Source organism: Misgurnus anguillicaudatus, chromosome 21 (assembly GCF_027580225.2).
Source record: "Misgurnus anguillicaudatus chromosome 21, ASM2758022v2, whole genome shotgun sequence".
Lineage (NCBI taxonomy): Eukaryota > Metazoa > Chordata > Actinopteri > Cypriniformes > Cobitidae > Misgurnus > Misgurnus anguillicaudatus.
Genome location: NC_073357.2, coordinates 28725333 through 28869511, shown reverse-complemented (window position 1 = coordinate 28869511; position 144179 = coordinate 28725333). Strand labels below are relative to the sequence as shown.

At 36.8% G+C, this 144179-nt stretch overlaps 8 protein-coding genes, 1 long non-coding RNA gene and 1 other non-coding gene across 13 annotated transcripts; 5 read left to right on the top strand and 5 right to left on the bottom strand.

The window, feature by feature from the left end:
- The first annotated feature begins 25380 nt into the window (after positions 1-25380).
- Positions 25381-28758, top strand: serpine1 (serpin peptidase inhibitor, clade E (nexin, plasminogen activator inhibitor type 1), member 1). Of its 2 annotated transcripts, none has more exons than XM_055201035.2 (9): positions 25381-25535; positions 26125-26366; positions 26676-26900; positions 27013-27207; positions 27305-27503; positions 27623-27723; positions 27842-27928; positions 28013-28096; positions 28203-28758. In XM_055201035.2, exons 2-9 carry the CDS (start codon positions 26126-26128, stop codon positions 28247-28249), a joined length of 1179 nt encoding a protein of 392 aa, XP_055057010.1. In that variant the 5' UTR covers positions 25381-25535; position 26125; the 3' UTR covers positions 28250-28758. The 2 variants fall into 2 exon arrangements, with proteins under 2 accessions (XP_055057010.1, XP_055057003.1); XM_055201028.2 differs by having other exon boundaries at positions 26122-26366.
- Positions 28759-29070: 312 nt separating this feature from the next.
- ap1s1 (adaptor related protein complex 1 subunit sigma 1) lies at positions 29071-37389 on the top strand. Of its 2 annotated transcripts, none has more exons than XM_055201043.2 (5): positions 29071-29395; positions 31167-31345; positions 32615-32723; positions 33879-34016; positions 34100-34183. In XM_055201043.2, the coding sequence occupies exons 1-5, from the start codon at positions 29393-29395 to the stop codon at positions 34166-34168; spliced, it is 498 nt and encodes a 165-aa protein (XP_055057018.1). In that variant the 5' UTR covers positions 29071-29392; the 3' UTR covers positions 34169-34183. The 2 variants fall into 2 exon arrangements, with proteins under 2 accessions (XP_055057018.1, XP_055057023.1); XM_055201048.2 differs by lacking the exon at positions 34100-34183 and adding an exon at positions 36212-37389 and having other exon boundaries at positions 29089-29395.
- A 4241-nt stretch (positions 37390-41630) lies between these two features.
- On the bottom strand, positions 41631-47867 carry vgf (VGF nerve growth factor inducible). Its single transcript, XM_055201015.2, has 2 exons — positions 47675-47867; positions 41631-45624 (listed from the first exon to the last, which is right to left on the bottom strand). Exon 2 carries the CDS (start codon positions 45600-45602, stop codon positions 43635-43637), a length of 1968 nt encoding a protein of 655 aa, XP_055056990.2. The 5' UTR covers positions 45603-45624; positions 47675-47867; the 3' UTR covers positions 41631-43634.
- Positions 47868-80413: 32546 nt separating this feature from the next.
- Positions 80414-85509, bottom strand: nat16l (N-acetyltransferase 16, like). The gene is made up of 4 exons (XM_055200990.2): positions 85181-85509; positions 84060-84256; positions 82442-82666; positions 80414-81886 (listed from the first exon to the last, which is right to left on the bottom strand). Exons 2-4 carry the CDS (start codon positions 84249-84251, stop codon positions 81314-81316), a joined length of 990 nt encoding a protein of 329 aa, XP_055056965.2. The 5' UTR covers positions 84252-84256; positions 85181-85509; the 3' UTR covers positions 80414-81313.
- Positions 85510-85531: 22 nt separating this feature from the next.
- On the top strand, positions 85532-87030 carry LOC129433642 (uncharacterized). The gene is made up of 3 exons (XR_012359915.1): positions 85532-85732; positions 86168-86311; positions 86580-87030. It is a non-coding gene; the product is annotated as an uncharacterized lncRNA (long non-coding RNA).
- A 1661-nt stretch (positions 87031-88691) lies between these two features.
- On the bottom strand, positions 88692-93207 carry LOC129441173 (uncharacterized). Its single transcript, XM_055201002.2, has 5 exons — positions 92423-93207; positions 90006-90368; positions 89758-89890; positions 89525-89573; positions 88692-89063 (listed from the first exon to the last, which is right to left on the bottom strand). The coding sequence occupies exons 1-5, from the start codon at positions 92478-92480 to the stop codon at positions 88815-88817; spliced, it is 852 nt and encodes a 283-aa protein (XP_055056977.2). The 5' UTR covers positions 92481-93207; the 3' UTR covers positions 88692-88814.
- A 13308-nt stretch (positions 93208-106515) lies between these two features.
- Positions 106516-114546, bottom strand: nat16 (N-acetyltransferase 16). Its single transcript, XM_055200975.2, has 4 exons — positions 114359-114546; positions 110223-110446; positions 107268-107492; positions 106516-107155 (listed from the first exon to the last, which is right to left on the bottom strand). The coding sequence occupies exons 2-4, from the start codon at positions 110436-110438 to the stop codon at positions 106589-106591; spliced, it is 1008 nt and encodes a 335-aa protein (XP_055056950.2). The 5' UTR covers positions 110439-110446; positions 114359-114546; the 3' UTR covers positions 106516-106588.
- A 7295-nt stretch (positions 114547-121841) lies between these two features.
- On the top strand, positions 121842-121923 carry trnal-aag (transfer RNA leucine (anticodon AAG)). The gene has a single exon. It is a non-coding gene; the product is annotated as a tRNA-Leu (tRNA).
- A 538-nt stretch (positions 121924-122461) lies between these two features.
- snapc2 (small nuclear RNA activating complex, polypeptide 2) lies at positions 122462-128081 on the top strand. Of its 2 annotated transcripts, none has more exons than XM_055200955.2 (5): positions 122462-122696; positions 123114-123355; positions 123444-123617; positions 126187-126814; positions 127114-128081. In XM_055200955.2, exons 2-5 carry the CDS (start codon positions 123140-123142, stop codon positions 127479-127481), a joined length of 1386 nt encoding a protein of 461 aa, XP_055056930.1. In that variant the 5' UTR covers positions 122462-122696; positions 123114-123139; the 3' UTR covers positions 127482-128081. The 2 variants fall into 2 exon arrangements, with proteins under 2 accessions (XP_055056930.1, XP_055056939.1); XM_055200964.2 differs by lacking the exon at positions 122462-122696 and adding an exon at positions 122848-122888.
- Positions 128082-132728: 4647 nt separating this feature from the next.
- Positions 132729-142781, bottom strand: LOC129431827 (uncharacterized). Its single transcript, XM_073858759.1, has 18 exons — positions 142619-142781; positions 142295-142462; positions 141983-142132; positions 140929-141096; positions 140603-140770; positions 140280-140447; positions 138873-139040; positions 138672-138731; positions 137166-137336; positions 136838-136950; positions 136177-136238; positions 136004-136063; positions 135759-135877; positions 135270-135658; positions 134225-134386; positions 133887-133972; positions 133458-133615; positions 132729-132805 (listed from the first exon to the last, which is right to left on the bottom strand). The coding sequence occupies exons 4-14, from the start codon at positions 141008-141010 to the stop codon at positions 135582-135584; spliced, it is 1248 nt and encodes a 415-aa protein (XP_073714860.1). The 5' UTR covers positions 141011-141096; positions 141983-142132; positions 142295-142462; positions 142619-142781; the 3' UTR covers positions 132729-132805; positions 133458-133615; positions 133887-133972; positions 134225-134386; positions 135270-135581.
- Between the last annotated feature and the right edge of the window lie 1398 nt (positions 142782-144179).

The following is a 144179-nucleotide window of genomic DNA, read 5'->3' as shown; positions in this document are numbered from 1 at the left end:
TAATGGATTTAATTATTGTAACTGTAGGCTAACACAGTGGTTCTCAAACTTTTTCAGCGTGCGGCCCACTTGTGTACGGTGCATTCCTTCGCGGCCCCCCCAATGAAAATTTATGACAAAAAACTGTTCTAAAACTTCACATTTTAATTAAACAAAACATTAAATTATACAAAGTAGTGCTGCCTTATTTTTTTAGGGTTAATTTCACAGAATTCATGATAAATTAATGTATTTTATAAAATGTCATAAAACTGGGGCCCCCTGGCACCATCTCGCGGCCCCCAGTTTGAGAACCACTGGAGTTAAAAGTAAAAAATGAGAACCATTCAGCCATCCGTGATATTGCCTTCACTACAACTGCATTTTCATAAACAGTGATCAAAATTTGAAGCGTCGAATCGAATTTGTCAATAAATATAACATTTCTTCACCTCTTAAAAGGTAAGATATCGGTTTGTCTGTGTAGAATTTGTCCCGCCTCCTCCATCGTGGTTGGATGGCTCGGCAGCACATCTCGGCACCCACGTGACCCAGATGTTGCGACCGGTTGCCACCGTCTGGTTGCCACAGATGACATCATGGAATTTAGAACGCATGACGCAACAATGGGGGACTCGGCTATATATAAAGCGAATTCTTCACTGTGTTTGGTCATAAGTGGTAGGGGTAAGTGATGTAAAGGTTCAAAACACTCAGCTGAGAAACAATGCAGGACAGGTAGGGAAGATTACGAAGCACAGTAGACACGTGTGTTAGACGCTACTGCTTTTGGTAATATGATAATTTATATCTCTTACATCAATCCATTTGTGAACTCAAACTTTCAACCTACAACCCAGCTGCAAAATAGATAGCCTATCTGCGTAGGCATGTGAATTTATGATTTTATTGTAATTAATAGAATGGATCCCGTGGAAAAACATAATTGATAAATTTTGACAACAGATGGACGGAAGATTTTAATATCTCGAGGCCAAAATACAGTAACACACACAACTTTTTTAATGTGTATCGTGTATTGTTTATCACAAGGGCATTTCTGGCATTCAGGAGTCTCTCAGATTTTGGTACCGAAATGTTGACGGGTATGAGCGTTGTGTAAATTGACACAAAAATGATTGATAACAATAATTTTTTTTTTGTCTTAATTGTGCGGCCCTTTCACCCTTCCACCTTTAGTATGTAGAAAGAATTGTATTGAATTTTTTATCTTTTAACCAAATTTTCTAGTAGGTGTTACAACAAACCCCCGTTTTGTTACAATTAACCAAACCTATGGGGTAAGTTGCAACGTTTGCACTCCTGTCACTTTCGGTGTAATTGTACAATAACAGTAGGTCCCACAAAAAACTTTTAAGTGTTCATTTGTAGTAGACATGTGTGTGTTGATTGTGTAAAATATATGATTTATATAACTTAAATATTTTTTGAATGATAGAACCAAAGTTAAAAAGTGTTAGGTTGTGCCCCGCTCTTTCCTATATTAATTAGTGAATTATATATTTTAATGAAATTTAAATAACGTTACATTGTTTTTAAATGTCCAATAACTATTCAAAAAATTTTCAGGGGTGGTCGGGTAACGTTAAACCCAGTGATTATATTGGGGTGGCCAAAAATCACTAGAGACATTATTTCTATACATTCTACAGAATCTGTAAATCACAAACATACACCAAGGATTTAAGTTTAACAATTTGTTTCTAATGCTATACAAAAAGAAGAAAAATGTATGCTGATCATTGCCTTGTTTGTCTTGCACATCCCACAGATGCTCGATTGGATTGAGATCTGGAGAATTTGGAGGCCAAGTAAACACCTTAAACTCGTTGTAGATAGATACATAGACAGAAACATAGATAGAAACACAGATAGACAGATAGATAGATAGATAGATAGACAGATAGACAGACAGACAGACAGACAGACAGGCAGACAGATAGGTTGCTAGCTAGATAGGCAGATAGATAGTTTGCTAGCCAGCTAGGCAGATAGATAGGTTGCTAGCCAGCTAGGCAGATAGATAGGTTGCTAGCCAGCTAGGCAGATAGATAGGTTGCTAGCCAGCTAGGCAGATAGATAGGTTGCTAGCCAGCTAGGGAGATAGATAGGTTGCTAGCCAGCTAGGCAGATAGATAGGTTGCTATAGCCAGCTAGGCAGATAGATAGGTTGCTATAGCCAGCTAGGCAGATAGATAGGTTGCTATAGCCAGCTAGGCAGATAGATAGGTTGCTATAGCCAGCTAGGCAGATAGATAGGTTGCTAGGCAGATAGATAAGGTGCTAGCCAGCTAGGCAGATAGATAGGTTGCTAGCCAGCTAGGCAGATAGATAGGTTGCTAGCCAGCTAGGCAGATAGATAGGTTGCTAGCCAGCTAGGCAGATAGATAGGTTGCTAGCCAGCTAGGCAGATAGATAGGTTGCTAGCCAGCTAGGCAGATAGATAGGTTGCTAGCTAGCTAGGCAGATAGATAGGTAGCTAGCTAGCTAGGCAGATAGATAGGTTGCTAGCTAGCTAGGCAGATAGATAGGTTGCTAGCTAGCTAGGCAGATAGATAGGTTGCTAGCTAGCTAGGCAGATAGATAGGTTGCTAGCTAGCTAGGCAGATAGGTAGGTAGCTAGGCAGATAGATAGGTAGGTAGCTACGTAGGCAGATAGGTAGGTAGCTAGCTAGGTAGATAGTTAGGTAGGTATCTAGCTAGCTAGGCAGATCGATAGATGGGTCGGTAGCTAGCTAGGCAGATAGATAGGTATGTAGCTAGGCAGATAGATAGGTATGTAGCTAGGCAGATAGATAGGTAGCTACGTAGGCAGATAGGTAGGTAGCTAGCTAGGCAGATAGATAGGTAGGTATCTAGCTAGCTAGTGAGATAGATAGATGGGTAGGTAGCTAGCTAGCTAGGCAGATAGATAGGTAGGTAGGTAGCTAGCTAGGCAGATAGATAGGTATGTAGCTAGGAAGATAGATAGGTATGTAGCTAGGCAGATAGATAGGTAGGTAGGTAGCTATCTATCTAGGCAGAGAGATAGATGGGTAGCTAGCTAGGCAGATAGATAGGTATGTAGCTAGGCAGATAGATAGGTAGGTAGGTAGCTAGCTAGCTAGGCAGATAGATAGATAGGTAGCTAGCTAGCTAGCTAGGCAGATAGATAGATAGGTAGCTAGCTAGCTAGGCAGATAGATAGGTAGGTAGCTAGGCAGATAGATTGGTAGGTAGCTAGCTAGCTAGACAGATAGATAGGTAGGTAGATAGGTTGGTCAAAAAAAGATAGATAAATACGTAGATATGTAGCTAGCTACAGTAGCTGGGTAGGTAGGTAGGCAGATAGATAGATAATGCACTACTGTCTGTATTGTGACATATTGTGAAGATAATTTGCTTTAATAAATAATAAAGTTGTCCTCCGAAGAGGGGGGGTGGTGGCGGGCCAAAAAAAGATAGATAAATACGTAGATGTGTAGCTAGGTAGGCAGATAGATAGATAATGCACAAATAACACTGTATAATGCACTGTATATCTACTGTCTGTATTGTAACATATTGTGTAGATAATTTGCTTTAATAAATAATAAAGTTGTCCTCCGAAGAGGGGGGGTGGTGGCGGGCCAAAAAAAGATAGATAAATAGGTAGATATGTAGCTAGCTACAGCTAGGTAGATAGGTAGCTATGCTGATAGACAGATAATGCATAAATAACACTGTATAATGCACTGTATATCTGCTGTCTGTATTGTAATATATTTTGTAGATAATTTGCTTTAATAAATAATAAAGTTGTCCTCCGAAGAGGGGAGGTGGTGGCGGGCCAAAAAAGGTAGATAAATACATAGATATGTAGCTAGCTACAGTAGGTAGGTAGGCAGATAGATAGATAATGCACAAATAAAACTGTATAATGCACTGTATATCTACTGTCTGTATTGTACCATATTGTATAGATAATTTACTTTAACAAATAATAAAGTTGTCCTCCGAAGAGGGGGGGTGGTGGCGGGCCAAAAAAAGATAGATAAATACGTAGATATGTAGCTAGCTACCAAATAACTTGTGATGGGCAGAGCGAGGCTTCGTGAAACACTGAAACAGTTGAATCAATTGTGTCGAAGCTTCGAAACATAGATCGAAACTTCCTCCACAGTGACACCTAGTGGTCATTTGCACGTATTGCCATATAGCAGCCTTGACAAGGTTTTAAACGAACGCTGACAAATTGTATCCCACATGTTTTTTGATTGACACAAGTGATCAGGTGGGAGAGTGGATAGTGTCAACTCTCATGCAAAAACCCTTTGGATCGAACCCCGGGAAATGCATTACTATTACCGTCGTCACAATGAAGTTACATTTTTTTTTTTTTAACATCTGTTTGACAACTACATGAGCTTTTAGGCTCATCATTGTCAATAACTATAAGCTGGTCTATATTTAATAAATAAATTGAATAGAGATAAATACCACATAAACAATAAGAAATTAATAAAATATATCAAGCCACCATGTCACATATAAATATCTGCTGTGTGTGGAAGGACTTAGACTATTTCTTTTTTTACAAATAATTTCTCCAGCCTTTGAAAAACTCCTCTCACAAAAACCCACAAGGTCAATATGCGTTTATTTCACTTTTATACAGATGTGCGATTGTGTTGTCTATTCCCGACCATGCCAATCAAACGCTGATTCGGCAGACCACACCTGATGAAACACTTAGTGAAACACTTCGAGGCTTCGTTTGGTCATAGTCACGTGACATGGTTGTTTTGAACGCGCTTCGGATCAGTAGGTGTGTTCGACTTCATGCGGCGCTGCGCAGACCGATCGGCGGCTGACTTGAAGCGGGCATTCCGGTTAGTATTTTTGTCCGACTTCAGCTGCCGCTGCAGGCACGTGACTGTGTCATATGGTTTTTAAGTACCGCGAGAGCGTTTCGAGAGTAGCCGGCTAGCTCAGCTGGTGCAGGTTCTCCAGAGCAGCAATTTAAATATTCGATATAAAATGTTTCTGGTTGCAACTTTTAATAAAAAGTTTTTTTTTATCAAATTCACCATCTAATTCACTTTATTCGCAATTAAAAACAAGGAAACACCGCACACACGTCACTACGGCAAGCAGCAGGTGTCCGGCTTGACGGCTCGGTTTTCAGTTCCTCCCTCGACTGCAAGCGGCAAACCTCGCCGATCGGTCTGCGCAACGCCGGATGATCTCGAACACACCTAGTGTTTCGACACATCTGCGCTTCGGGATCTCGCAAAGCTTCGGAACATCAGCCATCCTTACAAATAACACTGTATAATGCACTGTATATCTACTGTGTGTATTGTAACATATTGTGTAGATAATTTGCTTTAATAAATAATAAATTTGTCCTCTGAAGGGGGGGGGTGACGGGCCAAAAAAAGGTAGATAAATACGTAGATATGTAAACAGTAGCGGTAGGTAGGAAGGCAGATAGATAGATAATGCACACATAACACTGTATAATGCACTGTAAATACATCTACTGTCTGTTTTGTAACATATTGTGTAGATAATTTGCTTTAATAAATAAAAAAGTTGCCCTCCGAAGAGGGGGGGGGGTGGCGGGCCAAAAAAGGTAGATAAATACGTAGATATGTAGCTAGCTGCTAGGTAGGTAGGTAGCTAGGCAGATAGATACATACATACATACATACAGTGGCAAGAAAAAGTATGTGAACCCCTAGGAATAAACTGTTTTTCTACTGTGATTTGCCATAAAATGTGATCTGATCCTCATCTAGAGACAAACACAATGTGCATAAGGTGACAACACACAAATAATTCTAGTTTCTTGTGTCTTTTTTGAGAACCTCCATTAAACATTCATAGTGCTGGAGGAAAATGTAAGTGAACCCTTGGATTTAACAGCTTATTGAGCCTCATTTGGCAGCAAATACTTCAAGCAAGCGCTTTCAGTAGTTCTGAATCAGACCTGCGCATCGTTCAGAAGCAATTTTTGCTCATTCCCCTTTACAAAACCGTTTTAACTCAGACACATTTGTAGGATGTCTGGTGTGAACCGCTCTCTTGAGGTCATTCCACTGGTTAAGGTCTGGGCTTTGACTAGGCCACTCCAAATGGCGCATTTTGTTTTTCTTAAGCCAGTCTGTAGTGGATTTACTACAATGCTTAAGGTCATGTTGCATCAACTAACTTCTACTGAGCTTCAACTGGTGGACAGCCACCCTGACATTATCCTGTAGGATTTTTTTAAACTTAATAATTCGTTTTACCCTCGATGATGGCAAATGGTCCAGGCCATGAGGCAGCAAAGCAAGCCCAAATCATGATGTTTCCTCCACCATACTTCACTGTTGGGATGCTGTTTTGATGTTGGTAAATTGTGCCCATTTTGCACCATAACATTTTTCCCAAAAAATTCAACTTTTGTTTCATCAATCCATAAAATATTTTGCCAAGGTGCTCTTTTGCAAACTTCAGGCTCACAGCAAAGTTTTTCGGGAGAGCAGCGGCTTCCCCTGTGGTGTACTGTCATAGACACCGTGCCTGTCCAAAGACTTGCGTATGGTAGACTCAGGAACAGAGCTGTGTGTCTATTCCAATTATGTCTTCAAGCCTTTAGCTGTTACTCGTGGGTTCTTCTTTACTTCATTGAGTATTCTGCATGGTGTCTTAGGAGTCATCTTGACTGTGCGCCCACTTCTAGCAAGGCTAGCTACAGTATGTAACTGTCTCCATTTATAGACAATTTGTTTAAGTGTAGACTGATGGAGGTCTAAACATTTTGAGATTGTTTTGTATCCCTTTTCAGCCTTATGGAGTGCAACATCTCTTGATCAGATATCTTTATAAGAGCATGGTTCAGAAGAGCTGATGCTTCTTAAGGACAGCAATCTTAAAATGTGTGAGTGTCTTAACATCAATCAAAGTTGCACTAAACCACACATTTAAACTCAATTTTATTAATTGGACTCCAGTTTGCCAGCTTCTGACAAAAAAAGCTTTCAATAAAGTAATTAGTCCATGGGCTCACTTACATTTTCCTCCAGCACTGTGAATGTTTAATATGTTTCCAAAAAAGACACAAGAAACTGGAATTATCTGTGTGTTGTGAGCTTATGCACATCGTGTTTGTTTATTGTGTGACCTAGATGAGGATCAGATAACATTTTATGGCAAATCACTGTAGAAAACCAGTTCATTCCTAGGGGTTCACATACTTTTTCTTGCCACTGTAGATGATGCACAAATAACACCGTATAATGCACTGTATATGAATCTATTGTCCGTATTGTAACATATTGTGTAGATAATTTGCTTTAATAAAAAATAAAGTTGTCCCTTGTCCGAAGGGGGGGGGGGTGGCATGCCAAAAAGATAGATAAATATGTAGATAGATAGATAGATAGATAGATAGATAGATAGATAGATAGATAGATAGATAGATAGATAGATAGATAGATAGATAGATAGATAGATAGATAGATAGATAGATAGATAGATAGATCTATTGTCAGTATTGTAACATATTGTAGATAATTTGCTTTAATAAAAAATAAAGTTGTCCTCCGAAGAGGGCAGTGGGGAGTTTAACAAAATAATAGATAGATACTTAGATATGTAGCTAGATAGGTAGGTAGATAGATAGGTAGATAGATAGACAGACAGACAGACAAACAGAAAGGTGTTAGATACGCAGATAGACAGAAAGATAGATATGCAGATAGATAGATAGATACATAGATAGTAGGTAGGTAGCTAGGCAGAAAGACAAACAGAAATATAGTTAGATACGCAGATAGACAGAAAGATAGATAGATACGCAGATAGATAGATAGATAGATAGATACATAGATACACAACTAGGTAGGTAGGTAGGTAGATAGATAGCAAAAAGACAGATAGATAGATAGCATCACTACTTTGCCAATATGATAATGATATGATAATGAAATGTATATTTTAAATTCGAGAATTTCATGCTTTATGTATACAGGACCCAAATAGCAGACGTAAAGGCCAAAATCTTTTTTTTTTCAATTAATCCCTAACAAGTTTGGTTAGAAGTAGGGTCCTCCCGGGCAGAGTCTTAATTATTTATAATGAAATATGTATTGGACTGATCACCATTTTGCCCTTAAAGCCCTTAACTTTAGGTCTCTCCAAGGTGTTTGCAATTAGATTTGCTTGTCTCCTAACTCTGGATGCAGCGCTCTGGGCGGAGCTTCATGAACAGTGAACGGTGCATGGAATAACACAAGTGTTTATAAATTGTTCTCTAATTTTAATATCAACTGTAAAGCCTGCCATTTAACATTAGAGTACCAATAACAGCAATAATCTGCCCGCACTAAAATATGCTTACTGTCAGTTTACCCAGTGTTATTTCACAAAAAACAACAATATGTACATAACAAAATAAGTTCAAGCTTTGTCTTTGAAGACATCGCTAACACTAACCTGCACCAACTCGTCACTTTATACATTTCCAAAAGTGTCGCATTAATTGCTAAAACACCAAACACAACATCTAAAGAGGATTTTAATAATGGGATCTGGCAACAACACTGCTCCCCACCAGAGTCACAGAGCGGCTAGAGTAAATCTCCATCATTTACACTACAACATACAGTAGTTAGCCGTCAAAACTTGATTAAATACGTAGTATAACTCGTTTTAACTCGTGGCTAATCCGTCATTCAGCAAACTTTATATTTTATTCTTGAAATGATAGATTTAACGAGGTCTGGACCTCTGTGACCTTATAGACCCTTTTACTGTTTGTACACAATGAGGACGTGGCAACATATGCATGCGCATATTGGCAACGGAAATACAGCAAGAATCAGCAGTGAAGCAACACAGACAGACAAAGTTATTTCAAAAAGTTAACTTTATCAACTTTTTCAACACAGCTACCAGATCCGAATACTATAGTGGAGTGGATAGAAGACGTTAGCAGATGGGCAAATATAAAGTGGCCAGATACATATATAGATTGGTATATTATATTAGTGCAACCAAACGCAACAACCAGATGTTTTGATACTGGGAAGCTGTTTTGATAAACTTTCTGAGTTGCTAACACGTTAGAACCACTGGGGAACAACACCACTTCTGTTGCCAAAATGCGCGCAGGATATTTGATCAGGTGGGCTGTAAAAGGGTCTATAGGTGGCTACGGCCATGATTTAAAAAATATTCACAATAATGACAACATATACATAATGGAACTTGCGTCTTCTGGGCAGAACTCAACATCGTTCTCTGTTTTTGTCTGAGTCTGACTAGTGGCTTAACTGAACTCTGGAACAAATACCTTGTCTAAATAATAAATGTTTTGGTGCCCTAAAGACGAGGTAAGACGGTGATCATGGATCACTGAAGGGAGGTTTGGCAGGCATACATTATATAGTAGTTACACTTTTTAACACTGTAACGTTCGCTCACTGTAGTCTTTGATACGATTTAATTTAAACTAAGATTGTTATTTATTGCTTGTTCAGCAATCAGAAATAAACTACTCTAAAAGACTTATTTGTTATTGGTTCTTTACCAGAAGCTACATATGTTCCACAAAAGCAGTTTGTTTATTACACTGTTTATCTTATAATGTTTTGATCCAAAACTTGCTCTGCCAAGTCTGATCTGATGATGCGAACCGACTGTACACCCTACTGGACGCATCAGGAACACCAGGGTCTTAAAACTGCCTGGGCCGTATATCTGCCTGAGACCGTAAATCTGCCTTTCTCCATTCTGCAGCCTCCCCCTTCTCCTTTATTGTCATCCTGCTCGTTGCAACAGCATTCACATTTTCTGTTTACCGTCACTGATGCCTATTTTTTTATGCTGTTTGGATAAAATGGGTTGGGATTCAGTAAATTATTTTCTTTAAAACGACATTTCAGAGTCACGTGTCCAATACCCTGATAACACCCATACACCTCAGAGATGTCTACATGTATTTGTGCTATCTGGGTAATTAATTTATTACTCACCAAATGCCAAAGAGGCTTAGTCTGGCTACATGGAACTTTATCTTCTATTAAAATCCCATAAAATCAGTAAACTGTTTAGAAAATGCTTAGTCAGTGTTATTTTTACAGGATTGTACTAATTTTTAAATAAATATCTGACATAATCAAAGATTCCTTTAGGCTTGATCTCAGATGTGTGCAGTCTTAGTCTGTTTCCAGATGTTTTTAATTTAGGCTTTCTTTTTTTCTATTCATTTCACTACAAGCCACAGGTTTTCCTAGTGATGTCATTTCCTGCATCCCACAATGGCCACAATTTACAGTCATGACAGAGATTTGCATCAATCTCTGGGAAATGGAATGATTTTTGTCAATTCATTTCTATTTAATATCATAAGGCATCTCTCACAATTAGTGTTATTTATAAAACAGACAGGGCGTCAATTATACCACAGTGAGCTACCCACAATTTCAGAGTAGATGATTTCACAATCATTTAGATTGTGAATCATCAAGCTCACTAAGAGAACAATAGGATTAGGCTACTATTCCTATATTTTATTATGTACTGAATTTGGAGAGGTAGAAAGAAAGACGTTAAGAGATAGATCGACATATGCCTCATTTAGTATGTGAAAAATAGTATGCCAATGAGAAGAGTATTTGTCAGAATCCAAGTATTTAAGAAACAGTAGGCACATTGCTGTTTAACCTTGAGGCCAAGAAAGGCCACATATGAGTTGTCAGAATCAACTTAGCATTAGGCCTATAAATGGTACACCAAGATAAACAGTTTGCCACTGAGAAGAGTAGCACGACCAAATTCTTAGCATTCACAAAACACTTTGCTTTTCTATAAGGCCATGCGAGAGCCATTGTGAGGTTTTGGCTAGAAGGGATAAAGCAAATACAAAAATCTCGTCATGGGCTTAGGGTTAGGTATTGGGGTTGTATTAGGATGAAAGCAATGTCTGGCTACACTGTCAAAAATAAAGGTACGAAGCTGTCACTGGGGCAGTACCCTTTAAAAAAGGTCCTAATATGTACCATTTAGGTACAAATATGTTCCTTTAAAGGTACATTTTGGCAGTTCAAAGTACTAATATGCACTCTTTGGGTACAAAGGTGTACCTTTTTGGAAGGGTACTGTCCCAGTGACGACTTTTGTACCTTTATTTCTGAGAGTGTAGATGGGACACAGCTACAACCTAAATCCCATTAAATGTTAGGTTTAGGGTTAGGTTTGGGGTAAAAAATTAGAGAATTAAATCCAAAGCAATAAAAATATATACATTCAACCATTTAATTACGTTTACAGACCAGTGATTTCAAAAGTAATTTCGTCACGAAAACATTGGCGTCACAACAGCGACACATGAAAGCCGATTTTTTTCATTTCTTCACTATTCTTGTAAACTTGTTCATTGCATCATTATATTGACGCAAAAAAACTGCTGACCTCTGTAGAAGATACTGGCTGTCAAACTTGTCAGCATGCGACCCCCATTGTTTATGATGATGTAGAACACAGAACCAAGAAACAACACTGAATACAAAATAACAAAAACTCTGAGGACTAGATTCAGGTAACACGGAGAGACGTGAATGAAACACACTGAATCAAGACAAACGAACGAGCACAAGACAGAGGACGAGAGGGCATTATAAAGACAACAACTCAAATGGGGAACAGGTGCTTATCATTACATAATCAGGACGAGAGCACATAAGGGAGTGGGGTAAAAGTGACAAGACACTGGGAACATGTGGCCAAAGCATACAATGATACTCCACATGTCCCCACACAAAACACAGTACTGCCATGGTCTTGCCAAATGAACTCAGACCTGAATCTAGCCCAAAGGTCTGGCAAGACCATGACAGTAACCTCAAAAGGCGAGCACCTAATCTTTGAAGGTGGCAGCTTCTGAAGTCCACTTTAAGAGAAATGAAATAAGACGAGCTAGCCTTCAGAGGACCCATAATGTGTGTCACCTGCTGTACGTGCCAACCGTGCCTGTCAGCAGGACACAGCGGAGACATTTCCGGCCTTAATAAATAAAATGTAAAGAAAAAATGGAACCAGAAAATATTCATTTATTTTGAAAAATAAAATACCTTGATGTAGATTAAACTAACCAACAGTATATCAAGTTAATTAACCTTAGAAATATATGCAACGTACACTGAATAATATTAACACAACTTATAATAATAAAGCAATGACAAGAAATGTTTTTCTGCCAAATACACACTTAAATAGTTTAAATAGTTTGTTTTAAAATATCCAGCCGTTACAGACCCGCAAGGAATCTTGAGATAGCCTAGAGGCTGTGAAGGATCCATTCATTCTATCCAGAAGGATGCATTTTAAGGATTTATTTTAAGCATCCTTCAAATCGGGACAGCCTTACTAGTCTATCGTCGTTTGCTGGCTGCCAGTTAAAACTGTAGACAAGCATGCAGTCCATTCATGGCTAGTTAGAGAAATACGGGAATGTTGTGCAAATCAGCAAATACGGGAATGTTGTGCAAATCAGCAACGTAACGTTAGCGTAGCAAACTAGCGAAATTTTAAAACATTTAAATTAAGAACATAATTCAAATATATATGAACAGGACTGTGTAGAGCACAAAACAAGACGTTATTAATTTTTAAATGAATTATTAAGCCGAAAATACTTACATTTATGGGACGCTCTGGCCGCCATTTTTGCCGGTTGTGCAGTGTATTCTGGGTACCCCTTGGTTTCAAGTAAGCTTGCGGAAATTCTTGGTTTTAAGGGTTATCTACCACTTGCCCTTAGCCCTACCCCTTGATCAAAACGAGAATTGGGATAGCCCTTACTCTCACGTGAACGTGCAAAACTAAGGGGTAGGGGTAAGGGAAAGGGGTAAGACAGAGAAATGGGATTGGCCCTTAGAATACATCCTTAGAAGGTCACAGCCTTCGAATTGGGACACAGCTATTTGTCTGGTGGTTTTACGACATTGTTAGGTGTGCATTTTACAGAACAACAATCAACATCCATATAACATTTCTCAACCAATCAGAATATAGATTTCCACAGCCCTGTAATATGATTGAAAATAATGCACACCCTCGGACACGGTTCGGTTGGTTTAGGGCGCACTCATAATAATCAAAACCAAGCAAAGCGTGCACGCACTCACATATTGCGTCCGAAACCGCCTACTTCAATATTATATAGTAGGCAAAAGCAATAGGCGAGACGAGTAGTATGTCAGAACTCATAGTATTCGAAAAACAGTAGGCACAAGGTACCCGGATGACCTACTACTTCCGGCAAGCCCACCTCTGCAAGCTGGCCAGGGCGCAATTAACGGGCACGCTTCAGAGTGATCACACTAGTCAAATGAAAAACGTAAAAACGCGCCCAGGCACGGTTTGGTTGAGATAATATGAGCGCGCCCTTAGGTATTAATACGAGTGTGCCCTATTTATATGCAATATTGGTTGGTCACAAACATTCTCTTTGTGAAGTAACTAATTTAATAATCGCTGGAAAATGATTTAAGGTTCATAGAGAAGAGAGAGAATCAGATGACTGTATGGAGAATCTTACTAAGGAGGTTTACAGAATAGAGCTCCTTTCAGGTTTGTTTCATTCTGTGTTTATTTACTGGTTTGTTTTAGGGTGCGTTTAAGACAACGCAAGACTTTTTCTCAAGTTTGTTTTTATTTGGGTCTTGAACAAGAAGTCTTTTGTTGAATGTTTCACAGGCATCTGAGGATAATTTTTTTCCTCTGTCACATGTACACACCAAAGAGCATGTGAATCAGTTTGGTTCAATAGAGTCACCTCCTTAGAGCTTTGGGAAAACATGAGCAAGCATATCAACAGCGAAGAATGTCCTGTACAAGGCTGTCTTCTTTAAATAGAAAAAAAAACATTTTTCACAGATCACCTCATGAAAACATTATAATAAAAAAGCTTATTTGTAGAAGCAGTAGCCTTGTGGACAGGCCTTCACCCCGTTTTTCTCCAGTTGCTCTTAATCCCTTCTTTACTCTGTTGTCCAAAAATATAGTAGGCTATAATATACTTGACAAGTTAAAATATTAGTTTTAAAAGAGTAATAAAATGTAAAGTAGTAGGTTGAATTGACTTGCATAACCAAGTTGTTTTAACTTTCTGCATTTTTTACAGTGAGCATAGTGAATGGAAAAGTTTAACTCTCTCTTATTTTTCTATCTCTGTAACATATGATTCAGTCAAGGTCTCACTCCAACCAAACAAAGAGTGTCAAAAGTCAGCATGAGGGTATGCTGGGACATTGTTGTTTTCTTTTCTCATGTTTTCTTGTGCAGACTGATGAACACTTCATTAACCATCCCAGACAATGACTATGGGGAAACACACTGTATCAAGGTGAGACAAGATAAGAACACCACAAACAACAGCACTCGAACTACACAAATGATTCAGCAGCTCCAGGACGGCATGCTAAACACTGACTCATAGTGTATATACGTGCTGCATGTTTTGCTTTGTTTTGTTTATGAAATCTCGAGTCAGTCTAGTCTGAGTGATATGGGTGTGTACCTTGATATATCGTGTCTTGGAAATGTTTATGTCTAAGGAAGATAAAGCTTGAGAAGTTGTGTAAGCGTCTTGTCGTGTTAACCTATGACCCGTACATCTAATTTATGTGTATTCAGATCATTGTGTGAATTTTTGTACTTAATAATTTTATAATGGTCAATGAAGAGTTGAAATAACCTGGTCCCTGAAAACATAGTATATACACAACAAGTATAATGCAGAATTAAATTCAAAACAAGTATGTTTAAATGTTAGTAAGCAGACTTGTTTATTGCTGCTGTTTGTGTTTGTTTTAAATGTCTGTGGATATGCGTGCAGATGAGGAGAGGATTTAGGGAACAGTTTGTACTCTGATCACAGTCTTCACTTAAACCACAAGCATGCTTTCACATGTTGTGGCTCTCAAGGCGTTTAAAGGGGCAGATTCCCAGATTTGGCCGGGACTATGCCTTAGTTATATTAAGACATTTAAGTGGTTTTTACAAATATAACTCACCAAAAACATTACTGGTGTGCATCTTGAGAGAAAACAGTGGCATGCATATATTTTAAGATGTGTCAATGCAAGCTGTTTTCGGTTAAGACAGCTCAAACAAGCTATCATTTTAGTCTTGGACTAGACTTAAGCTCTGTCTGGGAAACCACTCCTTCTGTGAATCACTTAAATATGTTGACTAATTATTTTCCTCTTTATACACACCCTCTACCCTCGGTGCCTTTGGATTTCCCAGATATAATTGTTTTGCCATGTTATGGCTTCAGCTATTACACAACCTGCAGTTTTCAAAGTTTGCTGGTTAAGGAAATGTCTCCTTTGTCCCCTACTGAAAAATCCAGCTAAGACCAGCATAAGCTGGTGAGCTGGTTTTAGCTGGTCCCCAGCTTTGTTTTAGCTGGTTTTGCTGGTGTAGGAAGCTGGTTTTGCTGGTGTAGCAAGCTGGTCTAGCTGTGTTTTGGTCACATTTTAAGCTGGTCTAGCTGGACTTAGCTGGTCATGCTGGAATACCAGCTGGCCCACCAGCATGACCAGCTTTTTCAGGCTGGGAGGACCAGCATAAACCACCTTAAACCAGCTACAACCAGCTAAAACCAGCTACCAGCTTATGCTGGTTTTAGCTGGATTTTTCAGTAGGGTCTAAACATATCTGTTAGCTGTTTCATGTAGTTTGCCCATAGCTTTCGCAGTTATTCACATAAGAAAATAAGTACTTTAAACTCCCTGTGGGAGTCAGGTAGTGCTGTAGACAAGACCACCTAAACCGAGACCAAGTCATGACCAAGACCAAGACAGGCCGAGACCGAGACAAGACCAAGACTTTAAAGGGTTGAGACCAAGTCAAGACCAAGACAGGCCGAGACCAAGTCAAGACCAAGACCAGTGCAAGTCACTGCATTAAAACACTTATGATAAAATGTGGAATATGCATATTATTAGGCACTTCTTGTCTTTGTGTGTGTGTGTGCGTGCGTGTGTGCGTGCATGTGTGTATGCCATCAGAGAAGTTGATAAAATAATCAAAGGCATTGCAGATATGTGGGAATTTATCTTTGTCTATAAGCAAATAAAAGTGAACAAACACTAAAGAACTGAAATCAACTTAGCCATTTATTCTGAACTGTCTTTCCATGGCTTGCCATCCACTTAACACAATGCCACAGAAACTTAAACAATGCCAACATCATATGCCAAACCTGAATAAACTGCATTTAATTAATGAAACAAATAAATTCGTGATGTGCCATCAGTTGTGGTCTTGACCGGTCTTGAAATAAAATTCCGAGTCCTCTTTGTCTGAGACCGAGACAAGACCGAGTAAAAATGCGGTCGATTCCAAGACCAGACCAAGACCTTTAAAAAGTGGTCTTGAGACTGGTCTCGAGACCAAGACCGGTCTCGAGAACTACAACACTAGAATCAGGTTTTTATTGTTGTTTATATGTCTATGAGATGTTTTATCGTGCAAATTCATCACTTAACATCGTTGCTGAGTGTTTCCTCATTTCCTCTGTTTATAATGGCTTGGTTTCCATCGTCAGAAACATGCAACGAGCCAAATCAACAGTTGAATGCATGGATCAGTTTGAGTTATAAATATAATGTATAGATGCCACATAGATTCAGCGCTGAAACAATCACAACACTGCTGCTTCAGCTCTGTTACTGTGCTGCTCACACATGCATTGTTAAAGGTAGGGTATCTCATTTGATTCAGAAACATTTTATGTTATGCTGGTTTAAAGTCTCCTCACAACACATATGTTAAGTTGTTTAAATGCATTTGTAGAAATGTATGTCATCTGTGAAAGGTGTAGGACCAAAAAATGTTCAACGGTCCGAACGGACGTTGCCTTTTTTGTCTCTCATCTGTAAGTGTTATTTGAATGCCACTGCGCAGCTTCTTCACGCAGACACTATACGCCATAGTCGCATTCACATGCCCTCATCATCTCCCGTCTGTAAACAGAGGGAGAATGGCAAACTTTTCTGCTGAATTGACAACCTGCACAGGAACCACAAAACGAAAGACATCTTTTATAACAACAACACCAAAAACTGCCTGGATCAGCAAAGAGCAAAAACCCAATTAACATCGGTAACTTTACTGCTTTACCACGAGATGCAAACAGCTCAGCTACAGGAGGCAAGGGGTCTGAAAGGGTCATGCACTGTTTATTTTGGTAAGCTAGGTACGAAATATGTTTTATTGAGATAGATTCAGATATTATACTTTGATAAAACGCGTTACTTAAGAAATTTGTGTTCGTTTACGAATTAGCGTATCTATATGGTTACTACGTCTACACAAACGAAAGTGTGCTTTAACTAATTCTGATTTAAACCAGCTGTTTATGTTAGTTATTTTGGTAATGTTTTTCAATTTGTACTGCAAAGTTTTCGAATGAGATATGAGATGTGACTGTCTGATCTGTGCGTATTCATGTGTTTTGAAAGAGGCGTTACTTTGGATGGTGATTTGAATGAAGGGTGGGATCGTGATTTCATTGCTAGTCGGCTACCCTTAGCATTTTTCAAAATGTGATACCCTACCTTTAATGCTCTAACCTATTAACATCAAGGCTTAAAGATAAGTGCAGCAAACGCGCAGTTCACGTTACGTATACATTGTGTAAAACTGAACTTGTCAGTTATTCGTCAGAAACTGCAGAATGTAGCATTTATTTACATATACCTATGGTCCAAAGTGGTGCGATTGAGTAGAGGTGGGGACCAACTTGCATATTCATAGATCCGTGTATACTAAATGAGGCAAGGGTGTAAAGTTACATTCAAGCTGTTTTAAGCGTGAATAAATGACTGTGACAGATTAAACTTTTACGTATACTATTATGTTCCTTAAGATGAGTTTCAACGGATAAAATTCTTGACTACTGGGAGAGTTTAAAGGAACACTATGTAGTTTTTTACCTTTAAATAATGTCTCTAAAATTATTTCAGTGATAGAACAACTTTTAACTGGACATATTGTACTATTGCTGCAACCTGAGCAGCCTCCTAGCTGCAGCAAGCACACTCTGAAAGTGGCGGTGGAGGGTAGAGCACACAGCCCCGCCCCTCCCCCTGCCTGCAGAAGAGTGTCTGATACTATGCACTGTTGCGCTTTTCAACCACATGGGGGAGCTGTAAATCATTTTTACATGGAAACTACATAGTGTTGCTTTAAAGGGACAATAAGTAGGATTTACCCCCATCTAGTGGTGAAATTGTGTTTTGCATTCAAACGAATAGTGCTCCCTAGCGCCTCGCTTTTCCAAATGCGTGTTGCAATTATGGTAGCCGTTATGTAATCACTAATCTCTGTCCGTTTCAGCTAGTTCACGTGTTCTGAACGAAAATGCGTTGGTAGGCTAGTGCTTTTTGTCCCTCTCTGCTATTATAGTTTATCAGTATGGCAGAACAAAATGAAAGCTTCCTTGGATTTACCCGTTCAATGTAAGTAAAAAGAAGAAATTCTAAGCTTACAAAGAAAAGTCAGATCACTGGCAGAGGTCATTTGACACCAACAAGGACATATTTATGAATAAAGACATTGATTTTGATTAATAAAACACTTAAAACCCTACTTACTGTCCCTTTAACAGATGTTAAATCCATACTAAAAATAAAAGATTATTAAAGTCAGACTCTTTTTTATGCTGTAAGCATGCAGAGCTCATTTACTTTCACATTAAAAAATTCTCTCTCATATATATATATATGGCTTGAAATCTTCCTGTAAATGTACTTGTATATGGGAAATTGAGTTAGAGATGCGTGTTCTGTTTCTAATTTAAAACAGTCAAGGCCTTACAAGTCAACAGTCACTATCTGGCCTTTAAAAATTCCTGTCAACCATCTTGGTAAACACAACTTTCTGTAAAGGCGATAATAATAAGGGTCATGGTTTTCTGCACGTTTTGCACAACTTTCCTGGAAGCCTTTCTTGAACTCACTTGTTTTGCTAGACCTGATGTGCAGAGGTGTAACATACCCACACATTTTTATTATTATTTTACACTTAAACTTCACTATTCTGGTGGTTACTGTACTTTTAACTCCACTCACAAGTAAAACCTTACTTGAGTAAAATAATTAAGTATTAATGTGAAATGTAGTGTATTCGGTATATAGTGAGAAACACACTCTGAAAAATACTTGAAAAAATACTTTACACCTCTGTTGGCATGTAAATTTGTTGTGACCCACAAGGTCAAGTGACAGGACATGTTTTTCCTCAGTGTTTCACTGTCACTTCATTGTTCATATCCTGTGCCTTATCTAATTTTGCAAGAGCTTTGTGCTTCAAACACAGTCATTCTTTGGTAATATCACTTTTCTTGCTGAGATCATTTATACTATACATTGAAATGTCAGTTTTGAAATAGTTCTGTGATGGCAGGAGTCACTTTAGGCTGTAAGCATTTTAGGATTTAGGAATATAATCTTTTTGTTAATAAATATAGGAATGTGTTTGCAAAAGAAGCAGTTAAACATTTGACAGGTGATGGGTTCGTCAACACTTTATGTGTATCATATATGGTACACTGTTGATTTAAAAAAAATAAAAAACACATAATCTTCTCAGTACAGTAAGAGAAACAGATAAGGTGAATGATAAATGATAAACACTTGTTTAAAAGAATTTGCATTAAAGTTATTTCAATATCAGGCTTCAAATCATCACTTTCTCAATACAGTGTCATCTAAGTGTCATAATGACCATACAATTACTCAATGATCAGGAATACCCATTGTCTCACTTGCGCAACATTCTGCTCATCCTTTCACCAACTGTGGCCCCCCAGCTTTTACTTCTTACTCATTTCCCAATATGACCAAATCCCCAATGACTTTGGCTTACTTTCTCCATTTCACCATAAGACCGTGGTTTTTGCTCATTGTTTTAGCTGTATATCTAAGAAGATTCCAGAAGAGAGATTCTTGTTGATATGTTAATTAAGTTAATTAAACAAGACAAGATACCAAATGCCATTTTTTGTCAGATTTGTAAGAGCAGCATGTGGTGAAATTTTATAGGCAATATGTGTCAGATTAAAGTTATGCAGCAGCAGACATCTGGAAAAAACATTTGCTTTTAGAAATTCCCGCATCACATCAAAAGATTCTTTTAACTTAGATCACAAACTCTATATCTCACGGCAAGTCGTGTTATAGTCATACATTTTTTTATTAATTTATTCGTGCTATTGATTGACTCGATTTTCCGCCACATCATTATGAATAAGATATACTTACAAAATCAAGATATACTGTTACTCCAGTTTTCTGAGTTAGGGGAGAAGAGATAATTTTGGGAGATGTCCAAATGTTATCTTACGTGGCAATACACTGTAAAAAAAATTAAGTTAAAACAAGTCAATTCAAGTTTAAATAACTTAGAAAAACAAGTTGGAATTGTTTAACTTAATTTGTTACAACAAAAATACATGTTGATTTGTCATCAATGCTGCATTTTTTTATTTTATTTATTTGTGTAACTTAAATCTGTTCGTCAATTAAATTCTATTAAGATATTTCGAACGTTTGTTTCCCACTGTTCATTTGACATAGCAAAAATTTAAGAATAGCTAGATGAACAGTTGCGTTTACAATACTGTGTAAAATATAAATACTACGCATTAATAAATGTAATTTTTCCTCCAGCTAGAAAGCAAGAGGAGATGGTAGCAAGAAAACAAAGTGTAAAAGGTAGTGGGTCCTTATAGTGTGATGCTTATACTAGACTTAAGGAATTGTAATATTACAAAGCCATTACCAAATTGGTACGTTTCTGTACAAATACATTATTCATCTTTGATTTGAGGACAAAAGATCAGTTTTTCTGCTATTCCTCTCTTTTCGCTCTTAAGCTGATGCTGCTTCTCATGAACCACATCTGACCTCTTTAGCACTGTCCACTTAAAGTTTATCCATTATTAGTCATTAGAGCTGAAAATAAAACAGTTTTCAAACTGTTTATTTGATCACCCAGACAACAGAATAAAACAGCAGTGCAATATAACTGTAGGTTCATAAAAGGTCAAATGTGTTTACAGATGGATTATTACATAAATTCTTGTTGGGTTTGGAAATTTGTATGTTATGTGTCTTTCATGTACTCCCTCAACCTTCCACCCTTTTCTCCCCCTTTCTGTTTTGTGATGTCAACTCCTTTGGCCCTTTTTATCTAGATCAGCTGCTCCAAGAATTAACTGCTGGGTAGATTTTATGAATTCATGGATAAACTGAGTATATTCTTTATCGTGTCTATATCAGTGGTATCAACATGGTGCACGGGGAGTCTGTGAGTTGCTCGCCAAGCGCATTCTATTAAAAGCCTCAATTTTAATACAACCCCAAATCAGAAAAAGTTTGGACACTGTAGAAATTATGAATAAAAAAGGACTGGAATCATTTAAAAATCTCATAAACTTATATTTTATTCACAATAGAATATAGATAACATATCAAATGTTGAAAGTGAGAGATTTTGAAATGTTATGCCAATTGGCTCATTTTGGATTTCATGAGAGTTTATATCCTTATATGTACATTTAACGTTTCCGGCCTCTTATTGCTACCTGTCCCAACTTTTTTGGAATGTGTAGCAATGAAATCCAAAATGAGCCAATATTTGGCATGAAATTTCAAAATGTCTCACTTTCAACATTTGATGTGTTATCTATATTCTATTGTGAATAAAATATGTTTATGAGATTTGTACATTATTTCATTATTTTTTCTCACAATTTCTAGTGTCCCAACTTTTTCTGATTTGAGGTTGTATTTATTTATTACATATTTTTTATATACACTTGGCTTCTTTTTTGTATGTTAACATTTTAAACAATGATAAAATATACCAATAAGCAAAATAAAATAAAATCAACAAGTAAAACAAAAATGTTTTGAGTAGACTAGCCCCCCAGATTGTTTTATCCATTGTGGTAGTCCTTCCTCACAAAAAGGTTGGAGACCCCTGCTCTATTTTATGGGACAGTAGGAATTTAATGTACTAAGTTCATTACAGCTGTTATTCCAGTTTTCTGAGTTAGGGAAGAAGAGGTACTTTTAACTTAATTTGTTACAACAAAATATATGTTGATTTGTCATCAGTGCTGCATTTTTTTTCATTTATTTGTGTAACTTAAACCTGTAAGTATATGTATGTCAGAAAGTTGAATCCAAACATAGGAAAATCATTCATTTGTCTTAAATTAGAAAATGCAGTAGAGGCAACATTTCATGTTTTGCTTTGATGGTTGGCTCATATGGACATATTGTGATTACATAGAGAGAGAGATTTTATTACTTGCTTGTTTGAATTCTCTGTTATGCCTCTTAATACTTTTCATTGTCCATAAACCTGGATGATTAAAAGGGGACACCTATTTTGCCCAGTTTTAAAAGAAATGACTTAACAGAAACATGTTTTAATGTAAATTGATTTGTGTTAACAGTTTTATATGTAATCCCTATAAAGCATTTTATATTCTCTAACTTAACAGCAGATGTAAATAAGAAATAATAGAAATGACAAAATATATTTTTCTTCTTAAAGCTGTTGTTTCAGTGGTTTGTATTATTGAATTTTTATTCTGTATATTCATCAATTTCAGTTTAACTTTCCCAGACCTAGTTGGCGCTTTGTGAATATTGCATAAAAGCACTTAGTCATTTAATATGTGGTTTGGGTTAGCTGCTTTTCCAGACTGTTCTTGGTTTGTTGCCCATAAAGCTGGAAGTACATTGAATTGTCATGTTGAGTCCAGTGGGAAAAATGGTAGGCGTCTCCTTTGGGGGCTGTGAGTCTAACTTTCCATTCACAACTTAATATAGAATTTACCAAGTTTACGGAGTCATAGCTGACATGACAACATGAGAGTAAACAATAATGAGAAAGGATTTAAATTGATAAACTGTTACTGTAGCACATAATTATATGTATTCACGTCATGAAATAATATATGATAATAATGCAAAAGAGTTATCAAAAAATTATGTATAAGAATGACAACAGTGAAGTGAGAGAAAAAGTAGATAAACAGACATATGAAGGCATGAAAACCACATCATGTAAAAACAACAGTAAACTTAATTAAAGCATGACATAATGGTTACATAATGACAAAATAACAGTATACAAATTTACTGGCCCACACTTTTTTATTTTGACATTTCAATGTCTGGTCCTTTATGTCTATCCATTTACAGTTTGTTGCTAATGAGATAAATGTTGTTTTCAGTAAAAGAGTGGTTAAGTACTGTAAAGCAGTGGCTCTCAAACGTTTTCAGTGTGCCCCCCTGTATACAGTGCATCCCTTTGTGCCATAAAACATTCCGATACTTAAAGTTTCAATTAAACAAAAAAATATTCAAATTTTCAATGTAATGCTGTTGGTTGGTGTTTTTCTAAGATTTAATTACACAGAATTTATGATTAAAGGACAAGTTCGGTATTTTACACTTAAAGCCCTGTTTTCTGATTGTTTATGATGAAATAGAACGGTTTTGACTGAAATTTGGACATATGAATAGAATTATTCATCAAATAGAATTTTCGGGTGTTTCTTGTATCACCTCCCACCTCTGTAATAGCTGTATAAGTGCACTGGAACAATCCCTCCCAAAATGCACCAAACCTCCGTCCACAAAGACGTGAAACCCACCGAGTGGCCAGGGGTGTTAACTGATATGCTCACACAAAAACCGCTGCAAAAATACGCATTCCAACAGATTTTATCGTAGTTTTTGTCCAACTCCATTGACTTGTATTAGATGTGCTGTGAGGTACGGTATTACTCCGCACCAGAAACTTTGTTTGTATTCTTGCAATTGGCAAAGGCGGATTATCGCCACCACCTGGGCTGGAGTGTCTATTATTCAAGCTCTCAACGGAAGAATGTACGGGTGTGAGGCGTTTGGAAAAATAGACCCACAAGTTTACAACGAATGCTAAAACACCTGTTGGAAAGCATCTTTTGCAGCGATTTTTGTGTGAGCATATCAGTGAACCCCCCTGACCACTCGGTGAGTTTCACGTCTTTGTATACGAAAGTTTAATGCATTTTAGGAGGGATTGTTCCAGTGCACTTATACAGCTATTACAGAGGTGGGAGGTGATACAAGAAACACCCGAAAATTCTCGGGCCAGCATCATATGTCGAAATTTCAGTCAAAATCGTTCTATTTCATCATAAACAATCTGAAAACAGGGCTTTAAGTGTAAAATACCGAACTTGTCCTTTAATGTATCTATTTTATAAAATGTCATTAAAACGGGGCCCCCCTGGCACCATCTTGGGGCCCCCAGTTTGAAAACCACTGCTGTAAAGTAACTGTCTTGTATTTAGCTCCGTTATTGGCCCGCTCTTCAGCATTTATTCATTTCATATTCATTCTGTACATCTGTGTCATATTTAGGTTTTGTCTTGATGACAGCGCTCATACCAGGGATAGTTGGTTGTGGCTTGGAACATAAAAGTTATTTCATCTTCTTTTCCAATTTTTCTCCCTTTGCTCTGTCCCTAGATGGCAAATCATTATACTTAAAGAACATTACTTTCTTTATGAGCATATGTGATGGAATGCATTGCCTGTAGATCCAAATATGGCCATGTGGTGCGTCATCTTTCCCAAAGGTGAGTCAATGGTGGAGGCTGTTTTTAATTATTCCAGATGAGAAATCTATTTTTATAGTCTTTGGGGTTGCCGAAGCAACAGTGATAATGAATTGTTATTTTGTTGACTTCGATATTGGGAGAAGATCTTAGTAACTTTCAATGCCTGCTTATATATTTTGTGTTAAAAAAAAGAGTGATTTTATGAAATTAAATTCAAGAGTAATCTTGCCTGTTTAAGTTATTTATTATGAGATATATAATTTTTTACCATGTTATGCATTTTGTGTCAAAAGCACACATCTATTAGAAATCTGTTAGCATACTAAGGTTTAGATCAGTTTGATTCAAAACATGTATTTGAACAGAAGATTTCATAACACACAAAAGCAACAATAAAAAGTATTTAAAATAAATGCAATCATGCCTTTACAAGCACTGAACAAACCTTAGGCAATATCTATGAATAAGGGATGTAAGAATGAAAGCAGCACTCGCCAAAGTTTTAATGACTGGGGTAGCGCCAAAACTATTTAAAACTGGCAGTGACTGCTCTCTTAGACTAAACCTATGACTTAACAGTCAAGTGAAAACTAGCAGACAGAGAGAGAGAAAGACAGACAGGAAAAGACAGATGGAAAAAACATGTTCATATAGAAAAAAAGAAAGGGGCATAGAAAAAGGCAGACAAGGATGACTTCATCACTTCCGCCTGTGTGTGTGTGTCTTTGTGAGTGTGTGCGCGTCCGTAAAGGGGAGGTCTCAAGACCTTTATATAGCAGCAGATCTGACACTGAGCTACTCTGTGTTTGCACAGCATTTGAACAACACACAAGGACAAGCCAAACATATCCAAGAAACTCTACAAAAGAAAAACATCTCCCAGGTAATTTTTGTACTTGTTTTGTTTTTACTGCACATAGATTTAACCATTTTAGAGCAATTTGATAACTTATGTGGAATGGTTTAATTATTTTTAAACTTTGGTAACATTTAGTTCAACTGTTTAAGTAAGAATTTGTTTGCATGAGTTTGAATTAGAACATACTTTACCTACATAGGTCAAACACATTTTGGTCTTAAAAATTAAAATTACCTGTGTTTGAAATGTTATTATTTTTTGTTAGTATTCAGTAATGTACCCAAAATGAAAGTATTGAAAGAACAGTCTTTAGTTTATCAGACAACTGTGTTGCAATAACCTGAAGACAAACACGAAAAGTGAGTCAAAATACACAAACAGAATCAGCATGGTACTGAACTTGAACAGTGGGTGTTGTGTCTAGCACATGGGTGAGAACACACACCCCTTTAACATGCAGAGACATTTCACAAGGGAAAGTAAAAATGACTTGTTTGTAACAAAACAAAGGAATCTAAACTACACATATACACAAAATGAAAGGCAGGACCGTTATTATTTTTTCATTAAAACTATTCTGAATGGCATTTCTTTCTTCTCCTCACCCTAGCAGAATGCATTACCCAGGTATCTTGGTGATCTTCGCCCTTTGCGGCTCCAGCTTGTGCAACCTCTTCCACGATCAACAGACAGATTTTGGGCTGCGAGTGTTTTCTGAAGCTGCTCAATCGGCCCCAGACAGAAACTTGGCGCTCTCTCCATATGGCATCTCGTCAGTGCTTGGAATGGCTCAGCTGGGTGCCCATGGCAGCACCATTCAACTGCTTGCCTCCAAGATGGGTTTCAATTTACAAGGTAGCTGAATAGCAGACACAAATCACATGGACTAAAAATGTGTATCAGCTCAAACCAGCTTTCTCATCATTGCCCATTCGGTCTCCCTAATTTAACACACCTGCATTAACTCATGAACTGATTGGTAAAGTTCTCCATGAGCTAAACTAGCTGTGCTAGATCTCCAGCTCTCCAATATGCTCACTGCTGAGACCGCTCTATGAGCTGTTTATAAATCACCATCATTTCAAAGCTAAAATTTCAAATTGGTGTTTAAATGTAAAGATGTATTACTTCTGTAAAAAACTTTATACCTAAACTCTCTTGTAGCACGAGGAATGCCAAAGCTGCAGAGGCTTCTTCAGAGAGATCTGGCCAGCGAGGATGGAGTAGAAATTGCTAATGGTGTCATGGTAGACAGGAAAGTAGTCTTGGAAAAGATCTTTAGACGCAGCCTGGGCAAAGCCTTCCAAAGCGCCCCACACCAAATAGACTTCAGCCAGCCAGAGCATGCCCGGCAGGTGATCAACTCCTGGGTATCTGACCACACTGGTGGTAAGTAAGTCATGTTGTGTTAGGTTTGGTGTGCATGCACCCACTGTTTAAATTAATTAGATTATTGCGAATGTATTCTTTCCTTCATCTCATCTCTAATGTTTTTATTCAGAAATGATTCCTGACTTCCTCCCATCTGGTGTGCTGAGTGAGGAGACACGCTTGGTCCTGTTGAATGCTCTTCACTTTCATGGACTTTGGAAGATGCCTTTTGACCCCGAACTGACTGTGGAACAGCTCTTCCACAGAGTAAATGGCAGTGCTGTATCTGTTCCAATGATGAAGACACTTCAAAAATTCAACTATGGTGAGTGTCATCGAATATCATTAACTTAAGTTTAGTGTTTATAATGCAAAATGATTTGTTTTTTAATGTCATTGTTATTTACAACTTTGTCCTCTAGGTGACTTTATAACTACTGACGGTGTGGACTATGATGTCATTGAGGTGCCTTATGAGCAGGAGTCACTGAGTATGTTTCTGGTGACACCATTTGAGAGGGATGTGCCTCTGGTGGCTTTAAACCAAGAGCTGACAAGTAGCAAGATTAAACAATGGAGAACAGAGATGAGAAGAGTTAACAAGCAACTAGCCATTCCAAGGTAATTCAGAATGGATCATTCAATTCTTAAATTAAAAAAAATTATTTCTATACTACTACTTATTTTTGTGTTAAATGTTTACCAGTGAATTCAAATGTATGTGTTTGTTATATTTGTAGGTTTTCAATGGATACAGAAATTGACTTGAAGTCCACACTGATTAAAATGGGACTTGGAGACCTCTTCAGTCAGAGCAAAGCCGATTTCTCTCGCATCACCAGTGAGTACCGGCAATCATCACATTTTGTTTTGGCAATACGGTCATTAGCTTTGATTTATCCCTGTCAAATTATTTTCATCATTTTAAAGAGTTGTTTCTGTGCATTTTGTCCATTTAGCTGAGGAACCATTATGCATATCCAAGATCCTTCAGAGAGTAAAAATTGAGGTTAATGAAGAAGGAACCAAAGGCTCATCTGCCACAGGTACAAAAAAAGATATTCTAAGGCATAAATGATTATAATAAAAGCAAAACACATTATTAATATCATTTTTCTGTTGTTCAACAGCTGCTGTAGTTTTTGCCCGCATGGCCGTAGAGGAGATCACACTTGATCGGCCGTTCTACTTCCTCATTCAACACAAGCCAACTGGTAAGTTGTGATTTTTTTTTATTTTTATCAAAATTAATAGCTTGCCATTAAGTTTCATGTTGTAGTTTGGATTGCTTTATAATAATTCCGTTGGTTTACTTCATAGGTGCGATGTTATTCATGGGTCAGGTTAATCAGCCTCACGAACACTAATACAAATACAAGCCGAAGGACCAATGCAGCTGCCAACAAGCCTGCTGGCAACATACTACTGAAGACAAGAGATGCTTAGAGTTCCATTATATAAAATGGGAAAAGTCAGAAAATCCCTTTATCTGTAACTCAGTCATCGTCTAGAAATGCCAAGGTTTTAAAGGGAATGTACAAACAAGGCTATTCAGTGTGTGTTCTATCTATGCTACATATCTCTGCTATGATGGAGGACAGTTACAGACCATGAAGAAAACATTAATAATGTTACATCAAAATATGTATATCAGCATATGTTTAGAGATTTACAAATGCATTAATTTAAAGGATTTAAACATACCTGAACATTTCTACATGCACTTACCATTTAAACTTGCTATTCAAATTATGTTTGTTTGTTTGTCCTATGTTTGTTTTTGTAAGAAGAACATTGCAATATTTATAATAATTTATTGTCTTTGTATAATGGAGATTGTATTTTATAATAAAAGCACACATACGTGAACATGAAAGGCTTTGACTTTTAACACTACTTTGAAGCTGGCGACATCTGGTGTTCGACTTCGAGTCAAAGAAATTACAGTCAGTCACTTGTGACGTGAATGCTTACGTTACACTTTTGTAACATTGAACTTATGAAGGTAATACCACGAGTAAAGTGTTCTTAAAAATTGTGATTATATAAATGAACGACTATGTAAATCTTGGTAATGCTTTATCATAATATTTGGCTTAACCAATCTCTGTGACCATGGCAACCTGGGCCGTCCCCCGGGTTTGTCATGGCAACAACATCTGAACATCTTGTTTAATGACGACAGAGAGGCAAAGCTATATGGTGTTTCACAAACAGACAAGAAAGCAACTCTACGTAAAATAAAACACCACCATAATTTGTAAAAATTATAAATTCATTCTGACTTCCTGCACGAAATACTGAGCTGGCGATAGGAGTAGACATTGCGCATGCGCGGTGTCGCTGATGACGCTGGCTGACTGTACTCCTGGCTGTTTCAATGAGGGCAGTTTTACCTGTGAAACTACGAGCACTTAGTTAGACATGTATTGACAATATCTCAGGTTATTTACCAAAAAGGCGTTTGTCGTTCCCTGCGATAACCCGACTGCCCCCAATAAGCCGTCAAAATGGTAAGTTATATCATTACAGCGACAATAACCTACACTTTTCAGCCGGCGCTATCGAGCTAAAGCTAAGTTGGTAACGTTACAGTCAGCCACCTGCACACCAGAAAACCTGTTTAGAGATTCGCATCTACATATATCACCTGTCAAGCCCAGGTGTTTAGTTTAGACGCTTCGTGTGGTTTAACTTGTTACATCTCTCAAGCCGGTATTTCGATGTATAACATCAGAGATAAAGACGTTTGTTCCCCATGTCAGTCAGTTTGACAGCTGGGTTTGGTGTGTTAACTGTTTAAAATTAAGCTGTATATTAACACCAATAACAGCATAATGGTCATTCTGAGTAGTTTTCATATAAAACGTATCGTTTAGTAGTTTTTATGAGCTCTTATGACTCTTTTGGCGACCCGGAAATGGTCGTTTAGGTGTTGTGTGTCAATAATGTAAGATCCAGATGAGTTGTGAATCAGAAGGTTGGCTTTCTGTAAGTTTTTTTTCATTCCAACTTTGTGGATTTCCAGAAAAGTAATTTAGTAATGGTATTTCACAACATATAAATTCACAACGTACTTCCTTGGTCTGATCAGTTAAGTATGGAAGGAAATGCTGCTCTTAAAGATAACATCCAACACAACATGCAACATCATTTACTTACTACCCCTTGAAAAAAAAAAACATTTTTATAAGGGAATCAAAATATGTTTGTACAGTATCCACATTGTAATAGTCCTGCTTAATAAACTTAGTGAACAAGCATATCATAAAAGCATTTGCTTTTGTTAGATCAGCATTTCCCCCACACAAGACCTTTTCTTTTTCCTCTTTTTTGAAGCTAGAAAAACTGCAGAAATCATCTCTGTAAGTAAAGATGGTTAGTTTAGCATTAGAAAATAACCTGATTGTTTGTTGTGTTTATTCTGTATTAAAAAAAAGGTGTCAAATTGATGTTCAACGTCTTTGTGTTTAGACAACATGTCATTTGAGATCTTTTTGTATGTGAATACTGCCATTGCTAAATATGGACTTTTATTCAGAACACTTTTTTTGGTCTCTGCTTCCCTTAGGAGGTTGCTATTCTCGTTTTGTCATCAATTAATTTTTCCTACATCTTGTCTTTTTTATATCTTTCTATTTTTGGATGTTTTTATTCATCAGAGCCTTTCACTGTCAAGTGCAGGTCACCCTTTTTAGACTAGTTTGAGGTGTGATCTAGGCGGGCAGTATTTCTGGTGCAAAATCCTCAAAAAGTCCTCAATTTAGCAGGCAGGTAAAAATGCATCACGATTAGGTTACCACGTGTTTTGGAGTAGTCTGTTTGTTTGTGGTTTGTAATCATAGTGTGTCATATCAAACCTATGAGATATTGATATCCTTTCAAGTCAACTCAGCTGAATGCAGTGGTGGATATGTGGGCCATGTCTGCTGGGAGTCGATGAACTGCTTTGAGTTCTTTTAAATATTTAACAGATCTGAAACATATAGGCCAGCTCAGTTTCTAATTTTATAATGATGGATTATCCCGAAGGAACAAAGAGGTAATAAATTGTTTTTTAAACCCATCATGTTTTCAATTATGCCTTCATGCCGTTTCATAACTCTGATACTGGTCTTTAACAGTGGTAATAGACATCATCTATACCCAAGTAGTTGCCCTCTCTACCTGTGGAATATTACCGGTCATATCTTTGTTTTTATAGCTAGCAACTTCTATATTTTAGTGTACGATAATCACTGTTTTTATTTTTTCTTGATCCTATTTCCCTCTTTTTCTCTGTAGATGCGGTTTATGCTTCTGTTCAGCCGACAGGGGAAGCTGCGGCTCCAGAAATGGTACACAGCTACGGCTGAGCGTGACAAGAAAAAGATGGTCAGGGAACTTATGCAGGTGGTGCTGGCCAGGAAACCAAAAATGTGCAGCTTCCTTGAGTGGAGAGATCTAAAGATAGTGTACAAGAGGTAAAAAAAATTACATGTGCATGCATACGCAGAAAAGGTTTTCTTATGTGAAAGCTGCAGTCAAGAAAATGCAGTCCTGGCTAGTACACACACTCACAAACAATGTGAAAAAATGGCACAAAAACAGTATATGCTTTTACTTCATTGGCTGTTTTTTTTTCTTGTATAACTGAAGGATACATCAGATTGTGAATGATGACTCAATGATTTAATATGTCAGTATTGCAGTTGTTTAAGATATCAGAATTCAACCAGAGTACTCAACCAGACACATAAACACGTACCCACCAGCCTTGACCCAATGATTCATTCACAACTTTGTGTTTAGTACTGCAGGTGCACAATAAAGTGAGTCAGGGTCCCCAAGGGTCCTTAAAATCCTTGAAAGTTTGTGAATCTGAAAATTCAAGGCCCTGGAAAGTTTTTAAAATGAAACATAAATAGATATAGGTCATTGAAAGTGCTTGAATCTATGTTTTGCAAGAAATATCTATTTATATTATTCCATGTGTAGTGTAGGATGATGTCATAAATAGACTTTTTTTAGGGAACGTGCTAAACTGTTAGTTTTAAATGCTTATATCTCCTGTATGCAAATTTTGATCCATACCAAAATGCTTTTTTTTGCATAGTCGTGTTTGACACGACTCAAATTGTAACAATGTATTTTACAAGGTAACACAATGTAATTTGAAGTTTACCAAGGTGTGGGAACCCTGGTGAGTGTTGAAGGTATAGTGGGGTGTGGAGGTTTTCTTTGGCCACAAGGGGGCACTAAGAAAACTGCATTGTGCATTTATTTTTTCAAACCTCTGTCAAATCCAGTGGATTTCTGAGGATCAACAAAAACAAAATCAAAATAATTGTTGTGAGAACCCTCCACAGTTATTAACTACACATCATGTGATGTGATGTCGACAGTTTGTCATTGAGGTTTAATTAAGACTTTGACATTCCTGCAGTCATGTAGCTATATTTAATCCATCCTTCCTACATTTCAGATTGTCTTTCTTACACTGGCACACAGACAATGTGTAGGACATATCAGAGGTAGTAAACCAGTACACATTGATCCACACAGTATTATTTCATTGTGTCAGCATTCGCTATGTCTGCTCCCCAGGTACCACAACACCTAAGTGCGTGTGATTTGTTTTCAGCTTTGACTTTTGTGCCTTTCTGTTTGTTTGCATATGCATGTTGGCTGCATATACATTTTGATGGACATATTAAAGGCCCAATATATATATAATTTGTGTGTGTGTCTAGGTATGCAAGCCTGTATTTCTGCTGTGCAGTGGAGGAGCAGGACAATGAGCTGATTACTCTGGAGGTCATCCATCGCTTTGTGGAGCTGCTGGATAAGTACTTCGGCAGTGTGAGTCATTCCTCGTCACCACCCCTCTTTATTCCTGTCCTCTCTGTTTTTCTCCTCTCCTCTTGCTATTTCATACATCACATCAGAGCAAGGCAAAACCTGTAAAATCTTCTGTACTTTTCTTTCTGCCTTTTCATCGGTCCTCCACCTCTGCTTTTCATCCCCTGCTTTTATCTTCTGCTATTCTGCTTTATCTCTCTTTTTTGCTTGAATCTAAGTAAATGTCACAGCACCTTTTAACTCCCACTCTATCAATATTATTTTTTTTGTGCTCATTGCAAATGGGTGTTTTATTAAAGGATTTTATGAAGAAAATGTAAAAACTCACTTTCATAAAAAATTTCCTGATAATTTACTCACCCCCATGCCATCCAAGATATTTATGTTTTTCTTTTTTCAGTCGAAAAGAAAGGTTTTTTTTGAGGAAAACACTTTGCCATTTAGTGGACTTCGGTGGACCCCAATGGTTTCAAGGTCCAAACTGCAGTTTCAATGCAGCTTCTAAACAATCCCAACCAAGGCATTAGGGTCTAAGTTGGCGAAATGATCGTCATTTTCACCACGTATTACATAATCACGTTGAAAGGTCACGTGAAACTACCGCTCCAGTGTTTACAAATGTGGAGAAGAAGCATCGTTCAGAAGTTGTTGTATGTGAAACTAATTAATGTTTTGGTATCAGTTAATCGTTTAAAATGGTCTGTTTGTGTGCATTTCGCATACGTCATGCGTTACCTTTCGACGTGATTACATAACATGTAAAGTCGTGGACGCACATCCCAGAGATAGTGTAAGATGAGAAATTGTGGTTAAAAAGTACCTATTTTTTTATTTGTGACGAAAATGATAAAAGTTTCACATTTAAACAATTTGGACCTTCAAACCATTGGGGTCCATTGAAGTCCACTATATGGGGAAAAATCCTGGAATGTTTTCCTCAAAAAACAAAGACAAACAAATCTTGCATGGCATGGGGCTGAGTATATTATCAGGAAAATTTGTAATGAAAGTGAACTTATCCTTTAGGGTTAATTCACCTGTGCTTATATACATCATAATGTTATGTTTTGACAGCATCCATTAATTATTTATACATTAAAACATATTCATAGTCTTTTTCAAACTCCACTGCTTTATTCTCTGTGCCCAATGTAGGTATGTGAGCTTGACATCATTTTTAACTTTGAGAAAGCATACTTTATCCTGGACGAGTTTCTTATGGGAGGAGAAATTCAGGACACGTCCAAGAAGAGTGTACTCAAAGCCATCGAGCAGTCCGACCTACTTCAAGAGGTGTGTGTTTGTTTTTAAGGGGTCTGAGCAGCAAGGCAAAGTGTTTATTTTGCTTCATACTTTGAATCCAATTTTGCCCATAGGGGGCACCACAATTCTTAAAGGAACACTCCACTTTTTTTGAAAATATGCTGATTTTCCCACTTCCCTAGAGGTACACATTTGATTTTTACCGTTTTGAAATCCATTCAGCTGATCTCCGCAACTGGCGGTACCACTTTTAGCATAGCTTAGCACAATCCATTGAATCTGGCTGGGTGCTATACTCTCATTCTGGCGTGGTGGTCAGGGACTTTGCTGCTGTAGCATGGCTGCAGGAGCCGCAATGATATTATGCAGCACCTTGGTGACTTTAAATAGCAGGGGACTATTTTCGGACTCTGCGTGGTATCATTGCGTTTCCTGCGGCCGTGTTGCTGCGGCGGGGTCCTTGATTGTTGCGCCGGAATGAGAGTATAGTACCTAGCCATATCTGCCTAGAAAATCGCAACTTTTTGCTAATTTTCTGTCGGTCTTAGTACACAATGTAACTACAGAAGAGTCAAGTTTTAAACAGGAAAAATATCAAAACTCTTTGGTTAGTTTTTTTGCGCGATGCTAATGGTCTAATCAGATTCAATGGATTATGCTAAGCTATGCTAAAATATTGTTGAGCCAGTATATTTTAGGTGAGTCCTGTTGTAATCTTCACACAATTTGGCATAGGACACATGACAATTTGTGGGCATTAAATTTGTCCTCACTTTAAGACTCTAGATGGTGCCTAATTAAAACCTTAAACTTTGTTAGCCGTGTGTTGATATTTGCAAACCATTTTAACCATGCTTGAAATTAGGGGTGGGCGATATGACCAAAATCTTCTATCACAATAGGATTTGTTTTATAACATGATAACGATATTTATCTTTTAATAAGGTTTTTCTGTTATTAAAATCTTTAATACCATAGAAATTTTCATAATTTTCACAAAAACCTTAGGGGTCGGTCACACCAAAAGCGTTTATGGCAGTTGCAGGCGCCTTTTTTGAATGATATTCTATGGGCAGGGAGCGTTTGCGCGCTGTTTATGCGCGCCAAGCCGCTTGCGGTTTTTGCCGCCAGCCGCAGCACGCGCTTTTGAAGGAGCGCTGAGAGCGGAGAAGCGCCCGACGTCATTTGTGTCTTTTCATTGTCCAATCGAATGAGGGGAGATGCGGCCTTACATTGTGGCGAGGGAAGTTTACAGTTGCTTTGAAGAACAGGACTCCACTCACTCACTCTCTCCTGCGTGTTTGTGCACCTCTCACCCCCAAACAAGGTCAAAGCAAGCGCCCTCTTTTTAAAGTTTCTGCTAATATGACAGTTAACAGCAAAAGAGCGCTCACGCTTCAATATTTTATTGACAAGACAGCTGACTCTATAAAAAAAGGCAGTGCGTCGCACCTTGCGTTTCCAAGCGTTTAAAACGCTTTTGGTGTGATTAGCCCCTTATACAAACATAAAAAGAAGATAAAAACAACAGGAGCAAAATTAGGTAACTTCCCCTTTAAGACCAAAGTCCGGATCCAATGTACTGTTACACGTGCATTTTCTCTTCTAGCTGTTTACTTTTGCTTGGCTGTGTTTATGAGGATACTTGCAAAGACGGGAATATTGGCACATATATGCTCATGAGCTTAAAGAGCAGCAGTTGCGCGACTTGCACGCTCCTCTCACACAAAAGCAGGGCACGCATATAGATTTGTTGTTTGTGTTTCAATGGCTTTAAATCACTTTAATCCACTTTAAACTTCACTTTAATACGCGAACAAACGTTACATTCTCATGACCACGTGTGACCAGAAGTGTGACGTGGGCACAACCTTGATAGAGACGATAGTCCAAAATCTCTATCGGTTGACAGTTTTCTACCAATTAATCATGTCTACCAGTTTATCGCCCACCACTACTTGAAATTTTAACAGGACACATTATTTTAAATTTGACCATTTTTGTCCTATTCTCCGCCTTCCTCGTCAGCTTAGACATTGGTAATTACTGCTTGTGACAAAATATTTATTTTCCATTGAATGTGTTGCTGGGATCGTGATTTTGTTCCAAGCATAACTAATTTTAAGCTGCCGAGTAAATTAATCACTGAATTGTGTAATGTACACTGCAAGCATCCCTAACTGCTACAAATGACTGGAAACCCTCCTCTTCTTTTTTCTGAACAGGAGGATGAGTCACCCAGGAGTGTCCTAGAGGAGATGGGTCTGGCCTAGTACTAGTTTCCAATTCAGTCAAAACAGATGGTACATTTCGGTACTGCTACAACACATGGGCTTATAAAGGGAGTATACGTTTAATGGGTCAAAACGAGATGGTCAGATGATGCAATTAAAAAAGAGGGGAGGTGGGGATCATTTTAGTACTACTGAGATCAGCATGTGATTGTATTTCTATTCCAACTTGTTTTGTCTTTACATTTTATAATGGCTGCATTCAGCCAGATGTCCTCTCATTTTTAAGAGACGCTATAGAACATGAAATTGTAGATAGACACTTAAAACTAACGGCAAACGGAGACTGTACAGGTTTTAATCTACACTGAGCCTTGCCATTTTAACCACAGTTCATACAATCTTAGCTTTTAGTTTATTTAAAAAGATGATTTATTGTTCAAATGTGTAACTGGTCTGCTTTAGAAAGACTGCCTGTAGTAGAAACTCAATTTAAATCTTCCTAAATGTCATTACTATATTTACTGTAGCTGCTCAGGAAACCATGGGCCATGTGGCTTTCTTTTTGTGTGAGATGCAAATATTTTTCTTGTACTACTTTAAATGTATTGCCATTGCAACACACACATGAATATTTTATTAAGTTATTTTAATGGGTCGATTTTAGGAATGTAAAGAAAATTAACCAAATTGGAGGAATATTAAATGGACAATTTAAATGGCTAGAATACTAAATAGACTGTTGTGTAGTCTATGCATCGGTTTTATCCATTTTTTTAGCCACAATAGTAAAATTTCTCAGTGTGTAACGAATTGCGGGGACAGGGCACATAACCAAATGTCGCTGCAACTCCTTCCTGTTTATCCTAGTCTATACCTTGCTTTCCAAAGACGTGTTTTCTGACTGTAAGCTTGGAGATAAAGAGAAATAAATAAGGGAGTCATTGTAGCTCGTTCTGGATAACAAAAGAGGGCTTTGATATTGAGTGTGGTGTATTTACATATCTTTTTAAACGTGGTTTGAAATAAGGGGATATTTTGAGAACTTAATTTTTTATCAATTTCATAATTAAGCATGAGGGCATGTTTTACCTGTGTAAAATCTGTCAGGTAACTAAAACAGAATTGTTTGTGAAAGTAATTTTATAATTAAAACCGAGTTTTACCCTAAACCATGGAGTATGTCAAGTTTCCTTCTTCTGTAAAATAAATACATAATTTAGTGATTTCAATTACTATAGTGTTTGCATCCCAAATATTTTGAATACTGTGTCTGTAACGTGCACGCGCGCACACAGCAAGTGTTAAAGAGGGAGAGTGAGAACGAGAGAGCTATATAATGAAGTGTGCGTGTGAGAGAGAGAGAGAGAGAGAGAGAGAGAGATTAAGTGGATGAGTCACCAGTCAGTCGTTTGTGACAGTGGTGCAGTAAAGCTGACTGCACCACCATTGTAGCAAGAAAGAAACAATAAAGCCACAAAGCAAAGTAGAAAGAGATTACAGGTAAAGAGACAGCCTGACCATAGTAGTGACAACAGACATCTAGATGAAGGAAAATATATGGGACTGAATTAAGAACTAATATAGAGCTTATTTTGGAAATATTCATCAGATTTAAAACAAGATACAAAAAAGTTCTGTTTTATAGGAGATTACATGCTGCTTTATCATACAGATTAATAATATTTATATATATATTCATGCATATACATCGTGAGTTTTTCTTTAATCTTCTTCATCTTTCATTTCGAAGCTGTCTTGTATTGTTTTTACTGTCTGCATTTTCTTCCCTCTGTTGGGTATTTCTAAAAAAAATCTTTTGTCTGTTGTTTTTCGACCCCATCAGTGTTAAGGTGTGCAACAGTTTCATCCTTTTGTCTAAATATATGTTCAGCTGTTGGGCAGAATGTTTTTCATTATTTTCTTTCTCAATGCAGAACAGACATTCATTGTCAATTGTGTTTCTCCGGCACTTAGTGACTAATTTTACATCCTGCTATTTTTCATGCAAATGCAGAGTTTAGACAGTAATGCTTGTTTACTATTAAGTCTGCTGATGTGTTTTTAATGTAGATGCAGTTTTTACAAACATACCAGATAAACAGATTCGTTTGCAAACATTGAATATTGTCTTCAAGCAGTATAATGCCGTTTTAACCCTGTAGAACCCACGGGTCAAATTTGGCCAATGTTCATTGATGCTATGAAAAGGGTTCTTGGATTCTCCAGGGTTAAAGGAACACGCCCAGGTTTTGGGAATTTCGCTTATTCGCCGTATCTCCCAGAGTTAGATAAGTCCTTACATACCTTTCTCATCTCCGTGCGTGCTGTAACTCTGTCTGACGCAGCCCCCGCTAGCTTAGCTTAGCACAAAGACTGGAAGTGAATGGCTTCAGCTAGCATACCGCTCCCAATAAGTGACAAAATAATGCAAACATTTTCCTATTTATGGGTTGTGATTTGTATTGACACACCGTGTTCAAATAACAAAGTCATATGAGACACAGCTATCTTTTAGCAGTGTGCATGCTGGGGAATTGTATTCTCAGAAGCCAAAGCACTGCTACTTGGGCGGAGTGATTTGCACAACTCTAAAAAGTAGCAGTGCTTCGCCTTCTGAGAATATAGTTCCCAGTATGTATACTGTTAAAGGAAGGCTGTGTCTCATATCACCTTGTTATTTGTACACGGTGTGACAATACAAATTACAACACATAAATATGAAAATGTTTGCGTTATTTTGTCACTTATTGGGAGCAGTATGCTAGCTGAAGCCATTCACTTCCAGTATTTGTGCTAAGCTAAGCTAGTTGGGGCTGCGTCAGACATAGTTACAGCACGCATGGAGATAAGAAAGGTATGTATGGACTTATCTAACTCTGGGGGATATGGTGAATAAGTGAAATTACCAAAATCTGGATTTTTTTTTTTAATTCAGGTTGAACGTGAACTGACAAAGCTGCATTTTTCCGAAAATTGATTTTGTACAGAACATACAGACAAGCCCTCTGGCGCAAATGCATATTTACAGCGTGGCGTTTCATAAGAATGTGATTTTAATTGCCTAATTTATTGAACTACTTTTAATTATTGTGATTACCTGAAACAATTTTTGGCTTATATGAACCACCTTTTATGACAGTAACTATATTATGCTGCTTTCATACCGATAGTTTGATGGATGACTGCCCTCATATCTCCCCTTTATCCATTGATCTGGCACCAGCACATCTCCACCAGAGTCTCTGCCAAGTGCCTCTGCATTTTCTCTCTCTCACACAAACAAACGTTTTCTCTTGCTCACTCTCGCCCCTCATAATTGCTTGCTCTGCCTACCTCACGATGAATTTTTAATGTCATCCTGTTACAGCTTTCCCATTACCTTTATGGACAGTAACGCACTGTTCACAATAATGAGTGAGTCTCAACCAAACAGTCTTTTTTTAGTAACCTTCCTTTATCTTTATAACTATCGTAAAGCTTCTTAGGAGATGGTGCCCTATAGAGACTAAGCAATGTATGTAATACTTTATCATTTAAATTTCAGATCTGCCCTTTAAGTGTGATGTAAGGTCAGGACTTTTTTGTTCAGTCAGTACAATTTTTTGCCAGAATAAGGAAAGATGAGCTGACACTGTTACAGCATTTACAGGCAAGCCCACCCTAGAGCTTCCCACCTCCGTAATGAAATGTGAAAACTGTTCCTGGCCAACACGCTGATGGACTTGGCAAAGATTGTTTTTAGTGGAGGCGGAACATATGGGCTTTCTGTGGGTTTTCCCATTATGCTGATCTTTTTCTTTTTTTTCACTTTCAGGGGTGTTAGGTTTTGAGTCACAGAGAATGTCGGACGGATACAGTATTTGATAAGGAGAACAAAGTGCATTTTTGCTTTTTCGCCTTTGGGGAAAGATGTTTGTTATTTGTTGTTGTTGTGGAAGAAAAAGAGAGTGTTTTCTGTTTGATAACAGCGAATGCTTTCTTGCCATTTGTCATTGTGGAAAATTGCCTGTTTGCGAACAATTGAATACAGCACGCATTGTTAGATGTTTTTCTTTTCATTGAATAGATTTGGGTGCTATTATAGAGTCTGTTAGTGTAAATTTGACAATTCTTTTTTCCAGTGGCTACGCCTGAGTAAGTGAATATGACAAAGGATTGTCGGTTTGTTGGAGGCTGAGGGTTCTGCAGTAGAGAGTGTATGACTCACCTCTCAACCATGTGACTCATGAATCACTGCTCCTCCGTGGGCTGCGCTCTCCTCCTCATCAACCTTTCCATCCCCTGTTTTCTCTTTGCCACCTCCTCACTTTCTTCATTAACGTTGGTATTGACTACCTCTCCCCACTTGTTTATTATCCCTTTATTTCAACTCTTTGTGTTGTTGATTAAAAATGTACTAGTCCTTTCAACAGTCAGTCATTTTATATTTCTTCCTTCCAGCTTCTCCATCTAATTCGGTTTCCCTAATTTTCTGCCTATGCTACGCAGAACCTCATCTGTTTTCAGTCTATTTATCTGCGTTTTATTCATGGCATGTTGTTTGTTTTATACAGTGCTCTTTATCCTTCAGTTGTTATAGGTAACAAATCTAACAAATCTGTCAGGTAATTCAGTAAGATCTTTGCAGTTTGAATAGGCAGTTAAAACATAAAACATTGACTGACTGCTGCCATTGAACTTTTGAAAGAGCAATGTAGCTCTTTGTTTGTAACTTATTGTCGATTCGGAGTACATAAATTGTAGTTCATCTTCGGCCTTAAAGGGTCTTGTAATTGAATGTCTTTTAAGTTCATATTTGTTCAGTCTTAACTTTGCTTCAAGTGATGTGGCATAACCGTATGCGGTATCTCCCTAGTACAGCCTTCCTTATTAAAAGTCTTTGATTGCTCACAGCAGTCATAGTGAGACGACTATGTGAGACTAAAACCCCTGCTATTCCTGCTTTCGTGTTATCCTGCTTCCCTTCATAATCAATTATCCATAATCCACAATCCATTCTGTCCTCTTTAACATCATCTGAGAAGACGTGTGTGCATATGTATTTGCTAGTATAGCATATCAAAGATAAAAGTCTACCTGGCATGTGTCATGTGGGGGACGTTGTGACATTAATTGGCTCCAGGGCTCACACAATTCGTTGACTAATAGTTGATCAAAGAAGCTCATTAGAGGGCGATTATCTATAAAAGATGTTCACACGCGGTCTTGGTATGTTCATTGGATAAAAAATGTATAAAGATGCCAACTCACTTTGCATTTAGGCAATGCAAGATATAATGTCGTATGGAAGCCTAAATTAAATCGGGTAATTGGTGCTTTAAGGCTAGTTTGAGTTAACAGATATTGTGCGGGCATGCGTGTGACAAATCTCTACCATTCAAATTTCCAAGAAAAAATTAAATCAACAATGTTAATAAAAAATAGTCAATTTTATTGATTTCTCTCTGTGTAGCAAAACTAGTCATCAACATGCGATTATTTACATCCAGCAAACGCATGTTTATTATGATACGTACAAGATACATCTAGAAACATTTTTCCTCGTACAAGACTTAATGGCATTTCTTTACGTATACACTAGTCATTCATTTATTTATTTTTTTTGTATTTTTTTAAATGCTTACTATGTCTTCAAAGAAGCAACACATTTTAGATGCAAGTTTACAGTAACGTGCAGACACTTACTCCTCCACTGTTTCAGCTATCGTGGTCCTTTTTTGCCCCCTCTTCTGTTAATCTTTAAAATCACTTTAAAAACATAAGAAACTGTGTATGCCTCCCCCTGCTTTTTAAGTTTTTTTTTTAAATAATAGGAGATGCCATCAGCCCATATTGGTAATTATACTTTCATTTAACACTTTAGATATTTGGATAAAGTCTCTTCTACAGTCTGATCAAAGCCAGAATGGACTGCATTGGAAGAAACCTACAATTCAAAGATTGAAGTTGCTTCAATACCTTTCAATATGAAATGTGAACAGTTTTGATTAGCAGATTGTCTATGCATTGTAAAAAACTTTGCTGCCTTAAAATTTTTTGTTAAATCAACTCAGATTTACAAGTTATGTCAACAGAGATGAGTTGTCGCAACTTATAAAATGTAGTTGAGAAACTTCAACTTAATTTTATAAGTTATAACAACTCACCTGTAGTTATAACAACTCATCTCTAGTCAAGATGAATAATAGTAAGTTGAAATGACTTGTAAATCCGAGTTGATTTAAGGCAGCAAAGTATTTTTTACAGTGTGCTGTTTTGATTGAGCGCTCATTGGCCCAGTGATTGAATTTGCTAAAATGTAACTCGTTTAGGGACAAGAAAGTTGACAAATATTTTTAAAACTGTTTCGTGTACAGTTATTTAGTTTTTGAAACTTGGCGGATCAATTATTTCAATTATTTATGCTTAAAGTCTTACGAGCATGAGAAAATAGACCTTCCAGCCAGTCTAGGAAAAAATGCTGTTATCTGAAAAAGGGGAAGAGAGTGTCTTAAGGCAATTAAAAGTTGTATTCAAAACAGCTTCTATGAAATAACTTTTGTTTATTAAAAAATGTTGGAATGTATGAATGCACCATCTTTCTATCTTTTTTGCATAAAAAACAGTGGTAAAAACACATTGAGGAAAATTTAAATGCAGACAGCGATAAGAAACTAATTCTATATACAAGACTTTGTGTGAGTTCTCGTTTCACAAGGGAACGCACAAATGGTAAATGCTCAAGCAGAATAGTTTGAGGTACAAGTAATACAATACATTTGGTGTATAAAATAAACGAAACATACATTTCCACCAGTATGGCACTGTGATGGTGTATCATTTCTGATGTTTTCGTATGTTTGAAGTGTATATTATATACTCTTTAAAGGTGCAATTAAAGATTTTTTGCTATGCTTTTATAATACGATCAACGGCCACTGTGTTTGAAATGTCCAAAGTAACAAACAAACAAAAGTTGCTTCGAGATAAGGCGTACGTAATCATTTTGTTTCCATAGTATTGGCAAGTCTCTGTTTGGGATGAAAAGTTTTTAAATTCATGCTATTTTAAAGGCTTTCTTGGAATATGCTGAACTTAAGAGTTTATGTTGGGTATTTAAGATGTAACAGCACCCTTTCCTCACACCATACCAGTGGCTTTTCTGGTCTTTCAGTCTTTCCAGGGGGAGGAGGGTGGAAGATGTGTCTAGATCGAGATGAGGATCCTGAATGCTCTCTTTTTTAGGGTAAACGCTGTTCAAATGCTAAAGAAACAGCACTTGGTGAAAGAGCTCATGTATGGACGGAATTAAAACCAAGTTGCTGTTAAAGAAATGAATAAAAATGTGGCTAGCTATGAACAGTCTTTTTAGTTTATTTTCCCTTTTTCTTCCTTCTCGTTTTGCTTCTTCTCAGCACTCTTTCTTGGACTTTTCTCACTGAAACATCCGAGGATGTTTCATGAGGACTCTCTCGATTAAGTTTTCCAGCTCCTCTTGGCTATCATGTTGTGGCTGTCTCAGTGGATTGTAGTAATCATCCTCCCTTGTAACTACAGGAGCACGGGCTTGATAATAAAAGGACGGCCAACGACGTGGAGGCGATCGGGGCTTAGGCATAGGCACAGCTTTGAAAGTCCGGGGTTGAGGGACGATGTAATTAGGGAAGTAGAGCTTCCTCTGAAACGCCGGTGGGGTCCTGGAACGTGGTTGCGCCCATGGACGGGGCCTTCTTCTGGAGGAGTAATCGAAGTCATAGTCCAGTGAGTTTCCCAGGACATCATTGATGGAGAAAGCAGGCTTGGAATAGTATTGGGATTTGAGTTTTGTAGGTGGGACGTAGATGGGGTAATACCCTCGGCCTCGATAGGGTTTTTGATAAAAGTTGTAGGAAGGGTAGGTACGAAAGGGCCACTGCTGCCTCGACCAAATTTCTGGCTTGGTGGCCTTGACTGAGGCCCTGTCTTTGAACCATGATTTCAGTGGGCTCGTGTTGGGTTGGGGAGGCTTTGAGGGAGGTGGTTTGCGCAACAGAGTAGATGTTGCCACGGGTGCCGAAGGCGGTACGAGAGGACGTTGCCAAGGGAGATTTTCTGGTGCATCTTTTTTCTTTTTCTTCTCCACATCACTGATTATGTCAACCACGTCGTCGGCAGGAAGATGCAGCTTACTGGAGATCTCAATTAGCTTATCAATGGTTTGTGGGTCGATATCATCATCGTCACTAGTGTCTTGCTCATCCGAGCGCTTATCTTCTGCACCATCCTGAATCTTTTTCTTGTCCTGTTTGACTATGTACTTCAGCAGCATGTCAGATGCGATGTCTGCAAGTTTTTCCTCCTCTGCCTTGGCCCTTTGGGCCTCTGCTGCCTGTCTGCGTACCTCCTCTTGCTCCGCTTTGGCCCGAGTTTCCTCTTCTTCAGGGCTCAGCAGTTCTTCGTCCTCTTGATCCTCCTCGTCTTCTTTCTCTGGATCAGCGAAATTGTTGCTAAAGTCGTCCATGAAGTTGCCTCCCTTTTGAGAAGGCTGAACTTTGTTCTTTTCTTGTTCGAGCTGCCACTTAAGCTTCATCTTGGACAGTGCTAGGTCATTGCCCTTGGATTTGGGCTTGATCTCATTGTTCATAAGGCCATTACGGTCTAAGTAATCAAAATACTCCCCACGGCTTTCCCTGTGTCCTGTGGAAGCGTCACGCTCTCTTTTAGTGGCCGTGCTGTAACTCTGAAATTCCTCCAACATGGTTTCTAGGTTTTTTACTTCTTCTGGGCTGAGTTGCTCTTCCTCCTCTCCCAGTGCTTCTTTCTCAGGCTCCTGCCTCTCCGTTTCCTTCATCACCTCCTCTTTTGTGACCTCTTCCTGTGGTGCAACTGGCTCTTTTGGTGATATGGTCTGAGTGGTGGTGTGGCTTTTCACTTTCTCAGTTAGCCGTTCTTCTTCCTCAGCTCTTTTTTTCTCCTCTTCTTCCTCTTCTTTTTCTTTCTCTTCCTTTCCTTGTGCTGCAGCAGCTGCCATGGCCAATTCCAGCTCTTGATGGCCATCTCTGTCTCTGTCTGCACCCTGAAGATCCCTCTCCTTTTCCTCTTCTGCTCCTTTGTCTTCCCTTACAGTCATCTTTTCCTTCTGTGGATTATTGAGGGCTTCAAGGAGCACTGCTGCTAAGGTTCTCGGATCAACGTCTTTAAAAAGCTCATCATCATCTTCCGGTGCATCATCAAGCAAGCTCTGTTTCTCAGCTTGTTGAATATTTTCAGCCTGTTTCTGGGTAGAAGTGGATGCTGCAAAGTTGTCACGTACTGCGCTTACGTCTGTTGCCACTGGACTGAGGGTTGCAGGCTTGACTGTAAGACTGAATAAAATGATCAGGAAAATGCCTGAGACATTTGAAGTTTGTCGGTACCAGGTCATGACCACGTATAGGGTGTTGAGCCTAAAGAGCAAAAAAACAAAAGTTGTTATTTTTGACCCTTACATGTTAAATCTAAAAAAGTGTCAAATTCAGTGAGCAAGTAAATTTAACTGCTCTGTATAGCAATGTATGTGCATTTATTTGATGTCATTTAAAAAGCAGTGCAATTTGGGCACAGTTATATTAAATAGGTTTTGACTGATATATTACAAAAATTACAAAAATGTCTGTTTTATATTACTGCTCAAGATGAAGATTTATCTCAGGTAGACACATTTGGTGATTCATTTCTAGTTTTCAAGCATCGCCATCTTAGCTTCTTGAATGCAACACTCACAACTACATTGTATGATGATTTTAATAACCCAATTGGTAGTTGTTTAAAAAAACCACTTAGTTCAGTTTTGCAACCTCTTTGTTTTTCATATCGTATCCACTGAGAATCTGCAATTTCGCAAAAATAATCAAACCAACACCCATTTCAATAAGTGCATAAACACGATTTAGTCATGGTACAGTATAGGCTATATTTTTTGCTATAACTGATGGTTTATTGCCTGTTGCATTAGAAGGCTGTATAATTGGCTCTGCGTGAGATTCTGCGGGTCATAAGAGTTCTGAAGCGGGGCGTGCATGTGATTGTTTGCAAACGAGGCGCAGTGCTAATAAGCCATAGGAGGAAAGGCGCTTTAGCGCGCAGCCCTCAGATGCGCGGGAGGTTAATAAGCAATACAAAATGATGAGGGGATCAGTTTCTTGAAAACTTTTAATTAGTTCAAAAAACAATACAGTTCTTTTTCATTATTCTAAAAACTCTCAAAATTATACTTCTAAAAACGCTTTCATAATGACAGCTGTCGTGATTAAGCAATTCCGATGCTTAAACACGAGTTAGGTGCATAGATTTGTTTATGCTTAACTTTGATTTGTTGGACATAAGAAATAATAAACAAAAAATTACATAAGCACTGCATCAGTGTTTGCTATATATGCCAAACATTTGGTTACGTGACAGTACACAAAATTGCACCTGCGAAATAGTCTAGTTTTCTTAAAAATAAAACAGCCTATTGCTCACATTTAAAATAGAGAACTATTTTTGGTCCATGGTCTCATTAGACTCTTCACGATGTAACCATCACAACTCTAGCAGTAACACCCTCTATTCCGTGCATCAATTGCTTCTAAAGTCAGAGTACTCTGGGGAGATCTCATCAACAAAGCACATAAGTAATCCGCCTCTAAGAAGCCTTCTCCTCACGTAGGCTTTTAATCTTGTGCTTTTAGCCAGCTCTAGATTTAGGCAAGCAATACTGCTTTCACAGATAAGCCCAGTCAACATTTTAAAGGTATGTTAAATCGGTTGATGGATGCATTGTTATACAAGAAATAGATGCGTTGTAAACGTTTCTCTACAAAAAACATAATTAATCTAAAACTGAAAAAAAGTAAAAGTTGAACTGTGGTCCACAAAAGTAAATGTGTGTTTTTTTTTTTCAGTCTCCCTGGTGTGCTTTTGTGATTGGACTCGACTGTGGTATTTTGGGCATCTGATGCTATGGTGATGAGAAAGATGAAAGAATGAGCAAGGGCGTGGTAATGACGATCATTATGGGAGCTGTGCTATTGATCATACCCGTCATCGTCATCATTAACTGTAAAAGCCATCATCACAAAGACGTGTGTCGTCATGTGCGGCCATAGCCTATTGCTGGTTCTTAATAATAGCCTAAAGTTTATTTCTTTAAGTAAAATCAGTTCCGACGTCACCAAGGGATTCCTTATTGCATATTACGTTTTACGTCACTGCATTATTTTTGAGATTCCTTTTCTATTTTAAGCTTTAAAATGCACCTTAAAATACACTTATTGTACACCCAACCCTGTTTACCAGTAATGTGTGTTCCTGCGTTTAAGATAAAAATGTAAACTGGGATGGTCAAATCGTCACGACTCAGTCTAGCTTTCTCATTTAAGTTATTTTTGTCCAAATAATAGGCTATTTAATTTCCAAAGATTTATATTACTACTGTTTACTGACTGTTACTATAAAAAGAAAACTGGGACTTACCGGGAATCCTGTCAGAGGCAGCGCAGTCCGACGCACTTATTGTGTCCTCCTCAAACTTGGTAAATAAGTTCGCCTCGTAATTTAGCTGTTAGAATCCACTTCAAAACTGATCGCTTTGTTGTAATCTTAGTGTTTTGTTTGTACAGTGTTATCGGTTGTGTTTGCCGTATGCTTATGTTTTCGGCACGGTGCTATGGGGATATTTTCAGCACCACGGTCAGCTCTTCGTGTTTTTATTTCAGTCCCACTGCACCCACGTGACTACACGTCACTCTCTCTCATTGACGTCACCCGCTCCATTGATAAGAATTTCTTGCTGATCGAACCCCGAGTGTTGGCTACGCTGCAGTGCCCAGATGAATGGAAGGAAACAGAATGAATGAAATAGTGCTTTTTTTCGGCCGAGTGGAAAAGGATAGACAACTCGGGGAGGGAAAGAGAGGCCCTTTCCAGATGCAGCTGCATACTGACAGCGCAACAAAAAGGAAGCGGCACTCCATATTATCATCATGTGCATTGCCCCACAAAGCAAACCGTACAAATGCGGTTAACCCATAAAATACAATGGCAAAAAATCCAGAATCGGCGGCAGATGCAGTGCGTTTTAAGGCTGTATTAAAGTGTTGATCCTGGATCGCATTGTTATCCATTGCGGACTTAAATATATTTTAAACAGGCAGTCTGAGAGGAGAGCAGAGTGAGAATCAAAATTAGTTGCATATCTCTTATTAAATCGTAATTTATTTAAGTAGCCTAAAGCCGGGATCTCCAGCAAAATTAGTCGGTGAGAGCATTATAGGCTTGCGTGGGAGATTGTATAGCTCATGTAGGCTATTGGAGGTTAATTGCTTTTGCTAGCAGGTTTTTAAAACGTTTATTTGACGTGAAGCAACTTTTGTGCAAAAATAAATAAATACAGTTTTAACTTAGCCTTAACTAAAGTTTTCTGACCATTGTCAACTATCTTCCATTTCTAATTGTGAGCTACAATAACATGTAAATATCATCTGCTTTTATGTTACAATATCGATTTGGCATTTTTCTTGTAAACTTAAAAACATAAATTTTACGTGCACTATGTGCCATGTTCCCGAACTAAACACGTATTGAAACCCGTGAAATTGCTTTACAGGGTCTAACCAACGTTGTGGCAATGCAGCAAGAGCTACGTATTTGGATCTGAGGCGAAAATTTACTACACAGTGTTGTTGTAGATTATACACCAGGCATGCACATATAATCGTTTTTAAAGCAATAACTCTGCTTTATTTCTTTTCTTTTGATCTTCGTTTGATTTAAAAACAAAATGCAGGATGATTCTGCACTGGCATGCCGCCTTCATTTTTCTTTATTACTTTGAGCTCTTTACTGCGTGGAAGCTCCATTAGTTAAACGATTTTAAATGTGCTAAACCCCCCTCCAATTTCTTTGTGTAATAAAAGAACAGCGCATCAATTAAATGTTTTACCGCAATTTTTTTCGTACTCTTGTTGTTTGCAGGTCGTTGTCCATGGTACTAAGTGACGGCATGCATACATCAATTGACTTCTGACACAGAAATACTTCTGTTTTATATTTAAAACATAAATGGAATTAATTTGAGACACTATACACGTTCACCAGAGAAGATATCGTTTCTGCTACTAGCCTATTTACGTTAACTTCACCCAGTAAATGTCAGTTGTCACGCAGTAGATTGATCTGTCTCAGTGAATTAACTGCAGTCTGTTGACAGATGACCTACAGTATGTCACGATGATCCCTTGACGCAGAAAGACACTCTGCACCTCGTCTCATTCAGCCCTGATGTGCTGCGTCGCAGTATGGGAAATGCCGCGTTGGCGTAGCTCGCATCTAGGCGGACTGATCTCCTGTTCTCCCGCCTCTCACTGGGAGTTAATGAGGCGGTATGCACCTTATTTTGGTGTTCCCCGAGATCAATTTCTCTCGCTACTGCAACCATCATTTCAGCCCCCGAAGCCTTCCGAGTGCGCTTTTTAAATTAATCTGTTTATAATCGATGCCGACAACTAAGCGTGGGTGGGATTGCCCTTAGTTTGGAGATCTGACAGAAGGCCTCCTGCCCACGCTTAGCACAAACAGAGTGAAGCGAGTCGTGCTTAACACAAAGCACTACACAAACAGGGTTTCCTCAAAGTTTCACAAGACAGGAGGTACCACCACCACCTACGTAAAAGTTCAGACCTGACATTCTGGGATTGTACAGATTCAATTAAAGATTTTCATTAAGTCTTGGACAAGTGTCTCGTCGAAAATAACAAATGCGTTGGTATCCTATGGGGAGATGGCGATCATGGATCACCGCTATGTGAAGGAGGGAGGTTTGGCAGCCGATTGTTAAAGTGCACATATTTAATTGCTAAAAACAACGTTATTTTGTGTATTTGGTATAGTACAGTGTGTTTGCGTGGTTTATGGTTAAAAAACACATTATTTTACACATACCATGCATTTTTGTAGCTCCAGATTTACTGCTTTCCTCAAAAGCATTGATTTTGTACTAAACTCATTTATCTGGTTGGTGTCCCTGATTGGCCAGCTAATCTGTACACTGTGATTGGCCTGAATACCTCTGAAGTTAGCAGGAAATGTGACGCTCCTTCCCATGTTTAAAAGATTCGCTGCAATGCTGACAGGAGTTAATTTACAGTCTGTGAGTCCAAGCGGGAGGAATTATGATAATTTCGGTCTTCACCAATCCCAGGAAGTAAACTGTTGCCTACAATCCGTGTGTTTGTTGTAGTTCAAGAAAAGAGATTTACATTGGAAACGATAACTCGCGTCATTGTTTACCTTGGGGTGTGTACCTTTTGCATATAGTTAACGTACTAATCGAGGGGCAACCTTCCGATCTCTCTGATGAAGCCAAATCGGAAGTGATTTAAACTGCAATTCATCGACTGGCCGCTAGAGGCTGGGTCCAAAATGGAGTCAATTCCCATAAACCTCCATGTTAAAATGGCCAACTTTACAGTAAAAAATAATGTTTACAGCCAGGTACAAAAATATTTTTTAGTATAGTTAAGTTTACCCTTCATGACAACTGTGAGAGAGGTTATTTTTTTGTAACTCATCCGTTTAAATGATATCAACCTTTAAAGTTCTGCATAATTAAGGGCGTGGCCACTTAAGTGACGCTTTAACAGCCACTGCTGTCACTAGAGTCGATAGGCGGGCGTGGTTTAAGCAACCAGCCACCTCAGCTTTATCCACGTACCGCCTTTTTACCAATTTTCGGATATCCGCAAGTGACGCGTGACCAAGATGGCGATGGCAGGCACTGCCTACTTCACGCTTCATAAACGATCTTCAGAAACCACGGACATTATGGCCATCTTTTTTATAGTCTATGGTACTAATACAAACGTACACACCAAAGGAAATGCAAAATCGTGAACCATAGTTGCTCTTTAACATTGTATGCATTATCTACACAGTAACATTAGCTCAGTGTAGTTCCTTTAGCTATGATAACTAATCTACTTGTTGTTTATTTTGCTTGTTATAAGAAATAAACTAATCTAAAATGAATCTGTTGTTGTTATTTGATTCTTTGCATATACTGAGAGTTAGATTTGTTCCACCAAAGCAATTTGTTTATGTTTTTACTGCTGAAACCGTCTATAGAAGGCTATTTCAATAGCATTGATTGTTTGGGAACTGTGATGATGTACACTACATGCTGGTCATGCATTTTCAAAGCTAAACAGATTTTTCTTGAATAATTCATCTGTTAGACCCTATCAGACAAAAACGTGTTTTGCCTTTGTCAAGCCGCATAAACTACAACAATGTTGCTAGCCTTGACAACACCTGTTGTTTAGATATGATTTAGACATCATGTTTTCCAGAGGACGATAATGACAATCATATAACCAAAAAAGTTTAAAGTCAATTACTGCTCAAGCTGTTGTACATGCATGCCCTCTACAGAGTAAATCCAATCGTTTCATTGTGGGTTTGGTGGTGTTTACCCAATCAATGAATAAATATACTGTAAAAACTGTTATCTGAACTGACCTTCTATTCATTCATCATAATCAGGTTAATTTAGGTAAAAAAAATTATGTATAACTTAAGATAATCCAGTTAGGTTAGAGGGTGCTAAAAATAGCATGTTACCTTATTAATTATTGGCTATTATTTTGAATGTAATTATTTCCGAAATATTTCAAAGTTATCTGTGGACATTGTGTTATTGCTCCAGTCTTTCCGTCACTGGAATTCATATACTGTAACTGTAGTTAACCAACTGCTGTGGAATCTGTATAAAACCAAGTAGACTAAATGATGTTTCAAATGGGATGGGAATGAGAGAGAAAATGCTAATTAACTTTTCTATCACACATATGGATCATCTACTAAAACTGTCAGCAGCACAATGGTGTCATTATAACAACCAATTATAACAACCATGGATTCGGTGTGAGTCAGACTAAGACGTTCTTCACATAAATAATATTCTGGCTTGAATACAATTTAGTTGATTTTTAATTTCTAGGTTCAGTGACAAAACATATTAATACTTCTCTTACTCAAGTCAAAAATATTATTCATTAAAATCAACGTAACACTTTACAATAGGGTCTCATTTCTATATAATGCATTAACGTGAAATAGCAATAAGCAACATATTGTTACAGTCTTTGTAATCTAATCACATAAACGTCGCACACCTGTGTGTGATAGGTGCGTAGGAGAGCAGGACAAAAAAGTCCAAATATCAACAATGAAAGAGAGCCAATATCGGCCAACCATATTGTCAAGGTAAGCCAATCATTGGCTTACCTTGACCTTGACAAAGTGATTGGCTAAGGTACCTTTTTAAATACACGGAAGTTACATGTTTGATATATGTTTTTGATGCCTGAGGAAGATCGAGAGATTGAAACGTTGCAATAAACTTTTTATTTTGCAAGTGGATAGTGTGCGGGACTTCTCTTTTCATTGTTAATCTTAATTAATAAAAATACAATCGTTCATGTTAGTTCATTAATAAATAAAATGTTTTCTTTCAAATATGTATTAACAAATGCTGAAATTAACATATAGTATATACGTTTTACTTAACGTTAACTAATGTAGTCAAGTAATGCTAGCAAATGGAATCTCATTATAAAGTGTTAGCAAGTCTCTATTATACCAAAGAGGTTGTTTTTAAGGTTGGATAAACTTCTTAAGGTAATCACTAAAGGTAACCCATACATGTTTTGCTACTTACAGTCTTGAGAGTTCTGTAGTGTATAGCTGTTCTTTCGGACAACCCATTCACTCGTTATAGACTGTGAACAAAGCATTTGATGTTTTTGCTGACTGCAAATTTACAATGTATTTATTTATTTATTGAATGAATGAATGACTTATTTTTACCTGCATGTGAATGTGCTCCGCCAGATTCAGGGTATTATGTATATGAAGAGACTGTGTATGTAAAATAGCAATAAAATCACAGTACAGTGTGGACATACAGGTCCAGGTGTGTGACTCTGGATCATGATCTTGTCGGTAAATTGAGGAGGAAAAGTTTATTGTGCTTCACAAAAGTCATGCTCCCTTTTTCATTAGACTTTATTCTTTTTAATTCTTTTGGAAACAATTTCACCCTTAATCACAGATAATATAGGCTAAAGGAAAGATTTAGTGTTTGGCTGGGTTTATGTACCAGTTTTAGACCCGGGCAGAATGCCAACAGCTCTTTGGAGTGACTTTCTTTTTCATTAAATATTACTTCATGAAAGAAACTAAATTCACTTACTAATCATGCTTTTTCATTTTTCCCCTTTTTTATTGCTGATAGATATACGATATAATACAGAAGAAAAATGTGAATGGGAACATATTAAGCCTATAGCTTGTATAAAAGCAAATCAGTAACCGGCAGAAATGATCTGCTATCTGCTAGACTTTGTGCATATAAGGCCCTGAAGCTGTTTTTATGTCCTCTATGGTTATTCTTCTTTGAATAAACAAGCCATACATCACATTCATGTTTAAAGATCAAACACACAGCTTTTAAAATAAAAAAATTGACATTTCTGGGGTTTTGAATTTTTTTCAGACAGAATTTGACAACTACAAATAGATAATGGACCAGAAAAAAAGCAGTTGTCAATATATGCTAAATAATTCATTTTCTGTTTCCATATTCATTTTAGCATCACTCATATTAACACACATTCTACTGCTCTTTAGCAGGTTAGTACATGTTCAGTACAGACAGACGTGTATCCCAATATATTGTTAAAATACCATTTATTATTAATGTTGAAAGATATGACATCCATGGCAACAGAGGTTATACCTTGTATGATCAATTTTGTCCAGATTATATAAACTTTATTTATATTATTAAGTAGAGTTGACATGATTGGCAGCAATGTGATTTTGATTTAAATGAACACGATGTAAAACTAAAAAGAATTTTATCTTTAAGAGTTTATCTTTCGATTGAACAACTCTGACATTCTCTTAGACTTTGTATTTTTTTATGGACTTCTGCAACCTCACAGTAATATCTCGATAAAGCATTTCTATTTTAAGAAAGCTTTGATTTCAAAACCTTTGAATATAATCTGAACATTTCAAACTGCTTTTGCATTAGTACTACACAACGATGAAAAGAGAGTAAGGGAGAAAACTCTGCTGACATTTATTCAGGGTTATTTTCCTATAAGATTAACTGCCTTTATCTGAGTCTGAGAGGCACACTTTCTAACTTTGATCGAAAAACTGATGTATTGTGAATGTAAATAGAAGAAAAACGAAGGGAGCTGAAATTGAAAGTGTTCTGGGAGGAAGAAGAGAATGATGAAAGGCAAGAAGGGGCTCTGTGAGGTGTGACGGTAGCACAGGGCGAAAAGAGAGGAGCGGATGGGGAGGAGTAGAGGAGATGAATGAAACGTGAAGTGTAATTCAGTGAAAAAGATAAATAAAGCATGCAGTGGCAAATCTATATAGACACCCACTCCTCATGTTCATGCAAGTACACAGATTCAGAGAGCTTTTCATTGAATCTGATACATTTTAAACTGTAATACAGGGATGATGAAATTAGAAGCCACCAAACACGTCCATGTTTTCCCTATTTAAAGACTGTTGCATGAGTAGTTATACGAGTAAGTATGGTGGCACAAAATAAAACGTGGCGATTTTTTTAAGCAGATAAAAAATAAAATGATGTTGTATGGCGGAAGAGCACTTAGTTTGCAGCACTTCAACCTCGGGCGCAGTAACATCAACAACGCATTGAGAAAAAAAATAGGTATATATTAATTTGTCTAAGTTGAGGTAAGAACATAGTAAAAATTTAAAAACTATGTTGTTTTCGTTTAAGGCTTAAAAAAGTAAGGCTCTTTTTTTACACATTTCATCATGTAAAATTAATTTTAAATTTGTTAAACATGCACCGTATATTGTGCTATATCTACTTTATAAAATTATGGGAACACATGACGAGTGGTTAACTTGAAGTATGCTTTTCTTTAGCATTTTTATATACCACAGTATGATGAGCAAGTAAGAAGAGAGTGATCTCAGTATTGGCATTAGCACATAGTTATTGCTCATTTAGTGAATTAACACACATCACGATTATCATTGTGTTACCTGCAGTAGGGCAGTGGTTCTCCACCTTTTTCACTTTAAGGCCCCCCTATTGCCCACAACAATATTTAAAGGCCACTCACACTATTTCTAGCCAATATAATGTTCTATGGACTAGACAGATGTATATTCATTACAAAAATAACCAAAATAAGAAATATAGAGATTTTTGGTTGTTTTATCTAATTTTAATACTTTTCTGTCTTATTTTAAATAATTGAATAAGTCATCTCAAGGCCCCCTTGGAAATCTGTTTAGGCCCCCTGGTCTAAACACAAGCACCTCTTCTGAACAATGGTACCACAAAACTCAAGCGAAACTCTTTTAAGTCTCAAATGCAGTCTCATGCAAAGCATGCTGGGAACTATAAATCCAATGCTTAGTTAGTTAAATCTACCAAAATCATTCATCTTTAGACCCTTTCACAGTTGGTAAACATTGTGACGTATTTGTGTGGGTGGGGCTTAGCTGGAGGCAGAAAGAGTCGCGGAGGCAATGTTGACAAGCGTAAGGTAGCACGTTTTCGGAGGGATTTATTAAACATAAATGCAGAAGAAGTTTCTGAACTGCCCGAATATGTACAGTCACTGATTCTGTGGGACCGTGACAGCTATTTTGTAAATTAACTCTTGATTTTTACCAGGTTTTGGATATTTCCTAGACAACATATGAATTACTTACGGATGGTTTGGTGAATTTTGTCCAGGCTTATTGTCTAATGTACCTATCGCTGGGCTAGCTATGATTAGCAATGTGGATTATTTTAAGAGACCATTCAAAGAATGGCACACACATCTATCGCTGTATGTTTGTTTAACATTTAAGCTAAACATTATCGCGGTTGGCACTTTTCACCTATAAAACAGAACTTGCTGATTTGTATTAGATAAAAACAACTAGGGATGCACCGAATCCAGGATTCGGCCGAATACTGGGCTTTTGACGGGGTTCGGGTTCGGCCGAATCCTAGATTTTTTTTCCACCGAACCGAACCCTTGGCTTGCGCTACGCTGGTCAACGTCACGCGGCCGTTGATTACACACATCGGGTGCTGACGTGGAGATGAGCTCTTTCTTTCGGTGAGCCTTAGGGGCTGGACACCAAAACTTTTAAACACGGCTGAAAATGCCTTGAGGACGCCAAATGCCAGCTGTTTTGCTGCTTGCTTATTGGAAAAACGAGCGTGTCGCAACGCATCGCTTTCATTATGCATAGGCTTATGGTAATTGTCAAAATAGTTTTTCCAACTTGTCATCCTGGCATAATGTACAGATAAAATTAAATAAAATGAAAAATACACTGCTGTGGACGTTGTTTACTTCATTAATGTGTTTTACTGTGTTAATGGAATAAGGATGCGAGTAGGATTCGGTATTCGGATTCGGCCGAATCTTAAACGGTGGATTTGGGATTCGGCCGAACCTAAAAAATCTGGATTCGGTGCATCCCTAAAACCAACACAACAGTACATATGCATAGATTATTTGACTTGATATGAGTGTGCACTGCAAACACGAGCATTATTTATGATCGTCTCCGTCCAGTCTGTACGTTGTATTAGGGCTGCACGATTCATGCTAAAATGTGAATCACGATTTTTCTCTATGGGAATTAAGATCACGATTCTCTCACCCGATTCTTTTTTTTTATAAAACCATTTATTATGCACTTAACTTAAAAAAAATGTGCTACAGGACTTTCAGTTATAATAACGTCTCTCTTCCTTATTTTAGACCCCTTAAAATTACGAGTAATTTAAAATATATTAGCTGTTAAATAGCACCTGTGCTTTTTGTACTATCGATCTGGCCAACCTTAAAACTTTAAAAACACTAAACCTTTAAAAGACTAAACAGTCAACATTTTGAGGCATCAGAGAGAAACGCAGACATGTTACAATGTTCCCCTCGTGCTAAAAACCCTTTCTAATGGGAAACTTGTGTGGCGGTGACACAGAGTCCGTTTCTCAATCTGAAGGCTGCAGCCTCTGGATGTCGCGTTTCTAAGCTGCGCATCATAATTCAGAAATATTAACACGTTATAAAGTTGACTACTATTTTTGGTTAAATATAAATTGTTGTAGTATTTTTATGATTGCGAATGTAATGCTTCGTTAACTCGAATGAACCAGGCTTGATGATGTATGCAGCCTGCAGATGGGACCTCCGGAGGCTGCAGCCTTCCGATTTAGAAACGTCCGGAGGTAACTAATTTCCTTGCTTCTTTCGAAACCAACGTTGTTGCATCGTCACTTTCTCCGTCGCCACCAGGATTTTCCACAATGACATTCGGCCTCTCGATTCAAACGAATGGAACTTTGCTCTAAATAAAAAAATGAAGAGTTTCATTGCAAAACGAGATAACTCCGTTTTTTTAATTGTTCAGAAATCTGGTTTTTTGGTTGTGCATTCCAATTAACATCAATTCAACTGCAGTTGGTTTGTTTTGATTTAAACCTTCATAACTTAAAAAATATAGCTAAGTAGCACCAAAAAAAACAAAATAATAACATGATAACATAAAAATAAACATGTTTTGACAAAAATGTAAAAAAATGGATTTATCTCGTTTTGCACGAGGGGCAACCTTCCGATCTCTCTAATGAAGCCAACATGGAAGTGACTTAAACTGCAATTCATCGACTGGCCGCTTGAGGCTGGCTCCAAAAGGGAGTCAATTCCCATAGACTCACATGTTAAAAGTGACCTACTTTACAGTAGAAAATAATGTTTACAGCCTGGTACAAAGTGTTTTTGGCCTATATAGCTAATTTTGCCCTTCATGACAACTGTGAGGGGGTGTGTGTGTGAATTTTTTCGTAACTCATCCATTTAAATTGTATTAAGCCTTAAACTTCAGCATAATTAAGGGTGTGGCTGCTTGAGTGTCGGTTGAACAGCCACTGCTGTCACTAGAGTCGCGTTAGGTGGGCATGGTTTCACCTCAGCTTCACCCATTTCCCGCCTCTTTACCCATTTTCGGTTTTCCGCGAGTAATTCGCGGGGACGCGCGGCCAAGATGGCGACGGCAGGCAACGCCTACTTTAAGCTTCAAAAGCGATCTTCACAAACCATCCATATTTTTTACGGTCTATGGTTTTGCAACGAAACTCTTCAAATATTTACACTTCCAATAAACGTTTCCGAAAGATGGTTTTGGTCCTTTCAAGTAGTTCTTATCACACTGATATATGTTCAAGTGTTCATTATTGTGATAAGTTTCATTTTAGCTAGTAATATGATGGTATAGAAATGGGGCGTGTCGTTATGATTGTCGTGGTTCAGTTGGTCGCGCGCAGGGGGCCATGGTTTCATATTTTATTGAAGCTTCCCTGGGTTCTGCCATTGATTAGCGGACCCCAACCTGCTGTTAGCATTCCATTGACTCCCATTCATTTTGGCGTCACTTTGACAGCGAATAACTTTACATTTGGTGCGTTTAAAGACTCCATTTGTCCATTAATTATTTCTAAAGAAACACGAAAATGTATAAAAAGCTCCGTTACCATGTATCTAACGTTATGGCCCAGTAGAAGCAGTTTTTGTAAAAATAGGCTAACGATTGCGTCATAACCTGCTACTCTCTGTCGCACAATAGAGAAATTACCATATGGACAGGGGGAGAAGCTCGTAGGCAATCTTTAACTGTTTATGAGGCAATCGGGTGGACGTGGAGGCATAAAGTCAAGGGAGATTATTTATCAGAATACTTACCAAAATGTGTTCCTGTTCACGCTCGCTGTCTCTGCAAGATTCGGTGGGTGATTTAGATTTCTTGTGGCACGGCTATTAGAAGACTTACAATGGTCAGACAGGTTGCTCACTTGACATCAACGTCATCAAGCTCAGTTTGAGTCTGCGCAGTACGCTCGACCCCCAGGAAGTGTGTGCTTCTAATTGACTTCACTTGTCTCCGTTGAATCCAATGGGGTTGCTGTGTCCATTTCTTTTACTGTCTATGGTTGCGCGAGCGTTTGGGCGGAAGTTTGATACCGCGGCTATAGTGATGGGAGAAACGAAGCTTTTTGAAGCTTCGAATCAATTGAACCAGTTGCTTCGAAAATTGATTCAGTTTTTCGAAGCAGTTCGAAACACCACACACGCTGGCGACCCCTGCTGGTCAAAATAATGTAAAAGCAGATATGTCCAAACATTTTACACTTATTTTTACAAAATAATAGCAAGATTTTTATTAAAATATGTTAAAACAATTATTTAACTTAATTAAGACATAGTTATAAGTGTATTATGTGTTTTTAGTTTTATTTAGGGCAAATAAATTATTAAAACTAACTACCCTTTTAATTATGCACATTTTTGTCATTAAATCTGTCTATAAACCAAAATTAGACAAAATGGCAGTGTTATTAATCAGAAGGATAAATGTTTTATGAACTTGCATAATAAAACTGACCCGAGTTTACCTAAACATATAAGACACTGGTCATGTGATCAACTCCCCCTAGTGGTGAACCATCGGATATTTTTTTTTGAACCATCGGATTTTCTAAACGTTTCGAAACAGTTATGACGTAATGAAGCCTCGTTTGCTAAAATCACGTGACTTGGGCCAGTTTGAAACAAGCTCCGAACCACTGATTCGAAACAAAAGATTCGTAAATGTTTCGAAGCCTCATGAAGCACTGCTTCGAAAACAACCATCACTAACCGCGGCTCCGCGGACGATTCCTTCTGCGCATGTCTTGGCTCCAAACTGACGTTTTTACGTAACATGGCGGCGACCATGATCGGACATTTTTGGCTACAATTCATTTCAATGGAGGAATGTGACGTCGCGTCGTCTATCTTAAAGAAAATTAGCTTAAAAACAAGAAAAAATGATTTTTTTTTAAAAATTTATTTTTAGAATTAAACACAACTTAACACAAATGATTTATCTGTAATCTCCAGTTATGTCAATATGCATTAGTCTAATGACCCTACCCCCTTACTGTTTCCCTCACTCCCTCCTTCTCGTTGTTGTAGTGCTATGGAGCTGATGTTATTGGACCTGACGATTTACCGCCTTGTTTAGTACCGGACTCTCTCCCACACACTTTCACCCCCCATTGCACATGTGTGGGCGAAAAGAGAAAGATAGAGGCCACTGCGGCCCCAGAGGAGATGTCTGCGCAGTTTTTCAATGTCATCTCGACAGCATTACATCCTTTTAATACACTTGAACTCGGTGACACCTTAAGACCCACAAAACAGTCTGTTTGGACAATCCACACACATGCAATATCTAAAATAATGTTATTATCACTAATAATTTCTTCACTTCAAATGATCTATCAAACAGCCATCACGGAGCAGATGCAGCTTATGTGTCCAGCCATGTACTTGATCTTGCCATCAACACACCTTTAGTCCCCAGATGGTGTGTGTGTCACAGCAGATCATCTGTGCCACACAACACACCCATACTTCTCACACTGCATATTGCCACTGTCAAAGACATTTTTGAGATTCTTACTAAATGATCAGGTTTAGGTGATGCAGGTATATAAGCTTTGCCCCCTCTGGATATTTGATATAAAGAGTTATTTTGGCTTGACAGGGGATCGATGGTCCGTAACAGGTTTTGTCGGTACAACGGGACTCCCGCTGGCTGTTCCATTGACAACAGTGTGATGTTAGCACAGGCCAATGGTTTGGCTAATCTAAGTGAAGCACTAGGTATGTGTGCGTGCAGGTGCTGCGTGTGCGACACAAGTAAAGTTACAAAAAGCAAGATTGAATGAGCGAGCAGTACGAAGATTGCTGTCTGGAATAAAAGCAGATGAATAAGTGAAAGCCTTTAAAGACGCACAAATTGCTACAGTGAGTGAAAGGACAACAGAGAAAAAGAAAAAGGTAGAAAAAACGAGAGCTAAAGGAATGAATGAGAGCAAGAAAGAGAGGCAGTAAAAGATGGAGGGGAAGGAGGGGTGCGGCTCCCCGGGGGCTGTATGACTCACTCTTCTGCTGCCGGCTCGTGCGTCACTGGCGCGGTGCTGGAGGAGGAGATAGTGGAGAGGTCTGTGCATTTAATTATGGCCTGCCAATTTATACGCACTGTAGTGATACACACACACACATAATCAATGAACAGATGTGGAGATTGACAGAAAAAGGTCAAACTTTCACGCACACGCAGTCAAACAGCAGCCAGTGGACAAACATCCATCCAAATATGTTCTTTGATTTGTATTGAATTCAAACACTTGACTGCTTCTTCGCCTAATAAGAACGCCGTGATCGATGTTAATATGGACTGATGAATTGCTAAAGCTTTAAGCAGAAAGCAATGAATAAAACAATGAAGCAAGACAGATGGATCTGCATATAAGAAACAATATGCACTCATTAAAATCTAAGCAGAATGCATTTTTTCAGAGATACAAAACATACTGAATTGTTCAACTGCTGTTTATTCAACTGTTTGTGCCTTTTTTGCTTATAGAAGGTGAAGATATCTGCACACCACATCAGCTCACATGCATGAAGAAATCTTAAAACAAAGCCCTTGTTCGTGATGTGAGAATGTCATTATTAAACCATAAATACATTTCATCTTTTGTCTTTGTGGTAGTCTATGGCCTTTGGATATGCATTTATTTCCTTCTGCTACATATTTGTTTACATTACAGATCTGTACTTTTGCTCTTTTTGTATTCGCACGTGTGCATGCTTAATTTAGTAAACATGCATACAGTAATATTGCATAGTTTGTTTGTGGCATCTTGCCGTCTCTGTATGCCGTTCTGGCTCATGCGTTTTCTGACTGTGTGTGTATGCACGCAAGAGAGACGCACATTTTGTTGGCTGCCTTCTCCGTTATATGAGTAAACTGCTATTGGACCAGATGAAGGAACAGCTTGTTGCAGTGACAGCGAGGCTCCCTGTTTGTTTTTCTCAGAGCAGATCCCACAACTGCCGCCATGCTAACGCAACAAGTACTTGCATGATTAATAATGACAGCGTGACGAAGAAGTGCATCATCATAATCTCAATTACTGTCACATAGCACCTTACAAGAGCCTGTTGCCGCCAACACGCAGAGAATTAAATCGGTGCAACAGGAGAGGAAGGCAGGATTGATGATGCACATTTGGTTGTCAGACTTGGAAAAGAGATAGGGCTTATCACGAGCCACACGGTGGAGGCTAAACGACGAGATTCCAAGCCAAGCTGAAGGATCTCGGCATGAGCAGACTTAAAATGTTTCTTATATGCCGAACCTGATCATAAATAACACCCCAACGGTACAGTAGCAGCAGAAATACTAAATGTGATCGAGATTTTCATTTGAAAGTGGAATAAGGGAGATGAAAAGATGCCAGAGGACTGTACTTTACTGTACTTGAGTTTGGTATTGAGCCGTTTACTTTACTGTATATGGTGTTGTGATTGACAGAATTAAATAATGATAATAATAATAATATCAATTTATAGTCTTGCCATAGAAACAGAAAGACCTGGTAACCAGAACTCAATAGAAAATAAAACATTTCTCCAGTTTAACAAACCACAACAAAGACTTGAACATGATACAACAAAAGGACAAACTGCCATATATACTTGGGAGAAAAGTCAACAAGCTCAGGAATGGCTGCAAGGTATCATCATGTTGTGCCATGACAAAATTTGATCTGGACCACAACCCAAAAAATAAGCCACTCACTGTAAAAATGATGTCATCAATAAGTCATCAATAAGCCAAGAATTGCCTGATTACCGTTTTGGTGCAGCCATAAAAGTTACAATCAACAATCTCTGAAAACGATGTGTCTCGGCTACAGAGAGAGTCTGGCTGGAAATTAAGAGTTTGGTTACAATCTGCATTAAATTAATTTGAACTAATTTGGGTAAAAATGTGTTTTCTATACCAAGAAAGTGACAAGATGAAAACTACTATTTTCTGTTACAAACTTTCACATAGCCTCTTTAGGTTATAAAAACATAAAAAAAATCTATTATTTAATTATTTAAATCTATTATTTAATATTCAAAAATGTATGACAAAAAAATATAATTTTTTTCCGCAAAATGCAATAAATCCATGACAAGTTTTTTTTCAAAATGCTATAAATCTATTAAATCAATACATAAATGTGCATTCATCTTTGCCATTTTATATTCATTTAGTTGACTAGTGGTATACACTGATTAAAAACATAAACATTAATGGAATTAATCAAAACACTTACTTTGTCATATAAGAACACCATCATTTCTGCTGTCATCCTTCGGACGTCGTCACTGAACTTTTTTGACAGTGATCAGCTGTAAAATGTTTTGGTCCTGCTTGATTTTCGTTGACTTTGCGTAAAATTATGGAAAGCCTTTCATAAGATTTGCTGGGGTCAATGTGTTAGCATGACAGAAGCTTGATACTGTCATGTGAGAACAAGCAACAGCCGGCATTTTTCCTTCGCCCGAGTGCCTCTCATATAAATTATTAGATTTTGATGGCTTACGTTTTTTCCCCGCCACAGAAAACCACCACAGGTTTATCAATGCCATCAAAAGTATTATTTTTGTTTTGTTTGTTTGTTGATCACAAAGTACAAAGTAGATGAGGTAAACTAGGATTCCTTGTGTATTCAAAGCACCGCCATTATTGTTTACAATGCGTGGAATGGTGCGCTGTGATTTGTTGAGCGGATTTATTGCATTCTGCAGAGAATGACAGAATAACACAATAATTTACTTTTTAATACCAACCTGATACAATACTGATTTTGGTGGCAACTCATTTTTTTAAATAGCGTTTATCGCGTTTTGGAACCAAACTCTTCAAATATCCATTTCTCTATTAGTCTTATTTATTTCCTTTACAGGCTTTGCTTACATCTTCCACTCGCAAGAAGTAACGTTAAATCTTGGACAAAATCTCAACCTCCTTTGCGCCTCTTCCTGTTGCTTTTACAACCGTTGTCTTTCGATATCATTTAGTCTCTTGGTCCTCCCTCTTCATTCAGTTCTCCCCTCATTTCTCATGCTGTCCCCCTATTGTTCACCATATTTGTCTGGCTCAGTCCTCTCTCTCTTTTCAGTAATGAAGTTTCATGCCTGCAGTCCAGTTCAGTGGGTGCTAGACCATGAACAGTTTTGAAAACGGAGTAGAAAAATCCAATTGAAAAGATCAATCGGAGAAAAATCAAACAATAAGTTCACGGTAATGTGCATAGAAGAAAATTCCATTGTATTGGAAAGTTACAAGTGCTAAAATGAACCCACCATGCCAGTTATCACCAAGAACCATCATTATGTAAAAATGGTAAACTGTCAACACCCAACCTTTAAATTTTAACCAGCACTTATTTAATTCTCATGTTTATAGAGCAAAATCACCAGTGTTTAATGTACACTGCTGGTGTTTATATGAGTACCGTGTTTTCTGGACTATAAGTTGCACTTTTTCGTAGTTTGGCGGGTACTGGAACTTCTAGTCAGGTGCGACATACATCAAAATTATTTAATGTGAACCAAGAGAAACCATTACCGTCTACAGCCGCGGGAGTCTGCTCTATGCTACTCCTGTATTTATGTAATTCAATGGATTCAGTGATGTGGAATGACTTCGGGACCTTTTTGAACTTGATTTGGCTTGTCATGTTAATTTAGCCTATTCAGCCTCTCAGGTATGTTCTGTATGCTATTGTGTATCGTGTGAATAACCGTTTATGTTACTTTAACATGTACGGACACCTATTCGGCCTGCTGTTCTGTGTGCTATTGTTTAGTTGATTTACTTGTCTTTCCAGATTAAATGTCTGTTCTTTGGCTTAGATTTTGTGAAATTATTTTCTAAATAAATGCGACGTATAGTCCAGTGTGACTATATGTTTTTTCGTCTTCAAAGCGTATTTTTGGCTGATGCGACTTATACTCCGGAGCTACTTATAGTTCGGAAAATACGGTACCACCAGACATGGTGGTAGAGTATTGAATGGAGGACATTAAGTACCATTAAGGGAAAAAATCAGTTGAATACTGTCAGTGTACTTTTCATTGAAGGAACATTCATTTGAAGTGACCAGTAACAAGACAAAAGTATTTCCAGGTATTTCTTCTGCTCAGGGTTTATCAGGCAGTGGGTGGCTGATACATAGTGTGAGTCTGAATAAGCATTGTGTGTGGCTTATACTGCATGTGAGTCTGGTTTATTACGTAAATTACATAAACGTAGACAGGTATTAAACCTGGAACTGTTTATGTATACTTTTGTGTAGCCAAACCTTTAAGTTTGACACTGACATGTAAAGTGATGATTACAGATCGTTTCATTTTACATGCCACACTAATAGTCCATAATTCAAATTCATACTCGGTGAGCATTGTACAGAAAACACAATGCAAAGTTTTGGAAATTATTTAGAGGTTTATTTATTAAAAAAATGTCTTCTTACCTAAAATGCAATTGTGGAGTTGTCAGATGTCGGCACTAACTTCATGGTGAAAGTTGTTGTGTTGCTTAAGGCTATGAAGTTGTTATCCAGTGTAGCATTTACATAATGTGTATCAAATATATTTGTTTTTTGGGGGTAATAGTGCTTTATGTCACCACTAGATTGTAACCAACATGACCCCTGAGCTGGACATAAAATATTGATATTAAATGTGTTGATATAATGTGAAACAGATATTACATCTATTATATCTACTTCAATATATTTCAAAAGGAATGTAGAGATATGTTTGCAGTGATGATGGGAAATAAATGTCAGGCAGATATGACAGATTTTCTGAAAAGGTCAGGTTGAAGAAACAGTAACTGTTTTAGTTCTTATTTTCGTTGCTGACATTTGAGTGGCACTGTGGCCAACCTTCTTGGCAATTCTGCAAGATGAATAATTGAGGCTTACTGTATGTCCTTTAACATATAATAAACACTGTAAAAGTCAAAAGTTGGTTCAACTTAAAAAAAGTTCCTTCAATAACATCTAAAAAATTTTAGTTTATTCAACTTAAATGTTTCACCTATAGTGAAACTGTAAACAATGTGCAAAGTAGTTAAACCAAAAAGTGCATGGTTAATAAAGTTATTGGCTTCTAAAATAGGGAGTTTGGAATCTCCTGCTTGTCTTTATCCAAGTCACACCAACACTTTGCATAATAATTTTCACCTACAGCCTTGCCCGGGAGAAACGAAAACTACGACCTGCCCACAGCTAGTTAGTGTGTAAACATCATATCACGCTGTGTTTTCAGTTTGTGTTGTTTTCACTACCAATGGATGAAGATATGAAGAATCAGTGGTTAAAATTACTTTTTCACGGAGGGATTTACTAGACGTTTGGCAATGAAAGATGGTTAGGTACCCACTTTATTTGGAACGACATGTGTCTCCTAACCACAAACTGTAAGTATGATTATAGCTACATACTTGCTTAAATGAGTGTAAAAATGTTAATGTCTATCGTTGTTTTTATAACCTGGACTAATGATGAATGATGTGAATTGATGTTGTTGTTTAAACACTTAATATACTGTCAGAAAGTCACGTTAGCAAGCGGCTAACGTATGCTCACTTACTGTTTTGCAGTGACCCGGTTAGCTTACATACTTGCTTAAATGAGTGTAAAAACGTTAGTTTCTGTCGTCATTTTTATTGCTTGGAATTAGAGGTCTACACGGGTCCAAACATTCCTACCCGAGCCCGATCAGACCCCTAAATGTGCTACACTGAACCGACCTGGACCCGTCTGTTGTTTTGAAAGCTGGACCTGGAACCGACCGGTCCCGGACCCGTCTATTTTTTAAAAGCTGGACCCGGATCTGACGCGGACCCGTCTATTATTTTTAAATCTGGACCCGAACCCGTCCGGGAAGACACAGACCCGACCGGGAAATATTCTTTAGCTAAATGTTATTAATAAGTCAATAAACAAGTAGCGAAAATTAAACTTTTTGTCTTACCCATAGAAGTTAGTCTTCTCCCTCCTTGTACCTGACTGTGTGATGCACAATCCTTATTTCCAAGAAAGTTCCAATGTTATTCCTCTCCTGACAATTGAACTGTTTAATGCTTATTCCAGCTTTAAAAGTCCACTTTACAGTCATGGTGATTAATAACGCAGTTTTACATTTGTTGTGTATCGGGTCAACTCATAAAAATGAGAGAAGTCCGTGCAAAATGCGCGGTACGGCGGAATATGTCCCGCCTTCTAAATAAAAGAGCCAATTGTCAAAGGTAAAGTCATTGCGTCTCACTGCAGAATCTCCTGACTGGTAGCCAGAGAAACATTAAAAGAGCACATGTGCGTTAGCTGCCTGGTTGGAGCAACCAAATATAAACTTTTTAACGCAATTTTAGCCCGAATAATAGATTGAGACCCGACCCGGACCCGGCTGATCATTTAAAATATAGACCCGAACCCGTACGGGTCTCGGGTCGGGTCCCGGGTCTTCGGGTCTCGGGTCTTCCGTGTAGACCTCTACTTGGAATAATGGTGAATGATGTGTATTGATGTCAATAATGTCTTCTCAGTAAATAATGTTAGCACTAGGTCAATACATGTTGCAGTATTTTTGGTCTGTGCCACTGATCTGTGATCTGTGCGGAGACTGTGTCAGTTGACCAATCAGAGCATAGTAGGCTACTGAAAGGAGGGGTTTAGGCAGACTGAGTCGTTGAACGGCTTCACACAAATTGTTTGGGGATCTCTGAGATATTGGGTACTTTTAAATGTATATTTTGAGAAAATTACTGTGTTTTTTGACCTTGCATGCATTTAAACCTGTTGTCTGGGACTTATAAACAGTGATATGATGCTTAAAATTTGCATCTTACTGGCTCTTTAAGTTTAATAAACTTACATTGTGTAGGTGTTACCTATATTTATTTAGCACTTTTATTTTTACGAAGGGAACAAGCCTGATGTGTTTTATTCTTCTTAGGAGTCTTTCAAAGAGCCATATCTTACCATCAGGCTAACAACTTTCTACAAAACAACTTTAGAGACTTTACAGTACTAGTTTCACTTAAAGTGATCATGTTACAAGAAAAATAAAATGTATTAGATTTCACAACTTATGTACTACGAAGACATATTGGAACATTTCGACCATGAGGAGCATGAAACAGAGCTGCAAAAATGATTTATTCTGGACTTCTGGAGCTGTGTGACATCTCACAAATTGCACCAAAAATACCCATCCATTTTGCATCCAATTTGCAAGTCAGTGCTGCCTATTAGATGATCAGACACTTTGTCTGTCCTTATTGGATCTCAATTAATTACACATTGAAAAAGATTTTAGAATTTGAAGGGGAAAGGAGCAGTTTACTTTTTAAGAGCTATACTTTTGTCAGTAGTTCACAGTTAGTTCACTGTTAATCATTTAAATCTGAATTGTACATTTTAACATTTCACAGCCCTGCGTTGACAGATGTGCATTTTCAAATATAGTTGAGAGCTCATTAACAGTTCCGTCCTGTTCAAAATCCACATAATGTGATACTGAAGATGTACCCTTCTGTTCATGACTTTGCATCATGCTTATGTTCTTTAAAACAAAGCCAGCTTCCATTTTAAGCACTTACATTTGACTCATTCCCTCCTGCACGTATCTTCCGCCCATTTTTCTCCTTTCTCCCACCCTTACAACATAAACACACACACACACACACACACACACAAACACTACAGTTCCTTCGTGAGTGAGAATTACGCTAATTTAATGTTTCTCTAATAGCTGCTTCTTTACCCAGCATGCTCTGGGCCTAATGGCACTCATCATTCCTCATTCCTAGGCTTATTTCCTGTGATTAAGAACTGCCATGGCACCATGGTTGCTTCTGTATAATTTTGTCCCAATGTTTATCAATTAAAGCCTTTGCCTCTGTCTTTAAGAAGCAGACTAATTAGTCAAGCCCTGTACTGAAATGGAAATGAAGCTGGAATGATGACGGCATTGTTTGGAAAATTATACAGAATTTGTGTGTTGTATTTAGTGCCGCATTGTGAATTACTTGATCTTTTATCTGTTCGGACAATCCGGATCTGAGTCTACAGTTGAGAAATATGTGAGTTTGAGTCATGATGAGGATGGGAGTGAGCATTTAATAGCTTCTCTCTTAAATGCAAATGCCTTTTGGATGTGAAAACCAACTGAAAGTATCATAAAAGTTCCAATTTGCAAATAAAATAATATCACACTTCTATCTATAAAGTTGAAATTGCTTTGCTGGCAACCTGTGCACTGATATTACTGAATATGTGACCCTGTCTGTGAAATCCAGGCTTACAACCTAATAACAAGATTAAGAGCTTTACAGATTTCACAATGATTTCAATCTTTGACATAGTTTCATTCGGTATTAAAGAAATCAAAATAAATGTATCACGGTTATGTTTTAGATAGAAAACAATAAATCACTAAAAATTACTTTTTAATTGACTGGGTCACATTTGTTCTGTTGTCGTGTTTTATGTCATATTGTTGTATTATAGTTTTATTTACATTGGCATCAGCTGCATCCCTAAATCCACTCTGTAATGTTAAAACATACTGTCATGGTTTCCCTTACGCAGTAATTTAAAATTTTTTGCTGTTGTACAGAGAAGTATTTTATTTTAAGGTAACAGCTCTTAATTTGAGCAGTACGTTTTAACTCAGGAGAGTGGTGTTTTGTGGGCACATGTCTACAGCGGAAGCTTGGTGAAGACCAAATTTATCACAGTGAGTAGGTTATTATCATCATCATCATAAATATAATTATCTGCACCAGCAGCTACCAGTTCCTGTCTTTCACGTCCATTTCTGAGATGCGTCATCTGGTTAGTATAAATCACACAAGTGCCAGGAAGCAAAGAATGCAAATGAGAATGACAGAGAAGCAACAAAAAGAATTAAATTGTTCTGGCCGTCTCGTATGTCTATTCATACAATTAATTTTTCACTTTGTCCCTCTAATATTGCTTTTAGAGTTTAAAAAAATGACAAAATAAATATTTATTTGCTAATTTACTAGTTCTGATTATTAATTTCACATATGACATTTATTTGAATGTGTGACCCCACTTTTTCCCTGAATGACCGAACAGCCACAGCATCACTTCTGCTATGCCATTGCAATTTTATTATGAACCTGAAAAGTGGCTCAGTGCTACCAACTTTTGGTGGAAAATGGAGCTGCAGTTTTCCACTTCAGAAATATAAAATTGATTTACTTAAAAATTAAAAATTCTCTGGAAGCCTGTGTGAGTAAAATAGACATATTTTCATAAAATAAAATAGACTGTTATAATAATCAAGTGCTTTTGTATTACGTCTCTTTCAGTTCTTATTTAATTTCCTTTGCTTCCTGGCACTTGTGGGATTTATCCTAACCAGATGACGCATCTCAGAAATGGATGTGAAAGGCAGGCGCTGGTAGCTGCTGGTGCAGATAATTAATTTATGATTATGATGATGACAACGATAATAACCTTCTTTCTGGTTTCTTTCTTTCATTAGGGCTATTGTATAATGTAAATACCAACATTTTGGGGTGAGCTATTCCTTTAATTTGATCACTTGTATATCTTATTTATTTACAGAATATAAAGTGAGGAAAACAAAGATCCTCATTAATAAAATGAATGATATTTTCTGTGCTCAGTTACCCCCCTCACACATTTCAGTTTAGAAATGAAAAGAAAGAAGTAAGTTTAATCTGAACCATAGCGTGTTATATATTGCAATTAGTTTATTATTAGACTGCTTCTACCATTATTGTTGGTGAAAGCGAGAGAGTAAGAGAGAGAGATTTCTTATGCAATCATTGATCTGCATGTGACTCAGAATCAGTAATTGGTGTAAAGTCAAAACAAATTAAAGTATGAATTTTTGAAAAATGAGTAATAATGTTTTTCTGAACATGTTGAATCTTGTGCTACATTTTTGTTCATTAAAGCTAATTCTTGCCAACATGAATCGTATAATAAACACATTTCGCAGACACAGTTTGTTTCAAGTCCAAAATTTTAGAGACATGTTTGTCCATACTAAAATCTAAAATCTCATTTAAGCATTAGACATATCTGTGTAGTTACACACTTCTTGATATGGCTAACCTTGTACTTAATATTTAAATAATTAGAAAATACACTTTATTATTTTTTGTGTTTTATACTAAACAATTACAATAACACACTAAAAAATATATCTGTTAACAACTGATTCAAATACTTATCTAGTTTGTGCTTTGAAGTTACTGTTTGATAAATATGTTTATTATTGGAGCTATTTTAAAAACAATTTAGAAAATTAGAAAGATTTCTTTGTAACACTTTACAATAAGGTTGTATTAATAAACAAAAAAACTAATCAATAGTTGTTCAGCATTTATTAATCCTTTTTAATGTTAGTTAAAGTGAATACAGTTATTCATGTAAGTTTATGGTGCATTAATTAATGTTATCATCAGTTACAAAGCTTGATTTTATAAATTATTAGCATATATAATTATTAGTACATGCCGAAATTAACATAAACAAAGATTAATAAAAGTTGTAGAAATATTGTTCATTGTTAGCTAATGCATTACCTAATTGTTGACAAATACAATCCTATTGTAAAGTTTTACTGATTTTTTATACACTGTAGAGTCTCCTCAGAAATAATTGACATAAAGGAGACATTCAATGACATTTCTATATGTCTTTGTTTATCATGAACCAACATATGTAAGATGAAAAATTAGGTGTAATTAGGTGTAAATTCTATTGATTATTTATAAGGCAATCTTGTTTAAAAAATATAGTATGCACCTATAACGCAACATCCACTTATTATCACCACTTATTACAGTATATTAATAAATGTAATGCTAATGACTGTGTTCTTTTCTCTGTGTGGGTGTGTTCATTTTTGCTACTGTGCTAAAAGATTAAGAATGTGTTTTGCTCTGCCGTGACTCACGCAACACTCTGTAAGGTTTGGTACGAGGAAAAGATGAACAACATTTCAGAGACAGATTCAGCTCTAAATGCGTGTAATGACAAGGCAAGTGTTTCAGCCGAACAAGAGTGACGTGAAACCAATGAAGGAAAGGAAATGAAAGAATGAGTGAGAAAAGTGAAAGGGATGAATGTGATGGAAAGACATAAATCATGGTACGGATAGAGGACTAAGAATAAAAACAGCAACAGGAGAGAATGTGATGGAGAAAGACAGAGAGAAAGGAGAATAATTTGTTGATGGATAGTTTCTCAGCACATCTATTACGCTGCTGCCTGTTTTTCACACGTCAAATATTTTCTCCAAGGACTCCACATACACACTTTTCCATCATGAAAGGCAATTACAAAACACCATAGCTGGAAAAAGAACCTGATTTTCCAGTATTAACCCCCCTTTTTGTCGCAGCAATTGCCTCCAATGAGTGTAATGACCACACAGACAATGTGACTCAATTATTTTTTCTTTTCATTATATATAAACAGGCGATGCAAACTAATTATAACAATAATTAATAATATATAGCGCCTTTAAAAGTAGCTTTCTCATAAAGCTTAACAGACAAGCATAACAACCGAGAAACAACACAATATAAATACATGATGTCTGATGTCGACCGGGAGTGAATTCCAGAGCTTAGGAGCATAGACAGAAAATGCTCGATCACCCATAGTATGGAGCCATGTCTTAGGAACAACCAAGAGACCACTCTGAGAGGAACGCAGATGCGACGTGGTGTGTAAGGCATTAATAGATAAGTCAAGTACTGAGGTGCCAGATTCTGCAGAGATTTATATACCAACATAAGGAATTTAAAGTCAATACGGTACCTAACAGGTACACTCTAAAAAAACAAACGGTGCTATATAGCACCAAAACAATTGCTTTGGATCGTAACGATAGAAGAACCATTTTAGTGCCATATAGCACCGGTGAAGAACCAGTGAAGCACCAGTGAAGCACCAGTGAAGCACCAGTGTAGAACCATATAGGGGCCATATAGCACCACATATGGTTCTACATAGCACTATATGGTTCTACACTGGTGCTTCACTGGTGCTTCACTGGTTCTTCACCGGTGCTATATGGCACTAAAAATGGTTCTTCTATCGTTACGATCCAAAGCAACTGTTTTGGTGCTATATAGCACCGTTTGTTTTTTAGAGTGTAGCTATAGGGAGTGACTCCAAAACGGGGGTTATATGGTCCCCGCCCTGACCCCAGACAGTACTCTAGTAGCTGAATTTTGTATATATTGCAGTTTATTCAATGATGATTTAGATAACCCAGCTAGAAGACCATTACAGTAGTCAATGCGTGAAAAAACAAAAGAGTTTATCAACTTCTCAGCAACCGGGAAAGACAGCATAGGACATAGCCGAGCTATATTTCTGAGGTGAAAAAAATGATATATTTCATATTTGTATTCAAAGACGGTGTGGCATGAAATATGACACCAAGATTTCTTTATTTGCTCTTAAACTCCAAGTCAACACCATCAACAGACAGAGTAGGAGACCCAACCTTTCGCAGTTGATGTGGAGATCCAAAGAGCATAACTTTTGTTTTAGAGCAGAAAACCATTGGACATGGTAAATGGACTGCGTTTATATAGTGCTTTCATAGACCAATGGCCATCCAAAGCGCTTTACATTTACCCATTCACTCACACATTCATACACTGACGGCAGTGTGAGCCATGCAAGGTGCCATCCAGCTCGTCGGGAGCAGCTGGGGTTAGGTGTCTTGATCAAGGACACCTCGACACTTGGTCAGGTGGAGCTCGGAACCACCAACCTTCCGATTTGTAGACAACCTACATGAACCACTGAACCACTGCCACCACAAGTCCAAGTCTTTATCTCAGCAATACAGTTAGATAGATGCACAACGTTCACTTGCTGACCTGATCTAGTATAAATATATATCTGTGTATCATCAGCATGAAAGTGGTAATTCAGGTTAACAGATTGTGGTAATTGACCAAGTGGATAGATATACATACTAAAAAGTAAGGGACCTAATACTGACCCTTGTGGAACACCAGTATGAACAGAGCCTATGATCACCCATAAAAACAAATGACTGTGGTAGGACTTCAACCAGTCATAGACATTATAGACACTACACTCAGCGCAATGTGGCACAAAATGTTTTTTGCTAGTTTCAGCCCAATGCTGCTATCATTTTAATGTCCAGCACCACACTCCATTTGTGCCCCATGGGCATGTTGGTCTGAAAATGAGATGTGTTCAGGCGCATTGTTGGCGCGTTGCTATTTTGAGGCAACCAATATAGACTACACCATTGACCAACTAAAACCTGTTCTGTGTGGCTATAAACATGATGACAATTAGTGCACTTGCGCCATGCGCTTTAGACATTTACTGGGCTTGATTCTGAAAAATCATTTAAAATTGAAAATTGTTAAATCAGTAGGGGAGAGAGGGGTAAGTTGTCACACTGTTTATAACTCTAACAATAGAGGCTCTATCTCAAAAATCTTATAGCCACTTTGTGTGACGATTTCTATAGTCAACTTTGTGCTCACATGTAGTCAAGTTCTCTCTAATCTGACGTTAGCACAATTACAATAAAAAAAATGCACTATATATTTTACGTAATTCGACTTTGTTAGGTATGAATGTTAAAAATTATTATTTTGCACAAAGTTGAAGAGACAATAATGTGTCTTTTGATACTTTAGCTGACGTGGATTTAGCCAACATTAGCACACATGTCAGTTTGGGGCAAGTTGTCTTAATGACTTTTGGGGCAAGTCGTCACATGCTTTTCACACTGGAAAAGTTAACCCCGGGTTATTCTAAACACCAGGTTAACGTAATTCTGGGTTATCTGTTTCACACTGTTCGTAAAGAGATAACCCTGGGTGTTCATATTCTTTTACAATGTGCATTCCTAAACCCTAGGTCAGGTGTCTGAAACTCTGCTCCTACATCTGTCTGTAATTATCAAGAAACCCTGAACACCTTGATTAGCTGCTGTAGTTGTGTTTAATTGGGCTCATAACATTCTAACGTTTGGCACCGCAATGCAGGGTTAACCCCAAAAAAGCAGGGCTAGCAGGGTTTCATAACCCTGGGTTAATTTCAAGGATAATCCCACTTCTAAATTACAAGCAGGGTTTCCACATTTCGTGTGAAACGATCCTTAACCTACGGTTAAAAGCAGGGTTTATAACAAATAGCGCTGAAAATTCAGTGAAAGCTCTAACATATACACGTAAAAAACACTGTGCAGCATGTTTACTTGCTAAACAAGCAGCGGACTCCGACAAAATATTAGTTCGCATCCATATAAACTCATCATTGCTCTCGCTCGCGTTTGAATGACAGCAGAGAGACTCAACCACTGTCTCGACAGACCACCCCCTCACAGTATTCAGGACAGAAGCAGTCGAATGTGGACAAAAGAGACGTATTTAAATACCAGGTGTAAACGTAATGTGTCTCTCTCGTCCACATGTGATTCGATCGATGAAAACACATCTTAATACCAAGTGTAAACAGCCCCCCAGTGACAACTTACTGGCCGATGGGGCATATTGTCACAAATAAACATTCCCTATTCATTTGTCTACAACTCCGTAATGACATAAAATATGATAATGTAATGAATACAACATGTTTGCCCAAGACTTCCTTTTTTCATTTGGAACGATATTTATACCATTGTGATTTATGGTGATTTGTAAATGTTAGACAGCGTGAAAAGTGTGACAACTTAACCCGCTCTCCCCTACAACACCATTCTGATTGAAATGACAAAATACTCTTTGTTGATCAAAGCTAAACAGTACAGTACAACTAACAACATCATTGTCTTTCTTTACGTTCGTATCATTACAGCATCTCCTTTTTACTGCTCCCAGTATTCCAGCTTCACCCAGTCACACCCTTTACAAAACTGCCTCAAATCATCCCATAGACTTTGATGCATAAAAATATGAATCACAACTAAATCTCACCTTTCACAGTATTCAGGTGGGCTGTTAGATCTAAATTTGTTGGCAGACACTTTTATCGAAAGCGGCTTCAAGTACATTCAAGCTATACCTGTACATTCTGCTCTAATTTCATGCAGGTCTCAATAATATGAGATAAGACCCCTAAAGCAAAAAAGTATTGTACCAGCACATCCATATTCTTTTTATATTTTGTTATCTTAATATCTTATGTTAAAATGAGCTAATTTAAAAAGGTGTTCAAAACTGGAATGACTTTTTAATGAGCAGCAAATCTCTACAGCAACAGGTTAAAAATAAAATGTAAATTCAATTCAATTAATAATTTAAAGAGTGTTCTCAGTGTCACTTATTTATACAAATATATTTTAAAAAATTCCATTTCCATTTATTTTTCTTTCCAATTAATGCCATATGCAAAAGTCTAAAGGCCCCTAGTATAATAACATACAGTCTGGGGCCTCAGGACAGAGTTTAATTAGTGTTGTGTAACACAATATCAGGTTAATGTATCCCCAGGCCCCCAGGTATCTCCTACTGACTATTTTAAATGATTGGACTTACACGTTAAATGATTATGCAAAGAACTTTAAATGGTGCAAAATGGCGGATGTACTGTAGCAGAAACAAGTCTGAACTGGCAATTCATGGCAATATGTGCATTTCACTACAGTAACCATAGTTTTACTATGGTTTTGTAATAAATAAATAACCAGAAATTTACCATAAGTAGCAACCGTAACCATTTTAAACAGCACCAATTTCATTGCTAAAACAACGTTATTTTGTGTATTTGGTATAATACAATGTGTTTGCGTGGTTTATGGTTCAAAAAACACATTATTTTCCACATACCGTACGTACATTTTTGTAGCTCCAGATTTCACCCTCTTCCTGATTTTGTACAAAACTCATCGATTTGAAAAGCACTGTGTCCCTGATTGACCAGCTAATCTGTACGTTGTGATAGCCCGAAATGTGACGCTCCTTAACACGTTTGATAAGATTCGGTCTGTGAGTCCAAGCAGGAGGAATTATGATAATGTCGGTCTTGTCTACATCACCAATCCCAGCAAGTAAACTGTTGCCTACAATCTGTGTGTTCGTTGTAGTCCAAGAAAAGAGATTTACGTTAGAGATGATAACTTGCGTCATCGTTTACTTTGAGGTATGCACCTTTTGCATGTAACGTACTAACGTACACACTTACGCAACAATGGAAATGTAAAAACGTGAATCGGACAATTGTTGCTCTTTAAACTGTGATACAAATAGTATTACAATCTGCCAACAACATGGTTACCACAGAACACTTTTACTAGAATAAAACAATAGTTTACAACAATAAACAGCATAACACCAACAAAACAGTTCTGGTTTGCAGAAAAAAGGATGACACCTTTATTTCCTAACAGTGCTTACAATGGGATACAAGCAAGGAAAGCATATAAGCAAAGTTAACATGTAAAAGCTGTTTTAAGATGATGCAATAATATTAAATACGATTTAAAAACATGACCCTCATTAATTTAAATCTGTTCACTTTAAAACGACAAAAATGTTGTTGTAACTTACCGCGTGACACACACAGAGTCTCTTGAAACTCATCTCAGCCTCGAGCATCTGTTATGGACTTTAAAATTGCCAGCTTGCAATATGAAACGTTTCGTGTTAAAGGGTTAAACTTTTTGTGGTTTTAATACTGCATGTTGTTAATCATCTTGAAACTTAATCTCCATAATTTGTGAAGTTCAAAAGTTGGCAAAAGAAACAACCCGGAGATATTAAAAACGTGCTTATTTTCAAAAACAGTATTGTGTCTCCACCAAGCGGATTAATAGCGATGTTGCAGGTGTGTCTACTGTTATTCCGTTGGCCTACGTGTAAGGACATATTTAAAGAAATCAGCAGTCCCAAGCGGAAAGAATAGAACCCAAATGAGAGTCCCAAAAATTGGCATTATCTGCATCTTGACTGCTGGCTAGATACTGAAGATGTACCAACTAAATAACTCTTATAATTCTCTTGAATTTAGAGATGGCCATTCCTTTTAAAGAGCACCTATTTCATTGCCAAAAAACAAGTTCAAGTTCAAGTATGCTTTATTGTCAATTCTTCCACATATACAGTACATACATGCAGAGAATAACAACATTATTTTGTGTATTTGGTATAATACAACACGTCTGCGTGATTTCAAAAACACATTATTTTCCACATATGCATACCGTACATTTTTGTAGCGCCAGATAACCTTGTCTTCCTCAATGCATTGATTTTGTACAAAACTTGATATGGAAAGCACCGTGTTCCTAATTGTCCAGCTAATCTGTAGCCTACGTTGTGATTGGCCTGAATACCTCTGACCTCAGTCTGGAAATATGAGTTCCTTACCATGTTTGAATGATTCGCTCACAATGCAATGCTAACAGGAGTTAACTTACAGGCTGAGTCCGAAGCGGGAGGAATGATAATGTCGGTCTTGTCCACACCATTTGGCCGAGGAAGTAAACTGTTGCCTACAATCCGTGTGTTTGTTGTAGTCCAAGAAAAAATATTTATTTTGCAGACAATAACTCGCGTATTCGTTTACTTTGGGGTTTGTACCTTTTGAATATCGTTAACATGTACTAATACACACTTATAATACACACCAAAGAAAATGTAAAATTGTGGATCGGACGATAGGTGCTCTTTAATTTTTTCATTTACATTAGTGGAGTGTCAAACTCCCAAAACATTTGACATAAATATAATTTAGCATATACTCATAATAATATAATGGATTTATTCATATTGAATGTTGTTTTAGACACACTGGAAGAGTTTTTGTCTCCAAGTGAAATAATTATAAAAATGTAACCAAATATTTAAAAATTCCTCTGATTAAGACAAAAACTGAAATATATAAACTTTTGCTGCTTATATCTTAGAGAATGTCAAGACATGCACATATTTCAGCATAATACTTTTAAACTTTTTTTGTTTTGTATTTCTGGACACAATTGCTTTATCTGCTCATTTATCTGTATGTCAGGTGCTGCATGTAACTGCATATCATTAAAATCCTTTAAGTCTAAAACCTCAAACTAGTTTTATAAAGTGGCTAATCTGTAAAGTAAAATAAATTGAAATCATGGCACCCATGCACCAGCAGAGGTCACTGTTACCACAGAAATAATGTGTTCTAGCCAAATCTCGCGAGACGTTGGGTTTATGGTATGGTTTAATGGTTGGATTAGGATGAAAAATAGAGGTTCATCTGACTAGATAGGATACAGCAACATCCTAAATCCTTTCACAATTTGGGTTTAGGGTAAGGTTTGGGGGTCGCAATATGATGAAAACAGCGCTCATCCGGAAAGATTTCACGAGATTATGATCGTAGCTGTATCCCTTCTAGCCACAACCAAAATAATCCTATCCCCAGGGTTACTGTCGCAACAGGGTGGCAATGTGGCATATGTCAATGTATTGTGTATTTCAGGAGTGGGGAACCCTGGTCCTGGAGGGCCACTGTTCTGCAGAGTTTAGTTCCAACCCTAATTAAACACACCTGAAAATCAAATTAAAGTCTTCAGGATTACTTGGAAATTAAATTCAGGTGTGTTTGATGGTTGGAACTAAACTCTGCAGAACAGTGGCCCTCCAGGACCAGGGTTCCCCACTCCTGGTGTATTTAGTATGCTTGAAGTTCACATGTAATTAGAGAATAATAACAGATACTAACTAAATTTAGTTATATTTGTGGTTTCTTTGTGGGTTAGTTTTCCCACGTTTTAACAAGGGGTAACGTGGTTGAGCAGTCTAGGCCTACGCTTTTATGTAAGGCAATTACAAAAAAGAAGCCGCCTTTCCGCTGTACACGACAAACGACGGCCGATAAATCGGAAGTCATTCATTCCCTATGGAGAGTCGCAAAGGGATGCTTAACTTTCGGATCCGTTTTGAGGGTTGGATCCGCTAAAATTTTTTTACTTGTGCGACTACACCGCATGCGATATGCCAACCGGAAGTAATGTATTTCAGTGTATTTCAATCAAAAACAATGTGTGAGGTGAAAATTATTAATCCTTTTTGTTTAACCCTTTGTTTTATCAGTAACTTATTAAATTAATACTATCACTTACTTACTTAACATGTAATTTTGATCTTGTCTCCATACTAAAAATGAGTAGTCTTTGTTCATATATGCAGAGCTGTTTATTGTTTCATTCATTTGCGTTCATTTATTTATTCCACTATGGTAAATATTGGAATGAAGCCTCTTGCTGTGGAAAGAGCTTCTCTCCCATGTACAATTAAGCTGAAACTTCATTACGACTGCCACTAGGGGGTGAAGTCCGACAATTGCTTCCGTATGTCATGTTTAGTGGAAAGGCGGCTATAACCACCTTTATTGTCAACGCAGTTGCCTCCAATGAGTGTAATAACCACACAGACACAGTAACTGAATTATTTTTCATTTTTATTATGATATACGTAAATAGGTGATGCAAACTGATTATAGATACTAACTGTACTTGTACTTGATTCTTAAAAATCATTTAAAAAGGAAAATCTTTAAAGGTGCATTGTGTTATATTAGATTTTGCAGAAATGCAATCTAATATACATAATTATATTATAAGTGGTGTATAAAGACCTTGCATAATTAACTGTAGTGTTTTAATTTCTTTAGAATGAGCCGTTTTTATTCACATACATCGGAAGTCGCTGTCATGTTTCTACAGTAGCCCTAAACGTATAAACTGTTTATCTAGTGAATTTCGTCCCTAAGTTGTCTCAGAAAATGACATGTTTGTCCTGTGGAGGCTACCATATGCATTTTAACAATTGAGGGGTTAGCTGTTGTTTGCAATTCGCAATCTCACAACTAGATGCAGCTAAAGTTCAACAGATCAGTACAACACCATTCTGATTTAAATGACTAAATACTCCTTTTTGATTGAAGCTAAATTGATATTTGTATTGAGATAACAACTACCAACATCATGGTGAGCAATAAAAAAAACAATCAGTATAGAATTAAACTAGTCTTTCTTTACGTTCGTCCCATTACAGCATCTACCTTTTGTTTTCTCTACCCTGGAGGGATTATATATCCCTTTCCAGAAAGAGCTGCTCCCAGTATTCCCTCCACTGCTTCACCCCGTCATGCCCCTCACAAAACTGCCTCAAATCTTCCCATAGACTTTGATGCATAAAAATATGAATCACAACTGCGCACTTAATCTCACCTTTCACAGTATTCAGGTGGGCTGTAAGTGCTCTCTTTGCTTGGGAAACATCCGTCCCAAACATGTCGATGTTTAGGCGTACAGACCCTCCGTTTAATGGAACAGGATATGGAGGTGTGTGAAAGCTCACGAACAAAGGTTTCTCAATAAAACCATCCACAAACCATGACAAGTTTTGCCTGGCCAAGATCTCAAAGTTACTCTCGATAATTTTCAAAGGCTGCCAATCCTGGATGATAGCACCCCCTGGAAGCTGAAGTCTGGATGGCAGCTCTGGATCCAGGAGAACGGGCATTAATGCATTTTGTTTTATCTGTCCTGTTACTAGAGGATGCCTGGTGTTGGATCCATCTGACGCATCAAGTTTTCCCATCAGATATGTTACAAAGTCATCTAAGCTCTCAGAATTCCCATGCAGAGACAGGACAGCCTGATATATAAGATATACAAGTTCATCATTGTGGAAAAATATGGTGGAAAGGGTAAAGTAATTACAGAGACATTTTAATGTTGTGAATGGTGGCAAATGATTAATATTGCAATGGTGTATGCTAGAAGAATTTAGATTACAAGTAAATCCCAGATTACATAACACAACTTTGTAAAGCAAATGTGAGATGAGATAATACACTAGAATCAAAACAACAGATCCCTATGAATCCATTTACGCAAGGATCAATCATGGCCGTAGCCAGGGTTTGAAATTTGGCAGGTCCAGGGTGGGGTATTACGAGTTAACAAATGCTATCCCAAGTGGGAAGTGCCCTAAAATACACTTTTTCAAGTACACTTAGTAATTGTACCATTTTCGTGCACTATAGTTTATGGATTCATTAGCTTATACAAAATTGTCTTTTGTATTTCTTAACGTGCACCTATTTCATTGCTAAAAACAGTTATTGTGTGTATTTGGTATAATACAATGTGTTTTTGGTTTTTGGTAATAAAATTCTTTAAAATAAATACCATTTTTAATGTAACTTACCCTTCTGGCCAGAAATGTGAAGTTGGCCATGTTTTCAGCTCCCGGGACATTTTGCCTGGTAATGCGCTTTTTCTTCAAACTGGGATAGGTCTTCTTTAGGTACCCGTCAACAAATCTTTGGATGACTCCGGCTAGACCACGGCCTCTTTCACTTGGACACACCCTTAATCCCTCAACCACCACTGTTTCACCTCCATCAACTATAAGACTTGACTCCAGCGCCACCTGAAATTACGCAAGGATTTTTTTGTATTGCACAGGTTAAAATAGTCATGTATCAACATATGGTTAAAAAATCTAAATTTGTTGTTACATCTGCAAGAAAGCTGAGTGGAAATCAATTACTTTTTGTACATTTTACGCATGTAGCAGACACTTTTATCCAAAGTGGTTCAAGTGGCTTCAAGTGCATTCAAGCTATACCTGTACACCTGTAGTTAAATGTAGTTATATAACAATTGTTTTCTAGTTATATAACAATTAATGCATGCCTCAATAACATAAGATAGGTTAGACCCCTAAAGCAAATAAGTACTGTACTGGGGTACAGTGGGTAGCACTCTTGCCTCACAGCAAAAATGTCTCAGATGGCATTTGCCTGTTCTCCCTGTGTCAGCGTGGATTTATCCGGGTACTCCGGTTTCCTCTCACAGGCCAAAAATATACAAGTTAGGTGAATTGGACATACCAAATTGCCTCTCCCCCAACCTGTGTATGGATTAACTTCTTGTGTGGATCAACTTGTCTATTCCTGTCTATTCTGATTCCTGTCTCTGTGGTTGTTTGTTTTTTTATTTTATTTTATGAATTATTTAGTTTAATTGTATTGCAAATATTATTCTTTTTTAACTTTTTATTTTTGACTTATAACATCAACTCCTGTCCAGGGACAACAGATGTAAATTAGCCTTGTGGCTATAATCTGGTCCAATTACATATTGTGCATTGTCCCTGTCAAATAAACGTAAATAATTTTTTTTTTTTTTAAATGAACATAAAACATTTTTAGTCTTTATCTTATTTTTGTCTTTGTCTTTATATATGCATAATTACAGCTAATTTTTTACAGGGTATTAATACTATATGCAAAAGTCTAAAGGTCCCTAATATAAAATGCAGTCTGGGGCCTCAGGACAGAGTTTAACTAGTATTGCATAACACAATACCAGGTTATTGTATGCCCAGGCCTAACTCACCCACTGGCTTCTTAAAATGATTGGATTTACACAGTAAAACATGATTTTCTGATTTGTGAGACTTCTTTTCTGAGAATTTTGGAGCTGCGCTATTTTGAGTACCATATAAGATGACAACATGATGACATTTAAATATAATTTGTTTATGTCTAACTGAATAAAAGAAGTCATTTACAGTTATATATAGGGTGCTAAGGGTGAGAGTATTTTTCATGATATCCTGATTTATGTTTAAACTCTGTTAAAATTTATTTTTGTTCAATATTGAGAAATGCATCAACAGTGAATACGTATAACCTCATACTTATTCACTTTTTTGTTGACTAATTATGTAAATATTTTTGTAAAATAATCTTCTCTGATGCCTTCTGACACTGTGAGGTAAAGCAAAAATCTAGCACACTTTACCTCTTATCACTTACCAACTTGCTGACCCTCCTTGCTATAAAAACCAGTCTGTCTGGTTCAGTCATCCAGAAGTGATAGCGATGTGGAAGGTAATCATTGCCCTCGTATATATCTTGTGATATGGCCATCACGTCGTCATAATCTTTTGGCCTGGCAATGTAGAAAGTCAGCCCTTCACTCTCACCAACACAATGTGAATCCATCATTACCACTGCACAGTAACATACATAACAACAAATTAAACAAATACAGATTAAAGATTTCCTTCAAATTACAAAAATCTTAAATTACTTAATGTACTGTGATTGGTAATATTGTGCAACCTGAATTGAAAGTTAAAGTTAATTGAATGCAAGTTCCCGAAAGTAAAAACTAGCAAGTTCCCGGCTTATGCCTAAATCTGTTTAACATCTGGTGCCCATTTGATGTTGCTATGAAGATACCATAGTTTCAAATCACACACGTGACCATGCACAGTATAGATTTATGGCAAAATGCTTTGTAAAACACTTTTTCCACAGTGTTCAATAAAATCATATGCACAATAAAAATTTTAATCTGACAAGCATTTTTAAAGTAGTGAAATCATGATAAAGAACAAGTTAAGATCTCAGGGATGTAAGATAATAAAGAAAGGAGAGAAAACATTTAGGCTACATGACTATACATACTGTACCGTTTAAATACATGTATATGCAAAGAATTTTAAATGGTGCATAATGCCAGATGTACTGTAGCAGAAACAAGTCTGAACTGGCAATTCATGGCAATATGTGCATTTTTATAAATAAATATGGTAATTTGTAATAATAAATAACCAAACAAATAGTATTACAATTAGCCAACAACATGGTTACCACAGTACACCTTTACTAGAATAAAACAATAGTTAATTCCCTAGGAATTACAACCGTTAACAGCAAAACCCTTCTGCTTTGCAGTTAAAGGAAGAAGTGACTTCCTAGCATCCTGCTTCCAGTAACTTAAAATACAAACAAGAAAAGCATATGATAAAAGTTCAAACGTTACAGCTGTTTTAATCACCACGATGCAATTATGTGAAATAAGATTTAAAAACATGACCTTCATTCATTAAAAACTAAAACGCAAAGACAAAAATGTTGTTGTCACTTACCGCGTGACACACGCCGAGTCTCGTGAACCTCACCGTTCTGTGACGAAACTCATCTCAGCTTCGAGCATCTATATGGACTTTAAATTTGCCAGCTTGCAGTATATGAAACGTTTCGTGTTAAAAGGTTACAAACTTTTTATGATTTTTCATGTTGATAATTATCTTGAAACTTAATGTCAATCATTTGTAAACCTGCGCGTAAAGGAGTGTAAAGTTCAATTGTTAGCAAAAGTTATTTCCAAAAACAGTATTGTGTCTCCACCAAGCGGATTAATAGCGATATTGCAGGTTTTGCCTACTGTTATTCTGTTGGCCTACGTGTTAGGACATGTCTAAAAAAATGAGACACCCCTCGCTGCAGCCTGCAGCGCGATGACGTAGTGGATTAATCCAATACGTAGTGGATGTTCAAACACGCATGCGCAGTGAATATAATGTTACGCGCATGCGCGGTGTTGTGTTGTTGTTGATGAACAATCGCACGTGCTTTGGTATTTCAAGAAGAATCTGCCGAAAAACGATGGATTATTTAACAACAGTGATTGTATAAAGGTAGGTAATTAATCTTTTTTTACTGATTTGTTGTTTCAACATCTATAGTCTTGTGTAACGTTAGTGTTATGTGTCCGAAGCGGTATAAAAGTGACATAATATGCTAACAGCGATTCTCATTTTAATCATATAACGTTACTTCAGAACATAATGCCACGCGTGGACAGACTGCAGGTCTAATGTAAAACTAACCTGATTTTGCTAGGCTAACTAATGCTTTTCGCTAATGCATTGTTCTAGATTAATGTTTTTTTTAAAAGGACAGTTGCACAGTAATTTCAAGGTGCACATACTGTAACCAGTATCACTATCTTAAATTAATACATCTGGATTGGATTTTTTTTTATAAAAGAGACTTAGTACTTGTATGTTAACAATCCTTTGCATTTTTATTTGAAAAGTTCAACTTAATGAGATTTGACTGGTTTTTTTTAGATTTGACTGGATTTGGCAAGATGCCCTTGCTCATTAAAGAAGATGGAGATGTGGCTTTCCTCAGACTGTTGACATGCCAGCTTTTTCACTATGTTGTTAGTAAAGCATCTTTCAGAGAAAAGGCTCCTGTTGTCTGGCTTGACAGTAAGTTATTTAATTTAAAAAAATTTCCATAGCTCAATTGGTAGAGCATTACATTACTAGCAAATATCATTAGGTAACACACATACTAAATAAAGCATGTCACTGTAAGTCACTTTGGATAAAAGCATCTGCCAAACGTGTAAATGTAAATGTGTGTGTGTGTGTTTATAGTAACAGTGTTTTTATTCTAAATTCATATAAAGTATCCCTAGATTTAGACTATACATTTAAGTTAATTTTTAATATTTACTTCTCTTTCTTAAAATAGGTGTTGTCAACTGAAACACATTCTCCGGGATGTAGAGATTTATTTACAGACTGTCCACCAGGTCGAGTTGGAGGAAGGGTGTCCCAGGGATGAATTGTTCATCTATTCTGCATCAGTAAAGCAGTGGTGGCGTGGCACTGACTTTAAACTATTTAAGATCAAACTGTGACAAAAGCTTTACCTGAGCTGACTGCAGTCAGTTATATGTGACCCTGCCTGTGAAAAAACAGGATAAGTCTTGAAATGTAATTATGATATAATGAGCATCAAAGTGTTATTTTCATTAATTTCACATTGATTTTGACATTTGACATGATTTTACTCCGTCAACCCCACACACCCAGCCAACTTTTTCTTTGAACTTTTGCCCTTTGGCCGGCGCTACAGAGCACTGAACACTAGACACAACAACAGTTTGTTCCTCAGGTTATATTAAACCTAAACAATTAAAGAACCCATAACTTCCACACCTGTCATAACTGTATATTGTTTATAATCACCACATACTGTACATCTGTAACTACCATTCTAAACTATGCTACTGTAAATATCACCTATTATCTATTTGTACAACAACAGCATCTGAACATCCATACAGGCATCACTACACACAATTGTAAAAAAGGAGAAAATATATATACATATATATATATATATACACACACACACACATATACTTATATATACTTACTGTACCATGCTGCTTATTTAAATTATTTTTGTTTTTATATTACTAGTGTGTTATTGTCTTTAATTTAACTTAGTTATTCTATTTATGTCCGTAACATGTCACCAAGACAAATTCCTTGTATGTGACAAAAACATACTTGGCAATAAAGGTGATTCTGATTCAATATTAAAGATATCAATGTTTTTTTACAGAATGTTGTTTACATTATGTATGATGAGTTAATGTAGAAAACAGTAAATCACAGAAAGTAAATCACAGAAAGATGGGTTTTTACTAAGTTCATGTTTAGGCCTAATGTTTATTGTTAAAATGTTTAATATTTGCAGTCACCGATCATCAGTGAATTGAATAAGCTGTGGGGTAAAAGTTAAATAAATAAACAACTTAAATAAATGACAAGTTATTTTTGTTTCCATTTAACAGTAACTTGAATAGATATATATATATATATAATAGAATATTTTTAAAATAACTCCAATACAACACTCAAATAAATGATTGATTACAACGTTACATGTATCATTGCTAATATACCTTATCTTGTTGTTTAAAGATGATTGTTTAATACCGGCTGTGTACACCACATGTTAAGATAATACATTACACAATGCTAAAAATGTAAAATGAGCTTACAATCCCTTACTTATTGTGGTAAAAGTGTAGTAACCATAGTTTTTGGTGTGATGCAGCAAAACCATGGTTTTACTACACTAACCATTGTTTAACTATGGTTTTTGAAAACCATGGCTATAAAAACTATTGTTATTTTGTGGATACCATGGTTTTACTACAGTAATCATGTTTTTTTGGTTTTAACTGTAGTAAAACCATGGTTAATTTTCGTAAGGGGTAACGTTAGCCTACTCATTTAATACGATCAGCTTTTATGGATAAATTATGTGAAAATAACTGCACTGAACACGCGAAAACATGGAATTATTTTGCACGTGGGTATCCACGTAAACTTATAACTAAGCTAGGACACCAGCAAATACGTTAATCGCCATTTGATGGCAAATGTGTTAATGTTTGTGTTCAAATACACAACCGAGCACTGGATTTGGATTTATATTCACTGCGCATGCGTGTTTGAACATCCACTACGTACTGGATTAATCCACCACGTCATCGCGCTGCAGCGAGGGCTTCTTGAAAAAAATAGTTGATGGTAAATTGAGAATTCAGGAACTCCAACCGGAAAAATAGAACCAAAAGAGAGTCCCAAAAAATTGGCATTATCTGCATTTTGACTGCTGGCTAACTCTAATTATATTTTTTCCTCTATCTTCTTGAATCTTCTTTCATTTCCATTAGTGAAGTGTCAAACTCCTAATACAAATAAATATAATTTAGTATATTCTCCTAATATAATGCATTTATCCATATTGAATGTCTCCAAGTGAAAAATGTAAACAAATATTAAAAAATACTTTTATTTTTCATGTTATAATACATTCCGGTATGCTGTATTTAACTTAATATGGCAAAGTTCCTCTGATTAAGACAAAGACTGAAATATAAAAACTTTTGCTGCTTATAGAAAATCATTTAGCTTCATCCGGCCCCAAGGAGTCGGCCTCCGCATTTCTCTTTGGTGAAGGGCTCTGTCCTAACAGGTGATAAACATGTCCTTGATCAGTCGTGCAGTCTTGTGTCCATGCCTTGGGCTGGCCTTGGTAAGACTTCCACAAGCGGCCATAGAAAAGGTCTTTTTTGATCTTGGCATAAAGTTTGGAGGGGTCAAAGCCATTTGAAGAACTTGGAGGAATTGGAGGTGATTCTTCTTCTTGTGTCTAAAGTAACACATTGACACTAGTTTACTTTTATTTCAATATTGCGAAATGCAAAACATAAAACCATAATGATGTAACTATAATAATTGTTTTCTCAAAATTTGGACGATTTGTGGCAAACGAGGCCCGTGAGAATTGGCCGTGCTGAGCAGCAACCACGCTGTACCCACAACTATGCATGTTCTTTAGAAAACAACAGGAAACCGTGTTACCTTTAATCACTTCATACAATAATCTTAGTTTGAGATTGAAAGGAAACAGAAAAAAAACAGCACTGCACTTTCTAAGTTTCCATGACGCATTGTGAATATTTTCTGAACTGTTTAATGTTGTGCTGAATGACATTTTCTGGTTTAAGCACAGTACTGAATGAGCCCTTTAAATTTTGTATATAAGATATATATTTTTTATTATAACAGCACTTATGTCATAACTTTATTTTTAATGGGCAAATATCTTACCTCAGCTGGCGGTTCTGTCAGTTGCACACATATTTCAAAGGACTGCCTCCTGCAAGATTAAATATCCCTCAGATTGCTTTTTTTTAACAAGTCATATAAAGTGTGTGTGGCAATGAATGAAAATATATATCTTTTTAGTTATACTACTTATTTATGTATTAGCTATTTAATGTGGAAATTATTTGTAAATGCTATCTATTGTTATTATTTTGTATGTGATGGATGCACAGTACCTCCTACAGTTGCTCTTTCTGCATATGAAGAATAGTATGGTCAGGGTAGAAAGAGAAAGAATAGATCCGATGATCATTGCACCCAAATGTCCAAATAATCCCATCCCTGGTTCTCGCTTCATGTGAGTAAAAGCTATATGACAAGTAAATTACATAAGAAAATGAAGCCCTCACACTAACGCACAAAAAATGTGAATAAATAGATTGAATATGTGAGTAGTTATGAATAGAATTGAATGTCTCAATACCATTTATAGACGTGTTGATGCTGTCATCTTTCTTACTGATGTCAGTGCATTGCTCCAGTTTACCCGAAGGAAATGTTACAAACGCACAACAGATTAGCACACTTTCATTTACTGCTACTTTAAAGATAAGGGACGACATTGGACGTTGAGATGATTTGCCCTGAATTTCAACTTTATCATCATATTCAGGTGGAATGTAAGTACCAAAGGATGGATGAAATGTGCCGAGTTTTGTGTGATTTAGGCCTCTTCGCATTTCCCAGTTGATCTGAGTCATATTTTCTTTTCCTTTAAGAACACAGGTCACATTGCGACCATCTTTGTATGGACTGTGACTGATTGATACTTCAGTGTTTGATTTGCCTGTTTAAAGACAGCAAAGAAGATGGGACAGAAAGATAAGAACAATGATGAAGGCTGGATGAAAGTAAAAAATAATTCTGGATTATGAATGTGAAGCAGAATGATTCAGGCACTTCAAATAATTCAATTTAAAATAATACTACAATAGTATTGTTAGCATTGTAATATACAAAAAACAATAAGCAGTGGGTCTTTATGATATGTATGTTTTTATGACACACTTTTATTTACTGATTGAATATTTTTTTTATATCTGAAGCTGTAATGAGGTTGTTTGTTTGGCTTTTAATTTCTGAATAGTTGTGGTTGCCACTTGCCATGTTCAAACCACAGCATTTATATCACATGGTCCATATTACATATAAAATGACAATAGGTGTAGTTCAAATGTGATACTTATTTCACTGAATATACAGATTAATTATTATTTTAAACATAAGGCTTCATTTTTACATCAGTTGTCAAATCGGTTATTAAGAATTGTGAAAATGGTGAATAACCAATCAGGGCTTTGAACCAGAATTTTTTCCCAATTGGTTCGTTCCGAACAGAAACAGTATTTTAACGTTTCCGGTTTTCGGTTCAACCCTAAAATTGACATTCCTGAACTGGTTAGAACATAAAAATAAAGTTCCCGAACCGGTTAATAACGTTCCATGTCAGCTGTGGGACATACAAATAAGTAGGCTGATCATTAGGACATTAAACTTAAATTATTAGTCTGCATAATTTTTCTTAAGTCTCTATCTTCATCAAACATTAAAAAAGGCTACATTATGTAAGCGGCATAACTGTAATTCTGACATGCCTACATTTGTTGAGTGCACTTAAACACGCGCACACACACAGACGGAGGATGAATTCCAAACGGCACTTCGGGAAGAAGATGCGGCATAAACAGTCGCTCCACATAAAGTGAAAATTATGTTGTTTTTCAGTGCTTTATTTGCCAAATGTATTTTACATTGTGAGACACAGCGCAACTCGCTCTCAAGTTTATACATGAACAGTTCTGATCTTTGAAGGGCATAGGGATAATCACATTTGATTAGAGTTGGACCGGATACATTTAACCGCATGTGCGTACAGAGAATTGCTCACTTTAGCACCTTTTACAGTTAAATTGTTGAAAATCACTTAAGTGTTAACATTTGCAAGCATTTGAAACACATGCAAATTATCAACTTTTACCCTATTAGCGTATTAATCTGCGACTTGCATGCGAGCCAAACCGTGGGTCATGATCTGTACGGATCAACTGCAATCCGTTACACCACTAATTAGTATTAAAAAAACAAACATCTTGAGATACTTGGTGGCCTACAATGTTTACCTCTTATTTTTTTAGCATTAGAGACTTGGGCTTGAGTAGGCTACTTGCTGGTGGTAAGCTTCTCATTTCTCAGATGAGTCAATAATGACCGGAAGTTAACTTCACGGAGTATTGCACCGAAATCTTGTCGAAGAACGAAAAAACATTGGGTTTAAACCGGTTACCACTATTTTAAATAAACGATTCTGTTCCGGAACATATATATTTTTGAAGGTTTCTGGTTTAGTTTCTGTTCCTTTTCAAAACATCAAAAGTTTCTGGTTTTGGTTTTCGTTCCGTAAACCGGTTCAAAGCCTTGTAAGCAATACAATAAATGTATAAAAAAAAAATTGTGAATCTCAAAAATGTTACAAAAGCAAAACAAGATATGAAAAGGCTAAGAACACAACACATGTGTCCGTTATTCTCATAACAAAGAAAATAGTAATGACAATATTTCAAACACAGTTTTGTCAGAGCATGTAAAGTTTAAACACTTGAGCATTTGTGTACCTGAAAATCTTTCATTATGGTGTTGACTTACAACACAGTTCCATTTAGCAATGAATTGTAATGTTTAATCTGTTGCTCAAACCGTAAATCTTGTTGCCATTTTTATTCCAACTCAATACCAAAATGTTTAGCATCCTCTGCTCAAACTGATACCTAATCTTTTTTTGAGTTTTCAAGTATACGTACAAACGTTAACATTTTGTATGTATTTCACATAATTAGCACTTACCTGATTGCAAGAAGGCAAGAATATAAAGAGCACAAAGAAAGTTGTTGTTTTGGTTCATGGCTGCTGCGCTAAAACAACACAGCTTCCTCTACCCTGTTCCTGGTTCTGTTTTGAGGTATGATGCTATTGCCTACACCCTAGTCTTCTCTACTAGTCATCTTACATTCAGCCATTGGTTTCATTTCTTTTCTTGACAACTCAGTCATATCTTTGATCTCTGTTAAAAGGAAATTATGCACTTGTGGGAGTTTCCACCAAGCATGTTTCTATACCCCAAAAAACACAGATTCATAAAGTTGTCAGCAGATTTGAGTTTAACCTTGTGAGACTTGGATTGTATTGATGTTTAATTATTATTTTTTGCAAATATACAGTTAAATTGTGCTTACTAAATACATTGAAATGAACTAGAACATTAAAAAGCAGGAAAGAAGAGGTGGTAAATGTAAATGACATGAAAGTAGTGAAAGCTGTTCAATGGAAAATCAAGGGGGTGGCCAAAATAAAGGAAACGCTTAACCTAAAAATGTGATAGTATTTTACCCTCACCCTAAACTGTTGAGGTGACATTTGAAGCACAAACACATTTCACACACATTTTGTGTTGATGTTCTGAAGTGACTTTATACAACAACTCACCCACTGTGAGAGTACAAAGAGTAAACTGCATTTAGAAACACACCTGCTCTGTGAGGCTTGTGGACCTCTGGCCTAGATCATACAAATGGACCCCATCTGCACTGTAAAACGATTCCATAGAAATTACAGCACTACTGTCAGCTGGTTGCCGGTGACTTGCTGTAGATTTGAATTTATGGTAATTACCTGCAACAGTTTGTTCGAAGTTAAATGAAAATTAAACATTAGCAAGTCTTTATATTTACAGAGTAAAACTAAAGTGACAGCCTCGTGCAAAGCATTCTGGGAAACAAAATCTGAAGGAAAAAAACAGAAAAAGGTTGATGAGGATTTTTGGTTCCCAGAATGCTCTGCATAAAGCTTCCATTCTATATTTTTATTCTGTAAGACAAAGACTTGTTAATGTTTAAATTTGAACACACCGTTGTCAGTAAATAACATACATTTAAATCTACAGTAAGTTACTGGCATCCAGCTGCCAGTAATACGGTCATTTCTACGAAATCTTTTTACAGTGTGTGTAATAAAATATTGTAATACACTAAACGATAAACCAGTGCAAATGTGGTGAATGGTTTCTTATTAAAAAGCACTAAACACAACAACTAAACTCTAAAATAATAACATTAAAAGGCTTTCATTGGCCCATTACCATATAGAGCTCCACTTATGGTTCTTCATAGCACAATATGGTACACAGGAGCTATATAAGTGCTATAGGTTCCTATGAATACGAGCCAGTGAACCACTTTCGTGCTATTTTTTTAGACATAATGTGTGCATCTACATTTAAAACACTACAGTAGAATGTAAGGCAGTGGTTCTCAAACTTTGTGTACAGTGGACCCCACTTGTGCCCTTCGTGACCCCCTCCCAAGAAAACTTATGACATAAAACATGCTAAAACATAAAATTTTAATTAAACAAAACTCAAATACAATGTAGTGCTGTGAGGTTTAATTACACAGAATTATGTAAAACTGGGGCCCCCCAGCACAATCTCAGGGCTCCCAGGGGTCTACGGCCCCCAGTTTGAGAACCACTGGTGATGTATTTTAGCTTTTAGTTTTTTAATTATTATTTTTTTAATTTTCATTTCCCTGCAGCTCTAGAGTGATTCGTAACATGTATGCAGAATTGAATTATGTCAGTATAATACTTTGTCAGTGACCTTTTAAAGCATGAAATTAATTGTGTGACATCACAGCCTCAGAATAATTGCAGAACAACTGTATGTTTTCCTTAAATATTTTATTGTTAATTCACAAAGGTGTTTAAAGGTAGAATTTTAACTCTGCTAAAGGAAAAAAGTGTGTGAATGCTGAATACTCTTACCACAACTATAGAACAGCAGTGACATCAAAGTGGCTCAGTGGCTAAACATAAAGTGTGTCAAAGTTTGTGGTGCAATTTTGAGACTGATGAGAGAGGAAGTGATAGCTGACTGATGTAAAGCAAAATGTAGAAATGTCTAAATGAAATGTGTAGTTTTGTTCTCTAGTTGTTAGACATTACTCCTGTTTCTGCAGTGTACTGTGCATTATATGCAAAAATGAAACCTACTGCATATGATAAAATGTACATACAGCACACAACAAAGCAGTGCACCAAGTCTCTCCATACAACAAACTTGTTTAACCGTACAATTCCAATGTGACAAAAAACTAGAAGTTATCTTTTGCCAATTAGTGTTTTATATATATATATATATATATATATATATATATATATATATATATATATATATATATATATATATATATATATATATATATATATATATATATATATATATATATATATATGTATATATATATATATATATATATATATGTATATATATATATATATGATTTTAAAATACAAAAAAAATTCAAAGGGTTGCTGGATGTCACTAAAATGCTCATCTTGCTGCTAATCCTGACCATTTCTGGCCAGTAGGTGACAGGCAATTCCTTGCTATTCCAAACAGCACAAATAGATATGTCAATAAAATCTATAGTCTTGTCTGTGTCTGCCTGCTGATCTTAATTAGATGTGGACCTCTGGGACATCATCCATCAATTGATATTGAACATGTTTAAGCTGAAAAAAATCCACATTGTTGTGAGTTTTCATTTATTCAGGGATTACAATGTTTTAATAGATATTTAATGATCTTTAATTTTGTTTTTACTAGCTTAAAAAGTCACCTTATTTCATCAGGTGGTGGGCACTTTTTTAAGCAGGGCCCCACTTTAATTTCTCTGTATGTGAATTAAGTCAGTCGATTAATTGGGCTTTGTAGCACAGGAACAAAAGCACAGACACAAATTAAGGCAAAGGGCTTTTCGTTTTAAGAGTTTTGTGAGGATGCAGGGAACATAATACATGTTGGAATCAACACAATCACTTTAGTCACGCTCCTAAAATGTAACCACTGCATTTGTGCTACCTGCTGAGTGATTTTTTTAGGGAACAGAACAGACATTGTTAGCTCCTTCTGTCGGGGCCGCATGACTGTCCCTAGATCATTACACAGGCTCAACATCACAGTTGAAAGAAATAAAAACTGAAAGTAGCACACAAGCATTGCTTTCAAGAGACACATACTTAAAATATGCATGTACATACATAATCTTTATATTAAAGTCATGATACTAACTGTTGCACAGCAACTATTTAAAGCAAGTGGTTGAGATTACTGCAAGTAATTACTAAATATACTGTAATGCAGTAAAGCAGAGAATCATTTTGTCGGATGGGATATATGTGAGTATTTCATATAAAATTTCCATTTTAAATAACATTTTTTACGTTAATATATATTTTATTTCATACATTTAGTGTTGTTGGTAAGGTCGGAAATGTAGCTCGTATTGCAAAGTCTGGACCCTGCAACATTTAGATGTTAGTTTTTCCCAATTTTGCCTGCAAGGTGTAGTTTTAACGAGAGCATGGATACAGAAAAAGGTGTTTGTGTGTATATATACATGTTAGACAAGGCTTAAAACTAAATTCTGAAAGAAAGTGCATGCAGGATCTCCAGAAGCACGCTTGGTAATCAGTTTCAAAGATTTTTTTAAAGTTCTGAATGGTCATCGAGGGGAGCAGATGCCAAAAGCTCATAAATAACTCAACAGGATTAGATGGGGGTCCAACCGGGGCAGAGTTTTTTGTGTTTATGTGCCTGTGCGCGTGTGTGTGTGTGTGTGTGTGTGAAAGAGAGAGAGACATATTGCATGCAACAGAGCACATGGTGTGTATTGGTTATAAATTAGGACCAAGGCCATTTAGGGGAGGACAGGGAAGACGCTTTTAAAGAAAGAGGACTCTGCGTCCCCTGGGTACATTCATTCACACTGATGAATTTGATTTATATTGGTTTCTTGAGTGTCGATTGGTGACCCTTTGTGAATACAAAGATTTTTTTTAATTTGCTTAAAAATATGTCTAGAATTAATACTGTCTGTGTCCCCCTGTGTTTTTGCACTGTGCTCTAGATACTGTCTGCTTCCTGTTTCCTTCTATTTATATAAAAATCCTTTTTCTGTATCCTCTGCTTCTTCCTCTGACCTATTTTCTCTTCCACTCTCTCTTTCTCTTTCTCCATCCCTCCCCCTTGCCCATCTGTCAGAAGCACAGGTGTACATACACGTCTTAAGCATACATGTCATTGTAAATAAACCCAAATGTAGATACATTACTTTTGCTTTATAGTTTTAAAAGCTTCTGACCTTTCTTAATATTAATGTGGAAGATTAAAATCATATGGAGGTGTTGCAGCTGCATGCATTAAAGTGGTCCACATCATTGCATGTTTAGGCCTTTACTGTGTCTAATTATAGTCATGGTAGTCTATAATTATTAATATCTCTATATATAGACACCACAGCAGAAATAAGATACAGAATACAGAACCAACTTTTTACTGTGTGTGCATGCGTGTGTGTGTGTGTGTGTGTGTGTGTGTGTGTGTGTGTGTGTGTGGTTGTGATGATGATTATGATGTGTTTGTTTATATTCAGTGGCCTACAGTAGAGGTACAGTGAGATATGAGATACAGAGGACACATTGCATAATGAATTCATGTAACACCATATCCTGTCTCTTTGGAATACAATGTCATGTGATTGGTATGTCTACTGAGGTGAAACCAACCAGTGTGAATGATCCAGTTTTCCCCCACCTCTCCGCCCTTAGCGCCAGCCTCTTTTTTAATATCGAAATGGGCTCGTTCCCTACACCCCCACCTCAGGACACACAGGCTGACCCCAACCTCCGATTCACCGCATTTTATTACACTGCAGTACACTGCGTCCCCTCACACACCCCCTCCCCACCGTTCTGCAGAGCAAGAAATAGAGTTTGGGTAAATTCCACTCTGACGTTATCTAGGCTGCTGTCATTATATATATGTCAGGGCTTTTATGCAATGTTTCCTAGAAAATCTGCCGATGCATTATTTCACTTTGTATATCACAAATGCTTAATCTCAACTCTTTTAGTAGCCTATCATCACAAACAACTATTATGATTTAAATAAAAATTCCTGTGTGCTCTACTGGAAGTGCATTGCATTAACAATTAAATGATTGTGGGTTTAATTCCTAGTCAACATACACATATGCCTTGTAATGAATTGTAAGTCGCTTTGCAGAAAACTAAATATGCATGTTGTGCTTGAACCAAATGATGTTCCAACAAACACAACTGAATTTTGATCAGCAAAAGTAAGGATTGAATTTAATTTAGGAACAAAAGTATGGGTTGAATTTTTTTAACACTATTTTTAGTAGCTGTCCACCCCTTTCACAATTTGTCTAAATAGATGCTGGTCCATAAGAAACTGTACTATACTGCAGTAGTAGAGCAAAGGTCAGCAGTATGAGGGTGAGCTCAGGACAGCTGCTCCTCAAATCAGCATAGTGAAGCTTCTCACATTCTCACATATCTCCATTTGCTGTGTGTACATACACACTAAACAATGTTGGGTTGTTAACCCAGCGCTGGGTCAAAAAGTGACGAGCCCAGCCATTGGGTTCAATAAAATACAGTAAGCGTTTATAGTTGACCCAGCATAGCTTAAATACAACCCAACAGACTGGGCTCATCCCTCCCCGACCCAACGGTTAAGGGTATATGTATTAGCTATACATTGAATAAAATAAGTATTGAACATGTAACTATATTCTCAGTTAACATATTTCCAAAGGTGCTACTGACATAAAACCCCCACCAGACGCTGGTAACAACCCATGTCAATGCATACAAAGAAATCAAACCATAGATGTCCATGAACCAAGTCATGGGCAAAAATGCAAAATGACACGGGGAAAAAGCATTGAACACGCTTACTGAAATGTATTTAATGCTTTGTACAAAAGCCTTTGTTGGTAATGAAAGCTTTCAAAGTCTTCAAATCTTGGAGGTTCTGTGTGCGATTTTTTGTTATTTCCAAAGATTATTAATTGGATTCAAGTCAGATGATTGAAAATTTCATGTCAGTAGCATCTTTAAAAATATATTTATTTCATGTACCTTTTTTACTGCGAGTGTGGTACAATATGGTGCTAAATAGCACTAAAAGCTTGTAATCATAAGAGAACCGTTTTTAGCGCTGTATAGCACCTCTGTAGAACCATAAGTGGTGCTAAAGCATGACTTAGCATAGCATCACTTACGGTTCAATATAGCACAATATGGTTCTACACAAGTGCTACACATGTTCCCACTTAATTACGTGCCAGTGAACCACTTTTAGTGCTATTTAGCACCATTGTGTAAGTGCTGTGTATTTTCTGCTGTCTGTACTGGAAATTGTCAGTAGCATGCTTTGTGTCGGTTTTGTATTGTAGGATAATGCAGAAGCATCAGCTCCGCATCTGCTATTACATAATAGGCCTACCCATGCATTGTTACATTTCTTCCTGCACTCCAAAAAAACTGATGCTTAATACCACTAAAACCTCGCTATCATAGGGGAACCATTTTTAGTGTTATTAGCACCTATATAGAACCTATGAAGAACCATACCGGGTAATATAGCAACACTAATGGTTCTGCAGAGCTCAATATGGTTTTAAAAAAGTGCTACATAATATGGCACTTAACATGGTTCCCGTATATGACCACGAGCCAATAAACCACTTTTAGTGCTATTTAGCACCGTTTAGTGTACACTCTTAAAAATAAAAGTGCCACAGAAAGTTCTTCACAGCAATGCCATGGAACCACTTTTGGTCTCAGAGAACCTTTCTGTCAAAGAACCATTTCTTTCATACCCTTTCATGATCTTTTTAAAGAACTTTTTTTACTAAAACAGAAAGCTACAGCCAACAATGGTTCTTATATGGCATCGTGTATCACTTACATTTTTAAGAGCGTATAAATAGAAAGTTAAAGCAACACTAAAGAGTTTTTTTACCTTAAAATAACGTTTACAAAAAAGTTTCAGTCGTTCACCCACTCGAAACAGGGTGAACGGCACTTTTACATTCGCTTTGCAGACCTCTATCGGCACTATAGAAGTTTTCCAACCATCATGTCGCGATCCTGTAGTTCGAGTGAAAACTACAAAAACTTGCTTTACGGCAGACCTACAATCCAATCAGAGCCAGCTTTGCTGCAGTAGGTTAAATTATTCACGACAGTGGTAATGCACAATTCCGCTTACAATCTGTAGGGGGAGCAAAGAGCAAAAACTCTTTAGTGTTGCTTTAAAATAAATGTACATTTGAACAATCACTTCTTGTCTTTGTTTCTGTATTCTTTTGAAGCTCAATGCCCACTAGTGATTATCACTTGTTTGTTATGGGCTGTTTTTTTTTCTTTCTTTCTTTTTTCGTTATTTTTTTATTGATAAAAGCAGTACAATATACAGTTAGACACACACAAATATTTCTAACACTAATTTTTTTTAACCATTTAAAAGATTAACCATTAAAAAATAAAGCATACTTATATTAATACATCAATTCAAAACATCACTTATCTTAGAATGACACATCTAAACAGCTATTTGGATACATTTTGTTCACTGCATTGCAACTATAGTAGGCTAAAAACTCGTCCCAGTCATTTAACAAATCAAATGAAACAACAAAATATTAGTCACAGGTCTTCATATAAGGTTTGTTTTCTGCCATATTGTCTTTCTTGAAAAGGAATTACCGTATTACATATGTTGCCATTAAATAAGTGCTCGGTATAGTTACTGGTTTACAATGTTCAAGACATATACGCTGACAAAATATTTACTCTTTAAATGTAAACAAGTTAATATGCACAAGGCGACGTGATACCTGCAAAAATACAACAAAATGCCTCTTTAACCAAGAATCTCTACAGCTTGTGACTCTATTTGTCTTCAATAACAATGCAGTAATAAAAGCTCCAACTGAACTAGAAAAGTAAAACAGATTTCTAAACTACAGGAGTTGCTTTAGCTAAACTGTTGAAGCATGGTGCCAGAAAAGTCATGGGTTGATTTTCAGGGAACACACAAACTGATAAAAAAATGTAATTGTATATCACTAATGCATTGCAAGTCACTTTAGATAGAAGCTTATGACAAATGCATTAAATCAAAAATGTTCATCATTAGAATTTCGACTATGTTATGAGTTTATGGGTTGGTAGAGTTTTTAAAATAGGGTCTTATCTTCTTGGTTATCTGCAGTATTGACACTTGATTCTGGACAATAAATGCGCAGTTTCCTATTAACAATCATTGTTGAAATTTGTAAAGGCAGATTTAACTTAAATAAAAGGGAATTAATTGGGAATGAAAACTAGTTCATCATCCAGGATTATATTAATTATTCAGTTGAACATTTACTTTTGTCCTGTACATCTCTTATCAGAATACTCAAAAATAAAAACAAACACAAAAACTACAAATAAAACAACAGCAGCAACAAAAGAGTAATACTAACACAAACAATAACAACTCACAGGTACTCTACATTCTAACAGTGTTAAATGTGTACTGTAATATTGACTTTAAGATGTAACTTTCTAAATATTACTGCAAACTGCATGTAAAGATGCTGAAGATAAGTTGTTTGTTAAATACACAAAGGAAGATATATAGAGATGCATACTATCACAACACTAACATATCGCAAGCAAAAATAGAAAAAAGTTCATTGCAGTTAACAAAGTCTCTAAAAATGTGTCCTGTATGTATTTGACTAGTGTTAAAAACATTTCGTCTTACATACCCTGTCTAAACTTACACCGTTTATTTGTCCGTTACCATCAATTACACATTTGGTTCTGAGTATCAATTAGTACAGGGAAATTGTGCTCAATGTAAACTAGCCACATGCTCATTATAAAGCCCCACCACTCACACAACATGCACATTTCAAAAACCTCTCGTGGATTATAAGGCTTTTAAAAAATTACTGTATTTAAAATAGTTCTGCATCTCTCACAATTTTTGAACAAGAAACAGACAATTTAACAAAATACTGACATACTTTTCCATTACTTGTCACATTACTGCTTGAGAATAAGCAGTCATATTGGGTAATAAAAAAAAGAAAATTCCTATAATCCAAATGCCTTTATAGCATTTAAACTGTATTCACCCTCTTGATTGACAGTTGGCCAAGAGTTTTCTGGTCTATAGACCCATAAACATCGATTTCCCATTACGGATCGAAAATTCTACTTGTACAAAACACGAAACCCAGTTTGTTTTTTGGGCTAATGGGAAGACACAAACTCAATAGCCACTGGTGCATCAAGAGAATGGATGACAAGGACATTCAAACCACCAACTTCTTGAGATCTACAGAAATCATGGTCCCTGGTTTGCTGATAGTAAATATGTCATTACCTTAAAGCCAGTATCAGACAGGTTATTCAGACTATGGTCATTAAGTAGGAGTTTCATCACCACTATAGATATCAAGCGAGGAGCGCACACCAATAAAAATATCTATAATATCTTTGAAATTATGCGTTAGGCCTATGCTCCAATAGGAACAATTACAAAAAATATAGTAATCCTCTGAATGACCATGATTGACAAAGCTTTGCACACTGATGTTTTACGAAAATCCCCCCAGTGTGCTTTGATATATCTACATATCTACAGTATAAAGTGCAACACATCAGAATAGTTTGATGAATGGTTAATTCAGTAGACAATTCAAATCTCATCTGAAATGTTATGGCATAAAATGCACTTTGCATTGGGATTTCCTTGCAGCAGATTTGTAAATTGAATGTTCTAAACAGCATAGTGCATACAGGTGAAAATACCTGTGTTTTAGCCATTGCTGAAAATATTGTTTATATGAAAACAACCAGAGGAGAAGCTCTGACAGTGCAAATCAGCAATTCAAATGATATTACTTACAACATGCTTAAAGTTTAGTTTCCAGTTTTGTAACATTTGAATAGTGACATCTCCCTGGTGGTTTCCCCTTCATTTTCCTTCACAAAACGTCAATACATAGCCTATTTACTAACACTTTACCATGGGGGGGATCATGATGACTTCCTAAGGATTTGTGTGTGAAGAACGGTCACATTTAGCATAGTTTTAGAATCAAATTATCATTTTGTAACATTGTAGTTAAGGTTAATACTTAAATCCGGATTAGTCCGTTCATTTATTAATCATTCATTTAATCAATACAGGATTATTTGCACCCCCATAGTGAAGTGTTACCACTGCTTCTAACACACATACAAAGCCCTTCATAAACATTAAAAAAGCAGTCAGTAAAATGACAAAAAAAAAGAATAAATAAATACATACATGAAATACAGTTAAAATATAAAAATTAGGAATACACACTGAGCAGCAATGTGGCAAAAGACATTAGTATGACAGGGTTTGAACTAGCTATTCTTATTTTAACCCCGCCTGCTCACTCTTTCCATGTGACCCTCTCTGTAGTGTCAAGCTGAAGCAGATCAAATGGAAAGTAAAGGGTGTCTGGGGCTGAACCCTTGTTCTACGCAAGATGACACCCTTTGTATTCAGTGTCTCTTACTTGGAAACAAGCCCTGAAACCCTAACTGGCCCACGGTCATACAAGATTACAAGTCTCGGTGTATATATTAGCTTTCTTAGGTCTTAACACTTGTGGTGTTACTTCAGTGCTGAATCTGAAAAACCAAGCAATGTGCAACTAAGATATCATAAAGAGTATACAGTAGGACACATCCTGTTCAGTAGGGGTGTGACGAGGTCTCGTGCCACATTTACATGATTTAATGTCTGCATGTTCTTGTTCAAGAATTACAGTGGCTGTATCATGCCTATTGTAAAGACGTATTCAAGATTTAAATAGATTTAAACATTGTTTGGCCAAAATGACGCATTTTCTGAATCTAAAATGAGAGTAAAAATAACAATCGTGAGTCCAGTGGCGCCCTCTGCAGGAATTTGTTATAATACATAATGCAGTTTTTTTACAAAGTTATTGCTTACTATTTAAAAAAAAACGAATTACTTTATTATCAATGACTAAAATAGTTGCTGGTGACAGTCGTAGATTAGTTAAAAGATTAGTTTTCAAAATGATGTGATTTCATCTCGTGAAACAAGTGTCTCGTCACACCCCCAATGTTCAGTCTTATTTGGTCAATCTATGTTATATCCTCCTACATTACATTTCTGCAAGCTCTCTTGCTAAAAATGATTTCCCTTTTGTCACAAATAAGGCGCTGTAGATAATTCCAAACAAACATAACTTGTCATTGTCATTTTTATAATACAAAATGAATGTTTACTCATTTTTGGAGTGGTAACGTGATCTGGGTCACATGTCCTCGCCTCATCACCTATTCCTAGAATAGCCCTGGCTCAATCTCTCATCTCCCTCTGCAACCTGTCTCATTTTTCCATTCCAGAAAAAGATAGTGAAAAGCCACTTCATAATTGAAAGAAATGTCAGTGTAACAATCAGGTGGTCACATTCTTCTAACCTTTTATAGACTTCTGGCCCTGGCACTGGAACGTCTGTCATTTCTAGGGTTATGACCTCCTGCACAGTTTAAAAAGGCAATTAGATGTTAAAAGTGCTTAAAAGGAAAGTGGAGTTCATTCTTCTATGATAACTAAATTACCACGTCATTCACATTATAGTTGAAAAAAATTAACGAATGGAGAGTAACATCTAAACACAGAGCATAAAAACCTTCTACCACTAATGTAAATTGAAATAACACATTTAAATCTAAATACACTGCACCATGTAAATAAAAATGCATACCACATACATTCGGGGTCTCTAGTCTATCATGTCTAATTATCGTGTGTGCTTTAAGAGGGAAAAAGTTAATCCAAAACCAAAGACAGAAGCTTGAGTCTAACATAATTTGTAGTTCACACTTTAGGTCAATATTCACTGATTGGAGTTACTAATGGTTTTCTGCTTGTGCTTCAGCCATATATTTTAAAACTGATTTTGATCATTTCCTTTGAAAGCACATGGCAGACATGAAAGATTGTGAGGTTTCAGCCATCAAAGTATTTTAACACAGGTCCCCTCTTGCTTACAACAAAAAAAATCAAACAAACAAATAAATAAAAATAATATCTATATATACACCTATACATACAGTATATGCATATATCCACATATATTCAGTAGTTATGCCATAGCAATAATTGGGCCATAATTATTTAGGACCTGACTTTCATTTGCCAGGCTGCCTGCTAGTCATTGCAATTCCGTCACACAAACGTCCAACATGCAGATGTCCGAATGGAGGAGACAGCCTCCTTTACATCAGCAGATGATGAATGTTCATAAATCAAAGCAACGTTAAGCAAAAAAACAGATAAATTATTAGTAATACAGAAAATCAGCTTGGTTTAGTAGACACAGATTCTCATTTTTCAAACCTGGCTTATCGTTGTAGGTGGACTTTGTGAGAACTGCAAAAGTTATTTGTATGATAGATTTTATACATTAAATTGCAATTGCTCGTAGGTGCTGTGTGTTTGTTATAAATCGGGGTTAAAACAAACAGCACACTGGGTTTGGAAAAGAAAGTGAATATGTGTCTGGGGATCTTTGATTTCTTCTTTCTTGATCTGGGTTGGTAATATTTTGCAGTTTTTCTCTCCTTCTGCTTTAACTAGACAAGGCCAAAAGGAGGGTATATGTGTCCTGTATCTTCTTTATCTTGAAAATGAGCATTTCATATGTTCTTTTCCATCGGGTTTCATACACTTCACTTTCCCTGTCTTACTAGGTGTTTTGTTTTTCTCAGAAGCATGTCCAGAAAATGAAGTTTTCGCTTTTGTGATTCCATGAATAAATCACCGAAAAATTTGAAAACCAATATTTTGGTATATATCCATAAACTGAAAGCTTGTATTCCAATGTTTCTATGATGTAATTTTTTCGGGAAAAATATGTTTTAATTTCACTGCAGGTTGAGGCATTGCATATAAATTATCTCTATTTTTTTATCTAGAAAAACATTTACACAAACATGTATTTATATATATATATACTGTATATGTCCCTAATTATATTTTCTGTCATTTTGATTAAATATTATTTTCAAATGTTATCCTGTCACTTAAACCGTACCAGTAAGTTTTAAATTAATTTACAAATAAAATATAAATTAAAGAAAAAAATATTTCTTGTACACGTGTTTTACTATTAGTTTCTTATCATATCTAACTGAATGTACAACTAGCAATATTCAAGTGTGTTATTAAAACTGACACTTTGCACAACAGTTAGATACAAACACTGACACAACAAAATAAGTTCAAGTACTAAAAAAAGCAAAAATCTGAGACTGTAATCTAAACATATAAGCTGAATTGTCTTTTCAGACGCATATATTTAGATACCGAGTTTAAACACCGCAAAATACGTTTAGAGGAAATGTTTAAACGACTGCAATTTTCTGAGGAGCATATCAGAAAAATGATCAGCAAAGATGTTTAGTCTAAAATTAATTCCCCTGAGGAAACCTATCATTTTAAAGAGGTTTAAAGATCTGAATATCTGATGGTCTGTCAGTTTAAAATTCGATTCGATTTCCTCTAAATATTAGCAGCTACAGTGCTATTTTTAAAAGCAACATACACTAAAGTCAGATCCAATTTTTTGATCATAAAGTGCCCTAAAGATTGTGCAGTCTTCTTTGCATCTTAGCATAAGCAAATATGCGTCCACTGTCAGTGATGCTAACAGAAATGGTGGGCCTGGGACAAGTCTGGGTCCTTATTTAATGTTATTGCTCCCCTCTTTTACAGGGGCAATTGTCCCCCCGTCGGTGTTCACAGTACTGCAAATGCTTCGCTAAACAAACGTCTACAGTGTTTGACTGCATTCTAATTGAATGAAGTTATTTACTTGTTCTGTAATGCATTAATTGTTAAACAAAATCCTATAATTAATTTAAGAAAATTAAAATGACCGAATCTATGGTTTAATTGGTTTATCTTGGAGGCTATATTGTTTTTTTTTTAAGGAAATGTTTTAAGTTTGGTGTCTAATTTTAATGGGAGAGGATTTGTGACGCTCCTAACCCTTCGCTGTAATCCTTCAACTAAATAACATCCGACTCCACAACGCACTGCTCTGTGTATTCTTTCACCAGCTCCACCTTAAGGGTATCCCTAAGGAAATCGGCCATAGGCTTCCACAGCGCAGGTTCCAGGAACACCTGACACATGACATAACCGTTCAATACGCTAGTGTGGCACCTTAGGTGGCACAAGAGCTGTTGTGTGGCCAGCCCTAAGTCTTTGCCGAACATATCGATGTTGAGGTAGTACCAGTCATCCCCGATTGGCACAGGGAATGGGAAGGTGCACAGGCTGGCCATGGTCGGGTTCCTGGCATCATCAACCATCCAATCAATGTTCTTCTTCATCAAGATGGCCATGTTGCTTGGAAGAGGCTTGAAGGGCTGCCAGTCTTGAACGATGGTGGCATTGGGGAGGACGTCTTGCATTAAAACATCGCTTAGGAAAAGCTGATGGACCTCTGCGGGCTCCAAACGGACTGGGATGTTTGTGGGGAACAGACCGTTCCCTGCAATACTTATATTAGACCCAAGATCAGCAAGGCGTAATTTTAGGTCTTCAGCTCGGAAACGCACCAGGAGGATTCCCTTTGCATTGAATTAGGTAACAGAATGAAAACAATTTGGCTTTAGCGATTAAACCTTTTTTTTTTTTCAAAACCAAGTGTATTGTGTACTGGGCTTTTTATATGGTTCTTACCTGTTTGGTGATGAGTCGGTACTTCTGGAAGTCTTTCGGCCCCAATTGGTCATCTCTGGTCAATCGGCAGAATTTAACGTCAGGGAACTTTGACTTAACCAGCTGAGAACAAAACCGAAGAAGCACCCCTGCGACACCTTTCCCCCTTTCCTGTGGGGCAACGCGAAGTCCTTCCACCAGCATGGTCTCGCCATCATCAATAACACATGCTGACTCCAGCGCAATCTGAAAAATGTGGTCACACGACAAGCAAACAATGAATTTATGTTCCATCCACTGTGAAAGAAAAGGGAAAGTCTTTGGTTTCAGATAATTTGTTTGGCTGATCAGAATCTCCCACTTTCCAACAGCATGCCTCTTTATCATCCCACATTTATAATAATAAGCCGTTTGGATTTCTTTTGTGAAGGATGAATGCACATTTTTTGGACTTGGAGGAGCAGACCCTGTAACTTTACATTTTAACCACTGAAAGATCTAAGACATTTTATAAAATAAATGAAAATGTGTTCGTCTGAAAAATGATCTTGGGGTGAGAGGTGATATTTTCCATGCAAAACGCAGTGTCCTCTCTCCTGAAATCATCAGTTGATTTTTTTTTAAAGAAAAATCTCTCAAAAGAGACCACTGCAGCACTTATGTGATTTTTTTTAACAGCTTTAGTTTTATATACATTTCTTTTCAATTTAATTAATTAAAACTACCTCAGTGATTGTCACTATTACACATTTTGGCACAAAATACTGAAAGACTGTTGCCATCATAAGTTTGATTTTATGTGACATTTTGCCCCTCATTATTCTTTTTTTTTTAAGTGTATTTTCGTTAGTTTGTTGTTGTAAATATTCCAATTGGACAGAAATTGTGCCATTTTCAAAGAGTTTAATTAAATGTTTATGTTATATATTTTGGTTGCATTTGTAAGTAAAAATGTAACTGCTTAACTAGGCACGTAATACAAAACTATCGATAAAGTAACCGTATCGGATCGAATTGTAATCGTACCCAAGAAGCGGTTGTTGTATCGGCAAATATCGCAACACTGGCGGAGAAAATCGTTTTTTTGTATCGTAATGAACTGTTCGATTTACACCCTTGGTGTTTACTTTATTACATCTTATATGCTTTTCTGAGCAATCTCAGTTTAAAGACGTTGCTTTACTTCATCATTTGTATGCTTCATGCAATATGTCACATAAATAATATGGCTTTAAATAGACACTGTCCTCAGTAATCAGTAACCGTTATTGGCCAATACTGCTTCCAGTAATCGGTCCCAAAAATCATAATTAGACCATCCTCAGCATATGACATCAAAATATTACAAAAGTGATTCGAAAGCTTTACTATAGTTTCATGTTGATCAATATGCGCATTGCCACATTTGGAAGTATGCGGAGTGTGAAAGTAGTAAAGTCTAGCATGCCATTTTGATGGTGGCTTCCAGGACCGGGTTTACAGAGGGGCCAGGGGGCCATTGCCCCCCCCCAGATTTTCCCTCTGCCCCCCCCAAATTCAACTATTACAAAAACGAGTGTCTCTTTACACAAATAGCAACCCTTGTTGGCAAACGCTATTTATATTAGCTCCCACCCACCAATGCCTGGGTATCTTGCACAAAGCTAGGAGGTCTCTTCAGCAGTATTTTACTTACAGAAAAAATACTACTATTCTACTGCGGTAACTTAAAGAAAACGCATCAGAAAAATGCAATTCATTATTAAATGAATGTAATAATAACACAACACATATTAATATAAAACCATAGTAAAACATCCCTAAAATAGCCTCTAATCCTTTCTTAGACTCACCTCATTCATTTTTCAAATACCACAGCCAATGGTAAGTCTCCAAGAGCTTTTAATATGTTTGTTTTAGTTCTGTTTATTAAAATAAAAAAATGGAGCTTGGTTGTAGCAAGATAGGCCCTATATAGTAGATATGATTTATATAGATGGTTATACAGTAAATATACAGTATTGTAACAGCTGCGCATCGCATGCAGTTTTAAAATAAATTTTTGGCGGTTTTGACATCATCGTCAGCTCATTCAGCTTGCATCTGAGAAAAACTTCACATTCAAAAATCTACAGATTTTTAAGTTAAGAAGGAGCTTTCACTCCGTAAAGTAAAACATGGTGTTTTATAATGTTATGTTATAATATCTTATTTGCAATGTTATGAACAAAGCAGTGCGATTTATCTTTGGACCTGTTGCAACACACATTTGCAGTATTTAAGGTCTTGTGCTTTTGTCTGATGCCATTTCTCTCGGCAAACAGGATAACCTTTTGACGAATTTGTCATGCATGTCAAATTGCTTCTATGATTTTCTCATGAATAGATTATTTAAAGCGTTGTGCTTTGTTGTGATATTTTAGCATAGTTGCTGCAGCAGAATGTATGATAGGGTCAGGAATTCATAAAAATATAGCCTATGAGTCTGCCATACCTTGGCTTTAGGTGAATTGACGCATATTGAATGTCGTTACCATATTATCATATCTATACAATGTTGACTTAGTATAAAAACTTTTCTAATTCGGTCAGAGGGAGCTGGTTCTCTGCAAAATATTTTCCGAAAAAAAAATCGCCTTTTACTTCCACTGTGTTTGCCGTATATGAATAATGTATTTTCTGTTTGAGGGAGACAAATAAAGTTAAACCTTCAGATCTGTTTTACAAACATTTTACCAAAATTTCTAGATGCACTCACATTACAATGTTATGGTTACAGTATTAAACTTTATTTCATTACATCATCCATGAACAGGATTTGTGAGTCCTGTCAGATCGATTCCTATCGACACTAAAGGTGAAGATTACTCGTCGTTCCACGCTCAAGCTGTGGCCGCTGTTGTTGTTTAGCGACCTCTAGTGGTGAAAATTACATATTGTGCCTTAGAAATTAAACACAAACTGCAAAACCTTTATAACATCAGTCCGTTGTCTTACCACTTTGCCTTGTTTGTGAGCCAAAATGACAACGCGATTGCTCTCCGATAGCCAATCTTGATAACGGGAGGGCAGATAGTCCAAGCCACCGTAGATGTCCTTACTCATGGCCATGATGTCATCAAAGTCTTCCTCTGTTGCCACAGTGAACTGTAGGCCAGTCTGAGGAGGAACCTCAGGGAGCTGAGAGCAAGGCAGGATATTTTCAATCTTCATCCTTGAAGCTGTAGACACAGTCAATCGTGAAATCAGATTTACTATGAAATTCTATTGCAACATGTTTCAAGATCAATTTCAAAATACAATTTTCCTCTGTAGTGGAACAATGGTTTTGATATGGTATTATGTGACAAGGATGTCCAAGATTGATACTAAAATCAAAATCATAAGGGTCCTTATCAGCTTAGTACAAAACAATGACTTCCAGGCCAAAGCAAGGTTTTGTGCTTAATGTCGCAGTGTTTATCTTCCTGTGCCAACACGCCAGCAGGTTGGCATCAATAGTGGCAACTTGTAACCATGCCCAAATGTTAGACACCCACCCCTCTGCCAACACACATACAGACATCTCCACCTCCTATTGGCAGGACCCTTAATCCTTTATTTTATTCTCACTGAACAACACTGCCCTGGTTCCCAGAGGAAAATACAAACATTTTATGAAGGGACACTATGCGAAATAGAAGGGAACGTGAAGCGGATGGGTAGGCAGATGTGTGAAGGCACGCATACATGGGTATGCATAGTGAGTGTCCGGGTATTGAAAGGCTGAAATCTGTGCAGTGGGGGGGGCAACAGTGTGAACAAGTCACAGAGTAAACATTGTTTGCACCCCCTTGGGCCCATACTGGTATTGAAAGCCCTGGTACTTTTCCACTGGTGCAGGACTGTAATGGGAAAAACCTCTGAAAGCTTACTTGGGTTTGGCAAACATTTATTGGGCAGTGCTTTGTGGGTCTGGGACAAGAACTATTCATTCATGGTTCATTTCCCTATTGCCATACGACATTTGATTTTCAAATTTCCATGTGACCATTTTGGCATTTGTCCTTGTAATGAGTTCACTTTAACTGAACTGATTTTCCATTGGGCTGTATCAATGTTTTCCCTAGTTCTGACTAAATAAATAGGTAATGTTTTTCTCTTAATTAACTACAAGTTTGGTATGTTTTGTTATAGAAATGTAATAAATAAATGGCCTATTTTGAAATCATCATTGTATATATTCATTAAAAGAGACTGTGATTGTGAAAACATACAACATCAGAAAGAAAATTGTTGTCATCTATAAAAATAAAAAGTAAAATAGAATCAGATTGTAAATCATAATGACTCAAGTGAGGAAGTTGATATAAATGAAGTAGTAAGATAAGATCTGTCTCGACTCTCCGCCAAGTTATACTGTATCTGATAACAAAGCCATCTCACAGACCAGGGTTGACTTGTGGCTAAAGATCTTGGATGATAATACTAAAATGTTGTAAGTTCAAATACTGCAAGACGTGACCTACTGTATGAGCTTAAGGCCACTGTAGCAGGAAACCTGACCTCAGTTACTGATATCCAATAAACCTACACGCACGCTTTCTATTCAAGCTGTTAGACAACCCATATTTTTGATTATTAAAGACAACATTCCATGTTTCACAAAGATAAACACATTTTTTTCACAGTTTTCCCATGATTCCCTCATATGACGCTGGTATGCTTTACTGCAGTAGTGTGTTACCTTACCATGGGGTAAATGCCACAGCTACAAACTGGCCATCTCTGAACATAAATGCTTGGCTTTTTCAGTGAAAGACTGAAGCAGTGTTACTTCCTTACATTTCAGACTGTCTTTAAATAAACGCCGCTAAGTTATTTTTGGTTTGTGTGTGTGAACAACACAAAATGTTCTTCAGTGCCTTTTAACTGTAAAAATCATGAGTTTTAAAAATAGACACTCTCAACACCTGTTAATCAACTGAAGGTTTGGTTTTGGGGGAACGAGGGTTTGTTATAAAAACAAACAGGGCTCTCTAGAGTGCTTACGTAAATGGAAGAGAACATACAGTACGTGTTTGCCACCTGTCCCTTTATGGTAAATCCCTGGTAGTCGTCATCTTTACCCGAGAGTGTTTGGTATAAAAATGACCCAAAACAAAATCCAGTTCTGTCTGCAATTATATGGATTATTGTGTAATACATTTACTGTTAAATAATAACTGTATTTTATACTCATCCTTTTCTCAGCACTTTGCATCGAATGTAAATCTCACACGTTCAATTAAACTTCAAACATAAATGTATCTAAAATGATATGATCATAAAAACAAAACTGGATCTTGATAAACAAGCTTAAAATAAAAAGTGGATCTGATATTTTAGGTGAACTATCCTCATCCATTATATAAGACAGATAAGGCATCCCAGTAAATTAATTTTCTGTAACCCAATTTTCTCATCTGTCCTTTTATTCCTCCATGTTCTTTTCTCCTTCTCAACCTATCTTTATCTATAGGACAAATGATAGCAGTTCATCACATCCTATCTATTTGGTCATATAATTTCATTAGAGCAGATGATGGCAGTGTCCCTTTTTCTCCTATGTAAACATTATGCGTCACATACAATCACATATAATATGTAATGTAATATATACTGTAGATTTATAAATTAACCAATAGCTGTGCATAATGAGTATGGTGTACAAGAGACATGTAATAGAAACTCATACATATGCTTAACGTATATTTTTTCACATGCAGTGTCATTTTGGTGTCTCATGCCAGCATAGAATCACTATGATTTGCTGTACAGTGTAAAACGTCAATTTTTACAGCAAGCTCTTTATGTCGTTTTATTACCTGTAAAGTTAAATATGCATGACAAGAAAATGTGAATAATAATATCTGAAAAAGGACACATAAATAATACATTCTTTATAATAAAAGTGTGTAACTTTTTCTCATTAAATCGATATATTTCTGTGGTCTTTAAAGAATATTGAAGTTTAAAGGCTACAGCAGCATCATCAAAAACCCAACCAGGATCATAAAACGGGCCAAGCATGACACTGGCACCACTGCAGCAGCTTGCCTACACAACATTTCCATTATTAATAGGGCATGCCATATGTTTTCCCTACTTCTCGTGGTTGATTTAGTCAAGTACACTAGAGCTATGGTATGTCAGCATGGCCATTCACATGCCAAGGGAAAATTCCAACGATATGTGCCTACTTCACTCCCACTTCCGACACGAACACATAAACTCGTTTGGAAAGCACACGGCGTCCCTAATCACAAATTCAAGCACAAACTGCGAACTTTAAAACTGACAGAAATTACCTCAAATATCTCATGATGTCAGAAATTAACATGTTTTCTTATTTAGAATTATTATATATAATATACGCGATATAAAATCTTTTTGTATTTAAGCATCTTCAAAGTCAAAGCTGTAAGGAGCTCAGCATCACTGCAACACGACCCATCCATTCGCCCCGCCCCCACTCCAATTGTACTGCTACGCTCCATCATCCCCTTAAGCCTTTTGAAACGATCTAACCTAGTCAAATACATTTTCCTCTTTTGGTGTCATTTATTCAGCAGGTGGATCCTTAAAATGTTCGAGTTTAATAATACATAGCAAAAGCCGTTTTTTTGTGCGAGTTAATGAAAAGCATTTTGTACATCGTGCAATGCGTTGACACGCGTTGACAAGCCGGTAGGCAATAGATTAGACTCAATGGCTCTCTATATATAAACCAGTAGGCCACCCACTTCATTCATTCCCTTAATTTTCGTTTTCATTCTGGATTCGTTGGTAAACGTCGCATGCACAGAAAATTGTAATGTAGAAATGTAACAAGAATGGAAACATGTAAGCAGAAATAACGGGGACTCTCAAGCAAATGCCTTAAAATTGATAACTGCTTTTTCCTCTAAGATGTATTTTAATGTGGATCGTACAAAATGTCCGTTATACTCGAAGTATTGTTAGAAGGACAAAATTAATGATGTTAATGACACACTGAAAACGTGATGATCTAAGTACAATGACTGTTAAAGCGCGTCGAGCACCTTACCATAGTCTGCACGAGTAAAAACCCAATCTTAACCATCGGTGTGACAGTGTGAATTTTTACTCACCTCTACGTCTTTGTCGGACCCGTGAAGGATACAGAGGTCAAACTGACAGATGCTGTATAGATGTAAGGTTTCGGTGCACTGCGGTTTGATTAAAGGCTGAATATTTAGAAAATGCCGGTTCAGACTTAGAATATATGAGGTGTGAGGTCACTATAAAGCCCCTCCCAGAAATCTCATTCCCATCCCCCAGTAGTGAGCAGTGAAGTATGCCAGTGCCTAAACCGTCGCCCAACCAATCTCTCTCTCTCTCTCTCTCTCTCTCTCTCTCTCTCTCTCTCTCTCTCTCTCTCTCTCTCTCTCTCTCTCTCTCTCTCTCTCTCTCTCTCTCTCTCTCCCAACACAAGTGCGGTTCTGTTGACTCAGTGCTTGTTCTGCTACCCATGGCTTTTGCAGCATAGTTACTGGATATCTGAACAGGTGTTCACACAGATGCAGAAATTGATGACCCCTATGTATATATATGTATATATATATAGGGGGTACTCAATTTCTGACACCAACATTTGAATGGGGATTAAAAATCTGTATATCACTTTGTTTTAGGTAAATCGTGAGCATGTTTTACTGATTCTTGCTAGCTATTTAACTCATTTTCGTTTAATTGTGTAGTAATGAAATATCTATAACTGCTGTTATATAGAGAAAAATGTCTCTAGTTTCTGTAGATGTGTAGTTTATGTGCATGAAAAGATAAGCCACATGTCTTTTTATGTAAGTATTGTATGAGGATGTTTTGGTTATGTATGTAACCTGGCTTGCTTGGAGAGGAAAGAAACTCTGTGTTATGTTTAATGACACTTTGGGGAATGCTTCTGCCGCATGCCAGTGTCTAAGCACCCAGGATCCACCCAGGAGGACCTGTGCAATTGGGGTTGAAGCCATGTCCAGACGATAAAGACTTATAAATGTGTGCAGAAAGCGCCAGCCGCCAACCTATCACAGCACAAGTGTCCGGCTCACCCTGGGGTGCGTTTCCCAAAAGCATCATTGCTAACTAAGTTTGCAACTTTGTTGGTTACAATGCAATTTCCCATTGCCAACCAACTAAGTTGGTAACAGGTTAGCAACGATGCTTTTGGGAAACGCACCCCTGAGTAGCACCTTAAAGCACATGTACACCTGGTGTAAAATGAAAATTCTGTCATCATTTACCCACTCTCATGTTGTTATAAATCTGTATAAATTTCTTTGTTCTGATGAACACGAGTAGTAATATAATTGATAATATAAATGTATTTAACAAAGATTTACCCCCCCCCCTTCACTCCATGGTTTCGTCCAGTCTTACGTAGCCTCAAGACTAGAGGCACGTCTATTTCAGACACGCGCGCGATCAGCGGAGGCTCGTTTTGTGGTGCGGAGCAAAGCGCAAGTAACTTATAAAAAAGCTTAGTATAAGTCTGGACATCAGACATTTTTTCCATGGCATTCTCACGGATCTCCACATATTTCCGTGAGAATGGACTTTCTTTTCCGTGGTATTCTCACGGATGGGTTACTGAACTGTTTGTCCTATTTTCTTACCATTGTCGCTTCGGTTTTGGGCTAGATTTACATAAAATTACATCACTACCCAAACACAACTCTAACCCCAACGCCAGGCGACAATTGATTAAAGTTTAGAAAATATAAAAGAATACATCAGAAAAAATAGTATAAACCAATACTTAAAGTGACATACTAACGCAAACACCAAATCTAACCCTAAACCGAAGCGAGAATGGTTTGAAAATAGGAAAAAGCAGTTGAGTAACCCATCCGTGAGAATGCCACGGAAAAGAAAGTCCGTGGCAGGGCCACAGAAATATGCGGAGATCCGTGAGAATGCCACGAAAAAATGAAATGAAATGAAAATGAAAAATTCTGTGACTATCCCACGGAACTTTGTGAGATCATGTTGCACTAAAAGAGAGACTGCAGAGGTCAAAGAGAAAGAAAATGTGCTGACAATTATTTTAAAAAAAATAATAATAAAAAAAAGGTAACTTAACGTTATATATAATTTATTCATGGAGCTTCCATTTGCCGTAATGTTAGCGTCAGTTATAGCCAACCGCTAACAGTACCTAATGGTCAATTCAATAGGTTACGTTTATCAGGGCTAAAAAGAGAAGAATATCATTTTTGTCCAGATATAGATCTTGAATTTGTAGCCAACATTCTCCTGTTAGCATTGCATAGCGTAACTTAGCAAATATTGTTAGCTGACTTATACACATGTGAGACTCTGTCTGTGAAAACCAGACTAAAGTCTCAAATTTATGTGTGAGATAAAGGGCATCACAGTTTGATTTCAAACATATATTTGACTAAGATTTCAACTGCTGACATGAACTTAGTCAATATTAAAGATATCAAGTTTATATTTTCACAGAATGTTCTTTACATTATGTAGGACATTTTTATCAATTTTTTTTTAAATAAAAAATTTACATTTCAGATGGGTTTTCACAGGCAGGCTCACAATTATCTAGTAGATGAAGCTAAGGGTTTTGAGTTAAGGTTCATACACCATATCATGTATGTTTAATCTTTGTTTAAAAATGTTGCATTTGTCTCTGAATATTTGATTACTGTACTGTATTTTTCTATTAAATTAAAATTTGCACAATAAATCATACATGGTTGGTTTCTGACTAAACATTGATTATAGCGGTCAAAAACAATAGCAAACGTTATAGGTATGTTATTATTAAATTGCAGCAGGAAAAGATTTTAGATAGCTAGGTTGGCTTGTATTTTAGTACAAAATGGGAGTGGTTGGGGGCTCAACATCATATTCTTTCATAGGGCCCATAATTGCTAGTGGCGGCCCTGGTACTAAGTAGTAGTAGTACTACTTTGGAAGTGAATAGGAGCTCACAAATGGTTTGATTATAAACATTGCTCAAAATATCGTCCGTCGGGTTCATCAAAACAAAGAAATTCAGGTTTGAAACATAGTGAGTAAATGATGAGAGAATTTTCACTTTTGGGTAAACTATCCGTTTAAGCTGCATTTCGTTCGATTGGATCACAAGTGGATGAGAGAGGTGTATGTTTGCTCACACCTGGTGTTTTAATACGGATTTTTTTCCATTTTCGACCGTTTCTGTTCTGATTACTTTAAAGGGAATGTCTATTGACGAGTCGATCTGCTTTCGTTAAACGCGAGTGGGAGAAATGACGGGTTTTAGTTGATATGCACTAATATGTACCAGAGTAGCTGCTTGTGTTGTTAGTAAACATGCTGCACAATGTTTTGTATGTGTAAATGTAAGGGCTTTTTTCAGATATTTAAAGGTCCTGTTTGTCCTGATCATATTTTTCAAACTTTAGTTAGTGTGTAATGTTGCTGTTAGAGCATGAATAAAACCTACAAAATTATAAATCTCAAGGTTTGGACAGCCCTCTACTTCCCGGTTAAATGACGTCAAAATAAGAATTTCTGGCTGCGTCCGAAACTGCCTAATTCCATACTTTATAGTAGGCCAAAAGCAGTAGGCGAAGCAAGTAGTAGGGATGGGCGATATGGCCTAAAATCCATATTGCGTTATACATTGCAGCCTCTTGCGATAGCGATATGTATTGCGGTATAATAATTTCAATAGACTCATTTCAGAACAGGTTATATAGACCCTTAGAAAAGCCAAACTGCTAAAAAGTAAGTAAAAGTAAACCGTTATGGCCAGATTAGTCTTGTTACCTCTCTTAGCTGGAACTTTTGCCTGACACACTCTACAGCAGGGGTGTCCTGACTTTTTTTGTGGTGATCTACTTTTAAAATGATAAAGCCGACAAGATCTATCTGCTAAAAACACAGTTGATTATTTTCATAACGCTAAACACTTTAAATGCTTGTGAGGAATATACTGCATGTTTCACAATTACTAGACCATAATGCCAATTTCGCGTGTGGAGCAGCAGTTAACTTATGTGCGATCTACCAGCATTGCCGTATTGGACACCCTTGCTCTACAGAGTATATTTTCCTGCTGTTGTTGGACGGCTTAAATCCAAATAATAGATGTTGCATCTGTCTTTTTCACGAGTTCCTCTGTTTCGCTGACGCTTTCATTCATGTTTATTCGGCTACAGCTCGTGGCTCTAAAGTTTGCGGGTAGATTGTGTCATCAACACGCATTATCGCGATAGTGCAATAGATTTAAAATCTCTATCGTATGCCAATTTTCTATCGTTTATATTGCATATCGTTTATATTGCCCATCCCTAGCAAGTAGTATGTCTGAATTAATAATATTCCAAAAGCAGTAGGCGAAAATCCTTTAATGGACACTTTGCTATCCCGTGAGCCCCCGGGAGAGGAGTTATCGAACAAAGAAAATGACAGAAGGGCGTTGTTTTATTCAAAAATGCCCAAAAGTGGTAAAGCAGCTCTATTGCAAATGCAAATACATATTAAGCAGCTGCCCCTTGTGGTTAAATTGCACTAGTTTAACGCCATTCCAGTTAATGACAAACTTGTTGTTATGACAACGTATGTCATGTGGTGTTTCAACATGGCGAATGTAGTACGTCCGAATTCATACTATATAGTACGTACTGTTTTAACGGTCGATGAGATTGTACTTCATCTAATTAAGTATCTACTGTCACAGTATGCGATTTCGGACGCAGCCACTGACTAACCTCCGCCCACCGGATTACGTCATTTGCCAGCTAAGCTCAAACGGCTCTGCTAAGCTAAGCTGCTGTCGAATCACAACACACTAAACAAGCTACACAATCAGAACTCGTTCCGTATTTATGAAGGAGGCACTTCATAGAACAAGGAAGACATCAACTCATTTTTAGGACAGTGAAAACAGTGCTATACAGATAAGTAAATTGTGTGAAAGATTCTGCAAGGCTTCGAAAACACAGGAAAAATGGGACCTTTTTAGAGCAATTGGTGAAATAAGCTTGCGCAACTTTTAAACAAAAATGAAAGAGAGAGCATACACTCCAGTGTTTACAAGTGTGGAGAAAGAGAACCGTTCAGACGTTGTTGCATGTGGAATGATACTAATTAATGTCGTTGTGTCAGATTGATGTTTAAAATGGTCCACAAGTATGCATTTGACATGCATTGTATTGCGTGACCTTTCAACCGGATTACGCCATACGTAAGGTCATGCTGGCGCATCATACGGCTGGTGCAAGATGAGAAGTTTGGTTTAAAAGGGCATATTTTTTATTTTTCTTTCTGTAAATGATGATTGTTTCTCTAGATAAAACCCTTATGCCTCGTTTGGATCATTTAGAGCCCTTTCAAGCAGTGTTAAAACTGCATTTAAACTGTGAACTGTTGAGGTCAATTTAAATTCTATTAAATTGAGAAAAATTCTGGAATGTTTTCCTTAAAAAATTGTATTTCTTCTTGACTGAATAAAGAGAGACATAAAAATTTTGGATGACATAGGGGTAAGTAAATTATCGGGTTTTTGTTTTATGAAAGTGGAATATTTCTTTAATACCACGTGTAAGCAGGGCCCTATAGAGACAAAGCCAGTCAGCACACCTCAGAGGCCGGTTAATGTAAATCCTAAGGGACATATATAAACAGCTTCTCTTGCTCCGGCGATTAAAACTGCAGAGGAGAACGCCTGAGGATTGACTGACTGAGAGGTCACAGAGAACACCCTGGGACTGTAACCCAGTCTAGGGTGCAGAATTGCTATGCCCAGTCCAGGAGCAAATTCCAAGCAGGGTGGGGTGACTAAAGAGGGCCTGCAGATCCCCTACTCCTTTAAGTGTCATTAAAGGAGACATTTCAAGCCCCATTTACAAGATGTAGAAAAAGTCTCTGGTTTCCCCAGAGTGCATATGTGAAATTTTAACTCAAAATACCAAATATCATTTATTATTGCATGTCAAAATATGCATGGTATAGGTGTGAGCAAAAATACACTGTTTTTGTGCACATGAAGAAGCAGAATTATTATAATAAGATCCCCATACTACGTCACATGAAATCTGAATGACCTATTTTTTCATGTGCTTGCAGAGAAAGGCTTACCAAAACAAAGTTACAGGATTGCTCTTTTTCACGGTTTCTGGGTTGGTAGAAGCACTGGGGACCCAATTATAGTACTTAAACAAGGAACAAGTCAGATTTCATGAAATGTCCCCTTTAACAATGGTGGCAAAGCCACTTTAAGGGTCAGAAATGTCTCTGAGGCTGACTATAAGGGCGGATTTCCAGGGGCAATGTTTATAATTACTATATTAATTTTGTATCTGTTATGTCAAATACTTACATTTAATCAATAATTTTAACCAATCAAAACAAATGTTAGACTATATAGGTTCTTACCAATAAAATTGGGGATGTGCCTGTATATTTGGGCTATAGTTGGAATTGACAGATTATATCCTGGCAATTAAAAGAAGTGAAAAAACGCATCAGAACTGGTACTGTGTAATTATTTTGAATTGGGTAACAATGACAACAAAATTGTAGTTTGTTGTTTGTTATATTTTTAGATTAATGTTATTTTTAATGCATAAAGTATGTAAATAATGAAAAGCAAATGAAAAGCGTAGCTTTTTACAGAGAGGAAAAGCAACATGAGAGCAGCATAATTTTCAAATTCTATTTTAATCACATTATATATAATTTAACAAACAAAAACAACTTTGAAACATATTTATTTAAAATGATCAGAAAAGCACATGTTTGCATCATATTTAACCTCAAAGCACCTGCGATGCCACGCCACCCCGTTGAACTCTGGCGCCCTCTAAGGGTGACACTTCATACTTTATAACTATGTAATAAACTAGATCCTAATTTAAAAGCGTGGTAATAACAATTATTAGAAAGTGTCATATTCATCTACTATGTTTAGCATATCTCAGGGAATGTCATGCACATATTTCAGAATAATACTTAAAACTGTTTTCTGGTCACAAACACTTTATCTGCTAATTTTTCTCAGGTGCTGCATAATGTATATCATTAAAATTGTTTTAGTACTGTTAACTAAAATACCAAACTAATTTGAAAACGTGACTAATTTGTTAAATAGATTGAAATCATGGCACCCATCCACCAGCAGAGGTCAATATTACCACAGATATAATTGGTTCTGGCTAGAGAGAATACAGCTACGGCCAAATCTCGCGAGATGTTGGGTTTATAGTTAGGTTTGGGGGTAGGATTAGGATGATAAACAGCGGTTCTGTCTAGATAAAATACAGCTACAGCCTAAATCTTATTAAATGTTGGGTTAAGGGTTAGGTTTGGGGGTTGCAATTGAATAAAAAACAGTGCTCATCCTGCAAGATTTCACGAGATTATGACCGTAGCTGTACCCCTTCTAGCCACAACCAAAATAATCCTATCCCCAGGGTTATTGTCGCAAAATGGTGGCAATGTGGCATACATCAATGTACTGTGTATTCAGTATGCTTGAAGTTCAAACTACAGCATAATAGAAACAAGTTGTATTCCCATATGTGTGCCTACTTTGTGGGTTAGTTTCCCCACACGTACATAAGGGGTAGCGTGGCCGAGCGGTCTAAGGCGCTGGATTAAGGCTCCAGTCTCTTCGGGGGCGTGGGTTCGAATCCCACCGCTGCCAACAGCTTTTTCATTTAGGCAAGTACTTCTGAGATCAAACACACTGTATACCTAGTAAACGAGTCGTATTGAGATATAGAAATATTCAAATGTCCACATGAGGGTGTTGTTGTATAATGCAGTTGTTCTCAAACTTTTCGGCTTGTGGCCTCCCTTCTGTACGGTACATGCCTTCCTGCTCCCCCCCCCCCAATAAAAATGTATGACATAAAACATTCTAAAACTTAAAATTTGAATTAAACAAAACATATTAATGACGCAATGCCGTGCGGGGAAAATACTAGAGATAATTAATTTTCGTGTGAAAGTGTTTGAGCAACCTTTAACAGGTTTAAATGGTTTGTGTGCCAGTTCAAGCCCCATTTGCTTTTTGTATAAATGATAAAGGACAGTCAACAAACGCTTCAAAATGTATTGTTATCTTATTTAATTCACACATTTTTCTATGTTAAGTATACTCCTAAAAAACGCTGAACGTCTGTCGATCGGAAATGTACAAACGAATTACAGCGTCGTACTTTTTGAACCTTTCTGTGATTCATAGAGTTACGGCAACCGCGAAGGGCCAAACAAAAAGGCGCAAACGCGATATTCGGAAATCGTTGCACTTGCGTTCAGCTGCAATGTAGTTTTATGCGCCTTGTTTAATTGATTATCTTTTTGTTGAATTCCTTGTAGTCGTTTACGCCATTGACAAGTATTAACTAATACAACTGAATGTAGTCCGTTGGACAAGGAGTTACAGAGCTAACTTACATCGCTGTTCTCTCTCTAGTAAGTAACTTATTGGCCAAAAAGCTGACATTAAGTCCTTTAAGATGTTTTAGTTATTGCTCTGTATATACGCGGCACGTATTAGATATAGCAATTTCTCACTATTTAAATTGGCACACGTTTCCCTCATTACTCTAACGTTACTACGCATGACATGTTTGTATGTCCATAAACATCTGTAAGACAGTACTTGTGCGTTTTTCCGTAACATATTATACCGTTTTCCTATGATGTACCCGTGTTAATAATGTCACTTTTAACACTGTTTTCTTAATCTTTACGAGCTTATCAGTATGAGACTGGGGTTTAATATTTTTTGATTCCCCTATTATAAATGACATGTACAGCATAGTTTTAGAGTATTGTTTTAATTGTAAGTCTACGCGTTTTTCAGTTTACCTTTCCTACTAATTTAAGGAATGTGGGACATCTAACCAGCAACTATGAAGCCTCCATCTCGTCGCCGAACTGAACCTTCACGCTTCAGGCCAAAGAGCACTGAGGAAGACCAAGCGGTCATTGTTAGGTCAATTTGCCTAGGATGGACTCGGAAAGAACAACAGGACTTTCTACAAGGTTTAAAACAGCAGCAGAATTTTGAATCAGAATTAGATCTGACTGTGCTTCAAAAGAAAGTGCCAAAACGTCCTCTCAAAGAGGTAGGCGTATTTCTCCCACCCAGAATTTCACTGAGATGATTAGTGTAGATGTCGTTTGTAATGTATAATTGTTGGGATTGCTTTTCAGATTGAGGACCTGGTGAATTTATTGAAGTCCCGAGTGCTGCAGACGGTGTTTCTACAGGTCCAGAAACAGAGGAAAGAGGAGCAAAAGAATAAAGTTCCAATTGAGATCTGGGGAGAGCTGGTGCAGAAACTCACTGGATCCCATGAAAGCACCGTTTCTGCGGCCTTTTCTCAGGTCTGTGTAAAACCTGTTTATACTGGCATTTTAAAAAGAATCTTCATCCACACGATACACGACCATAAACGCATGAAACATGACCAATCACATAACTGGGCATGTGCATGAAAGTGTAAAATAACTTATTGCTCTAATAATAGTGCACCTTTGCGCATTTATGGAGCCTAGGGGTGTGCGATATTGACAAAAATTCATACCTGGATCCTTTGCCGGCAATTACAACAGACACTATTTTTGAACCTATAAAAATGTGTTTGGGAAAGTCTTATATTGTTCTAGCTCCCCCCTACAACATATTAATATGATTAATAGGTTAATGTTGATGTTATAAACTAAACAGAAAGGTCTTTATGATTTAAAAAGGAAGCATTCAAGTGAACAGTACTAAACAGTAGCGAACTTGAAGCAAAAATAAATTTCAAACTTCAATCAAACATAATAATAGGTGAAGTATAGCTTTAGCCTACATAAATGCTTATTGCTTTAATGTAGGGAGTTCCTCTTCAGCCATTTCACGCTGTTATATTTATAATAGTTCATTGTTCCCAGTTCATATTTATGATCTTATAGTCCATTTGAAAATTTTCGTACAAGCTTACTGTATTCTTCAGAAAAACACCAAATAACTTATCTTCCCTTACCAGTCGCGCTGTTTAGTGCGTGTGTGTGTGTTCCCTCAAACGCGTTCTCCAACAAAAAGCGTGGCTGGCTAAAGTATTCAAAATTAATATGACGTTAAAAAGTGTGTGAGGTCCGTGCACGTCCTCTGCTAGCAACACAGAAATAGCAAAAAGCTTAATCGGCTAAACAAGCTTTAAATATTAATATCATGTTGATTTTATTGTTTTTATTAATTTATATTCACAAAACTTATCAGCAAAACATCTATTAAAATTAAGAGACAAATTATATGAAACAAAATTCATTTTAAAGGAGCAAACAAAACTTAAATTAAACTCGAAAATAATGTCTGACCCATTACAATTTTCCCTTTATATTGGCCTTTCCAACGCCCTATATGGCGTTTAAAATTACAGTCTATCTTTCGTAATAAGCTAACTAAATAAAAATAAAAAAACATAAACAACATTACAACAATATTCAAACCTAACAATACTCAAACATAAGTATAAAACAGACATTATCTATAAGGATACATGTTAAAACAAAACGTTTATAATAGCTGGTTGGTAGATGTTTACTATTTTTGGCAAAACCTCCGTTGCAAACCTCCATTTACCTGAATAAAAATATTTTTTACTTGGAAAATGATGCGCTGTCACATTAACATCAGCTGTTCATTTACATAAGACTCCGTCTACGTTTATTTACACTGCAGTGCAACGTCTGAGTTCTCAAACTAAAACAGGGTCTTCAGCGTTTACGAACGACTCCGTTTATGAGGGTCGAAAACGGCGTAGTGTAAATGAAAGGCGTAAACGTGGCAAAAGTAATGCGTTTTAAAAGGTAAATGCATTAATGTAAACATAGCCTAAGGGAACAATTTTCGACTGCTGCATAATATCATTGCGACTCCTGCAGGCATGTTACATCAGCAAAGTCATTGATTATTATGCCAGAATGAGAATATAGTTCCTAGCCATATCTGCCTAGAAAATCGCAACTTAAATTTTTCCATTGGTCTTAGTACACGATGTAACTACAGAAAAGTCAAGTTTTAAATAGGAAAATATTGAAACTCTTGGTTATTTTTTAGCGCGATGCTAATGGTCTAATCAGATTCAATGGATTATGCTAAGCTATGCTAAAAGTGGTAGCGCCAGACTGGAGATCAGCTGAATAGATTCCAAAACTGTAAAAATCAAATGTTTAACTCTAGGGGAGCTGGAAAATGAGCAAATTTTCAAAAAAAAGTGGAGTGTCCCTTTATGACAGGCTCTTTCACTTACACTAATTATCCACTGCGCATCTTTAGTAAATCCGGACAGTCGTTATTTAACGGCAAAATGACATTTTAAGCTGACGCAAGCTCTTAGTAAATCTGGTCCCTAGTCTTTACATTTACCAAATTTAGCATACACACTAGCAAACAATTTTTATGGCATTTACAGTAAAACATCTTTGGCTTGGAAAAAAACAAGCAGTTTTTGGCACATGATGATACCCAAGGATAAGGTTGTGCTACTTCCAATACAATGTTGCTTAAAGTCAAATACTGTCCTTTAGTGTGTCATTTATCCTCTGTTCTTCATTACATTATAGACAACAGCTAATAAAAGACTTTTAGTAATGAGACAGAATATAACACATACATTTGTTTAGCTAATCCCTTATAGCAAATGAGAAACGGGTCCATCAACCAGAGAGAGAGAGAGCGAGTGAGCATACACACACTAATACAGTAGAGTTATAGAGTGCCAACAAAGTGAACAACAAAATAAATCATAAGATGTCGACAATAGCCTACACCATGGAAGTGTCTTATTTCCTTATGACTGTCATTTATGACTGCAATTCATATCACAACTATCTCTTTATTTTCTTGACCTCTATAGCAGAATAAATATAATGTTATCTCTGTTTGTTTTTCCTCTGTTAATCACAGATGCTTGTGATTGCTGGCACAGAGCCCCGCAGCCTGATACACTCCATCCCTCCACAGGCCATCGCAATCCAATCACCTACTCGTTCCAGTCATCCTATTCCCTTAAGTGCAAAGCCTAATGCACAGCTTTGCCCTTCCCTTCTGCCCACCACTCCTCTACTACCAGTATTGCCTGGACAGGTTGATAATACCATTCAAACATCCACTTTAGACATAAGCTCAACTACCAGTGCTTCCACCAGCTTGGTGGGCTCTACATTTATTCAGCCTGAGTCTGTGGAGCATGCTAACAAATTCCAGTTTGATAATGCATCAACCAGTTCAGCTCTACAGCTTAGCACACCTAAGACACCCACTCAGGAGTCCTCACAGGTGACAAGCAGCCCAAGTCAGCAGAAATCTGAACCACAGCCAACAGCATCCGATCCGAGCTCCGTGTCAGCTGCATCACTATCACCGCCGGTTTCCGTGCCATCAAATGAGCCCAATCCAGCTCACTCAGAACCGACGGATCAAGATTCTTCACACAGACCAAGAGTGCTGAAGTGCATTGTGAATTTTGACAAAATTTATGAATTTATAAGTGACCCAGACTCTAAAATGTGCAATTCAGCTCTTAGTTCAATGGGTATGTATTGGTAAATGCATGATTCATATAGCATATTATATTTTATTACAATGGTAATTTTTTTTAGTTTTATTTAAAAAAAAGTTATGGTAATTTTTTGGGGTTGATACGCAATATTGTCAAAGCATTAACACACACACTCAAGCAGTGATATAGATATAAAAGTAAAGAATAATAACAAAAAATCAGTGTGATGGTAGTGATATAATAAGTGTGCAATTAGCAGCCTGTAGTTATTCATAATTTCTTAAACATTTTATCCTCAAAACTTAATGTATTCCATCTGATATTTTCCTCAGAGTGCGCGGTGCTGTTTGACATGCTGATGAGCCTTCCTGAGGAGCTTTCCTTACTGAACTGCAAGCAACTTCAACATCATCTGCTGCAGGTGCACGAACAGCTCTCCAAACCTGGGCAAATGCCGGTTTCCTCTCCAAAAACCGTCGAAAACATTTCACATGCCAATGTAGTTGATTCTGCTGAGTTATCAAAGCAACAAACGATGACTGCTGGATCCTCTCATCCTCCTGGTGGTCTCTCCGGTGACTCATCCATCACAGAACCACCAAAGAACAAAGACTGGGCCTCAGCCGGCATCTGTCCTCTGAATCCTTTGATGATTCCAGTAGCTTTGTTAAAAAGACAAACTGTAGATTGTAAGAAATGACATTCGTCTGCCTTATTGAATGCTTTAGCCTGATTAATGTGAGGTTTTACTTTGATTTCTATTACATGGTCAGCTGTTGTTGTTTTTTGAGTATTTTTGTATAAAATTTGATTTATTCTAGCTCTTTGACTGGAGATTTCAGAATGGCACCTTTAAGGTTTACCAGTTAATTATTAGCACAAATTAACATGTACATTTCCGAATGAAAACATAATATAAAACTGTACATTGTCTATTTGCAGGTGAGAAAATTATTTTATGTTGAAAATATTTGTTCACTTTTCTTCTTCTGTTTTGCATGTTATGTCATCTGATTGTGTTTGGATGTGCTGGCAACCATTATCTCTAAACCGGCCACTTTGGGTTATCATTCCCTGATACTGAGTGCAATAAAATATCACAATGGGAGGCATTGCATAATGGAATTGCACCTTGTCACAGTAGTCAAATACTTTTGTGTGTTATCAATTTTTTCCACTACCTGCATTTTCCATTGGAGGCATTACTGTTCCACATTCTTGTAAATTGATACTTTGACCTTGTTTTGTAATAAACCTTCACTGGAGCTTCAGCATTTACCATGTTGCTCAAACAAAATAACCTACATTTCGTGACGTGTGATTAGGTGGGTGCGGAATTTCAGAATTTCCTCAAAGGCATCTATACAACTAGAAATTCTACATTGCCTGTAGGCTGACGGTGAATGTGTTTGTATTTGTTTGATGGACAGGCCACCTGATTGCTTGAGATAGCTGGAATTGGATTTAGCGCTCCTTCATGACCCTCGGAGGAAAAAACATGGATGTATGATTGAATTTTTTCTATAAACAGCTAGTTTAGTTGGGTTTTAATTTCCCACACAGAGCTGTCAATTTTAAGACTAACAGTACGTATAAATGGTTTCCGCAGTAACAACATAAACAAACGGCTTTCGTGGAACAAATGTAAGTTCCGGTAAATTCTGCAAATAATAACAATTGGGTCCTTTAAGAGTAGTTTATTTATTTCTGATAACAAGCAACATAAACAACAAGTAGATTACCGTAGTTCATATTTCCTAACTAAAGCATTAAAAAACACAGAGCTAGCATTACTGTGTAAAATGTGTAGGCCTACTATACTGTATACAATGTTCGCTACAAATCGGCTGCCAAACCTCCCTTCACATAGCAGTGATCCATGATCGCCGTCTCTGCTTGTCTTTAGGAAACCAAAACATGTTATTTTCGGCGAGATATTTGTTCCACAGTTCAGTTTAGACAATAGTCAGACCATTTAACAAAAATACGCCGGAAGTAAATTTCCATCAGATGCGTAACCTCGACAACGCACATGTGTCCGATGAAACGTCTATACTTAAAGGAATACTCCACTTTTTTAAAAATATGCACATTTTCCAGCTCCCATAGAGTTGAACATTAGATTTTTACCATTTTGGAATCCATTCAGCTCATCTCCGGGTCTGGCGGTACCACTTTTAACATAGCTTAGCATACTCCATTGAATCTGATTAGACCATTAGCATCACGCCAAAAAATAACCAAAGAGTTTTGACATTTCTCCCATCTAAAACTTGACTCCTCTGTAGCCACATCGTGCACCAAGACCGACGGAAAATCAAAAGTTTAGATTTTCTAGGCTGATATATGACTAGGAACTATACTCTTATTCTGGCGTAATAATCAAGGATTCTGCTACCGTAACATAGCTGCAGCAGGTGCAATGATATTACACAGCGCCTGAAAGTAGCCCCTTTGGTAACTTTCAATAGCAGGGGACTATTTTCGAGTACTGCGCGTAATATCATTGCACCTTCTGCAGCCATGTTACGGCAGCAAAGTCCTTGATTATTACACCAGAACAAGAGAATCGCCTAGAAAATCGCAACTTTTAATTTTCCGTAGGTCTTAGTACAAGATGAACTACAGAAGAGTCAAATTTTAAATAGAAAAAAAATCAAACCTCTGGTTATTTTTTTGCGCAATGCTAATGGTCTAATCAGATTCAATGGATTATTCTAAGCTATGCTTAAAGTGGTACCGCCAGATCCGGAGATCAGTTGAATGGATTTCAAAACGGTAAAAATCTAGTGTTTAACATTATGGGAGCTGGAAAATGATCATATATGCAAAAGTGGAGTGTCCCTTTAAGTTTGATATATAATTTTATTTAAATATTCTTGTAAGAAAAATTAATAACCCACATAAGGTTCTGTTAAAAATATATTTTTTTACCAACAGTTTTGTTGTTGAATGTTAATCCAGATCAATACAGACGTTTCATTGGACGCACGCGCGTTGCCTTTGCAAGTTTACTTCAGGTCTGTGTTTGTTTGACTAGCGACTATACTTATCCGTGAAACAAATGTTACCTCATGTATATTTTGGTTTTCAAAAAACGAGGGAAAACGGTGGATCATCGGGATCGGGCAACCAGGCAAGCATTTAAGAAATGTAATTTCTGTAGCTTATACATTGTACAAGTTTACTTATATTAATTTTACTCAGTAACTTTGGTTGATACACTTTAGCTATGATTTGAACTAAATGTACTGGTTATTCATGTTGCTTGTTATCAGACATAATCTATTAGAATCTAATCTTCCTCAATCCGAAGGCTATGCTTATGACTTGCGAATAATGCTTTTTATTTAAAACCAGTAATGAGTACAAGGTACAAGGTCACAGTATAATGTACATTAAATAAATGTAACGTCGGTACAAACTGTGATATAAACATGTACATAAAAAGCATGTAACAATTTTTGTTAATAGCTTAAAAAGAAGATGCGAAATATAATGCTCAGTTTATTTCAATAAACCAGGCTACATCTTTCAGAATCAAAAATTTCTTGATATTGTGCGATACTTGGAAATAAAACTATAAATTCTATAGAAATGTTAACACTACAAAAAAATACAAGCACCAATACGATTTTTATGTTGATACAGTGACCTATGAGACCCACTGCACTGCACCACAGAGAAGGGTGCAAGTTGCAACCGCTACGTATAATACGGAATCGTCCCGTATTTGACACATAAATTTCTTGTTCCTTATTGAACTGATACGGAACGCACTTTTTTTTTAATCAATTCAGTGCAAATACATGACAGACACACACATAGCTTATAATATGCCAGACGATGAATGAAGACTGCGCCATTTGTATAAGAAAACCCTGACGGTGCGGTCATTTCTCCCCGTTTGTCTATGATCAGCGTAGCGTTTTTAACATCTTGCAGCATCATCAGGGAATGCCCTTTTAATTGGTCGTTTCAGTCAATGTGATGTCACGTATCATAGCAACGATGACGATAAGTGACAACAGCGGGAAATGTAAAAATGACTAAAGCGAAAAAGAAACGAGCACAAAAATATAGAATTGAATGGCAAAATGACTACCCGTGGCTGGAATGCGTGAGGGACAATGAATACAAGCCAATTGTACCATATTCCGTCGCGTTTATTCTGTTTGTCACGGCGGAGTGTCGAGTGTGTGATATTAAGCAGCACGCAGCAGGAGAGTTAATCACAACAGAGGAGCGAGAGGCTGCGGGCCAAGGAGGGAACAATAAGGTTCTTTGTCCGTCAAACGTCTCCAGAGGCTCATATGGTATGTAATTATGTGGATTTTTAAAACTTAAATATAGTTGATAAGAAAGTGATTATATTAAAAGAGATACAGGTACAGTTTTAGCCTAACATTCCACATATATCTCCCCAGTGTTCCCCCTCTTTTCCTGTGTCCCGCTCCCTCCCGTCTTATAATGTGTCAATCATTTTTGATGGATTTAGATAGCTCAAGGTTTAAAAAGGGGTGGGGTCTTTGAAGAGGTTTCAGACGTATTATAAACTTAAAGCCATATGGTTCATTGTTGGCAAAATGATCATGATAACCTTTATATTTCACATCTATGTGGATCAGTCTTGTATACTGATTAGGGATACTTCTATAAATATTTAGGCCTAAGAAGTTGTATGAAATATATTTATCTAAATGTATCAATTAGTTTCCACTATTTTCACCAGAAGCCTTCATTTCAGGGGGGTTTTTTTTCCAAAAATTTTCTTCCGTGGGGGCATGCCACCAGACCCAGACAACCCCCGAATAGGCGGCCAACGCGCTTTATGTTCCTTATTTCCCTTTCAGAAAGTTGCCAACCCTAAGAGACACATCCAACCGATGCTACCATTTGCAATCGTTCTTAACAAACTGACTGAGGAACAGTTTTGTGGGTTTTTCTTAATATGTGACCGTTCACCCATTTAATCACATTTTAATGTGTAATCCTGCACGTTGTTTTACAAGGCTGCTGAAGATAAGGTTACCAATACATAGCAATACAAAGATTTTATAGGCCACAACCATCTGTTCATTTGTTTCACCAGTCATCTTTTAAACTGAAAGTTGCTAAGAGGCCCATGAACTGTGCTTTCTGAAAGAAGACGGACCATTTTTGTATTTATAGGGACAAAATAAAACAACTGGGAATGCAAGTAATTTATTAAAAATATCCATTTTATAGTTGCAATGCCATTTAACAATTTGAGGAGTATAACAAGAATAAATAATTTGTTTATAATGATAACAAAACATAAGGATAACTTGAGAACCACTTAAGAACAATAACCTACTACATTATATTTTCTTTTGACCAAATAAATAATTTTAATGGCATGTCTAAAAGTTTATCTTTTTATCTCCCACTATTTGAAAATTCATCATACAATTTATTTATAGGCGCCTTTCATGATACTTGAGGACACTTTACAAGCACAATGTTTTACAAACTTTATACATGTATGTTTATCATCCTAGCTATTATGTTGATGGTTGTTAAATATTTTACTTATAGGCACCTTTCATGACACTCAAGGACACAGTACAAGCACAATAAAACATTAACATTAAATAACAGAAGTCCTCATGCAGTACAGCCTTGACAGACTAGATAAATAATACATCACATAAAACATAAATTTACATAAAGGCCACTTAAACACAAGTTTTAAGACTAGATTTAAAAAACAAAAAGACCTTTAGTATTTCTCAACATCCTATGGAAGCAAATTACATAATAAATAGGGAGGTAAAAATACCAGTGCTCTTCGTTTTGAAGGGCCAGACAAAGTTTGTTAATAAATTAATTGACACTGTATGTATATATTTATATAACTTTAAATTCTAAGATACTGTTCACATGCATTTGTTAGGTATTTGAACTGAGAGTGCAAAAAATTTACAGAAAACAACAAATAAGTGATGAAGTTTTAAATTAAATATCAAACGATGACCGGATCTGAGGCCTGTCAATTCTCACCTGTCAAGGAAAAAACACATTAATGAAAAATGGTGGTATTTTATTTAAAAAAAAATCTTTTGCATTACGTTTAGATGTCAAAAAGTACTAAATGCAGATGTGTGTGACCCTGTTTGAGAAAATCCAGCTACTTTTGTGATTTACTGTTTACAACAAACTCATCCTACATAATGTAAAGAACCTGAAAATATAACCTTGATATCTTTAATATTGTATGGCCATGTCAAAGATTGAAAGTAAAGTAAAATCAATCTTTGCTCCTAATCTTTCTTTTAGGTTATGTATGAGACTTTAGTCTGGATTAAGTTAAAAAAGTTTGACAGACAGTAAAATGAATAAACGTTATTCACTTTATAACATGATGTTATACACAATAACACTCTGGTCTGTCTTATTCAAACAGTACCGTGAAATGTTAATTATGCCTTATAAATATGTTTAAGTAGTTTAAAAAGGAATATTTATACATGCATAAATGTTTATTTAGTTTCACCAATTTTCTGTTTGTCTCTCATTCACTGTTATTACATTTATGTTAAATTGGCCAATCGGCCATGCAAAAACCCATATCGGTTATCCACTAATAAAATGAATAAATAATGTTATATGTTGCTGTGCTGTGTGTACAGCTTTATATCCTCTCGGTACTCACATCCCTCTGAAAATTGTAAGGCTGAGTGTCTGTTTCAGGTGTAGAATATTGACTGTAGGTTTGATCTTCTGAGAGATTTGTTCTACATATTCCCAAACTGTCCCTCCTATAAGAGTCCTCCTGTGAAAACGTTGGGTTATCATGTGGTCCTCTGGAAACTGAAAACAATAAAATGTTTGTTGAATAATCTGAGACTTTATAAACATAAACAAGTTTATCACATCATGGAAAAAAATGCCAATTTAAACTTGAATTTAATGAAATATTACATGATTAAACTGGACAAAGAAATATTCCTTCTTTTATTGTTAATAAATGTTGGTGTTCAAAAATAATATGAAGAGTCCAAAAATGCTTCCTGCTTTCTATATATTGCACTATATGTGGTATATGTTGTACTTTTGTATGATATGCATGTTGTTTTAGTACCTGAGTATAATGTATTTCTTTGTGTTGGCCACTCAACGTCATCTTCTAACCACTTATTCACTAGCTCTCGCTTGATGTCCTTACTCCTAAAATAATGAAAAAATGGGTTAGGTGGCAAGACACCCCATGTCACATAAAAAGGTAAACAGTATTCATTTAAAATATTTTGACATTTTTAAGGCAGTCATTGGGCAAATCTAACGTTTTAGGTTAAATTGTCGCAATAACGTTACAATGAATTAGTTTGAATAAATATACGGTATGTCAAAAAAGTAAAACAACATGTATGTATTTAATATACGGATAGTTAATATACATTTACATAAAATTTTGCTCACCTTGTAACCTTCCTTTTGTTTATTACAACATAAGCTGTCAGTACTGCTACAGTTATTACTAATATAAGTGCCACCACTCCTGTTCCAGCATAGAATCCGATTTTGTTAACTGTGTAGCTGCAGTCCTTTCCCAAGTACCACATAACATCAGTGTAAAGGCAACTAAAGTAAAGATGTATTACAATTTCATTTAAATTTGGAGAGAAATATAAAAAAAACATGCACTTATTAAAAACATGAAGTACTTGAGATATATGAATGCAACATGGAAAACGGCAAATTAAACAGCTTACTTTCACTTCAAACTGCCTTAACAACGTACAATCAAATGTGGATTTAATTCCAAGTACATTTTCTTTGAAAACATTTGATACCGAACCCATACTTGTATTTAAATACAATTTATCTTTGGTCATAAGAGGGACAGTCAACCTAGAGCAACCAGGTTAAGGGTGCAAAAGTAATAGCTCATGAATTGCACCTATAACCCAGTGGCGGCCGGTGACTTCTTTATTTTTCGAGGGCCCTCGATGCGAAGTTCGTAACAACATGTATGTAGCCCGTGATGTGTGTGGGTGCTTTTTTCAAAATATGTGTGATATATGAGATCCTGTGTGCATCACATGTCTTGTCAAAATAAGTGCCTGCTGCAGACGCATCCAAAGGGTTTATAATAAAAAAGACGCCCGCGTTTGCCTTTGCCGTTAAGGGAGTGTCTGGCGTGTATTTTGTGAATTTTTTTGACGCGTGTGCAGCAGGCACTTACCTTGACAAAACACGTGATGCACATGGTTTACATGACGCAACAAAAACATATTTTGAAAACGCAAGCAATACACATGACACTCTGAACACTTATTTTGAATAAGCGCCCCTCAGATGAGCAGGCGGGGGTCGCCACTGCTATAACCTTTATGTTGTTGGCCCAGATCTTTAACCACTGCAACAACTTATGGAGGAGATACATGTACCTCTCACTGTCAGTAAAATCATGAAGCATAAAAGTATAATATAATAAAGAATATGGTTAGACAAAAGTACGTACTAGCAAGATGGACCTTTGAGAGAAACTTCACATGTGCCGTTGTTGAAACACATTTTGGGACGTGGATGTCCTTGATGGCATTGACTCACACACATCACTTTGCCTGGGAGTATAAATGGTGCATAATACTTCCTGTATCCTTCAGGAAGAACTGCTGTAGCTGCTTCACACGATTCTGTGGCATTAAAAAAATAAAAAGCGTTGCAAAGAATTGCCTTACATAATAAATAAAATACATTTAATTAAATCAAAATAAGAGAAGTGCTTTTACGGATGTTGATCCCAATTGTTTTGTGGCTCTATTTAAACATGTTAAATCAAGTCATAAGACTTACCATTAAATTCAATCTCTGATGCGTTATAATTAATAATGGGGATGCCTACGTCAGCTGAATAAGAAAACAGAATTTCAAAATACACAGGTGAATAATTAATTAATTAATCCTAAAACAGATTATGGAAGTAAAGCACTAACACACATTGACCTACCTGTGCCGTTTATTAAGGCTAGAAGAGCTATTATCACCTCTGTGTAACTATCCTTATAACTGCTGTTGAAATTGTTGTCGTTTGGAATATTAACCATAACATCGTGGTGAACCTTCACACTAGTGGCATCATTTCATTAGAACGAGGATAGGCAATGACAGAAAATTAGAATTTGAATAATAATAATAACAATATACATTTTTATTTAAACTTAAATTTTACTTTATATTAACATTTTAGCTTACCTTCGTGACACTTTCGTCAATGCCAAACTTCTTCTTCTTTTTGATAGATCTACTCCCTCACTTTGATCGGAAAAAAAAATGTTTTATTTAGACACCTTAATACTGAAAACAAGATAAAAGTATATATGTAATTACAAAATATCATATGCTGTCCATCAGCCTGTAAGAATTACCTTAGCTTTATGACTTCCGTACTGCTGAAGTTCTGAACTCTTTCTTTATAATAGGGTTGCATCTACAAATAAATGAAAATATATATGTAATATTGCAATGTAAATTTGTACCACTACACAGGAAAATGACCTTTATTTAACTCAAAGTTAAAATAAATTCCAAATGATTGTACATATTATTAATTTTTGCAAGTAATGCTCTTAACATGTTTTATTTAACAGTATTACTTCTTAATTACTCTTATTTTAAGTTACATCTCAAGTTCTCACAGGTTTACATTGCAGAATTTAAGGACAAACTTATGAATTAGCTTGCCATATATCTGCAGACTACAATGCCATAAACAACCAAATTATGTTAAATCTTTGTCAAAAATTCATTAATACAAATAGATAGATCAATAGATGTGCCCTTCAATAATCAAGCTTTAGGATTATGTTCCTCCTCAGTCAGTGCAAAAATATATAGTCAACATTTGGAACAATTAAAAATTAAAACAAAAAATTCAAATAGTAAACAAAACAATCTAAGTAAATCAAACAGGTAAAAAACAGAATAAAATAAAAATGAAAAAAAAATAGAGTAAAAGTAGTTCAGCTTTCCTTGTATCAACTCTGCATATATAGTTATATAACTTTATTTTAATAATAAGATTCTTACCTTACTTGTGAAGTAGGACACAAACACTTTATATTTGTCAGATGATGTGTTATTAAATTCTGGGACAAAAGTTTCACGCACATCTACCATAACACGGACAACCCTTTTGAACGCTGGAATAAAAATAAAAAATACAGAAAATCTGCTATTAATTTGATAATCATAATTTATTTTAAGTCTTGTATGTATTAAATTCCTTGTATGTATTTTTATGGTTTTGGTTAATTATTTTTGGTTAGAAAAATTAGAAGAAAGGAATTTTAAATCGATAAAAGTATTTATTCTTTACTATTATCAAAAAATGTTGTGTTAGACTTTATTCACTTACCTGAAGGATTAATTTCCTTGTCAACATTACTACAAAATCTGCCCGTGAAGCCAGTAGGGCAAAAACAACCATCATTGTTTGGATATGGAGTTCCACCATTATAACATGGATTATTAGGTTTCGCAGTTGTGGACTTGGTTGTTGATAGAGTAGAGCTTGTTCCTGCCGTTACTGAAAATAAGAGAGTCAGTTTCTGTGGATATAACAACCCAGTATCACGAAATTGCGTGACTATTTCACGCATGGACCAGCGTGACAATGTTTTTTTTGTAATAACTTTGCCGCGTTTGAGCGTGAGCATGTCAGGCTTTCTGTTTGTGTCGCTGTCACGTATTGGTTACTCAACTTTTTTGTCCTAATTTCTTACCATTGTCGCTTCGGTTTAGGGTTAGATTTACATAAAATGACACCCTTACCTAAACAAACTCTAACCCCAACGTCAGGTGACAATTGGTTAAAGTTTAGAAAATATAAAAGAATAAGTATTGTATCTTTTTATTTTATAAACCAATACTTAAAGTGACAAATACTTAAAGTGACATATAACACAAGCACCAAATCTAACCCTAAACCGAAGCGACGATGGTTTGAAAATAGGACAAAAAAGTTGAGTAACCAACACGTGACAGCGACACAAACAGAAAAGCGTGACATGCTCACGCTCAAACGCGGCAAAGCGTGACATTGTCACGCTGGTCCATGCGTGAAATAGTCACGCAATTTCGTGATATAGGGTTGGGATATAACTGATAAAAGATTTTGTGTTGCAAGTTGATGACAAGTGTTGATTACAAGTTTAAGTGTTCATGACATTAAACAAGCTCAACTGGAAATGTAATGTAATTTGCAGCTATACACATGTCAGGGCTCAACGCAAAGAATTGTTTATACTGGCCCAGTCAGGTCAGTGGTTCAGGTTTTCACTTGCCCTGACAAAATTTTCACTGGCCACACTAAAAAAAGATTTCAGTATCTGTCACATATTTAAAAATATTAATTCAGAAGTCAAATATATTTGTATACATATACAACAGACATATTACAACAAAAAAGGCTCCCGACTTGTCTGCTTTACCTGTAAACTGTGCAAAACATTGCATCATTTCTTTTGTCTGTTTTACCCAAGTAAATATCTGCATCCAAGATGTTAAATAATTATGTTTTTGGTTGGTGGCCCACTATCTTAACGTCTCTTTGCTGACCTAACAAACAACACACGTTGTTGTTCACAACAACCAATAAGGTTGGAGAAACCACATGACATTGCAATGATATCATTACATAATAATACATACAGACATACAGCCACAGGCAGAAAATATATTTTAGTGCCTGAGGGCGAAGCACTGGCCCTATTGGGAAAGTAACAATACTGTTTATTGTCCCGAACGTTTCTCACGCTGGCCCCGGGCCAACGGGCAGTCCTTTATGTTGAGCCCTGCATGTGCTGTTGTTTTATTGAATTATCTTCAATCAAAGTGATTTAGCTGATTTTTACTTTAATACCTGTTGTTGTTGACGGATGAGCAGAAGTTGAGACTCTTGTTGTAGTTGAAGTATGAGTGGCTGTTGTGTAAAACAAAAAAGTGTTATAGAATGATTGTTGTTATAACTTTAGTTGTAGTAAACCGTATAGAATGGAATATGTAAAAAAGCTCAGTGTTTGGAGCAATTTTTTTAATTAAACTGATTTGGCCAATTGTTTACCCGCTGTAGTTGAAGTATCAGCTGAAGTTGAGACTTGATCTGTTTTAGCTGAAGTTTCTGACGCTGTTGTGATGTCAGTCGTAGGTGACGTGGTTTGTTCTGAAGCTGTAATGTCCGTTGTAGTTAATACATCTGTTGTTTTGGGACTTTCTGAATTAGTTGTAGGCTCTGTTTTGTGAGACAAAAAAAGTATTATACACCGATTGTTGTTGTAACTGCAGTTTTAGTAAACCGTCTTGTAAGAATTACACACTATCTCTAACAGATTCCACTCCAACTTAAGATATAAAACAAGCTCATCCCTCTAAAAGGCTTCATTATTATAGTAATCTCAGTCCAAGGAGTACACTAATAATATAACCTAAACGTATATTATCTTAATTATAGTATGCAGTGGCGGCCGGTGACTTCTTTTTCGAGGGCGCTCGATGCTAAGTTCGTCACGACCTGTATGTAGCCCGTCATGTGTGTGGTTCCTTTTTTCAAAATATGTGTTCTGCGCATCGAGAGATCCTGTGTGCATCACGTGTCCTGTCAAAATAAGTGCCTGTTGCAGATGCGTCTAAAGGGTTTATGATCGTGTTTGCCAGATACTCACATAATATCATACGTAATCAGAGTTTACTGTTAAGGGGGTGTCTTGCGTGTATTTTGTGAACGTGAGCGTCTCTTTTATCATAAACAGTTTTTAACGCGTGTGCTGCAGGCATTTATTTTGGCAAAACATGTGATGCACATGGTTTACATGACGCAACAAACACATATTTTGAAAACGCAAGCAACAGACATGACATGAATTAGCGCCCCTTGGATGAGCAGTCACGAGCCTCCACTGATAGTATGGGAGCAAAAGTGAGACTTCAACAACCAACAGAGGTCAAAGGGGGTCTGTGATAATGAGAGACATCTGTTCATGCATCATCCAATTACTTGGGTGAGTACCGTAGCCTAATCAGATCAATTCAATAATTTCATTAAGTACTCCTTTGGTGACTGTAAGGAAGTGAGAACAAAGAGTGAGAAGGGCCATTTACATCTGTATTCATATGTTATGGGGGATACAACATTAGCATTTGGAAAAGCGAACAAAGAATGAGAGTGGTCATTTACATTGGTATTCTTGGTGTATATGTCAAAGAGTACAGCATTAGCATTTGGGGGGGAAACAGATTCTAAACAGTATAAGTATTAAGACTGACATGGTTCAGGGTTCACTCCAACTCTGATGAAACCTGAGTGCTTTTTAGTACTATGCTACTGCTTAGATTAAATAAACTAGTTTTTAATTTTCAACGTCCTCCTCATTTTTTCTTGCAGTCTAGACTGGAATATGTTAAAAAGCACAGTGTTTGGAGCTATTTTTTAATTAAATTGATTTGGCCAATTGTTTTTAAATAACTCAATTACCTGCTGTAATTGAAGTATGAGCTGAAGTTGAGACTTGATCTTTTGTAGTTGAAGTTTCTGATGCTGTTGTGATGTCAGTCATCGGTGAAGTGGTTTGTTCTGAAGCTGTAATGTCTGTTGTGGTTAATACATCTGTTGTTGTGGGACTTTCTGAATTTGTTGTAGGCTCTGTTTTGTGAAGCAAAAAAGTATTATAGACCAAATGTTGTTGTATCTTTAGTTGTAGTAAACCGTCTAGACTGGAATATGTTAAAAAGCACAGTGTTTGGAGCAATTTTTTTATTAAATTGATTTGGCCAATTGTTTTTAAATAACTCAGTTACCTGCTGTAGTTGAAGGATCAGCTGAAGTCAAGACTTGATCTGTTGTAGCTGAAGTTTCTGACGCTGTTGTGATGTCAGTTGTAGGTGACGTGGTTTGTTCTGAAGCTGTAATGTCTGTTGTAGTTAAGACATCTGTTGTTGTGGGACTTTCTGAATTTGTTGTAGGTTCTGTTTTGTGAAGCAAAAAAGTATTATAGAACAAATGTTGTTGTATCTTTAGTTGTAGTAAACCGTCTAGACTGGAATAAGATAAAAAAAATCTATGCGTACGGAGCAATCTTTTAATTAAATTGATTTGGCCAATTGTTTTTAAATAACTCAATTACCTGCTGTAGTTGAAGGATCAGCTGAAGTCGAGGATTGATCTGTTGTAGCTGAACTTTTTGACGCTGTTGTGATGTCAGTCATAGTTGAAGTTGTTTGTTCTGAAGTTATAAAGTCCGTTGTAGTTAATACATCTGTTGTTGTAGGACTTTCTGAATTTGTTGTAGGCTCTGTTTTGTAAAACAAAAAAGTATTATAGACTGATTGTTGTTGTATCTTTAGTTGTATTAAACCATCTAGACTGGAACTCGAAAGGTTATTTTTCTTAAAGATCGGAAGGTGACCCTTAGTTACCATATATACCTTCGCATTGGGCACCCAATTTGCAAAATCCTCAACTGTGGATAACATAATTATGCCACAATAGTTAGTCTGTCTGGAACTAAGCTGATTTAAACCACATCACTGTGTGACACTTGCATTACATGTGAACGGCCCCTACGCTAATATGATTTTGTTTTTCTCTCCCTGTCTCGTCCTCGACCCCGAGGACAATGAGACAAACAGACCCAGTTCCGGTAAATGTGAAAGTCGGCACATTTCTGATCTACTGGCCGTCCTTCAACGTGATGCCCAGCTGATGCCTGACCAACGATCACCGGCAGAACCCGCTTAATCTCCGCTTAATCTCCTTATCCGTTTATATGTATATATATATATATATATCCCAAGGGTTTTTCCCTCCTAGGACTTTTTTTTATTTCCTCGGCTAAAAGCCCAGTTTTTTTCTCCTAGGGGGTTTTTTAACCCGGGGAGGCAGCCTTCTTGGGCTTAACTTAGCTTCCTCTTCTAGACGTTACATTAGTAATACGCTCGCTTATAATGTTGAGTCATAGCCGCAGCAAATTTAACTGCTTATGCTATTGTGTATTATGTTGGGCTATCTGTCGCTTTTCTGTGCTTTTCACTGTTTCTATTAATGTAAAGCTGCTTTGAAACAATTAAATAAAATTGAATTGAATTGAATTGAATTGAATATGTTAAAAAAGTGCAAGGTTTGGAGCAATTTTTTTAATTAAATTGATTTGGCTGATTGTTTTTAAACACCTCAATTACCTGCTGTAGTTGAAGCTTCAGCTGAAGTCGAGACTTGATCTGTTGTAGCTGAAGTTTCGGACGATGTTGTGATGTCAGTCGTAGGTGACGTGGTTTGTTCTGACGTTGCAATGTCCGTTGTAATTATTACATCTGCAGTTCTGAGACTTTCTGAATTTGTTTTGTGAAACAAAAAAGTATTATAGACCGATTTTTGTTGTATCTTTAGTGGTACTAAACCGTCTAGACTGGAATATGTTAAAAAAGCACAGTGTTTGGAGCAGTTTTTTAATTAAATTGATTTGGCCGATTGTTTTTAAATAACTCAATTACCTGCTGTAGTTGATGTATCAGCTGAAGTCGAGGCTTGATCTGTTGTAGCTGAACTTTCTGACGCTGTTGTGATGTCAGTCGTAGTTGAAGTTGTTTGTTCTGAAGTTATAAAGTCCGTTGTAGTTAATACATTTGTTGTTGTAGGACTTTCTGAATTTGTTGTAGGCTCTGTTTTGTAAAACAAAAAAGTATTATAGATCGATTGTTGTTGTAACTTCAGTTTTAGTAAACTGTCTAGACTGGAATATCTTAAAAATCTCAGTGTTTGGAGCAATTTTTTTAATTAAATTGATTTGGCCGATTGTTTTTTTTTTACTCGATTACCTGCTGTAGTTGAAGCATCAGCTGAAGTCGAGACTTGATCTGTTGTAGCTGAAGTTTCTGACGCTGTTGTGATGTCAGTCGTAGGTGAAGTGGTTTGTTCTGAAGCTGTAATGTCCGTTGTAGTTAATGCATCTGTTGTTGTGGGACTTTCTGAATTAGTTGTAGGCTCTGTTTTGTGAAACAAAAAAGTATTATAAACCGATTGTTGTTGTATTTTCAGTTGTAGTAAACTGTCTAGACTGGAATATCTTAAAAAATCTCAGTGTTTGGAGCAATTTTTTTCAATTAAATTGATTTGGCCGATTGTTTTTTTTTAAACTCGATTACCTGCTGTAGTTGAAGCATCAGCTGAAGTCGAGACTTGATCTGTTGTAGCTGAAGTTTCTGCCGCTGTTGTGATGTCAGTCGTCGGTGAAGTGGTTTGTTCTGAAGCTGTTATGTCCGTTGTAGTTAATACATCTGTTGTTCTGGGACTTTCTGAATATGTTGTAGGCTCTGTTTTGTGAAACAAAAAAGTATTATAAACCGATTGTTGTTGTAACTTTAGTTGTAGTATACCTTATAGACTGGAATATGTTAAAAAAGCTCAGTGTTTGAAGCAGTTTTTTCAATTCAATTGATTTGGCCGATTGTTTTTTAAATAACTCAATTACCTGCTGTTGTTGCAGCATCAGCTGAAGTCGAGACTTGATCTGTTGTAGCTGAAGTTTCTGATGCTGTTGTGATGTCAGTCGTAGGTGACGTGGTTTGTTCTGAAGCTGTAATGTCCGTTGTAGTTAATACATCTGTTGTTCTGGGACTTTCTGAATATGTTGTAGGCTCTGTTTTGTGAATCAAAAAAGTATTATAAACCGATTATTGTTGTAACTTTAGCTGTAGTAAACCTTATAGACTGAAATAAGTTCAAAAAACTATGCATATGAAGCAATTTCTAAAACAAAATGGATTTGGACATTTTTTTAACAACTCAATTACCTGCTGTAGTTGAAGCATCAGCTGAAGTCGAGACTTGATCTGTTGTAGCTGAAGTTTCTGATGCTGTTGTGATGTCAGTCGTCGGTGACGTGGTTTGTTCTGAAGTTGTAATGTCCGTTGTAGTTAATACATCTGTTGTTCTGGGACTTTCTGAATATGTTGTAGGCTCTGTTTTGTGAAACAAAAAAAGTATTATAAACCGATTGTTGTTGTAACTTTAGTTGTAGTAAACCTTATAGACTGGAATATGTTCTAAAAACTATGCAGATGGAGCAATTTCTAAAACAAAATGGATTTGGACATTTTTTAACAACTCAATTACCTGCTGTAGTTGAAATATCAGCTGAAGTCGAGACTTGATCTGTTGTCGCTGAAGTTTCTGAGGCTGTTGTGATGTCAGTCGTCGGTGACGTGGTTTGTTCTGAAGTTGTAATGTCTGTTGTAGTTAATACATCTGTTGTTGTGGGACTTTCTGAATATGTTGTAGGCTCTGTTTTGTGAAACAAAAAAGTATTTTTGACCGATTGTTGTTGTATTTTCAGTTGTAGTAAACTGTCTAGACTGGAATATCTTAAAAAATCTCAGT

Excerpts from the sequence above, each read along its gene's own strand:
- nat16 (XM_055200975.2), bottom strand. The coding sequence starts at position 110,438 with ATGAAGATTGAAAATATCCTGCCTTGCTCTCAGCTCCCTGAGGTTCCT. Across the intron at positions 107,493-110,222 it reads CTCACAAACAAGGCAAAGTG|ATTGCGCTGGAGTCAGCATG; the intron begins GTAAGACAACGG and ends CACATTTTTCAG. Across the intron at positions 107,156-107,267 it reads ACCGACTCATCACCAAACAG|GGAATCCTCCTGGTGCGTTT; the intron begins GTAAGAACCATA and ends TTCAATGCAAAG.
- LOC129441173 (XM_055201002.2), bottom strand. The coding sequence starts at position 92,480 with ATGAACCAAAACAACAACTTTCTTTGTGCTCTTTATATTCTTGCCTTC. Across the intron at positions 90,369-92,422 it reads TCTTGCCTTCTTGCAATCAG|GCAAATCAAACACTGAAGTA; the intron begins GTAAGTGCTAAT and ends GTCTTTAAACAG. Across the intron at positions 89,891-90,005 it reads CATCAACACGTCTATAAATG|CTTTTACTCACATGAAGCGA; the intron begins GTATTGAGACAT and ends CTTGTCATATAG.
- nat16l (XM_055200990.2), bottom strand. The coding sequence starts at position 84,251 with ATGATGGATTCACATTGTGTTGGTGAGAGTGAAGGGCTGACTTTCTAC. Across the intron at positions 82,667-84,059 it reads CAAGGAGGGTCAGCAAGTTG|GTGGCGCTGGAGTCAAGTCT; the intron begins GTAAGTGATAAG and ends GCGTAATTTCAG. Across the intron at positions 81,887-82,441 it reads TCACATTTCTGGCCAGAAGG|GCTGTCCTGTCTCTGCATGG; the intron begins GTAAGTTACATT and ends CTTATATATCAG.
- serpine1 (XM_055201035.2), top strand. The coding sequence starts at position 26,126 with ATGCATTACCCAGGTATCTTGGTGATCTTCGCCCTTTGCGGCTCCAGC. Across the intron at positions 26,367-26,675 it reads GATGGGTTTCAATTTACAAG|CACGAGGAATGCCAAAGCTG; the intron begins GTAGCTGAATAG and ends ACTCTCTTGTAG. Across the intron at positions 26,901-27,012 it reads GGTATCTGACCACACTGGTG|AAATGATTCCTGACTTCCTC; the intron begins GTAAGTAAGTCA and ends GTTTTTATTCAG.
- LOC129431827 (XM_073858759.1), bottom strand. The coding sequence starts at position 141,010 with ATGACTGACATCACAACAGCGTCAAAAAGTTCAGCTACAACAGATCAA. Across the intron at positions 140,771-140,928 it reads TGATCCTTCAACTACAGCAG|AACCTACAACAAATTCAGAA; the intron begins GTAATTGAGTTA and ends TTCACAAAACAG. Across the intron at positions 136,951-137,165 it reads CAAGGAAATTAATCCTTCAG|CGTTCAAAAGGGTTGTCCGT; the intron begins GTAAGTGAATAA and ends TTTTTATTCCAG.
- ap1s1 (XM_055201043.2), top strand. Across the intron at positions 32,724-33,878 it reads TGGATAAGTACTTCGGCAGT|GTATGTGAGCTTGACATCAT; the intron begins GTGAGTCATTCC and ends TGCCCAATGTAG. Across the intron at positions 34,017-34,099 it reads AGTCCGACCTACTTCAAGAG|GGGGCACCACAATTCTTAAA; the intron begins GTGTGTGTTTGT and ends TTTTGCCCATAG.
- vgf (XM_055201015.2), bottom strand. The coding sequence starts at position 45,602 with ATGACCTGGTACCGACAAACTTCAAATGTCTCAGGCATTTTCCTGATC.
- snapc2 (XM_055200955.2), top strand. The coding sequence starts at position 123,140 with ATGAAGCCTCCATCTCGTCGCCGAACTGAACCTTCACGCTTCAGGCCA. Across the intron at positions 123,356-123,443 it reads CAAAACGTCCTCTCAAAGAG|ATTGAGGACCTGGTGAATTT; the intron begins GTAGGCGTATTT and ends ATTGCTTTTCAG. Across the intron at positions 126,815-127,113 it reads TTCAGCTCTTAGTTCAATGG|AGTGCGCGGTGCTGTTTGAC; the intron begins GTATGTATTGGT and ends TATTTTCCTCAG.